General features: G+C 39.8%; 1 protein-coding gene across 1 annotated transcript; it reads left to right on the forward strand.

Moving 5' to 3' along the window:
* Nucleotides 1-14,788: 14,788 nt before the first annotated feature.
* Nucleotides 14,789-102,283, forward strand: pcdh1a (protocadherin 1a). Its single transcript, XM_085797547.1, has 5 exons — nucleotides 14,789-15,830; nucleotides 22,907-23,721; nucleotides 25,051-27,237; nucleotides 77,553-77,772; nucleotides 98,249-102,283. Exons 2-5 carry the CDS (start codon nucleotides 22,927-22,929, stop codon nucleotides 98,617-98,619), a joined length of 3,573 nt encoding a protein of 1,190 aa, XP_085653673.1. The 5' UTR covers nucleotides 14,789-15,830; nucleotides 22,907-22,926; the 3' UTR covers nucleotides 98,620-102,283.
* Nucleotides 102,284-144,179: the final 41,896 nt, after the last annotated feature.

The raw sequence follows: 144,179 nt of genomic DNA on the forward strand, positions 1-144,179 counted from the left end.
AATCAAATTACCAATACTGCCATAGTCCCTTGGAACCATAAACACACACTCCCTGCAGAACAACATTGCAGAGGCTCCTTCCTTGCAGGAAGATTGATGAATCTTTCTTTCTTTCTTTCTTTCTTTACCTTTTTTTCTGGTTAACAAACACCAATGATTTTTGATTTCATGTCAATTTTTAAAGTTCAACCCCTTAAAGTATATTTTCTACATCTATGAATCACAGCCCTAATGCCTGCTTTTAACAAACTTACTGTACACCAGTGGTTTGTAAAGTTTCAATACTTTTAGCAAGTTATGGCACAGGGGACAGAGAAAATGAAGGATTTTTTTTTTTACTATATGTCCAAGCTTAAGTCAGCAGAAAAAAGCTCACAGGATTTTGCACTACTGAGCTGCACATTATAACCTAAATAATAGTAAGGCTTATCAAGTACTCCCTTTAAAAAAATAAAGGTATGCCCTATTTGAGCTTATGCAAGGGCAGCGCTGACCAGTCCTGAAAGACAATGTAAAACTGACTGAGAGACTGCTCAAAGAAGGCTTGAGGAAAGATTAATGCTTCAAACTTTGAACCCACTTAGAGCAGTGAAGCAGCAGTTTTCCTCCCTGTGATGCAAATTCACTCTAGGGTACTTTCTATAGATAAGAGTGTATTTTCTGCTTCAATGCCAGTTACACATCAGCTGAACTTCTCTAATTTGTGCATATAACATCTCAAATCAAACAAACAAACTGACAAAATAACTTTGCTTGATCATGGCCTAGTCTGTGGTTTTTGGCACAAAGCAAAACTGAAATGCTTACAGCTCCCTTATTACAGCAAGCTGAGATCTGTAGAATTGCTATTTTAGACTGTTGACAGTCAAATTATAAATGAACATGAATTCACTAATAAATGCTCCTCCACTTTAAATGACTAGCTTATATATTATTATTTTATTTCTCATCATGTTGTCAAGCACTCCTCAAGGAAAAGAAATACCCAAGTATGTAAAATGAAAGAAACCCTAATGGTAAGTCTAATTAAAATTTGGAGGCCAGATGTTGCCTTCTCTGTTTTCCCCAAAGTATTCTATTGGCAGCCTCCAGCCTCTGTATTTTTCAAAAAGCTATTTGGATGCACAATAAAGCAAGAAAAAGTTCTTTCATTTTCAGCCAGTGGATATTCTTATATAGATGTCATTTGCTGAATGTTTTTCATCCATAATGCCCTATAAGACCACAAGGGTATAGACTTTTAAAGCCCTGTTCTCATGTTATTTTCTTTTTCACTTTATTACCAACATGGTCAGCACCAGTGAAAGCACTTGATTTGTGTCTCTTCTTTTGGATATCTGCCACATTGGCTCCCACTGAGATGAGGAAAACAGTCATTTCTGTCAATGTCACAACTATTACTGACACGTATAGCTCACCAAGGCTGTTGCACTTTTATCTGTAGCAATAGCTGGATCTATTATGAATCACTTTTTTGCAGTCTTAACGATTTGATCATGTTAATCACATGAACACTAAGAGCGTAGAGATCCGTTTTCATTTTGGAAAGCACATGAATGTCAGTCTCCATATCCCTCAGTGATGCTAACAAAACTGTTTCTTCTCTTAATATTAACTCAATTTAACTCCATATTTCATTCATTTATAGTTGTTTTCATTGAAAATTTTAAACCAGCAACTCAAATGTGTAGCCATCGTTTTTTTCTACTACAGGTCTGTCTTACCTCCCTGAAGAAAAAAAAATCTCTAAGCCAAAAAATCCACTTTATGTTCAGGTTGTAGACAGAATAATATAAATGTCTTATAAAATATGAAATCCTATACGGCATCACTACAAACAAAAGCCTCAAAAACTCCCATAGTGTAGGTTTTACTCAGACGGTGTGTGTTGCAAGGTAATTCGATTGTATTCGATTGTTACTGTGATTTTATCCACCTCTTTGTAAATCATCTCTGGTTTTGATTGAGGTGTACTGTACTGTATGCTTTGAATCCACCCTTCACTGTTTGGATCAAATTGTAACTTGTAAGAGTAAAATTACAGATAAGGTGCAACATAGATTTAGTAAATGCACATTTTTGTCCATGGCGACCTTTGTTTCTGCAGGGATTTTTTTATCAAGATGTATTTTTTGTAAAGAGAGATTAAAAAAAAAAATTCACACACATGGCTTCAGAGGACATTGTTTAATAGTCTCACCAGGTCTGACAGATGAAAATCTGCAGGGTATAAACTTGTTGAACTCTTGTCTGTATGTTCAGAATAAAGTGCAGATAATGATTACTTATGTGTGTAGACACCAACTGAAGCAGCACAGGCACTGAATCGGACAAGGAGTGCATCTGAATTTGAATTATCAAGGACAGAAAAATGTGATACTGTAGCATCTGACAGCTGGTGAGGTCACTGGGGTATTTCCCATTGGCCTGCATCATTTTAGCCTCATGTGAACAGTGAACTTGATCAGTAAGAATATTGGAAAACAGGAACATGTTTTTTGACTTATGGTGTTTTTCCAAAATTGGACACCCACCTCTTCAGGGAGGTAAGACAAAATCTGTTATAAATAATGACTATGGCTCAGGACAGTTAATCATTTTCATGAAAAGTCATTATAAATGAATAAAGTAACATAATTTGAGTTAATGTTCCAATACTAAAGAATGAACTATTTATGAAGAGCTCTGAGGACTATGTAGACTGATAAGAGGAGATACCTCATGTGTATCCCCATGTAGCTGCTGTCACACTACTCCTGCCAGCCCTGTCTTTAAACACTGAGTTTGCCTTAGATAGTTGCAATCAAACAGAATGTTTGATATCATTTCATTATCTAAAAAATGAAAAGTTTTCTACCAGAAAACTGTGATTTTTGTTTGCCCTTGTTTAGAGCAAGAGAGAGGAAGAGAGACCCAGAAAACTAATGTTCTGTTCATATAGTTGGGTTTCTAGTCTGAGTATATAATATTTATATTTGAACAGATTTCTTCATATATGTGGGTCATTTGTTGGAGGATAACTTTCATCCCAGATGAACATAGTGATTAAATGATAGAGTGAACCTACAATAATAATCTGGTGGTTTTGCTTGAACAGGGTGAATGGGGAAGGAGTCAAATTAGTTGCCTGAATTACTGTTTCATTCCGGCCATCTTATGCTGCATTCATGGTGCACCAGTTCAGATTTATTGACATTTCCACACATCCACTTACATACACTAACTGTAGATAAAGAAACACAATGTCACCTTTGTTGGTCCTCACTGCTATAGAGTCGACAAACAAACACCACACAGTCATAGGGGAAAGAGTTAAAAATACAGCACAGTAATGACAGCTCTTCGTCCTTTAGTCGATACTATGGCCTTCACTTCATGATTGTGTCATAACAACACCAGCAGGGAACAGTGTTGGGACAATCATCAGCATTTATGTAGGTTTCAGTGTGAAAGTCTAGTGCAATGTCATGAGTCCTATCAGACAGCAAAGATTCCCTTACATTTCAATAATGAGTTAGTCCGTCCAGCTTAGCGGCCTTGTCCCAGAACTTGAGGCCACGTTTCCATGAAAGCAATCATTGACCATCTAACACCCTCTGCCAATTTCCTGAAGATCTTGGCAGCTGTAGCTGATTTCTCTGCATAAAAGATGCTCTTGAAAGTTGAAAATATGTAAAATGACAGAAGGACTCAAGTATCTGGTTAAATGTGAGACACTGTTCTATATATATGTATAGGTGTAACCATGGCAACCCGTCTTTAAGTATAACTCTTAAGATTGCAGATAATAGGATCAGGATAAGAATTACAGACTTTGGGTTAAGGGCTACTGGAAAAACTAAGTGATATTCATCTCAGGCACCATTCTAACTCTGGGTAAAAGAATCAAACCTTTTAGCAGATCTCATGTGCACATAAAGTTTATTGACAATTTGAATATCTTTGGGAACTGTAAAGACCACTTCCAACCTGAGTGGGTTCATTCAGGCATCCCTGGACCCAGACGACTCAGGGCCAGCCTGTGTCCAACCTTGGGATTCCGTACACAAACAAGAGTGTGTGGATAAGCGTGAAGGACAGTATACACAGGCAGACAGCCTGTATCTCTCCCCACTCACTTGACCCTCTGTTCCACATCACCCAAGGCATTCAGAGGATGTCTTTCTCTCTCTCTCTCAATTTCTCCCAATTCCCCTTCCTCACACTTCACCACACTCACCAATCAAGGAGTTAGTTAGAGCTGCCACTCTAAAGCTCAGTCAAATTGATGATGAACTATTTAACACAGGTGTGGTTATTGCCAGGTCACTCAGGTGTCTACCAGAGATTTAAAAGAATAGATAAATAAATCACCCCATGCTGCTTTCTTAAACATACCAGTGATCTTAAACAGCTAGTGGCATGGTCAAACACATTGTAGCAGGATGAACAAAGTGGAATCAAAGCGCACAGCTTCTTTTAATCTAATCTCACTCCAGCTGTGTGCCAGCCACTGACTGTGTCAGACAATGCTTTTAGGAGACTGGAATTGACGTTGTGTACTGTAATATCAGCTCTCTAATTGGGCAGTCACTATTAATTAATGATTTCATTGTCTTTTTATCCAAAACTTGGTTAAATGAAAACAATAAGGGACTAGCCATTATTGAATCAATTTACCCAAACGTGTACTTTATCAAGGACACAAGATAAGAGGACATCGTATCTACTTTAATCCATGATGTCTACTAGTGCAAACGCTTGTCATACTGAAACATTGGCTCTTTTAGAACATGTTGCACTTCAGTTGAGATATTCGTAACCATTAGGGGGGCTAAGTCCAAATTATTTTGGTGACTACTGTCGCTGAATTAATATTGATATTAACTGTGTTGCAATGAGTACATGCTTATTGCTTATTGCAATGCTTATGGCAGAAATTTTGTACATCCTGGATAACCCTGGATTTTGTCTGCATGTAGCAGATTTAACACATAATAAGGGACATATAGAGCTAAAATCCCCTCTCTCAGGTCTACACATTTTTTAGGCTGCTGGACTGTTGTTGTTGCCCTTCTGATTATCACTGTTTTCTTTCAAATGACCATTGCTGCTGACACCAGCAGAATGAAAAAAGAGTGGTAATCAGAGAGTGCTATATCAATGAAAACACCTGCACACACTATTCAACTAGGCTTTTACACCCACACCCGCTCTGCCTTCAGTTCCTCTCAGTGATCCTGTAGACAGTTTCAGTTCTAAAGTTATCAATGTTATTGATGTTGTTGCCCCCATAAAGATCATAGCTGTCTGGTAAGAAAAAAGCCCCATGGAGGATCGCAACACTGGTAAAGCTCAAAAAAAGAAAGTGTTGACGGGAGAACGCAGCTGCTGAAAACCCAAACTCCAGGCTCATTATGATGTCTGTATAGAGAGACTTTGCATTTATAACTTGGAACTTAAAAGGGCAATAGTCTTTTTTTTCTTGATACAAATCATAACAATGCACACATCTTATTCACTGTCATTGACAGACTGACTAACCCCTAAGCATCGCTCCCCCCTGAACTGTTTAACACCAAGTCATGCATTTGCATCCTTTTCTCACAGATAAAATCCAGAGGATAAGACAAACATTTTGTACTTCCATTTGAGGAAAATGGCAATGTCGCCTGTGCCTCCGCATAAGACTACTTTACTCAATTTGGCACATTTTCACCCCCTAGATTATGCAGCCTTGACAGGAATTGTTCAACACCTTAGGCTTGCTACAGCTACCTTGACACTGTGCCTACAAGCTTCTTTAAAGATGTTTTTAGCTGCACATGTACGACAGATAGTCAATAGTACTTCAGTTGGATTTTTTTCCTAGGGCCCCGCAGACTGCAGTTATTAAACCTCTTTTAAAAAAGTCTAATTTGTGCCTCAGTATTAAATAACTATTGCTCCATATCAAGCCTATGATTTTTGGGAAGAATCAATGTTTTTGGTTAGAAAAAGCAGCAAAGGAGCAAAACTAAGTCTCAAATGCTTTTCAGACTGGATTTTAACCATATGGTACAGAGACTGCACCTTTAGCTTCAAATTAAAGTTATCTGAACAGCCATGTGTCAACAATTTCTATTTTAATATTAATAGATCTCAGAGCTCCATTTACCATTATTGACCTTAAGATACTTCTCAAGACTGGAAACTTGTGGCACTGGCACTTTGCTAAAAAAAAAAAAAAAAAAGGTTCTTATGGAAAACAAATATTTGTAAAACACCAAACACACTAGAATGTGTGCCTATTTTACACTTCTGCTATGAGTCAATCATACTGAAGTAAGGATGGTTCAATTAATATTATCTATTACATGGCTTACATGACTCAAATGATCTCCATGAACATAGTAACAGTCCAATCTGTAGCCTCCCCTATTTAACATTCGTACGATCCCTCTTGCTGACACTATGTAATACTTTAGTATGTCTGCTGGTTATTCATTTACCTGAATGTCACCACATGTGGACCCTTACATTCACTCAGTAATTATATTTATAATAAGTGGGTGTGTCAGAGATTTACCAAACTAAGCTCAGAAAGAGAAACAAAAGAAATAACTATTTTTGGTCCCATTGAAAAAAAGGACTAAAAGTCAGCTTTGAATCCTTAAATTCAACAAATGAAATCAGACATATTTGATGCAATTAGAAAATCAGCCACGGGCCACCTTAAAACGTAGCAAGAATCAATGCATTTTTATCTGAACAGCATACACACGGAACAGAACAACTTGTTCATGCATCTATTTTCAACAGGCTACACTATTGCAATGCTGTCTTCATAGTTCTTACTAACTATCAGCTTCAACTCACCTAGAATGCTGCTGCCAGAGTCCTCACTAACACCGAGAAAAGTGGAGCACTTCACACAAGTTCTTAAATCACTGTATTGGTTTTTGCCTCTCGTCTGTAAAACACTCAGTGGTACAGAGCCTAAATACATGCCTGATATATTTGTATGCAACAAAGCCAGATCTCGACATATTTGCTCACTCTTCTTAAAATCAAAACCGAGCAAAGTGAAGCAACCTTTAGTTTCTGTGCTCTCCACCTGTGAAATATTTTCCTGCATACCTGACTTCTGGCCAAACACACACACACTTCCAGTAAATTACATTCTTTAACTATTTATTTATTTGCTTGCTTGTACATCTTTGTTTTAAATGCATCTTGAATATCTACTCAATTATTGAATCTATGCCTGTGTCAAGTGCTTGTTACCTTATTTTCGGCGTATTTCAAATAGAATTTCAGTGTGATCTTAATCTCTTATTTCTCAGTGTGTATCTGTGTCTGAAAGTACTTTGAATTACCTTATTTCTGAGAGGTGCTCTATATATAACCTTGCTTTGCCCCTGCGGTCTGTGGGTGTGATATACTCCGACTATACTGTACTTTGAATGATTAATTAGCTACAGGTTGACTGAACAGGTTCAGTGTTCTCGCCTACATTGCACAAAGAAGTCTTGATATTTTGTCAGCTATGCAAATGATTTTGTTTTAAATTTAAGTAAGTATAAAAGGGATATGGATATTACCTAAACTAAATGATATAGTTTAAGCTTACTACAATATGTTTTAGTTATGTGCACAGCTTCAGAATGATTCATATTAGTAAAGCTGGTGTGTCTATCTTTTTCACTTAACTGCACCAGCATACAGTATCATTCCTCACAGCAACATTTGAATAAACATTACACTTTGTGTTCGTTTGATCTTATCTGAGCTGGGGAAATCGGACAAAACATTATTGGTGAAAAAGCAGATGTTTTGAGCTTTTTGTATGTTGTATGCTCTTGCTCAGAGTAAAATGAAACCTTTCCAGCGATGATGGGTCAGGAAGGATTAAGCATCTTAGTGGGAACAGTGAAGCGACAGGTGGTGGAGTGGTTTCCCTGAACCAGTCCTGACCTCCCTGGTATCCTAAGCAGAATTCTACTGAGGGGCTTTGCTGCCTGACCCATGAGCCGTGTAAACCGTTGCCATTGCCATTGCCATTGCCATTGCCATTGCCATTGCCACACACTCACACCTAACCTCCCAGTGCTCCCACTCCAGTCCTCCATCCTTTGCTTCATTTGTTAAATAGTTTTAATGTATTTACTCTTTTAGAAATATTAACATTGTCAAGGTCAATGAATAGTAACATTAAAGCAGAAGTAAGCGATCCGGTCGTTTTGGCTAACTTCTTGTCAGCCGATGGAGTTAGCAGTCCCCGCCCTCGTCCCTACGTCACCACATTCACGCGCATCCCTTGGCTGCACACACAGAGAGGACCGCCCCTTTATGCCAATTCTCTCTCCTCATTGGATAAAGGTTGTAGGATACAAGGAAAGTTTTCTCCTCGGCTTACAGCAGAGCAGAGTGACTGACAGACCCGTGTTTCAGACCAAACACTCTATAAGTGATTGCTGTCGGAAGATATAACTATTTAAGACTTATATTAACACAAATATTCCGCTTACTTCTGCTTTAACATAAATATGGTGTATTTGAGCAAAAGAAAAACAAACATTTTTTTTTTTTCCTAAGGTGGTGCTGTAACAAATGCCTTTTTTCCTAGTAGGGGCGAGTCTTTGCCAAAATTAGGGTGGGGGAAAGAAATTAGGCAACATACATACAATGACAGACATGCTCAATGTCAGATGCACCGCAGCAATCAATACATAACTTGACAGATTTTTGGTTGCAGGTACTGGAGCCCTGTTGTCGTAGTTCATTAGTGCTGCCAAAGAATATTAGTTGTGCTTTCATGAACCACAGTGTTATTAGCAAAGCTATTGAAAACTCAGAAAGAAACTAATAATAGCAAGCAACAGATAATTTATTCTCACTTCAATATCTACAGTTAACTTAGGCAATTAGCGCATACAGCGATCATAAAACCATTGAACCAATGAATGGGTCAACTTCTGTCATATGGCAATGAGGTCTATGGCTGCTGTTCCTAAGGAAACACTTCATCTGTTACTGCATGCAACAGGATAAGGACAGTGACACACACACACATACTGTGTTGTTGTTATGCAGCCAAATGTAAAAACATATTTCTTTTATATTTCATGTGCAGTATAAATATATAAATATTGTGTTCATTAAGTTGCCTTTAATAATTTGAAAATGATAAACAAAAATTGATTTCCTGTTTTAGCCCTTGCCAAAATTTCTTCAGAGGGCTGAATCTGATTTTGAACATTATTAAAGTCATGGAAATGAGGTCCCATTTTACCAAAATCTAATAATGAAAATAACAATGCAGCTAATATGGAGGCATTTTCATCTGTCCTCTGAAGTCTCTCTCTGTGAAGCCCACATATTCCCTAGATTGTTTAGGTTTTCTATGGAAAAACAACACATACAGTATATGGAACTTTTACCCATCAAATTTCCAGTGTTATATTGGATCTGTTGCCAAAGCATGCCAAGCATTTTATATTAAAAACATACTCATTCATAATAATAAATCAAAGATGAAAGGTGTTTTGCAACTGAAAATGTGAGGAGGGTAAAAATTTGAACCACAGGTTCAGTAAGTATAATGGAACTTTGCTCAGTCACTTGAAACATATGAGCTGTTTGGAAAAACCAAATGACAAGGGAACTTACGGGCATCATAGAAAATAGCAAGCACCCTTATGATTAACTCTGTGGCTCAGCTTCTACTAAACACAATTAATTTCTGTCTCACTTCATGTGAGACACAGAATAATTAGTGCAAAATGCTACACTAAACCAAGAAAATAGCTTGAGTCCTAATCTGCTATTGTACTGTTATGAGTGCTACCTAGCTGTCTATTTTTCTCAGTTTGGTGTATGGGCAAATAGATTCTCAGATCTCTTTACCCCATGATACACACTTTAATCTTTGTTTTTCATCCAGTCTTCCTTTTTAAGGCTTTGCAGATGTTCCCAGTGAGAAATTAGCCAAGTGGATGATACTGTACCCATATTAAAGCTCATAGCTAAGAGCTTAGAGAACTCTGTTATTTGCCTGCAATTATATCAACTAGAGCATAAAAATCTTGAAAACTTCCCACTGCCATTAGAGTGAGTTTGTAATCAGCTGAATGGTTTGGCACAATATGCAGTAAATAAAAAAAATACTGGTTTGGAAAATGAGACAAAATAATTTGATCCACAATTCAATTAGTGGAGCCCCTGATTCAGGCTGCAAACCTAGATGAATGCTACCATTTCCTAAACCATTCAAATCTATAGTATTTATTTAAGACTTTGTACATAATTTAATCTTTTTAAAAAGCACAACCAAAATGCTAAGTAGCTTAATTTGCTCTCTCTCTCTCTCTCTCTCTCTCTCTCTCTCTCTCTCTCTCTCTCTCTCTCTCTCTCTCTCTCTCTCTCATTCTCCTCTGCATGGTTTCTTTAGATGGGGTAGGGTTAGGAGTTGAGCTGTGCAGCAAATTACTGCAGGAGTGTTCAAAGCCCTATGTTTCTCTATCAGAACCGTTATTGTTGCTGCTGTTGCGTGCCTCACTGTCAGGATCATGTGAATATAATCCCAACCCAGTGGCAAACATAAACAATGGGCAAAGAAAGTGAATGCAAACTACTGTAGCTCCTGGCATGGTTTAAAAACACACTGCAAACCCCCACAACTACCCCATCCCACCCCACCCTCATCCCCCGTAGAAGAAAAAACTAACATCCAGCTATTGCTACAGAGAACCTGAAATAAATGCAGTGAATAAGATAAGGACAGTATAATGTTTACATGACAGTAACAGGATTACTCATCGCACACACTGTGTTACATTATTTATGTTAGAATAACATTCATAGGCTGCTTGTTTTAAGTCCTGATTTGTGAACATGGCAGACCAGCTTCCAACGCACCTTGTTTTCCCAAAATTCAGATATTGCGTTTTCTCCAGGAGGGAGGAGTGATGTGGATCCTCCCACCTCCTTAATACTCTCTGCTTGATAGAGAGTGCATTCTGTTAATTAAGCAAACCACATGGGGCCAAACATAAGTCCAAATGCTCTCTCTTGTTTTGATTTAAGTTCACGGTATATTCTCCCAGTGAATAAGAGCTAGAAGCGGAGGGCGTTCATGAAATGTGTATAAGCATACCTGTATGTGTGATGCTGTAAGAGGAGCTGAGGGGCAGACCTAACACTGATGGAATTAATGTGCCAGTCTAAGTATATACCATACTGTGACCTATAACCATTTCCCACCCTTGTCTTCCTACTTGCTTTCTCATCTTACTGATATTACTTTTCTCTTTCATGCATCTGTCCCTCTCCTCCTGCTGATCTCCTCACCTGTTTCACATATGATATTGTTTGGAAAAGATGAACAAGTGTGTGTGAAGTGTAGTTATAGCTGAACTGACAGCTGCTGGGGGAAATATTAGCAGCGAAATTGTCCAACCTTTGTAACTGCCAATCAGAAACACACATACACCCACGAACACACATCACACACGGGGCTAAATCATGACGGGAATGATGGTGAGCTGCATGTGGTGCTGACAGCTCTATAAACACACCTCTTAAATCTCTTTAAATGCCAGCGTGCCATTAGGAAATCAGTTGTGTATTAACACATTTCAGTCATTAGACTGCGCCAGCCTTCAGACAACAATGGCTTCCCCTCTCTTTCATTATTCATTTCTTTTTGATGTACATAACATCTGAATAACCTGGTGGGATTTTTAGGACAGATTGCTGATATTATATGCAAAATTAAATTCATTGAGCTGATAATAAATTACATGAAATGCAGGCACATGGCTGCAAAACCTGGTATTAGTTCAGGTATTTGAGTCCATGGGGCTTGTATTATATTGGCATTGAGATTTAATTAAGGAGTTTTACAAAGATAAACCAGTTTTACTCCAATTACACTCTACTCACCAAGCAAAGTTTAAAGTTTTATTATAAATGGATGATACCAAAATAAAATCTATCTTATTTTGATATCATGAAACTATTTGTTCAGTTGATGAAAAAATTGGACCATATACACAATTATATTACTAGGAAGTTACATAAATCGAGCACCAGATTATGAAACTAAAGCAGAAATTAGTCATGTAGGAAATGTTTCTGAAATTGGGCAGGGAACAAAATAGAGTTGCCTTTATGATTGAACTGTTACAGCTGATAGAATCGCAAGAGGTACTAATTAAATCTCGGAATTAAAACTGAGGAAGATGAATGGGTGTGCACCTCCCCTTACTGAATCAATGCCAGCTGAAATCCTCACTTAAGTAGTGATGAAAACATTTTATAAATCAGATTTACATCAGTGTATTGAACTTTTTTTATTCCCTAAACTGATGACTCAGTACTACTGGGCTCTGACTTGGTGCTGAACAGTTCAAGTATCATGAAGTTGCCTTTTCGCATCACTGCTCCTTCAATCCCTCGGTTGACCCGTCTGTAACTGCTCCTGCTCCACAAGTGGATGTGCTACAAATCTGAATGCAACATATTCTTTAAGTCCATGTCTGCTGAAGGAGAGAAAAGGAAATGTGAGGATGTTTCTCCTTGGGATGAAATATCTCAGGCTCTATTTTTATTGGGTTGACATTTAAAGAGTAAATGCACACCAAATCACATATGGCAGACAACTGCTGCTGCACTGATGCCTGTGGGCTTCAATGCTGTTGCAAGTGTGGCCACACCCCATGATGTCACAGTAGGTGTTTTCAATCACCTGTCAAAAGTAAAAGTATCTGCTGTGGCATCAATGCCTGCAATGTGACGAGAGACACAGCATCCTCAAACATTTATACCCATAGAGCAGTGCAGAAGCAGACTTTCCTCATTCAGACCCACTCTCATTCATTCTCTGCTGCAGTTTTTGTTGAATATGTTTTTTTCTTTTACCTCATGTGTCTCTCATGGATGACATTTGCATAACATACATGATTGCATGTATGTATCTTTTCATCTGTCTGTTGTAGTGTCTGTGTTGTCTTTTTTCTATATATACTTCCTGTGAAAGAGTGTGTATGTGCATACTGGGGGAAGTTCTTCCAGGTGTGGGATGTGATAAGAGAATAGATGTAAATGTATACAGATCACATTCACACGCTGTATTACCGTGTGCTGCAATAGTAAACAAACCATGAGCTGTCTGACTGCAGAGTATTCAAGCACACTCAGCTTCAAAGTTTTCAGCATCACTTGACATAAATGGAAATTTGTAATGAAAATAAATTCAGGAGAAAAACTCCTGCAATACTTAATTGATGATTACTGAATGTGTTTTTAGGACTGAATCGAGGATGAAAAAAAAAAACAGAGGCTTAGTGTTTGGTTATAATATTCATAGACTGGCCACAGATTGTTTCCTGGCCAGGTTTGACATGATGGGCAGTATCTTTTGGGGAATTTGGGAGAGTTTGAGGTGCCTTTGTTCTGCTGCACTGATTACCCTTGCCTTGTCCTTGTTTTACCTCTCTCATATTCAAATTTGGCCATCAGGAGAAGGTGAGTGTGAATCAAACAGATCTGCACTCTTTCAACTGACAAATAAAACTCTGAATTAAGGAGTATGTCAGCCCACACTCAGTCGTACCTGAAATGAACAACACTGTCTGTGTCTCTGTCTATGACTATGAAGGCTACAGGCAGACATTTTGACATCAGACGTAGCCAGTTAAGCGTTAATATTTCTGAAACACTGAAATACTTTTTTTTCATCATTTGGTTGGTTATAAAAATGACAAAAAATATTCACTTAAAACAGCCAAAGATCATCTAACTTCATTTCTGTTAATTGGCCGGTTTATGAATTCAAATTGTTTGCAATTACCTACCGCTCCTATTCTAAATGAGCCGCTGAAACATTTAAAATGAAAAGTAATTATTTGACTCAGATGGCTGGTCACTCACCACTGGGACCCTAACCCACTCAGTTAGTTTCTTATTGTATGATTTTCTCTTTTATCGGTGCCCATATAACTCTTGTGTTGTGGAATATTTTTCTCCTCTCTTTCTACCTCCTCTCAGTCACCTTATGGGCCACCTGTGAAAATACTTAAATGTTATTAGTATGGCTGGTGAAGAGCAGCATAGCATAGCGGTGCGTGGGCGGGAGCTCTAATATGATTGGCTCAGGGACACTGTGAGCCTGAGTGGCAGCCCTTAATGGGAGCCCTGGAGAGGTAACCCAACAGCTGTGTGTTTGCAGCTAATGAGAGATGGGGGAGGAGTAAAAGGATCACAGACTGGAAACACTCTGATAAACTCTTGCTTCAGAAAGGCTGGGGAAGATAGAAAATCAAGTTTTCTCCAGAGGACATTGCTTAAGGCTTTCCTTTGTGACAAAACCCGCATTTGACTCATTGTCCCTGGTCCATTGCTTATGCTTAAGCAGTTATGATCACTGACATCAGTGTTTGGGAAGAAAGGGAGATAGTTGCTGCGGTGTGGGATGAATTTCGCTCCCTGCTGAGCCATGCTGATTTATAGCCCTGAGCAAAAGCATTGTTTTTTTGTTTTTTTTTTAATTACACTGATGCAATTTTAATAGAAGTTGTCAGACACAATTAGTTTATTCCACTGTACACTAACAGCTTATCCCTTTTTCTGTGTAACTGATAGGCACTGTCTTCCCTGGCAAGAAACTAACACTATAATGTGCATTACCCCAGCATCAAGCAATGTTAACATTCAATTCCCCTAATTTCCCCAGCTAATGTAGAGGACTGTGTGACTTCCCTTCTTTATTATAACCGCCTGAGGGTGGCGCCAAATGAATAAATAGTGGCCAACCAGCTTCCATTTTAGGCCACTCATTTTGCTACATGGAATGCATATCAACAAGTAAATTGTCAGCGCAGCCTACCTGTTACATCAAATTTATTCAAGTGGTACAAACAGTGCATTTTATAGCTCTTAAAGGAAGCACAGATGGTTTGCAGGAGACGAAGGAGGGCAGGGAGGGCACAGTGATCGCAAAACGCACGCTTATTTAGAAAAAAAAAAAAAAAAAAAGGTGAATTCCCCTGTTTGGGGGGTGACCCAGTTTGATTTGATCTCCTTAAACTGTAGGAATCACACAATTTCCTGGTAGGCAGCCCGGGCATAATGTGATGTTGAGTGTGAAGTTGCTGTGTGCTGCGGTGGATGGGAGCCCCACCTCCTCCCACGCTCTGATGAGTAGAGAGAGAAAGAGCGAGCGAGAGAGGGGAGCAACTAAACCTACCCACAGTATCTCGCCACTTGCTCTCTGGAAATGCTTCAGATTGGGCTTCTCGTCTAGGAGCCCTTAGCTATTCACGTTGCTCGCGTTGCAAAAGAAAGAAAGAAAGAAAGATGACATTTGTGTTGCTGTCGTTCAAGCGTCCAGTTCATCCTCGGAGTGCGCTCTAGGCTACTCACATCAGGGGGAAGAGCTGGGGAAACTTGGGACCAAAGGGATGCGCCAACGAGTGCATATCTTGGCAGGGATCAGTTATTGAGGATTGAAAATGGGACACAGTGGGCTGTTCTTCTGGAATAAGACTCTTCGTTTTCCAGCTCTGTCATAAAACCGCAAAAAGACAAACCGCTCATAACTTATAATATCAACCTCACGGACAGAAAACCTCGGCTGAATCCCGCTTCTTCCAGGACCACTGGACGACGGACGCTTAGATCCTGAATTTTGATGCGGAAAGTTGTGAATGCTGTGAATGTATTTTTGCGTCTGCTTGAAGTTATTTTGATGTCAGCGCAGTGACGGAGGTTTGAGGGTTAGACACCTGCCTCTGGGAGCACCGGTGACATATCAGCTGCGGACGGAATTGGCAACGCCACAAGCGCTCATAGAGAAGTCTCCGGCACAGGTAGCTACTGACATTACTGCAGAATTTAAACCGAGAAAGTTGCTTTTAATGAACGCTGTGCTTGGAAGATGTGTGCTGAGACGCGAGGGAAGTTTTATGTGTTATTATTTTTAAATTCCCGACTTGTCTGAAGTGACATCAAAGGCCGCCGTCTAAATAGAATGTTAATACAACAAGTTGTCCGCTGTGCACTTTATAATGGTGAAGCCTATACGGCAGCTGCTGCACGGTGTTAGGCTACAGGTTGATGAAGGATGCGGTGATAGAAAGGCAACAGTCTAGATATGTCACCCACAGTAATGATGCGCTGCATGACTGATAAGACGATCCGCTGGAATTAAAACACATGCGAACAGACTTGAGGTCTAGCCTCCGTGAGTAATGGCATTAAGTCATTAAGTCTGCATATCATGGCACTTCAGCTACAATATGAGTGTGTGCACTTCTGTCTGATCTGAACTGGCGATCGTCTAATTGCATTTTATTTTACCATTATGATTCTGTGAAGCAGAAAATGTGATCCATTTGTATCATCCCTCTCCTGCCATTTCTTTTACACCGCATGCAAACATCATACTAATTGCCACAATCGGGGGAATCTTTATTTGGAGCTGTTTACTCACGAGAAACGATTTCTGCGCAAATAATTTTGACGTATAGCCTCATGTTAATTATTAATCGGCAATTTTCCTACGGAGAGCTTCACGCATGGGCCTATAATTGGAGAAAGAAAAGAAATCTTTGATCAGCGCATCCACACGGGTAATCTCCTCTGCTCTCCAGTAACAGTCTGGGGTGTTGTTTCTCGCCACTCCACCGACCAGCAGACACATTTGAATAGTCTGCTCTACATAGTGATGTCGGAAGTTCCCACACATACTGTAGGCTACAAGGCCGTCAAAACAGAGCAGATCAAAACAGGCCTATAACCCAGCTGTACCCCATATCTGACAAACTGTCTTTAAGACGTAAACCTGATGAAAGTGATGACCCAAGTCAGTCGATTTTCTGCAGCGGTTGCGTGATAGGAGTTTGACACATTTCCTCTGGTCTCCGCAGAATACTGCACAATAACATGCAATGTGTCATGTAGCTTAATGGAGTTGCTGGAGAAAGGCTAAATGTGTGCCATTTGGTAAATATCAAATCACAGAAAGGGCTCAAATGAGATTGCTGACTGGAAAGCTCAAACAGCTACTTGACAGAGTGAACCTTTACAAAATCATACACAAAGCAGTGCAATCCCCCTGCAAGGAAACTCTGCTTTTAGTTACACAAACAGAGACCAACAAAGAATACAAAGTGCATGACCTGTCATTATGGTCATATCTCCCTTTACACACTGTGGAAATGTCTGAATGCAGCCTCTTTGATCTTGGTGTATTTAATGGGATTTTTGTGGAAGGAGTCACCCTCCATCAACATTACAAGCAGTGTACATGAATAGCTAAATTAAATACCCATACCCGTAACAAGTGTTTCCAACTTAAGACCCATGCTTCCTCACTACCAATGCCCAGGGTTTAAAGCCAGTCGAAGACTGTGGGGTAACATTTTGCAGTAAATTCTAATGGTTTATCAGCTGTAAGGAGACCCATAGCTGTGATACTACCCATCATAAATCATGCTGGTGGGAGGGTAATGGATTTTACCTGTTATACTAGCTAAAGGCGCAGAGTCAGCCAATACATCAAATCACATCAGTTGAGAAAATCATTAAATCATTTGTTATCTCTCCACGACGTAGCAAAACAGAGAAGAGTACACCCCACACTGGAGACTCATGAGCTTCATTTTTACAGGTGACAGGTGAAAATCCTGGTTCTGTAGAGCAAGAGCTGGACTGATAGAGCAGCTGAATCATAATCTTCTCTGCTATTACAACAAAACACATGTACTATAAAGAAAATGTGATTTTATTACTTTATTTGAATATTCTCTTTTTTTTCTAGACCCACCCTTACTTCTTTGACATATCAGTCATTTTACGATTATTCCTGTTTATTCAGTGCTTGAGTCATCTCTGCTGGACCTGTGAAGCGACCAACCTAAAGAGCAAATGTCACCCAGTCAGTCACAGAGTTTACTCAGTCAGTAGATAGTCTGTCTCTATGGTAACCAGGGCAGGGGCACATGCTGAGCAACACAATCATATTATTCATACATCAAATACCCGTTATTTTAAACATTGTGACAGCGTTCGCATGTGTGCTGCCGCACACACCTTCATCAAGCCAAAAGCAGTTACACCTTATATTATAAAGAAAGAAACATTTCTTAATCTCCCTCAATTGCTTTTAAGAGAAAGCTTTGTTTCTGTTCCTTTAAGAATAGGAAATAGATGATGATATTTTCACTTTGGTGATACATAACCGATGAAAAACGTTCATCTTTAGGCTGCCAGTGTGCCTATTTTTCTTTTATAATCCCTCAGCTTGCAAATAAAAAAATCAATTAATATGGAAGCTCTGTACCCAACATTTACAAAAATCACAAAGTTATCTTAAAATGCACCCAGTAACCTTATACCTTTCAGTCGTTCAAAACTCCACAAGCCGTAAAAACAGTTGGACAGCTACCCGTGGTATAAAAGAAATGCACTCCAAAACACCTGGGGAGCAGTTTTAGGAGACTGAATGAACAGGGTCTTACCACAGAAGCCAGTGTGTCACAGATATTTCTGTGTTGTGTGGCTGGGTTCAACACCTCTGGTATCATAAAAGCAGAGAATCATATCTCTGTTGTGAACGAGGTCAATTGTGCACAGTATGATGCAAGATAGCACGTTGATTGTAGACATGCAGAAGTTAAAATGTTCTCTTGAACAGTGGGGTCAGCTGGCTGGTGCAAAGTGTGAGGGCTCCAGGCGAGACTCAATCAGACCTTGCAGTTTGACTGATGTTTAGCTGCCAGTGAAGTTTTCTCCAGTCGCTAGGTGGAATATGGGAGTTGAGTCACTCAAAATGGTCTTGGAGTAAATGGGCTGGTTCACGATTTAAGACCAGAGGGAATTGAAAGTGAGCTCTATCTATCTATCTATCTATCTATCTATCTATCTATCTATCTATCTATCTATCTATCTATCTATCTATCTATCTATCTCATTTTTACATGACAATAGTAGAGCGTGGAGCAATTGTATATTCACATATCAATCTCAACACTTAACACTTGAAAGCAACACTTGAAAGTTCAACACGAGGTGACAACACACTCGTAGATGACCCTGGAGCAGGAGTGCGAACCACTCTCTCTTTGAGCTACTCTTATCTATAGGGGTCATAGGCAGGTGAAAGGGTATGCCTGGGTGAGCTTCTCCTGCAGCTTGCGAAGTCTGTGGACTGACGGACATGCTGAGCTCAAGTCATGAAACACAGACCCTCTGGTCCAGTCTTGTTCTTAGACCTGCAGTGGACTTGCCACATGGCAAGCCTCCTCTGTGATGTACTCAGAGTCTTTGACTCCACTTGTGAACAGTTTTGCCTTGACTGCATTCCTAGTTGCGAAGTTAAACATTTTCACAGAAGGTGAAACAAACAGTCGACCCATCAGACAGTTTGAGACTATCTTTGAAGGTCCACGTCCATACTGCGGTACAGGCTGCCTTCAGTTTTTCTCTGTGTTGGAACCATCTGGACCATTGCATGATCACAGCATGAGCCTATGTGCTGAATGCTGCTTCACTGGTAGAGTTTAAGTTCTCTTCTCAGTCAGACAGTAGATGCTTTGATTCTATTTGGAAAGACATTTCTTCTGAATATTTTCGCCACAGATCATCTCCATAAATGTCCGGCTTATTGTGCTTGTTGGTACGTCTATTTGAGCAGAATGTTTTATGCTGCATACAGTGCACGTGGGACTAAAAGTCTGAGCTCTTTTGGCTGTGTAAGGCAGCTCTGTGTGAAGGAAGTACAGTGTGTACTACACTACTACAACTTGTGGTACAGAAGGGGTCACCGAAAAATGTACCAGGGCTAAACTGTCCCCAGGCGTAGCTACAGTAGCTTGCATTAGTTATATATTAGCCCTGCTTATAATGGCCAGTCAGTGCAGATATGAAAAATGTTTTAAATGTTTTTGCAGTGAGTCTCTTTATTGTGCATCACATCACTTGGGTGTTATCAGGGTGAATTTTAATTGCCACAATGATTTCACTCTCTCAGCCTAACACTTAGTGAGATTTGTGTTACAGCGCTTGATCCAGTTGTACTGTGTGCCCTATTCGTTGTTTTTCTGATTGTAGAATTACAGGAGCCAAACCTTAATCCTGCAAAGGACAAAATAAACCATTTGATTTTAAAACTGGCTGACCAGGACTCTTAATGTGACACAGTTTAACACAGTGGAAAACTTACCTCTTGTTCTTGCCTTTGATTTTATGCTGAGTTATGTATCGCAATCTCCCTGAATTTGCATGTAGTCTTGTGGGTCTACCACACCATCTGGGATAGCAGATGATAACCAAGTTTTTCAGAGGAAAAGCGCTGAGATGCAGGAAATGTCACTCCTAGTTGTGTTCAGCAGTTCTAATTTATCCATTTTGCTGCTCAGGTAGTGAACTTTACTGAGACGTGTAGCAGTCCAAGAAGTCTCACATCCTCCAGGAGAGAAAAATCTCAGCACAAGTTCCCCTTCGTGACCACCTCAGAGTGCTTTGAGATGAGTGAAAAAAATGTACGCTGTCAAGCTTTTGATAAAATATTTGTGAGATAGCTGAGAAATGTGAGATAAAAATCCAAAGGCCTGGTGTCAATAATATTCAACTGATAAGAGATTCTCAGTGAGTGATGGCAAAACCCATATTTCACGAACAACATGAATTTTAATGTAAACGTAAACAAAGAAAAAAGAACACCAATTCGCTGTGGCTGCCAGGCACAGAGCCATCTGGAAGACAGGCATTAGGCCAACTGGAAGACATTAAGTCATGAGTGTCATCAACCATAACAATCATGTCACTATCAAAGCATTCCTATTCATTCTAGAAGTGGATGCAATGGCAGGGGGACATTTATCGCTAAAATAAGGCCAAATATTGCAAACTTAAACAGTGAATTTTGAATGAGAAATGTATCCTTGTATGTATCCTTTGATCACGCTTTTTACTCCTGCATGCTTTTTTCCCCCCTTCCTTCACACATGAACACCCTCACCGTTCATGCTACATTGACTAGTGGCTTCCCTGCAAATGTAGAGAGGGACACATCAATAACTGAGCAATTAGTACATCAATAACCTACACTTCCAATTTTAATGTATTCAAAAGGAATTGGATTTCTCATTGAATTTCTGTATATTTGTCCTTTTTCTGCCTAGCTTAATACACATTTGTTTAGCTTCTGTCTGGAACATTTTTTTCATGTGAAGATATTCAGAGTTCTGATTTGAGCTTAAAATAACCCTGTTCATACTCATGTATATTTCTATCTTTCTCACAAACTGTGGAAACACTGATCCCACTCATGTTTTTTCCGATCCCCTAAACTAAGGTTATTGACCGATAACATCAATTTAATCTTCAATTTAAATCTACACCCAATTTATTTAACAGACTGTGTAAATTCTCTATGATTTAGGGAAGGTTAGAAAATTATATTGTCGCTATTTTGTCAAGACGGTGAGTAAGGCACAGTATTTATTATGTACTACTCTAGTCTGGGTAGCAATAACAGTCCACTGAAAACACACATCGGAAAAAGAACACTCCATGATTAGTGAGGAGACAATCACAGATGCCGCACACACAGAAAACTGGTAAAATGTTGCCATCACTAAGTTTTCCAGAGCACTGGACCCTGATACTTAACCCCAGTGTCTGCTTCCATTTCAATTACCAATAGAACACCACACACACACATACACGCACACACGCACAAACACACACACACACACACACACACACACACACACACACACACACACACACACACACACACACACACACACACACACACACACACACACACACACACACACACACAAAATCACCCACATACACCCACACACAGGAAATAATTATAGTCTAAAATCATTGCAGCATGAAAAAAGCCAGAATTCTTTAGCTGGAGGGAATACAGATCAAAGAAGACACTAAAATAATGGGTCGTAATTACAGAGTTGAAAGGTTCAAAATCAAACAATGATTGCAGTGTTTGAGCTAGCCAGTAGCAATAGAGTGAGAGTGGAAATTTCTGCATTGTGCATTGTTGTAAGATGCTTGTGATGATAATGGCCAAGTTGCATAATCTGCATGTGAAGAAATGGCCCCACTGCCTCTATGACCCTTAGAATGCAAGCCCTTGTCTGTAGAGGCTTCTGTGGTAATGAAATAGATCAAACAATTTAGCTGTGTCAATACACAACATCTTTGCAGGTTCATAAAGAATCATTTTTTGAGGTTATTTTTATACCGTAGGTTATTTTTGAGCTACATTGCTTCACCACTCAATGTCTAGTACTGTAATACTGAAATAATGAGTCTCTTAGGCTGTGTTGAATCTCTGCGATTTTGTATTTCATTTTTATTTGATTACACAGCTGAAACAATCCACACTGGCCCTCAAGTTTGTTTTGTGTGTAAGCTCACAAGATATAATTTCCTGTTCCTACATTAATTTCTACATGACATTTGTAAAGTTGAGACATTTATTGAAGCTATTAAAGCTCTGGGACAAAAAAGAAACCATGCTGGGATATGGCTATGGTTGCATTTAAAGAAATGCAGGGGGAAAGTAATTCCTTTGTTGTTGCTGTTGTCTCATTATTACTTGTGCTTGGAGGCCTGTTTTAGGTGTTGGTTCAACTTATTGAAAAAATAGCAGAACAAAGAATACCATATGGTACAATATAATACAATAATAACACTACAATGACAACAATGTTTTTTTTCTCCTACTGACTAAATTCATCACTCTGGTCTTTATGATTGCTGTTGTGGGTACTGTGGTATTCGTTTCACATTAAAGTCACTGCATATGGAATTTGTTACAGCTCCCAACTGTTTTATAGTTAAAACTTCATATGTGTTTTCCAAAAGAAGCCAATAACTTAACACAGACTCTCTCTGACATTTACAGGCAGATCTTCTGATGACCTAATGGAACTGATTTTACGTGTGATGCTGTTTTGGGTCCTGGTGCTGCACTGTGGCTCTGCTGAAGGCAGTATCCTGTACCGGGTCCAGGAGGAGCAACCCCCCAACACCCTCATTGGTAGCCTGGCAGCAGACCAGGGACTGCCAGACTCGGGTCACCTCTACAAGCTAGAGGTGGGTGCCCCTTACCTCCGTGTCGATGGAAAGACGGGAGACATTTTCACGACAGAGATTCCCATAGACAGAGAGACCCTGAGGGACTGTCGGTCTCTGGCCAAGGGTAAGCCCTGCTACCTTGAGTTTGAAGTGTCAGTAACAGATCTGATACAAAATCAGAGCCCACGTCTCATCGAAGGACGCATTGAGGTACAGGACATCAATGACAACACCCCACAATTTCCCTCTTCTGTGCTCACCATCTCTGTCCCTGAGAACACAATCATGGGGGCGCTATTCTCCATTCCTTTAGCCACAGATAGGGACTCAGACAGGAACGGGGTTGCTGACTATGCGCTGACTGCAGGTCCAGAAGCAGCAACCCTCTTTGGTTTACAAGTGGCTGATGACAGAGGAGGAAAACTCCCACAGCTGATTGTCCTGGGCAACCTAGACCGCGAGTTAAAGGATTCCTATGACCTCACCATCAAGGCAGTGGATGGAGGAAACCCGCAGCGCTACAGCAGTGCTTTGCTCCGAGTCGTGGTCACTGATGCCAATGACAACTCTCCCAAGTTTGAAAGGTCCACCTATGAAGCAGAAGTTTCAGAGAATAGTCCAGTGGGGCACTCTGTATTGCAGGTAAGACTGCAATTCCATTCTTCTTTTAAAATATTAATTATTACAATACATATGTATTCCATAGACACAGTTGCAGTTGATTTGTTAAACCAAATCAATCTCAAATATTTTTACTTTGTTGATGTGCTTTAAATATATATTTGAATTTAATTTTGAATTTGAAAAATATAAAAATCTAACCTCAAATGCCTCTAATTCTTGGGAAGCCAAGACCACAGTTTGTATATTGAATCACATATCTGCTTACTTCTAAGTTTTAATCACCCCTGTTGCTCTAATGTGCGTTTTTAAGTAATACTATAAGTATTAGAGCATTAGCACATTAGGCTTGTACAGGTAATTAAGCTGCTTATTGCTTTTGTTGTGCTATTACACTTGCAGAAATAGAGTTAGAGATACACAATGCTCAAGTGTAGGAGTAAGATGCTCTGTGTAGGATTTTTTCTGCATTCTGCTGTGAAATTGCACTGACTGCCGTGAAAGGAATAGCAGCTCTAATAATTTACCATATGTTTTCATATGAATATTTTCTGTAGCCTATTTTATGGAATAAAAGAAAGGGGAAAAAGAAAATAAAACAGTGACATAACTATCAAAAGCAAAAAGAGAAAGGGCAATAATGAAATATGCCTACATAAAGCTATTCAGATGCTATGCTTTATAGTGATTGTACATATACTGATTTAATTCATTCATTCATTCAGCGACTAATGGTTAGTAGAGAAAATATTCTAGTAGCTTCTTTTAATTATTTATTTCTAATTATTTAATTCTAATACTACAGTAAAACCCATAATGGGTTATTTTTTTAACCCAATTTTTGGGTTAAGTAAGACTAAAATGTTGGGTTAAAATGTATTATACCCACAGCGGGATTCGATCCTTTATTCTTCTGGTTACTGATCAACACACTCTACACTCCAAGCCACTGCCACGCCAATGTAATTACATTTATCATCAAATAAAGCTGTTACTAGGCAGCCAAATCCACACAAAAACCAATGTCCAAGATTTCAGGCAAATTTAAAAAAAAATATATATTTTAACCGAAAACAAGCAACCCAGAAATTGGGATGAAGAAATAACCCAAGAGTTTTTAATGTGTAGCCCAGAAATTGGAAAATTGGAAATCGGAAAATTGGAAAAATTGGAAAAATAACCCAGAAATGGTATATTACTGAAATATGTTACTCTCTGAGAAATAACCCATAATTTTAACTCAACATGAGTAACCCAGAAATTGGGTTAAAGAAATAACCCAGGATTTTTTACTGTGTAAATATTTGCAAATAATTCATGCTTTTAACCATATAATTCCTTTAATTTTAGGTCAGAGCAAATGACTCAGACATGGGCCCTAATGGAGAGATTGAGTACACCCTTCATCAAGCAGTGGAGCCAGTGCCCAAACTCTTACGAATTGATCGGTCTACTGGTATTATCTATGTCAAAGGATCCTTGGATCGGGAGGAAATCAGCAGCCTGTCCTTCTATGTGATGGCAAAGGATAAAGGTCCGCAACCTAAAAGCTCCAAGACGTTTGTAACCATTGAAGTCACTGACCAGAATGACAACGCTCCAGCTGTTGAGATTCGTGGGATCGGTCTTGTGACACACAGTGAAGGAGTGGCTAACATTTCAGAGGACATGCCAGTGGGAACAGCTGTAGCTTTGGTGCAAGTGTCTGACAAGGATGAGGGAGAAAATGCTGTGGTGACTTGTGTGGTTGCAGGAGATGTTCCATTCCAACTCCGTCCTGCCAGCGACTCATCCAGTGACAACAAGAGGAAATATTTCCTACAGACCACCACTCCTCTTGACTATGAAAGGGTTAAGGAGTACCGCGTAGAGATTGTGGCTGTGGATTCTGGAAATCCAGCACTCTCTAGTACAAATTCATTGAAGGTGCAGGTAACAGATGTAAATGACAATTCTCCAATATTCTCCCCAACCTTGTTTGAGGTAGATTTTGCTGAAGAAAACCAACCAGGTGAAAAGGTTTTGGATGTTACAGCTTCGGATGCAGACAGTGGCACTAACGCAGAACTCCTTTATAACATCGTGGCAGACTCATCAATCAAAGGTCTGTTTGAGATTAACCCAAATACAGGTGAAGTAAAAGCCCGAAGCCCACTTGATCGTGAGCATAAAGAACGATATGAGTTCCGGGTCACAGCAGCAGATAAAGGGTCACCTGTTCATAAAGGAACAGCTACTGTTGTGATAAAAGTCCTTGACCGCAATGACAATGATCCCAAGTTCATGCTCAGTGGCTACAGCTTTTCAGTTTTAGAAAACATGCCTCCCCTAAGTCCAGTTGGTATGGTGACAGTCCTCGATGTGGACAAAGGTGAAAATGCCCATGTTCACCTCTCTGTAGAGCCTGATGGAGGGAAGTTTGTTGTTCAGAATGGAACAGGCACCATTCTGTCAAGCATCTCATTTGACAGGGAGAAAGAAAGCAGCTACACTTTCCGTCTAAAGGCAGTGGATGGAGGAGAGCCACCAAGGTCTTCATATGTGGGTGTCACTATCAATGTACTGGATGAAAATGACAATGATCCTGTGGTCACCAAGCCCTCCAATTCCTCGTTTAGGCTCCTGTCACCATTAGCATCTCCAGATAGCCATGTGGAGGTAGTGGAAGCTGAAGATTTGGACAGTGGCCCTAATGCAGAGCTGGTCTTCAGTATTGCTGGTGGAAATCCTTACCAGTTATTTCGCATCTCCCCCTCCAGTGGGGAGATCACTCTAGCTAAGGAGATGACCCGAAAACATGGTGGGCTACATCGCCTTGTGGTGCGAGTGAGTGACAGGGGGAAGCCTGCACGTCATGCCACTGCCCTGGTCCACATTTATGTCAATGAAACCATTTCAAATGTCAGCTTAGTGGAAGCCCTAGTTGGCCACAGTCTTTATACACCACTGGACAGAGACATTGCTGGTGACCCAGACAATGGTTTTGCTGCACAGCGTAGTAACATTTTGTTTGGAAGCCTTGCCGGTGTGGCAGGTGTTGTCATGTTGATCTTAGTGGTGGTATTTATTCGACACCGCATCCAGAGAGAAACCAAGAGTGGCTATCAGGCTGGCAAAAAGGAAACAAAGGACTTATACGCACCCAAACAGGCACCAAAGAATGCCAAAGGCAAACGCGGAAAGAAAGGCAAGCCCCAGAAATCCCCCAAACCTCTTGGGGAAGAAGAGGAAGTCAGCCTTCAAAAGAGTCTCAAGTTCAACCTCGATGGAGTCAATGATAGCCCCAGGATCCACCTGCCTTTAACATATTCACCTGGAAGCCCTGATATAGGCAGGCACTACCGCTCCAACTCCCCTTTACCCTCCATCCAGCTGCAGGCTCAATCTCCCTCAGCCTCACAGAAGCATCAAGCCGTCCAGGACCTGCCCGCTGCCAACACCTTTGTAGGAACGGGAGGAGATGACAACTCTACCGGCTCAGACCAGTACTCAGATTACAGTTACAAGACCAACCAACCGAAGTACAACAACAAACAGGTAAAGTCACGCCTCACAAATTGTCATATGTCCTTTATGGTCTGTTAGAGGAGTGGATGGCTTGTGTGTCACATTGGGTGAGGGACAGATCAGTTTTGGAGCTCACTCTGAACTCATACTCTTACAAGTCTCTTATATACTCTTATAAGTGTTCAACACTTATAACACATATTATACAGTGAAGAATTCTGGTGTAGGCTAAGTTGTCAGCTACAATAATGTCATCATCTACTTAAAAGAGTACCATGATACCAAATTTGAATAATTTGTATGACTTTTGTTATCGTTGTGCTGTCAGTCCAGATTGTAAAAATGCAAAATCATACTTAAACATTTATTGCAGATATGTTAGTGTCACTTCTCTCCTATTCACAATTTCATTCTCCGCTGAACGTGTGGGATGACAGATTAAGAGGAGACAAAATGTCTACTGCCATTTGAAAGCCTCCAACAAGTTTAAACAGAATTCAAATTGTGTTCCCCGCAATTCTAGTTGTCACTAAAATGCCTCTGTAATGACATGTACAGCATTAATATACTTTTGGAACGTAATTATGATAACTAGAGTTTATTTGGACTCCAGTAATAGAGAGAGTATAATGTTTGTTATTTCTCTTAATATTAACTGCAGTACTATGCCGTCTCACTATTTGTTTTGCTCCCATGTAACTTCTCTGGAGGGTGAAATTGGATACACAACAAAAGATGCTGCAAAAAATTATTAACTTAGAGTATGCGTTCATGTTTTGCACGACTAAAAAACTTAGATGGCTCTTCATATTTTGTTTTCTCACCTGTTTGGCAGCGGACCTGTTTGTTGAACAGGGAAAGTCCATTTCTCAGCGACTTATTTCTGCTCTTCTGCCTGACCTCTAGTGTTCTGATCTCTGCAGGTCACTTGCTCTTATCTCCTTGCTCCTTATGCTCTTATCTCCTCTTATCTGTACAACATTTGGCAAGGTTTGAATCGCCATGGAAACAGAAATATTAATAGACTCAGTGGGGATTACGAACAGAAAAATTGTAAAGTCTAGGGACAGGAAGCTAGTGTGTCTCTAGGTTTCTGTGTCATCTGCAAGTGTGTGAATGTGCGTCTTGGACTAAATAAGTGTAGATGTGTATTTGTGTCTGTGTGCAGAGGGATAAGGGAGACTACCATAATCCTTGAATAGTGTAACATTCTGTATAGTACTGAGACATTTCCAGATGTCATGATTCCATCAGTTTATTAAGACAGATATACACAAGCTATTGTAATGCATTTCTTCTCTCTTTTACAAATACAGTAATTACTGTGTTAATCTCTCATTCAGCATGAAAAAAATACCTGATGTCAGTAGGAGGTAAAAACACAATTACACAACTTCCAAGTATCTCTAAAACCAAACGGGCATTCCCTCTTAAATAAGCACAGTACAGCCAGTGATATAAAAAAAATAGTTACTATATTGTTGAATGACAACAAATTGTATCCATTGACATTGATGTCAAAAATATATTTGTCCCTAAAGAAAAGTGGACGTGAGCATTTAAACAAGTTTGACATTCTCCAAGGCTTTGCAGATAATGTTTGCCACATAAGAATTAGCAAAAATAGAAGTGGAAAATACGCCGCTGAGTTCTGAACATGTGTAGGTGACACATTTTCTGTGGTGATATCTTCAGAGCCAGTCTCACAGTTGGCTGGTCGGTAGTTTCAGCAGATGCTAGCTGACAGCTTAGGTGATCACAAGCCTTTGTGGGTGGAGTCAGTTTAGAGAACAGTCACCACTGTCTCCTTGATGGACAACATAAGGGACCAAAATGACTGCAAGCCACAGGGTGTGTCTGGGTATTTGTGTATAGTGCCAATCTGTGTGTGTGTGTGTGTGTAGATTTGCTGCTTATTATAAGAGTGTTAATTGTAACTCAGGCACAGATGTAGGCTCTCAGCTCTTGACAGTGTTTGTGGTTTCTCAATATGATAACTTAGATTCATATGAGACGTGACTCCAGTGATTGACAAGCTTTGTAAAAACACAGACAGATGTTGAAGCTCATGTGACATACCTCAGCAGATGTTGTCTCATGTATGGCATCCCCTCTCACATCAGGAAGAACAGATTGACCAAAATATATAATTAAAGTAACTGCCAAGTGATGTGACAGATGTAGAGTGGTGCCCTTGCTTTAATTAACTGTGCTACACTCAACAATGGCTTTTCAATAGGACTGTGGTCAGTTGTGGTGTTGCATGGCATGCAGATACTGGAGAGGTATCACAAGACCCTGCTGTTAAAAACAGTACTATACCTAATTTGATGAGTTTTTGTGTGCGTTAAGAATGACAGTGTTTTAACAAGTATTTCCAGTGAGATGCTTCAGTGTGTGACAGTGGGTCAGTGTGTGTGTGTGTGTGTGCAGTGTTCTGCTTTCACTCCCTGCAGGCATTGTGGGCGTGCCAACCTTTTTTTTTTCTCCATCATACGAGCGCTGCAGCTTTCATGGTGACAAAACAAGAGGCATGGCTGCAAATACAAGTGTTCTTGCTGACCATTCACTGCTTGTCAACAATGCAGACACACAAGGCAAAATACGGCATTGTTTTGCTTATATAGCTAACAGCCAATCCAAGTCCATGGACACTGCAAAGCCTGTCCATAAAATATGTTTTAAACCTACGCAGAATAAAGGAGGCCAACTTGGCAAATCATCTCCTCAACAGACATGCCAACCTGTTCAAAGAATTCAAAGAGTGACAGGTTAACAAATGTGATGGATAACATAATTACATAATGCCCTTGCCCTAAAATATCAAAGGAGGGTGATTTATTCTGTGACAAGTTAACATTTTTTACTGTGGAAAGAGTTAATTAAGGGCAATAATGACAGTTAAATTTGGCAAACATCTCTTTTTACATCACTCCTGGTAATGGTATTCATTGCAAGTAAATGTTTGTCAATGATTACAGTATTTCAGTGCAGATATTATTTTTACCTATCAAAGAAATCACATAGACTCATCATATTACCATATACAATGGACAAGCTCCAACATCACTATGATTTTGATCAATTTCTTTACAATAATCCATTTATTTAATTGTAAAGTACATGAAGCACATTTTTTATATGGCACAGATAAATGGCATTAACCAGAAGTCTGGCACTGCCTGGTGATGAAGCACAAACCCGGTGCGAGTCAACACAAAAGCCTCAGTACATACTCCTACGCTCAAACAAGTTCATTTTCTAGTTTTATCTTCAGTCAAATTAGATTTTAGAGTAATTTAATAAGGACAGGGTTGTGGTGCTATTTCAGTGTCAGTATTAATATATTTAGACCAGAAGTGTATCAAAGTCATAATGTTGATATCCTGACACCATTAGTCAGGAAACAAGGTATGTACTGAGTTTCTTGATATTACACCTTCTGTGTAAATGGATTGAGCACACAAGAGCATTTTATTGAAAAAATACAATTATGAAGATTCATTGTGTTAACAGAATTGAAGCAAGTTCACAGATTGAACACCAATCTATTACTGGGAGAAACCTCACATTTACTTAATGTCTGTGCTCTTTAACGTTCGGAGCACCAGTTTGAGCTGATAGTGAGGACATGCTGAAAACGTGATTATATTTTAGGCAGTCACACCTCTTTAAAGGGCTTCCAGGGGATTAGGTGCAGAATATGGCTGGACATGCTGTCTTGAGGACTCTGGTTAATATTGGAGACTGGTGGATGCATCACAACAATTTAGGTCAATGGGGTCTCCATAGAGGACCAGTTTGTCAAATGTTTTCAAATATATGTACAAAAGTGGTACATTTGGTAGGTGTTGGTAGATTAGTGATGTATAAATGTAAATATATAACACAGACAAGTATTATATACTGTATATGGAATTATTTATGTGTCTTACTGCTCTAACATTTATTTAGACCTACTGTGTACCCTTGTTTGCTGCACCCACTTACAGTAACTCTAGATTTATTTTGCGGACATCAATTGATTTGTTCAGTTTCTTACCTTCATTTTATAGAAATGTATATACTGTACCTAAAAATGCTAGCCTTAAAAAACAGCCTGAGGCTGAATAAGATAATCTTTAGGCACTTTATACTCAAGAATGGCTTGGAGCTGCCAAAACCCAAACAGATGTTTAAGATGTCCTAATTAGATCACAGTATTAACTAAGCATGTGCCAGCTATATGTGTGAAGACATATTTGGTTTGTTTGTTTTTTTTTTACACTAGGAGATGGTACTGTTATCAATCCAGAAACATTTTCATCTCCCAAGACTCAGTAGAGAATTTTGCAGCCCTCTAATTGCTTTAGATTAACCCACTTTGGCATAGAATTCCTGAAATGCAGTTTCTGGGATATAGTTATTACAGCAGACATACTGCTTCTAAATACAGTCAAAGGCAGTTGGGCAAAAATATCCATTACCTCACAGCAAATGCAAAATAAATCCTTTCTCTATAATGTTTTTTCCAAAAAAACAAAAAAAACAAAAAAGGAAACAAACCAGTAAATGCCAGAAATAGACTTAGACATCTGAAACCCTTAACCACAGTTGTAACCAACGGTTGTCATGTAATGTATGTCTCTTGACTCAATGAAATTCAGAACCATGGACAGTGCTTTTTGCTGCCAACTGTTCCACAGCCGCTGTGCAGATGGAGTACCGACGCAACACGAGTAGAGAGAAAGATGATATGCCCGTGTGTGCCTGGTTAACATGGACTGCTGTTCTCCCTGGTCCTTAGTTAACAGCCTTTAGAATTTTAACACACACTAATTTGAATGTGTGAAATGCTAAATTAAAAAAGAGCCATGTTTTAGTGGAAGGTAGTGAAAGCCCACCAATGGCTTGAAAATTGAAATGAAATTAACATTTTTTCCCCCACTATTACAGATAAGACTACCTTTTCTCTGGCCAGAAAAAACTTGAGAAAGTTTAAATTTACCATCAAACAAACACAAAATGTCTTTATAATAACTTAAAACAAACCATATGAGCTTTTTGCATGATATGGTCCTCTAGCTTCCTTGTGCTGGATAGAATCCTTACTTCTTTTTTTCTTCTTTTTTTCATCGACTCACACCTGTTTGGGTAATATTGTAATTAAAGTGGGGACATTGGGAATTTTCCTCAGGGTCTTGGCACGTTACACTATTCTCAGGTGTATGTCACAAATTTGTCATTGAGCCTGGGTACCCATTTACATACAGGAAAATGTGCATATTTCAAAGGAATAATTATCAACGTGACAATATTCTGTATTGTTAAACTGCATGATGTACAGCATGTCACGTGCAAAGGAGAGTCTCTGACTAAACTTTGCAGATGTTGTTCCTGAATATGAATTTGTTTTTAAGTTAACTATAATGTATATTTTTTTATAAACCAAAAATAGGCTCACTCTTTTACTCATTCAGTTGTGTGTTATTGAGTCCTAGGATTACATGTTTGAACGTATGACTCATTTGTTCAATTAATTTAATATTTGTAAGATTAAATCATATTTAGACTCTTGGTCATAATTGAAGATGAATATCTCACCCAGTTGACGCTGTCCAGTCATGTCCAAAATAACATGATAAACTTTACATTGGAGGTCTGTGCCTCATTACAACAACCATCTTTGTAGGTTTCAGTTCCCTATTGTCACCTTTGAATGTGTGATATTGCGTGATGGTTACTGCAGAAACCAGTGACTCACATTAGTCATAAGAGCTGATAATTAGCCCTGTTGGGTCCAGGAGCTGGCGCCTTTTTTCACACCTCGTTTTATGAGAAACTACATTTGAACAAAACACAGTGCAAGTGGTATGGAACACTAAGAATCCCTTTTACACAGCATTCATGATTTAAACACTGCAAATTCATTCTTATGTACATACACCCCAGTAAAATGCTTCATTTTTAGAAAATGGTTGTCCCCCTGTGGGCAACTCATTTATCTCATTTCCTGTCCACAGTTACCTAAAACCCATCCAGTGGCTTCCCAGAACAGGAAAGTGGGTAGAGTGAGTCAGTGTGAGTCTTAATTAACCTGCTTCTTTGTTGAGCAGGGCCCACACTTTGTGAACTTTAGGCATCCCTTTGAGCTGGGATTAGCCCAATTTAGCCCAATTCTGCTGTTTGAACCCAGCAGAGGTGTATTACAGACGAGGCCAGAGGCAAAATTTCTACTTGTTCTACAAGACTGTGACACAATATTCTCTTGGACGTGTACTCAGGACCAGTGAAACCTAAAAATCATAGAAAATGTGTCATCTGCATCCCAGTGAATAGTTGAGAAAGCAGATTTATTCTCCCTATCTTTTCCTATCTCAGTTTCCAATCTGCCTTCCAGTGTTTTTCAAACAGGCACGACACACACAGACACCCACGCACACATAGCTTTTTGTGCACCACATATTTACCCTGGCCTTTACCCAGAAAAAGAAGGCTGGAAGGAAAGTGAGGTGAAAAGCATTGTAGATGCTGGAATAATTCACTTTGCCTGTACTGCATGTTTTGCTTACAGTTTTATGGCATGGAAGAATGATTCAATACATTTTGTTGCGTTGTACACCACATTCTACTGAAATGGCTGCATTGTGTATTGTATATACACACACATATACTCTACACACACAGTGGTTTTTGCCCATGAGATGCAAAACCATACGCTCGCCCCCTACTGGCTGCCAGCAGTACAGGTCATAAACCGTGCCCCTTCCATGTTAGCAGATGGGACATGGGCCAAGTATGGTTTGAATTAATTATTTGATGCTATAAAACAGGAGGGTAACATGATTGACAGCTGTGATTGACCTTGATGCTGCAGATCACGACTGCATACAGCCTGGCTGTAAATGATGTCATCAGTGCAAGATGTCTGGGTTATTTTAGCTCGCTCTTTGTACAGTAGCTGGAAGTTGAGATGCACTGTCCATCGCAATATGCAGTCATTGCTTTTATCGTCATTATATACTTTTTTCGCAAAGCAACAGTGCGTAGCAAATATTTTGAAGTTGTAATAACATCGTAATGTGCACAGGCTCATGACCGTCAATGTGTGAATGTTCTTTGGTCTAAGACTCTAGTAACGAGCTAGTATTATCTGCACAGTAAGGTTAGTATTGCTGACTTGCAGGCTAGTAAGCTCCCAATTACTGCATTATCTGAGGCAGTAAACACAACAAGGATGTAGGCAAAGAGCTAGAATAAGGGAGAGGGAAGGAGGGGTAGAGAGTGGTCTTCTTTCGAGTCTTATGCTGCCTTTGTGATATTATAATGAAAAAGCATTTGCTGTTTTTCTTTTTTTCTTCTTTTAGTAAGTTATAACAGTCTACTTGAGTTTTAAGCATCAACCTGAAAATACGTTGGAAGAAAATGATCATTTTCGGTTTCCGATAGTGTGACATTTCTGACACGCAAACAAACACCAAAAGGCTTTTTAAGAACAGAAGCTCGTAATGATTGTATGGTACTTTGATCCAGCAATGATGGAGCCAAAGCATGGCAGGATCAAACAAAGTCATAAAGATGACAAGAGCAGATTCTGAAGAGTTTCATATTTTAATTGGAAATCTTGCGCTATCAGGGAGAGCACATACCACATGGGTACAAAATAATGCACACACTGGTCTTGTTTGTCATAACCCTTTGTACTTCATCTCCCTTTTTCCCCGCTTCCAACGTATATACTGGGTCTGCTATGACTGTAGCCTGGCCAGATCACACTGCCATGGTAGTAATTGAAGGTTGCAGACAACAATTGGAAGTTATTTTAGGGTTACAGCTCGCAACAGAGAGACTGGTTCAGTCAAACACAGTAGAACTGACAGACAGGCAGGATATGAACAACTGGTAGTCAGCCAAGGTAATGGGCAAATCATGGAGATTTGAGGCAAGTACTGAATGTGTAAAAAGGGCTTGAATGCTGAAGCAGAAGGGTAACGTAACCTGGGAGTGAGGAACCACCCAAGATATCTGCTACTAATTGTAGATGAGCAGTAGCTTGGTAGATGGGGGATAGTACCAGGTCAGTGTTTCCATTATACTGTATACATTTTTGCAAGCGGCCTACTGCTGAAAAATTATTGCCACTACAGCAATATCATGAAGTTGCAATTACACAACTCTGCAAAGGGCTTTTGAAACAGGAGATATAGGGCAACACCTGACCAAGGCAAGGGGAGAAAGAAGATCAAAAGAAACAGAAGAAATAGAGAGGTAGATTATGTAAAATAGATTTTTTTTTACCTATTGATATTCACTCTGACCACCAGTGTTATACATGTGCAGCTCCCAGGTACAACAAAATCCTTCACTGTTGGACTGACTAACGGGCATACTGGCATAAATTCCAGTGGGCCACTACATTGGTGGGCCAATGAACCATCACAAAATCAAAATCACTTTTTACCGGCCCAGTCAGTCTCTAATGGCTCTCCTGGCGTGCCTGTCATTCAGGGTGCACCTGACCCCCGACCATGCTGCTGGGAAGAAAACTCCTAAGGGAAACACTGCAAAATGTGTCTGTTTTATGTAGAGGAAAGAGAGAGAGCTTTTATGGAGGGCCTTTAAATGTGGTGTGCTTCTAATTTCATTTGGTTGAGGATGGCTTAACAGGAAGACCAAACTGGCAACTGCCCTTCCCTTCCTCTGGACAATAATTAAATTAAAGAACAATGAAGTAATCCCATCCTCAAATAATGGAGGTTATTCTACCTTTAGAAATAATATCAGAAAGCTTTACACATGATACAAATAAAACAAATCTTAAGTGCTACTACTTTCCCCTGACAAGTTACTCCTTCTTTGTGTTGGTCATTATGACAACTAACTGCTACTAAATTTGGACATAATTGACAGACCACAAACATTCCTAATCAAACACAAAGTGAATTTTTAATAAAACAAATGGCCACACGAAGGTAGTTGTTGGCACCCATGTTATTTGCAAGGCTTTCAGAATGATGGATCTGTCCTTTATTCAGATATCTGAAGTCATGCTGGATATTGAGGAGGAAGAAGAAATCTGTTGACAAGCAAATACGCTTTGATTGGATGTCAATCTGTCAACATCATCTAATTCACTAGAGTGTTCGCTACCAGAAGAATAAATAGAAAGACATCAAAACACTGAAAGTGAGAAAAGTAATGGAATAATGTCAAGTCTAATTTTCCTCATTGTGTGCCTGAACATATCACCTGAGCTGACATCTGACAAGTTTTTTCTTTCTTTTTTTAATCACAAAATTAATATCAAGTTGGTTACAAAACCTGAACAAGTTGTTTCTAGATATTAGTGACCTGAGGGTGTTGGATGTATCCATATCCCTGAAAAATCATAGATCATATACAGTATAATGATATATAATCATAGATAATCAATCAACAAATTTTTTTGCTCATTAACCCAATAGCTAACACACACTTGGCAACATCTGCAACTAATCCACAACATGTATGGACAATGACATTTATGTTTTTTTCCCTTTAAATTGTTTGACTGTAAAATCAAAGGGGTTGCCTCCGATCTGAATGTTTTAATTGCTGCCATAGTTACAGAAGCCAAATGTGTGCAGTGACATTGTAGAGAGGCGGGTATTATAGACATTTAGCTCATTAAAATAACTAGCTAACATCACAAGACCAGGACAAATGTGAGAGCAAATTTCATCCAAACCCCAAATCTATTGACCACCACTTTTGGAAAATAAACTGTCCACTAAAATGTGCGGAGAAGGGGTGTCGAGTGGCGCAGTAGGTTGAGCAGGTGCTCCATATGTAGAGGCTACAGTCCTCACTGCAGTCGGCCTCACTTCGAATCCCCCGTCGGGCGACCCTTTAGTGCCTGTCATTACCCGTCTATCTGCCTCCCCATTTCCTGTTTCTCTCAACTATACTATCCAATAGAGGCATAAAAAGCCCAAAAATATATCCTAAAAAAAAGTACAGAGAAAATAGTAAAGTTGTAAATTTATTTTGTTCTCCACACAACACATGTACAAGACAACCATAAGATGAGACAAATGTCTAAACCAATGTTAAAAATTCTGTCTAATCAATCAATCAATCAATCAATCAATCAATCAATCAATCAATCAATCAATCAATCAATCAATCAATCAATCAATCAATCAATCAATCAATCAATCAATCAATCGACTACCATAATTTCACTGTAGAAGTCAGTGGGCTAGGGCTAAAAATCCTTACACCCCACCCCTTCTTATCTTCTTTGGTGTGTCTGCTCATTGCTATTAAAAACTGCACTAGGCAGGTGGAGATAAAGAGGCCAAAAATATTCACATAACATCCCTAGACATCCTTTGAAGTGTCTTGCCAGGGTAGAGAGGATGTGTGTTACCTTGAGTTACAGTAGACGGAGACGGATGTCAGCTGTACGATCTGGCAGTGCACAATATAAAAGATGGCACAGCTCAATAATCAAGGCTTATACGGAAACGCTGGATGCTCAGATGGGCTGCTGTACTCAGCACATTTACAATGTCCTGGCACCCTCCATGAAGCCCTCTGATGCTGTCTTGTTTCATGTTCACTGGACTGGAGATTGGAGCACCCAAATCTCAGGATACATCCTAATTATCCAGCGGCCAATCGACTGTTAAAACTTGGAGAGATTCGGTTTCTTTAAGTTCTTGTGACTTAACAAGACAAATCCTATTTGATGTGATGCTGATAAGTATGAAGATTTCTGGCTTTGCAGCAGCAGACCAGTGGAAGTGCCTGACTTACAATATTGGTGGGTTCCAGGTAGTGAAGGACTGTGGATAAAATATTAAAAATTGACTTAACCTAAGGTCAGAATCCATAGATTGCAATGTGAAGATGGGCATGGCTTGTTTTTTTTTAGCTTCTCAAGTGCACATCTGGCAAGAGAGGCTGCTTGACATGAAGCTTTAAGTAAAAATTGTAATTGGGCATTCTGTATACTGACCAAGAAATATCCAACATCTCACCCAGTCTGTTTAATTCTTATGAAAGGAAAAAGAGGTGTTTATATTTTATTTTGTGGGATTGGATCCCAAGACAGAAAATAACACTAATAACACAGTACTACTATACCAGCACTAGTACTTGTAGTATTGGCAAGCAGTGCTTTACTCTCTACAAAAAAGAGTAAGTCTCTGATGTATTGCCAAGTCTTTTTTGTTCTATAAAGGAAGTATATCATCATAACTGTAATAAAACAAATTGTAAAATTTGTATTTCCAATAGAAATAAAATATTGTGGATGAAAAATAATTTGTTGGCACATTTGTGAGCAGATACTATTTAGATGTCTTCCACCACTCTAGGTAATAGAGAAGCTATAGATTTAAAATGCTCCAATAAAAAAGTCTTTAACTAGAGGGATGATCAACATGGTGAGGGCAACAGAGACAGCAGGGAGGCAAATGACTTCAATTAGCAGGCTTGCCCTAATGAGAGAACCATCCTTTGAACTAGGACATAGGCATTGATTTCATTTGCACCCCACTCTTAGGCTGAATGATCAGTGTTGGCCCTCTGAGATTGCTGGGCCTATATAGTCTGGTGTGACAGGACTGAAAAGTGTTGATAACAGACTTAGACAATGTGCAGGAAAGAGTAGTACATTTTTCAGTTTGTAAAGTATAATTATTAACATTCTTGTATTTCTATCAGGGAGTGCCTTTTTTTGCTGGTAAAAAGCTAAGATGTGTTACTTTCAACACATTGTTCTCCCTAAGTAATGATTGACTTTTTTGATCTAGACATTTCAAAGTTTGGAGAAGGTACCAATGAGGTGTGATACCACCAGGTACTTAGTGATTATTACTGTCAATCTTACTTCCTTTACACCTCATTCTTTTAAACAGCGTTTATTGGGGGTGGTATACCAGGTCTGGTGTGACATGGTAATGTGAGTAACATTTTAGCAGCTGGCTATAGAGTCTGTCTCCATCTTGAATTTTGCTTCATGCATTTTGTCATTTCTGATGGAATAATTATGCCCTTAACATATTTTAATAATGTGGCAATGTATTGATCTAATGGCAAAAGGACCTGTGACAAAAGTCTTCCTGATGAATGGCAAGAACTTCCAGGGCAGCTTGCATTGACTGCCAGCCCTGAGCCCTCTTGATGTCATCAAAATGCCCAGCATTGCTGACTTGCTCTTTGATGTAGTGGGAAAATAATTAAAGTGTTGCTAGTGATCTATATACGTATTAAAAAGTGATGGTCTCTCCCTATCGATCAAGTCTGATGAAATGTCTGATGAAAAGCCAGTGGTTCACAGTGATCTGCTCTCACTTTTCCTCAGGCTCATATGTATGCTTTTGGCACATGGTCAGATTCCGTCTTTTATGTAAAAAATAAAATAAAATGAGTAACTCCTTAAGGTAAAGCTGTGTGGAGGCTCAGCTCCCTGATGGCATTGCCTTTAGCTGAGATATTATATCACCACACATCCCAGCCTTCTTACCTTCTGCCAGGCAGATTAGTGCTTTTATCAATAAGCAGCTTAGCACCAAAGTGTCCCTCAATAATATGCCATGGTATTTTTTTTTTCTCCCGCTGCTTTAACTCCTGGGCTCTTTCCGTGTCTTCTGCTCTTACACATTCTCATAACCTCACATTTCCCTCTCTTCAACCCCTAAAATTCTCCACTTTCTTTAGCTATATTAACCTCTGACTTAGAGAAACAGTGATACATTATGCATTCTTCTCTTCCGGTCACATTAGGAACCTAGACAGGACCCAGGAGTGCCAGAGAGCAGCATCCCCATCAGACATACTACCCCATTAGAAGCCTGCAGTGCACCATAAAACCCATAAAAGTCCATTAGGGAAGTGCTCTGGCCCACAGACACCTTTAAGACCAGTCAGCCACAAAGGTGCGCAGTTACAGATGGGGTGAAACTTATTTGATTCGTCACTGAATTGCCATGTTTTCCTTTGGATATTCATTCTGAGCAACGATTCAGTCGTTGTTGCTCAGTAAGCAGTGGTTTAGATGTTGAGCGTTGTTGCTATGTGGTTGCAACATAGCTTCAGAAATGTAGGGTAGTCAGATGTCAGTGAGTCTTAATCATCCCTGAATTCAGTGATGTTTTGTGAAAACTGTGCAGTTATAGCTATCTCTTTTTTTTCAGCAGACCAATACATAATACGCATTATCACAATGAATATAATTTAGCGTAAACATTATTGAACCGAAACAGACCCCAGCTGAGATTTTGTAACACGCTCTTCAGCCAGTGACAGCTCTTTCAACCTCCTTCGATCGGGACAATTGCATACAGCTGTGAGGTTTCAGCGTACTGCCTCTCATGTGATTAGAGCAGTGCTTATTACGTTTGATGAGCCTGACCCAAATCTTCCAGTGGCAGACACATTTTTCATAGTGAGTCTGAAATTCTAAATCCTAGATCAAGTCAAAGGTGAATCCCTCACTTGGCCATAAAGTGCTATTTCCGTTGCAATTTTGTGGGAAAATCTACCATTTGGTCTTCAGGGAGATTTTCATGACATTTAATAAACATTTTGAAAACATCTCTAAATGTGTATACGAAGTTTTAAAGCAGCATGATGTGTCGCAGCGACATACATTTGGAGCTGCATAATGAATAGTGTTTAATTAGCTTTGAGGAAACATTTCTCTTTGTGACAAGCTGATGTGGGGCTATGATTAATTTCATTCCTTCCATGCCTGTCTTTTTTTTTTATTTAGCAGCAGCAAGTGAGGAACTCATGAATTCTCTTTTTTCAACACTCACTCCCTCACCCACAAATGTACTTTTTTTTTTAGTCCTATTGCTGTAATTGAATAATTTTAAAAGAACGGATGATGAATGAACACATGAAAATGAAATACATCATTTGAATTGTATTTGTGTACTTAACACACATTATACAAGACTGGGTAACTACGTCTTGTGAGTGGTGAATGTAATGTGCCTCCATTGCTTTAATTTTCCATTGCATGACTGCTGCTCTGAAACTAGTCATGAATTAGTCCTGTAGGATTACGCTCCGTGTGCTGTGGGGGACCAAGATATTTTATATTTTGCAAAGTTTGTCCCTGAAGGGTTACATGGCACAAAGATCCATTCATAATCCAATAATAGACAGGAAATTTAGTCTTAGTATTCAACTGAATGGATTGAATCTCTAAATTCATTCTGGTATTTATATCAACATACAATAATTACTTTCAAATCAGTGTTAGATTTCGAATCACTGCCTTACAGTGTCTTCCTCTGCTACTCAGACTCGTTTCAGAGTACAGTACATCCCTGTTAATCCAGAGTCATGTGAAATATGAACAATTAGCGTGATAATTCCATTGTAGATTCCTGAGTGTTTTGAGACATTTTACTGATCTTGACCTTTGGACTTTGATTAACAAAATCCAATCAGTTCATCACAAACGTAGACAAGTCACTGTTGGTGCCAAATTTTCAGAAGTTCAGAAGGTGTTACTGAGGGATCTGATATATCAGAGATAGAAGAATGGGATGAGCCGGTGGACAACCTGAAAACAATATGCCTGCAGCTCTGGCTGTCACTAGTGCAGAGACATAAAAACCAAGATGGACTTTTGAAGAAGGGAAGCCACTTGCAACACATTGCCTTAAGGGTTCCACAGTGCAATTTTCTCTTTCACATTACAAGTGGTTATGTGCCCCTGATTCCTTTGGAGTTTTTGTGTTCTTTTATCACAGTTCTCTTCACATTCATAATGTCATTTTCAGACAGATGTTTTGAACTATTATGGATCTGCAACATTGCATATCTGGCACTTTTTTCTGTGTATCTTGTAATTGACATTATGTTGTCAACTTTAAGCAAAAAAAAAAAAAAAAAAGTTAATCAATTAGTGAGAAAACTCAATAATGATGTGGTGATGGCACATGTGGGTTTAGCAGTGACAATCGAGTAAGAAGTTAGAATAAGGATTCGTTCTGTTAAAAGGCTGGTGACAGGTTTGACTTTAAACCAGCATCTAAACCAGAAAGATGAATATTTAAATGCTTTTAATAAATTCTTGAAATGCATTGTAAGACTGAAAGCCAAATGAACGGGCTTAGACAATTGTAATGTGACCGTCATTTTCTGATTAGAGACCTCTCTGCTCATATGCTTCTTAACTAAAGGATAAAAGACAGAAAACGATAAAAGAAAACTGTCAAAAAGAAACAATCTCATTAATTTTCATGTGCTTGACAATCAGTATAGTTACATTAAAATATCTCAAAAATGGTTTTACTTTATTAGTTGAACTGCCAAGATTTTCATTAAGATTTGTGACATTGTAAGACTTTTCAGATTATGACAAATTTTCATCTAACTGCAGAATGTTGTGACACATCCAACTCTTATGAAAGCTATTAAGAAATTATAGTCAGTTCATTTTACATTTAGATATAACAGCAATCTCCTTGAGTAAATTATTAACTTTCATAAGAACTGCCAGAGCAGCCCCTGTTCACACGATAACTTCTCACCTGCAAAAACTTTTAAGGAATATGTAGATGTTATAGTATATTAAAGGCTTTTCAGCTGTTTTCCTGAGAATTAGTGGCTCATCACAGTGACAGAGGAAAGTTCAATGTAATGGTGACTGGTTTGCTTGCCAGCTTACAACTTACAACATATAAATAAGATTTGTAGTCTAAGAAATACGTCTTTTACTTTTGACAGGGCGAACTGTTCGCCCCCTGCTACAGTCTCTGTGCTAAGCTAGGCTTAGCATGTCACAAAGACACCTCTTACTCAGTAAAACAGTAGCCTGTTAGAGAAATTTCAGCACAACCTGTCTTGCACCTAACTTGATGGCACTCTCAGAGCTTGGTCCTGTGCACTGCAATTACAGATATGAGGACATTCATGTATGTCCCCTCTGGGTGCGTCTTGTTTCCATTGCCTGGGGGCAATGGGTTTGGCTCCCCTTTAGCTGCAGGACTCTTTGTCATCCATACAACACGTCATCCATTTGGGTGGGGGTGATTGTATTCTTACTGGCCTATAGGACTTTTCTGCCAAGCCTCCTGGTTCTGCTCTTGATGTTGGCAGTACAGTCCCTTACACAGAACTGTTTGCCCTTTTGGGATTTTCTTGGCACTACAACTCCACACTCAGACCTGCTCCCCATTTTTGAAGTCACTTGAGCTCCTCCAGTCTTCTATACCTACACACACCCATCTCATCCACTAAACCAAAAGACTATTGAACCTACCCTGCCTGCTTTTACTGTATAGTCCAATAACTTCCTCCACCATTTTATTTGAGTTCATGATTTGAGCATACATTTTTATATATTTAAGTTTCCTCCCATTCCAATAATGGCACAAAAGAAACTCTTTAGTGCTAATAATAGCGGAGTGTGATTTATACAGCAGAAATGACCATGGAGCTCCTCTACAGCAAATATGTTGTCGCAAACATGAACTTTGAGAAATTGTATCAAATATATTATTACAGTAATCTTAACAGTCATTCCATCTGTCTAGGAATGTTAAAATAAACATGAAAATGTGGTTTGGTATGAAATAAAAGACTGAACCATCAATCATATTAATGTAACTATGCGAATGATAAAAAAAAAAAGGGAATCGATGTAACAAATAAAGGAAATGGGAAAATAATATGAGGCAGAAAAAAAAGAAATGAACAATCCAGCTGTCATAAGGCAGAGACGCCCAGCAGGGAAAGGGTTCTGGTGAAAGAAGAAAAATACTCTAAAATCAGAAATACTGTCTTTATGGAAACAGTCATAACTGTTGTTATCATTCAGAAACCGTATTGCTTGTTAGGTAACTGCACAAGCAGCAGAAACATCTCGTAGTTAGGTGCAGTAATTGCAGACTTACCTACACACCACAGACAATTTAGGTTAATTACACCTGGTGATGGATGCGTAGACACATTACCCACCGGGGACTGAACATGCAATATGACTGCCAACTACAGCATGCTTCCTGAGCCAAAGAAAGTGTTTTTTAACCTCCAACTGATAGATTTTTAGTGAAGAAGCCCCGCCACAGTACTCATTACAGAGCCCAGGTTGGGGTAGACACTCAGCCAATAAAAGTTTGTGCAATTCTGCCTGTGATGCATCCAGGAGTGCAATATCAGCACGCTGCCTCTGCTTCTTTGCAGGAGGCACATATATAGAGAAGAGAGAGAGGCCATAGTCAAAGTGAACTATAAGCAGCTGGTTTGTGCTTGTATAATAATTAGTTTAAATCACATTCATCGTCTTACTTAAATGTGTATTGTAAAAACCTACAACTGCACAGATATGCCTCATTACTTATTAATTTATCTCCTGAAAGAAATGTTAATATTGTTCAGACATGCCTCTGGAAAGATGATTCTACTCCAGGCTATAGGCTACTAGTGTTACTGGCACATACATTCGATTAAGCTCAGTGAGCATGTCCACGCAAGCAGACAAAATTGTGTGTGTACAGAGTGCACTGTAGCATGGGTTGCATCCTCATCTCCAGCGATAGGAGAGAGGGCAGGTGCTGGCAGAGGTTGGAGGATAGATGGTGATGGGAGGTTGGCTTAGGAGCGGGGAGGAGCGGCGCTGGGTTGTGGGCCAGATCTCGTCCTCGCAGTTATGAAGGAGAAGCAAACTGATCTGACAGTGACAAATGAACCGTCTCCTCTTCCCCAACTGCCAGTTTTATGCCTCTCAAACTCCTTTCTCACCCTCTGTCTCTTCCCTATCCCCCCATCATTTTCTTCTTGAGCGCCCTCAACCCCATCGTCTCCATTCTCACCTACCAAGCTCTTTTTTTCAGCGTCAGTTTTCATTGTCCTACTTTTTTTTTTTTTTTTACTTTTCTTTTGTTCTCCCTGTGATGCTCTTTCACTTCTCTGCCTCCTACTGTTACCTTCTCATATTCTCTTTTTTGCTCTTTATGAGTATTGGTGAGTTTTGCATCTGCAGAGGTCCTGCTGCATTTTATTATGCAGTAATTTCAGTGGATTATTTTGTCCATTTCAAAGATAGAATGATTCCAGTGCACAATAATTACTTCTCCACTTCTGTTTCATGTCAACGATGTGACTAACATGGCATTTAAAAGCTATAAATTTCCTTGCATGTATCAAAATTTTATTGAGTTTGACTGGAATTGTCATAGCTGGGTGCCATTAAGCAGGAGACACTGAAGTAGCACAGAGGATGAAGGCATAGCTCAGCAGTGATTATTGTTGAGGTTTAATGACTGTCTTGCTCCTGTAATAGACCTTCTGGGGTGCTGAAATGAGATGCCAAGCAGAGAAGACAATTAATTGCTTGGCTTCCTTTTGTCCCCGCCCCTATCCCCCTGTGCATTGGACTGAAACCTGATAAGATAAAGGCTTAGGGCCACCCTAATACCTTAAGAAACTCGTCTGACTATCTTGCATTTGTTGTGGGTGCATTGTTTGAGTTAAGGTACCTTGTGTTGGTATCTGACACACAGGAGGAAACTTCTAATGTTTTGCAGGTTTACCTTTTATTGATAGCAAGCAGAGAAATGCAGAAATGAACAAAAATGACCCTGGAAAGTGAATGAATACTTTCACATGGAAATGCCATTTACGCAATTCAAATCTTAAGAAATGTTTTTTTATTTAGCCACATTGCTACTTAGAATGACTTGGAGAAAGCTGGACAGTGAATGGAAATGGCAGCATGTTGTGTGTTTGCACAGCACCTTAACAATACAAATACAATATGACTGGTTTGTTTGTGTGTTTTTGCTGCTTTTCCCTTCATTGGCCAGCATAAACTCAATTTGATATATATTGACGAAGGAAGCAGTGCACACAATGATGGCAGGATAAATGCATTGTGCATGTTCCGTTCTCTGTCTGAGCAGTCTTTAGAAATGTACTTCACTGACAGGTTATTAATATGTGGATAATCAAATGGCAAACATAACACCCCCTTTGGGCCAATCTGTCTACATCTAAAAATACTCAACTGCTGTTACTGGTGTGCATCATTTCCCCAAGTTCAGTAAAACTTCAGTCAGTGATATGTGAGATATTGTGTGTGATGCTTGGAGGAATGAATGGATATTGCAGTGCCCCCCTTGAGCTAATCAGTGTAATTTCAAAAATGCCACAAGCCGGCAGTGACTTGCATAATTCCCTAAAGTTTTGTCAAAAGCTGATCAGTATCAAAAAATCAGGTCTCCTACACCATGATAAGAGGCACACTATTAATTAAAAATTACTCTCAAAGGCAAGCTTACAGTACACCCATATCAGAGTTGCTCGGATGGCCATGACCAAAGTCGGTGTAATTCCAATCCTGTCGCTGACCGCAGATGCTCAGATTCTAGTTAAATGTCCGTCTCTGTTTTTCACATCGTTGTCATAGTTCCATGCAAAAACAAGAGTAATTTCATACCAAGGAGTTGCTACATATGTCACGAGCATATACACTGTTAAATGGTGGAGTAAACATATTCTGTGGAAAAAAAAGCCACAGTACACACTCTAGTTTATGAGCATTAAAAATGCATTGGTCTTCTAAATCATTATAATGCAAATTCTGAGTCTGTTAAGCAGCAGCACACTGCACACATTAGATGAGTGCAAATCCATCAGGCAGAGCTAAAAAATACTGTGTGCCGAATGTAATTGGAATAACAAATAGCAGGCTATATTATTCAACATATGGTCAATACCATACAGATTGGAGTCAGAATAAAAAAAAGCAAAATGTGCATGTTTGCCACACCATTTCCTTTGAGCAGGCACAATATGCAGTGCCATTAAGAGAACAGCTCGCCACGGGTAATGGAAAGTGTGATGAATAATACAAACTCAAATAAATACTGTCAATCAGTTAGAGGTAAAGATTAATAGCAAACGGCAGCCCTTAATGCCTTCATACAATTTCAATATTTTGTTTACATATTTATTTAATATTTGCATATTTTACTCAAGAAAATCCTGCAAACAACATTGATTTAAAATCTAATATCGGTCTCTTCCTGCTTTCTGGTAAGTGTCAGTACAAACAAAGCACTTAAAGTGAAGACTAAAGCATTGCAGTGTGGAATTTCAGCTCTCAATATAATGACTCTCAGAGGCTGCAGCAGCTCATATTGGGAAGGATTGTTTCTGGTTTGCAGTCATATGAAATGTCATCTGGAATTTGACAAGATATGAAGAAGAAATCCCCTTTGAGAGCTCCACTGAACCGCACATTTTCGTATATTGTTCTCTTGTTATAATCAAGCCCTTATGGGTGACCCATGTCATTGTGCGATAAAACTAATTATTTGCCACAAGAATTATTGTGGGCTCTGCTGTCTCGAGGTCAGAATAACTGGCAGCCTTCTTATACTATTAAACTGATTATACTGTGTCACTGGCCAAGAATATGCACACTGTTGTAACAGAGTTGATATCACTTAGCTAAGCAGATGCCATGCTTGTTTTTATATTAGCTCTACATTTAAGATAACAACAAATACTTTAATATGTGGGATTTTTAGTTTTCTGCTTTTTTTATGTACACTGCCAACAAATTCATGATTTTATCATCAAATTATTGAAAAAAAAGCAACTGAATAAACTCACTTTGAAATGTTATCTAATGTAAGGAAAAAGTAAAACAGCATAATTAAATACACTTTACAGCTTTCTGGTTGTATTACCTAAACTTACCTTTGCTGCAGTATTATGGAGTCAGGTTGTCCAGCTCTTTTCAAAAGAGAAAAGATCAGTAGCTTTTACTTGTCCATTTCTATTTCAAGTCTATTTTCCCCTTTCTTACCACCGGTTAGCTATAGTTCAACCTAATTAAAGTTCTCAACCAACCAGAAAGGTGAAACACCCCTTTTTTCCTTTGAAGTCTTGCACACAGTTGCACTTTACATTTCAGTAGAGAAAAATTTCCATGATCACAGTGCACTGATCGGATAATAACATTATGTACTGTTTCAGATGCACCTGTAGCATTCTCTTAGTTCATAGACGGAAGATCAATAGACGTTGGTGTTCAAAACCTCGTTTTTCTCTCTTCTTTTTTTGTTTGTTTCATATAAATATAAAATTTATGAGATCACAAAAACTATCCTGGCTCTGCTTAAGAAAAGCCTGTGCAGCAGGGTATTGGCCGTGAAACATCCCTGCCAAGGCTGGAGATTTGGGTTCCAGCTGTTGAGAGGTTCGGTGGCACAGCTGGAGTGGTTTTACATTGAAGGCTCTCTTTTGCTCAGCACATTGATATTTCCATGGCTGCACAGTTTGAGCTCCAGGGCATCCTACAGTAGGACAATTGTCCAGCTTCCACTTCAGTTCAAACAATATGCATCCACTGCAGCTGCATTCACTGTTGCGTACTGAAAGATGCGCTTGTGAATAGTTCCAGTATAATCAGAGAAATATGCATCTCATATTGTCAAATTGAGATTCCCCTAACATTTCAAGCCCATGTGTTTATTGTGACTGTGTGTCCACGCACGCGCGTGCATGTCAAGTGTTTAACACGATAAGCACACCGTTACTGTTTTTAACTTCACAACCCAAGCAAAACGTATTCAGGATCACAAGGCATCCTAGATTCCAGAAATTCAAGTTAAATGGAGATTCACTCGGAAAGAGAAATTTCACCACAAAACAGGTTGCTACAGCAGCAGTTTTCTGCTTCTTTCTTACCATGATGCAAAAAAGTCGCTCTCAGCCGACTTCATTCATGAAGTGAAGTGAACTGAAGGGCTCACCACCACATTTTCATAAATGTTTAAAATCTAATAAAGAGACTTAGTGTGAAAAGCATCTACTGCAAATTAGGATGAATTTGTTAATTTGTAATTGTAGCAGCGCATCTGGCGTGTTATATCCAGTAGTGCCAAGTGTTCCTTTTTTTTCTATAAATGTGGCCAACTTGGATATTGTTGTAATAGGAAGATAGAAGCATAACTGATGCCCTAGTTATACCTTGACAAACATATCATACTCATTTTCAGTGGCATTACATAGGCATTGTACTGTATGAAGAACAAGTTACCAATTAATTACTAATAAATCAATCAAAAGGAAAAGCCTTGAATTGCATTTCCCCTGTTTTTAAGTGTTATATTAGCATAAAGGAGCTGAAAATAGGGTTGTTTGGAATTTGTCAATGCAAATGTGCAATGTGCAAAAAAAAACCTGTAAACAATTTGAGACAAGAAGCTACATCTTTTCAGAATAAAAAGTAATATGCACATCTTTACAATTACCTATTTTGATGTCTTGTTTTTTTGTAAGTCACGTCAAAGGAGACATGGTGTAGTCAAGAATGCAGTATGTGCAGTGGGAGTGGTGACACGATTTTGGTATTTTCGTGGTTTGGAGCATGGAGCGCTCCTGGGTGCAACATAGAAGTCGGGTTGGATTAGGGCGAATCGATTTTCATACATAATAGGTATGAGAGTAAGGGTTGTTTAGGGGCTGTGTCCACAACTGTGGCCAATCATACCGACTCCTTTATGCCCTTTAAAAAGCAGTGACAGTTTGGAAAAAGAGAGAAGAGTCAGACACATCATTGTCTTTTCTTCTCATACAAAATGTGCAGAGTTCAAAGTGCACACATAATTCTGTCAGAACACGCTGCCAAGGACAGATGATGATGATGTGTCTTTTCAAGATAGATTCACATTTCTGTATTGAATGCTTGTGTTCACATGGTGTTCATGCGTAATGATTCACTTGTATGTGGGCTCTGATGCTAGAGCAGGTCATTACCTTGAATGGCAGCTCCAGCACCATTGCAGCAATGTCTGTGTGTATGTGTATGTGTGTGTGTGTGTGTGCGTGTGTGCGTGTGCGTGCGTGCAGTGTTCCATGGTAATAATTTTCAACAGCCCAGTACCCCTCAAACCTTTCAGTAGAGAGGTCAAACTAGCTTTGGCATGTCTGCAAAAAATGATATTTTCCTCTTTTTTTATGCTATTGTGTCCAATTATGCCGTATTCAAAATTAACCAACACAGTTAAATGAACAACAGTGATTTGTGTTACTCACGGCTGCAGGTCAACTTCCCCACGTGTGATGTAATATCCACTGAAACTTCACACCAGAAATGGGAGAGAGAAAAGCCTCTGTGCACTTGAGAAAAAAATGTCACTTAACCATTGTGCCTACACAATGATGCAGCCCTGTACTTGGACTGAACAATGCGGCATCACATGCACAATTTAGGAAACACAAACGGATATCTGAGACAGAAACTGGTTCCTCATGCCACAATTTACAACTGTGTGACCGTTCACACTGGCTGCACTAACACGGAACAAAGGTATCTCCAGGTGTTCAGTTACACTGCAAGGCTATTTCAGCATATTTATGATTACAGAAAGTTATTGAAAGGTCCAAGGCACCAGAGTAAGAAAACACAAGCTATTTCCCATCTCCCCATGTTGCTTGATGAAACCAGAACTCCTTGCTAAGGATATAAAATAATCTGCTTTCGAGCTAGTGGTTAAACAAAAATCAGAAAAACAAATCGAATCCATCATTACTTGATTTACACAGGCGATACCCGTTGCAAAAAAAACAACAACAAAAAAACACCCACCCGCCGTAGTATATTGCTTTTCTGACAGAAGCGTCTTATATGCTCTCTCAGTTGTGTTCTTCCTTTGACTATTTCCACCTTGTTAACTGAGTAACAAACAGGCTGCAGAGATGGATAAGCCCAAGTACAACATATCACAAACCTGAACATTTCAGAGCCTTTTTGAGAAACCCACAACCCAAGAATATGTTAGAAAGAGTCAATGCATTTAATAGTATTTCTGTATATATTTGATAAGCATATGTCTAACGTGAATATGCTGCAAGTGTGTGATAAGCCTTACATTTGACTATAGCCCTCTAAAACGCCTGCGCCTTTGATCTTGTGGTCTCTGTGTATTTAACATTATTTTTTGATCCTAACTCTGTAAATTTTTTAAGGCTTATAGATTGTTTGCAGCAGAGAGCTGGAGTGTCTCTCGTTTTATGACTTTTTGTTGCTGAGCAGAGACTCGGCTGCATTCGGACGGTACGGTCATGTCTGCTTTCTCTGTGCCATAACACTGTCTGACCAAAGATTATAAATGTGCAGTTATAAACATTGAAGCAGGGAAATATAAGTGACTCCTGCTAAGTCTTCTCATTTGAGTCATGGCACAATATTACAAACTGTTTGTTGTATTCCCTTAAGAGAAAAGCTCTGCATTAATATTGTAACATTAAGTGTTTTTCATTTTCCATGTATTTATATGTGGTTAAGCCAAAATGTCAACTTGATTTACAGGTGTGCAAGATGTCTGGTTGTGATAGTGTTGTCTGGATTATTTCATTTGGTTTATGGTTTTGATAAGAATCTATCTGATAGAGGCACAGAGAGATAGCTGGAGCTCAGCGTGTTTTTAATAGTCTCGGGGTAGTGTATGTATTTGATGATAGCCTTTTGCAATTTGCCTGATTCTGTGAATTTGTGCATGTATCTCTCCAGCTGGAAGCTTGTTTGTGTCTTTCAGCCTGTCTGCCTCACTGTCGGAAACGGTCATTGAATCAGAAACAATTACCCTTATGACTTGAATATAATTCAATTAATATCCATCATTTCACAAGTAATAATGCATAACAGTTTCATTTTCCTCATTCCTATGGAAGACGCACATTTCTTTTTTTGTTTTGTTTTTTCTAACAGAAGAATACCATTGCCGTTGGCTCCTATTTTTCTGCTTTCTTGGAGACTCGGCTCCACAAAAGTCTTTAATCTTCTCCTCTCATTTAGGATGATTTATGAGTTTGTAGTGAGACCTTACTTTGTTTATCAAATTGTCCAGTGGACAGCAGGATGACAAAATAAGCACACTAGATCTTTGTGTGTATACATCTTTTTCCGCTCTTCTCCTGCTTTAGTGTGTTTTTCTCCTGCCAGTCATAATAGTAATGATTGAATAGGTTCTGAAAGAAAACCTGCCTCACAGCTTTACCTAAAATTTGACATGTATTTAATAAATGCCACAACCCCACTGCAGACATCTTGACGCCTCTAATCTACATCTTGATGACATTTGCTATTATGTCAAGAATCCCATACCAACAGAATATTTTCAAAGAGCTGGGCTTTGATGAAATGCAAAATGTGCATTGGTACAGTCTGCCTGAAATCTGTCTCCTCTTTTCAAATGGTCCTTTGGTGTGTTATTTTCTCCAGGATAAGATGAGAGGTTTGATTATGTCAGTGTGATGCCCCCCAGTTTTTACAGTTTTGATAATAAGTGTTTCCTTATTGCAAAGAATCCTGCAAAGTCTTAATTGTTCCCCTGCCTTGAGCATTTCAGGGCTGATTCCAGTCCTTCGTTGGGCTTCTTCTCTGATAATTAAGGGTTCCTGTAATGTTATCAGCTGTCGGGTCAAAGCTTATACCCAGAGCTTCAGGAGATAGAAGGATCTCACAGAAACTAATGGATCAAGAAGGAATTAACCTGAAACGTGATCTTTCTTTTCTGTTGGCTGTAGAACAGTATGTGGCAGCAACACATTAAACGTGTTTGACATTTGGAAACACGCATGTACCGAATCCACTTAAAAACACTGTAGGACTGTTTAAATAATAAATATGTAAACATGGATGTAATTAGAAATACTATAATATATTCATATATCTGATACAATATGTAGAGGGCACTGGTGTTGAAGGAAAAAACATGTTAGCTGCCTGCTTGTTATCTTATGACATATTCACCATCGAGCTCAGCAAGCACCTACTGAGGCTTCCTTTGTACGTTAGCTGACCCTTTCATTCAAGTCGTAAAAAAGCACACCAAACCATGTATAAACATCGGCTGAAGGCACTGACACAGTGTGTTTTTGTGTCATTAAGGCTAATGAGTAAATGACACAGCTCATTTGTTTTCTGTCTGCCCCGACTCTGACTCAGTTTGGGAGTGTGGAGGTAGTATCTCCGCCCTGGATTTGGTTTCACTGCTTCCCAATTGCTGCTGGATACTGAGAGACTTCTGTATCTGTCTGCAATCAAACCGTCTTTTCTTCAAGTACCACATCTCCTTAAAAGCTTGTTTGTTAAACATGATTTGATTAAATCTACGTGTGCAATTAGGCTAGATGAAATAAGAAATTTTCTTATCATGCTTTTATTCATGAGTAATTAATAGGGGCATACAGGCTACATCAATAGCTTCCAATGTGACAACAAGCATGTAATTGTAATTTAAAGCTGTAGAAACAACTTTTTGGAAAGAAGGCTGACTGTCAGTTCAGCCAAAAAGAACATGATTGAATTATGTTTATTCAATATTTTAGTATTGGCCTTGTCAGTAATAAGCCACTTGATTAAAAGGTCAAATGAATAACAAAGGGCAAAAAAATGTTTTGCTATTATCTAATTCAATCAAGAATTAAGAGCAGTGACAGTATTAGTTATCACTTATAATTTAGGACAAATACTCAAGCGATTTAAACCCACAAGCATCATCTATATACCCAGTTTTACTGCATGGCATAATCCATTTACCATGGCACCGCAGTGACTCAGCTACCTCTGAAACTTCTTCATAAAGTTATTTAATCATCTTGATGTTCAGACAGATCATTTATAACTTTGCCCTATACCTTCACCCTTTTTTATGAATACTTTCAGTTTGTCTGTCATTTCCACAGCACATAAAATAGATTCCCTTCTCAGCTCTTGTCCAATCAATGGGGACATTCCCCCGTAAACCAGTATTTTTTACACCTCTTTTATCATCTGATTTAAGGAGAAGATGGAGGTTGCATCTGAAATATGAAAGGAAGGAATGCATTTTTAACACAAGGATGTCACAAAATGGAAGTTCACTTAAGTGCACTCACTGCGTGTCAGCTCAAGAGCCGCCCACCACACTGCATTGTATGTGTCAAAGTGGACACAACATGAAACCCATACCCCTACAGTTTATATACAGAACACAGAGAAGAGAAGTGGAGGAGCACTGAGGTTTGTGTTTAGTATTTTATGTATGTCTCTACAGGAAGAAAAAAGGCACAACAATGAGTGGGCTGGGGTGAAGGTGAAGAAAAAGTCTGGTAGGAGATGGGAGGTAGCTGCTCACCCGGGGATTGGGTCAGGTGCAGAGAGCAGAGACAAAGGGCAGGCAGAAGTATGTGGGCTTGGCGTGTGGGAGGATGTGTGAATGCTACTGTATCGTTTGAAATGGAGGGGGGTTGCTAGGATACGGGGGAAGAGATCAGATGCTCTTGGAGAGCGCACACAAAAATGTCCACTGAATTTGGCATCAAGAAAATTAGACCCAATGATTATTACTTGTTTAAGAAAACTACCAGGCGTTAGCGATTTTGTGATCACAAGACCCACTCCTAGATGAAAAGGTTAACCACCTCAAAACATGCAGTGCATTACAAAGGCTTGAAGATTTGGCCAGCCTCGCACTTTTTACACAGATTTTTTTTTTTTTTTTTTTTCCTGTGTGTTGAACTTCCAGGCCACAACACTTGCAGATAGAAGCAAGAGTCATCAAATGTGCCTGTGATATCCAGGGCCCCCGACTGGATGTAAATGAAACAAATATGTAGTCTTCACCCTCTCTGAAGAAGCAAGTCTGACACAGCAGAACACTCTGCAACGTGTCAAAAGGAGAAATCACTACACACAACCTTATCAGCTCCGTGTATGCATAATTTAAAGGGGAGATGTTCAGTAATTGGCAAGGTTTAAATATCTTGAGCTATGGTAATTGAATAGTCTCCCCACTAATGGAAATGTGTCAGACGTGCTCTTACACCCAGCAGACCGCAGACAGTGAGTGACAGAGCACCAGGGCAGGAGAGTGAGACATGGAAAGAAGAAGAAAGGAAATTCTGTCTTATTATTTGCTTGGCTGTAGAGAAGAAGATGTCATGATGAGAACGAGTGGCTGGGTCATGTTGTGCTGCTGCCATCGAGCCTCTTGGAAATATTCTATCTCTTTCTTCTAATATTTATCTTATGATAAACCTACTGTTACCTCCAGGGCTCTCTGAGTCCTGTTGGTTTTGTTCCCATCATAACCCTCCTGGCTATTTAGTTAGGTCTGACTGCAGACTGAGGAAAGCCGTTCTACTCTTTCCAGTGAGAGTTGTCTTTCAAAAATAAAATATTTTTTTTAAATTATTTCTTAAAGGATACTTGCCTAGTCTGACATTCATCTCAGTAGTTACATATCAGCCCATATTACAAAGTCACAACCTTTGAGTTGACCCAAGTTAGACTGATGATTACATTTATGACTAAAAATACATGTTCAGGGCTTGAGACTTGCAAACTGGCAAAAATAAATGACAATATATGCGGTATTCAAGTGGCAGTGCTCTGCTGTATATTAACAACCCGTCAGAATAATGACAAAAGGCATAAAACTTTAAAGAACAGTGACAGTTCTTTCTTATAGTCTCCTGGTCTATCAGCCATGTTGCCAGTCTATTTATTTACTGAAGGCAGGCAGTCCAGGCACAGCCTCTTTTTTCCTGTGTTTTCACAGTGAAAATTAAACCTGTCCCATCAAATCTTTCTGTGTGATGAAGAAATAATCACAAGGTCAAGTGGTCAAGTCACAGTGCTGTTGTTGCTGAAAAATGTATTTATGTCATGTGAGCGACTAGCACCCGGGCAAAATGGTGTGAAAATAGCGTCGGGCAATAGGCCTTTTTATATTCCATTTTCACCCTGATAACATAAGAAAAGAGGCACATGCTAATGTGTTGTTTTGGAGGTTGTTAGCTGCAGCTTCCTCTAAGCCAGAAGCTTATCTTGTAATATTAACAGTGCCAAAGAGGTGCATCAGAAAGCTTGAATACTCCTTTCCACAACAGAGTTTCATTGTGAAATAATTTGTTAATTTTTATTTTACAAGGAAATTTCTGACATTGTTTGAAATTATATTGTGAAGCAGAGGCGGAAAAACCTTGATTTGCAGATATTTGAGATAGACTCCTGATATGTCATGCTCCTGAGTCAAAATAACAAGATTTGACAAAGACTGCTGAACTATGGCAGAACTATGAGAGAACAGATTATACTACAAAATAGGATTAGAATGTAAACGACGTGTACCGATCTGCATCTGTTTTTTCACAGATACAAGCTGCACTGTGGCACAAAATGGCTTTTTGTGGGTGCGGATAGAGCTCTTCTGCAGTTTCTTCTGTACAACCCCTAGTAATTGCTAAGTTCAATACATCTTGTTCTTTATAAATCAAATTACCACATTGATCAGCCAGGAAGCTATCTAATAACAACGCAGAGGGGGTCCAGTAGAAAACAGTCCCTTCAGTCTTTCACGGTCTGCAGCAACTTGCTTCTTTTTTGCAATGGTTAATGCAAATGCATTTTTGACCATTTAAAAATCTTTTGTATTGGCTGATCTCATTGGCTTGGACCAGAATAGCACACTCTGCAGAAGATACCTGTTTGCAAAACTGTAGCAAAATGCAGGACAAAGTAGCTATACCAACCACAATGTTGTACTCCTGTGTATGGTAGGCATTGTATTTATATTGGCCTTGTATTTTCCATTGTTCCATTGTTAAAAATCCCTTTATTTGCTTCAGAGTTACACAAACAAAACACTCACCATTTTTGTTTGTGAATCTCAGGAGCTGCCTTAGCATGAACCAGTGATAAAGAGACTCTAGTTAGAGGTCTTTGTTGAACAATTTGTCTTTGGTGAGGTGAAATGCAAAATGTCAGCAATCGCTCCTGTCAGACAGCAGGAGTTGCTTCAGAATCAATGTCAGGAGGATGGTTCAAACTATTTCTGTTGTGATTGACTGGCATGTCAGCAGTTAAGCAACCATCAACAGCTGCAGAAATAACCCCACATGGGGTTATCGCTGTTTGTTTTATGGTTTGATTTTTGTGGGTCAGGATGCAGAAGGAACATTACTTTGAAAGGAATATTAAACAATCTGCCAAAAACTGAATATCTGGGGACACATACTGTAGAAACCAGGACATATTCATCTATTTCAAAGATTCCTCTGGACACCTACTGTGTCACTAAAACTGGAGACACAAGCTACATTTCAAGTTAACTGTCTCGCAGTTCCAACTGTGACAGGATGTGGCATGATTTTCATCATTTAAGCCAATCAAATGAGTGGGAATTCCCTATTTGATCACAAGGACAAGAAGAAAATGCCCGGATCCTGCCATAGCCAGGACATAATTGAGCTTAGCTACAGTAGCACTGCCAGATACTGTTTCATGAACCCCTTGAATCTTCGATTTTATCACCTTGCAGGATAATAGGCCCACTGTTCTTTCTGCCTGGGTTCACTATGCAAGTAATATAATCCTGCATGTACTTAAAAACAAGCTAGAATTTGACTGGTGGTATCTAAAGCATTACCAACAACAACAACATAATATATACTACAGTATATCAGAGGGTTGCTCTATCGTAATATTCAGACCATTTATCAGGCAGTGGACAAATAATTTTGCTTCACACTATTAAACTAAGAAATGGGAAAGTCATTGTAGATAGAGAGCAAGGGAGAGATGGATTTGATGGGGGTTGGGAATAACAGTCTGACACGAAAGAAATTAATCCTCAATATCCACTGCTCCCAATGCACCTCCACAATTGCAGGCTCCGTCTGTCTAGTCCATTCATGAATCACCGGGCCTAGGAGAGACGCTGGAGAAAACCACCAGCTCTCATAAATAAAGCAGGAACCTACTACTGTAGTGCCAATGAGTCATTCAGGTCTGTTCTCATTCAGTTTTGGAAAGGGGAAAAGCATGACAAACTATTTCGAAAACCTGCCATTATTGTATTTACTCTAAAAGTTAACCTCCCTGCCACTGCCTCCACCGGTGTTAGCCACCATCACAATGTGAATACACACTTAAGCTTCAGACAAGAGAAACGTTATGAACATTAGATAAAGACCTCACATTTAATTTTGTTTTATTGATTCAGGATGGTCATCTGGACCTTGGCTTTAACGATCGATCTAAGATAGATAATGCGCAGCTGCAGTGGTTATAAGGTACAGAGGGTTTTTTATTTGAACACACATACCAGATTTCTGCCCAACTTTTCAGAGACGTTTCACATCATAATGTCACTAAAATGCCAACAGGAAAATAGAGCTATTTTTTTTCTCACATGCCTCTAATGTCTGGTGGAAGAAAACAGCTGAATTCCTAGAGTGGTTGTTCATTATCTCCATCAAATAACACGGTTATCAACCCAGGCCTATCTGATGATCCAGTCTTTGAATTTCAGTGGCAGCAAATCAGCTCAGTTTTCCACTGTAAACTGCAGCTTTCCTGTCAGACTAACTGAAGATTTATATAATAATCAGAAGTACTGTATGACGTTGTACTCCATTGTGGCAGTTTTTGAAATCTACGGCAGCATAATTAAAAAACCCATGATTAACACTTAACATCAAGAATTGATGCAGATTACACACTTGGGTTGATCTACACCAGACAAATACACACTTAATTTTCAGGTTTCTAAGATAAGATATCTCAACCTGTACTGTTAATTAACAAAGTGGGGAAAAAATGGTACACATGATTTCAAAACAAAGTTACAGTACAGACATTAACACCCACCTGGTGTTAATGAACTCACCACAATCTATCGGACATGAGGTGTTAATGGACAGTCATTTTATAAATCAGTTGGTTGTTCAAGTTGCAGCAAAAGTCTGTTCTAGTACTGTACCTTCTACAATAATCCAAATTGTTAAGATTCATATATACGGTACCCAGCAGTCAGCAGGTCTTGTGCTACAGTATAAAGATTTTGGATGGCAAGTCAGTAAGGCCTCATTATTCATACGTTCTCAAGACATTAAGCACGACAACTTTCATTGACTCTGCCATGCTAAACTCACTGTATCTATAAATGTTTTTATTAACTGCTCCCTGCGCTCGGTGACATGGTGAAACCTCTCAGGGTTTCTGGCTCAGTTACTCTGGGAATTTTCTCTATTCAGGGGATCAATATGTGGAACTTCACTACTGAGCTCAGAAAGGCTCATACCAGGGACCATTTTAAAGGTAATACAGAACTGTTAGTCAAGTATAATGATGCAGCTCTCCTTAGAATGAAATGTGTATCTCTGGTACTTTGATGTACTGTCTGTTTATAGCACATTTAAGACACTTAGATATACAGTATATGTTTCATTGCACTGTAGATTTTCTTTTCTTTATAAAATCCAACAGGGGTCAAGATGAGCGTTGCAAACTGTAGCCAGTAAGTTCTACAGTTTGTGACATGTCCGGGGAATTTTCTATGCTGTGTATCTGAAAAAAGAAAATAAATAAACATGAGATGTCAGCTCATGTACTGTACAGTATGTTGTTTTCCTTACCAGCTTAATTACCTGACAAGCTAATGTCAGTCTCTATGATAAGAACTGTAACTGACTTTTTATTGGTATACAAAGAAAGTATGTCCTGTATTCAGGTCAATTAGTTTTATTTTGAACATGATCGCTTGCATAATTTCCGGCTATTTGTCAAAATCAGATCAATTAATGTGCATGATGAACGGGTAGACAGACACTTAGGAACCAATCCACTGTCTTTCTTTTCATTAGATGGCTTGGACAATAAAGTATGTCCAATTAATAGTACTTCAAGGCTGATAAAACACAAACCCGCCCTTTAAAATCACTTCCCTATCCATTAATTCAGTTCATTACAGACTGGAGAGTATTTTCTCTGCTAGAAAAAAAGAGCTAAAAATTAATAAACAGTTATACAGAAAAATCTCTGTAGGGATAAATATCAATACCCATAAACCACTATATTTTGCTGGATATTATTGAATAACAGGGATTTTCTCTCTCTGTAAAGACACAGCTTATCTACACGGTCGTTCTCTTTTTTTTGTATTTTTAACTAAGAAACCCATCATGATACATTGATTGAATAAAGATCTCAGGTTTCATATTACCTTAGGAATGTCTTAGAGACATACTGTGGATTATTGGTTTCTGCAACAACAATATGCCCATGGCTAGAGGTGCAGGATCCATGCTCCTGCTGCCATTGGATTCCTGTAATCTTGTGAACTTAATTCCTTTCAGGTAGTGCTGAAAATGTCTAGCAGATGGTGATCAGTATTGACATTTAAGGTTGTTGTTGAATGTTATGAGGGAACAAATATGGCATGCTGGCTTTTAGGAAGCCAATCGATCCGTGTGACACACAACATATTTCACAGTAGACCCTGTATTATGGCTTTCCAGTCCAAGAGTTAAAATCAAGAACACGTTTTAATACACCAAACAAAAGGTCAAATAACTGAGCAAAATTCTGGACAATTCAGAAGTCATAGTTGACTAGCCCCCTGGTCGTTCCCTAGGTTTCACAAACCGGAGCTGTTATTTAAAGTTATCGAAGTGTAGCCCTCTATCTGTTAGTGACAAAGGTTGGTTCGTGGCTCTGCAGTGTGGAAGCCATGAGGCTTTCAATGCGCTGATGGACAGGGTCAAATACCATGATCTGTATTTATCAGTGGGATGCTGCTCTTGTGCTGTAAATGTGATTTTAAAGCTTCTTTATCCTCTTTTTGAGGATTTGCAGTATAGCAGATCACATGTGAGTCCCCCTGCACTTAAGCTACACTATCAGCAGCTCAGTAGGCTACCCAGAACACACACACATCCTTTTTTCATTTGTGTTTTTCTCTTTTTTTTGTATTTACTCAGGATCTATAATCACTGGACAACACTGAAACCGTGAAACAATCTGCTAAGTGCCCTAATGTTACTACTTTATGACAGTACTGCATATGTCTTTGCTGCCTAAGAAGCTCATTCATAAATCACTTGTTCACTTTAAAACAAGATCAGATACCCAGAGAGATACCACAGCAGTTAGCAGATAACAGCATGGTATAGTTTGTATTGGAATAAGGCAAATATTGGGATTTAAACAGCATATCTTTTCCAGATATTTTAGAGCTGCTGTAGTGTTTGCGATAATACACAGTGAAATGAAAACAGATGGAGACTGACGGGAACAGCAGGTTCATTCATTTGACGTTGAAAGCGTCTCAAAAAATTGACAGTTTGTCAATAGCCTTAGGGGAGAAAAACTAAAACTAAAACTTATTTTGTCCTTAAGTTTCATTACAGGAAGGACAGAGTTTCCTGTTTACTAATTTATTGAATGACTACAGCTCTGATCTCTAAAATCAAGTCCAAATCAATATCCCGCTGAAAGCACCATAAAATCAAATGGAGATTACTTGTAGGGTTGTATTGTAAGGTAACAGGTCTCTCGTGGTAATTACAAAGCACTTTATGCTAAAGATATACTAATGAATGTTCATTTTAGTAGCCCATGATCCAATAAGCCACCTGCTCTCTTCATTCACTCAGGATTCACTGGTGGTACAAAAGTGACTCCTGGATATTCATAGTTATAAATACCTGCTGATGTCAGAGGAAAAAGGACATTTTATAAAATAGAGAGTTTTTGTTGATCAGGGCTTGCGGTTATTATTGTTGCATCTCCCAAGCCTGTAAAGCTCCAGCAGTGTCATCTTATTGTAGAGATGGCTTTCCAACATGACATTATACAAGCTTACAAAAAGCAAAGGTAATACGTAAGTGAATCTATTTTGGCAGCATGTTCTGTAACCACCCAAACAGACTTCATAGGGAATAAAGAAAGTGGGGAAGCTAGAGGGGGAGGCAGCCAGTGAGGAATCATGGGCTGTCAGAACCGTGTCTGTCTAAGCTTCAGGAATCCAGGAAGCTAATGCTGTTTGATGTATTAACCATGATGGAGGGGGCAGTCTCTGTGTGCTCATGAGCAGTCCTGTAAGGATTTGGGTACATTGTGTCTGTGTGTGCGTGGGGGTGTATGCGCTTGTGTCTGTGCATGGCTGTGTGTGTGTGTGTGTTTTCGTGCATGAGTTTGTCTGTTTACTGTGGGATGCATGTGTGGGTGTGTGTGCGTGTGTGTTCTCATTGACAAGTAGAAAAGGAAGGAGAATTGATGTTGTTTGATGTATTAATCATGCATATGTGGGACTGAGAGGAGCTGTGATGGGTTGCTTGGGCACTGATTCTATCTTCAATCAGAGGCTCATTTGGGTCCCTTTGTGTAAATGCTTAACATTGTTTAGTAGAAAGTAAGCAGACTGCTTATAAGACTGTTTGTTTGTGTGTGTGTGTGGCATTTGAGACTGAGAGGAGACGAACTGGGGCGGGGGCGAGGGACTAATACAATTTTTCATCTTGTTCATACATAACGCATATTAGAAGCATTGTTTTGCGTGATCCCATTTTTTGATAAGCTTTTTAGCTGCCTGGAGTCCAAACACAATCAGGAAATGTGTTTTCAAACAGCAGCTCTGCGTACGAATTAATCAATAATTCAGAGGAAAGAGGTATGACACTGATCTATATGCTATCATGATTTATCAGCCTCTCGTCCACCCTCCTGATATTTCATAGATTCCAGCCGGTGGCCGGTGAATAACTGCATCCACGCAGACAGGCCATTTTAAAACTACACTGTTAATTAGTTGTGCTTATTTTGTGCTCTTTCAACCGTCCATATTCAGGTGTGAGTCAGTGTTCTGCAAGTTATTAAGGTGCAGAAAATTATTTGCCTTTTTCCAATTCACATCGCCCACCCTAGCTATTGAAATCTTGTCCAAGAGGCACTCCTACTGTCTAAAATTTAATCCATGTTGCCTTTGGATTACAAATGTATTTCGTTTGACACTTTAATTCACTGCAGAGCTCGAGTTGCCAGGCAACTCTGTTAAGGTGCACACAAAGGATCATTATAGATTTCTTCGGTGCAACTTTTAACTTCTTTAAAAAGATATTGTACGACTCGCTATACAGATAAGGCTCCTGTTTGTTGTATTTTCATATGCTTCTAGTATCTCTGTACCTCATGCACTCCATTCAATATAAAGAACTCACTTTTTTTTATTCAAATAAATAGGCCGTCTTGCAAAATCTTTCCTGCCAGTAAATTCGCCAACTCTGGGCTCAAGCTTTTCTGCAGCACTATGAAAGAATCAAGTTGAGTGCCTCTTCTTATGCATCTATCAGACATATGTTACTAACAGGAGATGACAGCATGGCCCACAGTATTTAAATGGTTCATGGTGCTTGTACTCTGATGGCTACGATATGACATGATGAGCCATAAATATGTCAGATATGACTCAAATGAGCTCTGAAAGGAGATGGCAATAGAGTATTCATACTAGATTTTCTGCTTTGGGGCTCTGTCTAAAGCCCATTGTGGAGCACTCCACCAAAATTTCATCAGTGGACTAATCAAATCTGTCATCAATATCATACCATATCTGTATCAACTGTGTCTAGTGTATTCCCCTACAGTATTACCAAAGCTGCAGAGAGACCGTGACAAACACAACTGCTCATACTCTTTGAGATTTCAAAATGAGAATTCCCTATGTTATTATACTCAAGGCAATCTGATTAGATATCTTAATAGATCTCTTTTTAGTGGCACATACGATATTCATAATGTGTTCCTGCAAATAAGTGTACCTTGAAAGTTTGTGAACAGCCATACATTCCCCATTGCCTGGAAATGGCAGATCAGTTCTGGTTTTATCAGCAGGGTATCTGTTTTTTTTTTCTGGAAGCGAGTTGTAAGTCATCTTTTGTTTGAGGCCTGCAGGAAGATCACTGCTCAGTTGCAGACTGCTGTTACAGGAGGGAGAGAGCAGTATACTAGGATGCACAAGGAGATGCAAGTGAAGGTAGGGCCTGGAATTAGAAATGCAGCGAGATTACATGTGTATGTCTGGCAAATGGATGATGAGACTGAGGGCAAGACTTGGTACTCGCGTGTATGTTTGCACTCTGATTGAGATACAGTAGGTGGATTACAGGGCTCTTCTCACAAAAAAACATGCCAACTCCTAAAGGCCTCAACACACAGAGCAGCTCACTCAAACAGAGTAATCTCCTCATCTGATGATTTTTGATATGTTGTTTTTCAGCCTCGTTTCACTGCGCACTCTTCTCAATCCCCACGTCTGCAGAAAGATCAATGTTGAGAACACATCCTGCTTCAGCAGCGACTGGGCGCTTGTAGCCAGAGATGAAAAAGGTCACTATGAATCTAATTAAGCATGATTTTTCAGTTCCTTGATAAGATGGAGGAGCATGAGATCTCCTCTTCCAGTTGCATTGAAAGGATTACTTTGGGTACAAGAATGAGATGCAGACACACTTCCGAAATCGTCCAGCTCTTGGAATGTATTGCCAATCGGGACATCTAGCATGCATGGGTAACAAATCAAGACAAGCAAGACCATGAGTTATGCTATTAATAGCAACGCATGCATGTGCATACACACGAACACTAAAATGCAGACTCGCACACTTTTATGCACATAGAGGATGGGCAGGGAGGGGAAAAAAAAGTTTAAGCAGGGTTGAAGGCTTTTTCATCCCTCTTCCCAATCCAATTATGTTCCAGTTCAAACAAATGGAAGTATATGCATGCTTCTCAGCTAGATGCTGCAGCAATAAAGATATTAACTCGGAAGATGGGAAGTTTGAGAGGCAATAAGGTACACAGCAGGGAGCAGATATTGAGGATTAATTTCTCTCATGTCTGATTCTTTACTTCCCCCATCATCCCATCTTCTTCCCTGTCTATCTTTCCTTTCTAGTGTTATTAACTCCTGATATGTCTTTCAAAGGGACAGTTTGGAAGGTGCTTATTATACAGTATATCATAGGAAATGGAGGGGGGAGATATAAGAAGGAAACTAACTAACAATCTGCAATCAGTACACACCTAAGGAAGTATCAGACCATCTAAGTGGGTACTTGATGTAAACCTTGTCCATTGAGCTCACTGTTCTTTGCTGACATGAGTGCACTGGCAAAGTGTATACTGGCCCACAGACAGCTATTACAGTGTGGTGACTGTGCAACTTCAGCTCTGGGCTTAAAAACAGTAAATATTGATTAGTTTCACAGAACCTGAAGCAGCTGCTTGCAAGCCAAAACAACTAGAAAATGCATTGTAAACTGCAAATATCAGCTATAATCCATGTCAGACATGGCTCTGAATTGATACCAAAAAAGTTCTTCCTTGGGGTAAAAAACGATATTTATTTCAGTTGGATGCATTGCAGCACTCTAGACGAGTGTGTTTCTGTGACCTCTCTCTTCTTACAGTCAGCATAGTGGGGGATCGGTCCATTGACTTAACTCCTTTTCATGTATTTCCTTTAAATTTGAAATTCTGCTAGCCTTTAATTCAGTTTTGTTTAGCACCACAGCTCTTGGAGATTGAATTGGAAACTTGCCCATGGGACATTATTTAGATAAAAATATATAGCTGCAGTTGACTATGAGAGGGCTTTGAATCCATATGCCAGACATACACAGATATCACATTTTGCTAAGCTGCCAAAGCATCTGTTCAGCAACATTATGGTGCATGACCAGATGTGATCCGACAAAGTTTGGGGCCAATTCCAGACATTTATGTAAAATTTGATTTCTCCAGCTTTTGGCATAGAAAATTACAGACTCTTCAGGCTCAGATTCTGGCTCAAGTTAACAGCATTAGATCATTTGGTTGTGAGCAGAAATATATATATATATTTTTACCTGCAGCACAATAACAGAGGCCTGATTAAGATATATTACTTATCACAGTTGTCGTAAGGGCCACCCTCCATCAAAGCCAATAAAATTATCTCCTGTTGGTGAAAGCAGTGTACTTTCCTCCAGTGCAGCACAGACTGTCTCTCACCAGAGGAACCACACCAAAAAAAAGGGGGAGTGATGTTCTTGTTTCAGAGGTGCGCAGTCACACAGTGCAAATATGTGCCACCTAAAATATCCTGCTGAGGTCAGACATGTCAGCTTTAAAGTTGAAGCCAAATTTCTGGGAGTATTAGAATCACTGTCACCAGTTTTTCATGCGTGGCGAAGTGAAACCACAGCTACAGCAGGAGACAATGACTCTCAATAACACATAATATCAAGATAAGTGTCTGTAGTGGTTCTGTTGTTCAGGCAGTTTACAGATTGTTTTATATTGTAAGTGCTCATGAAGGCCATATCCTATGCACTATACTGTACATGAAGTGCATATAAAAGTGAAACAAGCAAGTATACCATGCAGAAAGGCTTGCCTTTAATCTCCTATACAGTACAGAACCGTAGTCAATCCCTCACTAACGTAAACAGAGATTAGCCTTTCTACAGTAAATACTACAGGGTTATAATCATCTATCTACTTCCCTCACTTTCCCGGCACCCTCTGGGCCTGTATCCAAGGTACAGTATCACTCTAATTCACAACACTTCTCTTTAAATTGTAACTCTTGTTGTGGTTGTTGGAACTCATTTGGGCTGCAAATGTGCTTTGGCCTCCAAGGCTGTGTCAAATGTTGGGTCAGAAGATCAGTTAAAGCAAACTTGAGTTACATATTTTTTTACACACTCAAAACAGAATCAGAAATGGATTAAATTTTAAATTTGAAGTGGCCACCCAGCGCTAAAAGACTAAATGTGAAATAAAACACATGGAAAATAATTGAAAAATGATTAAAACACAAAACAAAAATGCCAATTAGATATTTAAAGCTGTCTAAAGACTGGTGCTGATTAATATGAATGGAAAGCATTAAATAGCGATGTTGTATTTAAAACCCAACTCTCCTCGCCTACAGTTTTCAGTTATTTATGTCAGTATTTTCACAACATCACTTTTCTGGTAAAAAAAAAATCTTTGTTCTCTTAATGTCACCATCTTTTCTAGCAAACAGCATTTCTCCTGTCAACTTACTTCTTATTTTCTCTGTTAGGGGGACTGGTTCCTTTCTAGAGTTTGTAAGACCACTTTGCTTGCAACCCACCCTACTCTAAAAATTGTGTTCAAGATTTCTTTTTGCCCTCTTAGCTAATTCATATTAGCATATTTAGTCCCCACAGTTTTAAGACAATGTGAGTGTCGGTAGGAAGACATCACTATCTAAACCCTAAACCAATCAAAATTTTAATCCTGTGCCCTTCCCAATTAAATTTCACCACTGATCCTTTCTCTGGCTTCTCCAAAGCTCATCCCTCCTCTCCAAATCTCTCTTGACACCAAAGAATATTACATTTGTGTTTCCTCGTTCCATCATCTTATTTCATTATCTCAGAAAAATAGCAATTAACCAGGGGGTGTAACGGTACGTGTATTTGTCCGGGGCCGTCACGGTACAGACGTTACCGTTCAGTGCACGCAGTTGTACGGATGCACACGGTAGATAATGTGCAAAGATAGACGAACATTACATGGAGCAAAATGTCACACCCACAAATCTTCAGCTGTAACCTGCTTGCAAGTTAACAACATACCATGCTAATCTTAGCTCAAGCCGATTGGCACCTGATTTCGTCTCACTACTGTGAGTAGTACAAACACAGGAACTAGAATACCTGCTTGTTTCCTTTAAATCAGTTGTGTGGGAAAATACTGGGCTCCCCGTGAACTGCATGAGCAGTGACGAGCGAGTGACGGTTCAGACAAGGGCGGTGTTGTTTGGCATTTTAAGGTGTGTGGAAACACATTGAAAATGCTAACACGTATTCACCGATATGTGCCAAATAGGGTAGCAAAAAAGAAGAAGAAAGAAAATCACTGCATAATACACATCATGCTGTAGCAGCTACTATATGAGGAACATATGACACTAGGTGGAACAAACTGTAACTTGCTACTGCTACTGTTAAAAATATATGAAAAGGAACTTATGCCTTATGCATTTGGTGTTTTGTGTTGCTTTTTCCCCATTGAACCAAACTCGTGCCACGCTGTCTACCCTTACACCCTTACAATCAGTCAAAACATGTTGTCTATTATCTATTATTGGCAGAGGTTTATAAAGGTGTATTGTCTTGAAATGTCCGACCAAGTTGCAGAGTTTACTTTCAACTTACCAACTGGCTTTAACTTCACACCCACTTCACACCCACACAAATCAATGTTTGTTTTTTTTAACAGATGAATCAATTGTAATTAAACTGAGGAACACACAAAATGACGATTTGATTATTAGATAATGAGCAGCCACTGTCTTGGAATAACAGACGTCTTTTGTGGTCGCTACACTTTCAGCGGTAGCAGCTGCGGCAGTCAATGATTTGATTTTTTGGGGGGTTTTGTGGGTTTGTCTATTTTTCTGTCCATGTGTGCCCTCGCTAACTGATTCCATTAAAATACCACAGAACATCTGCACATGTGGCCCTGTGAGGCACAGAGACAACAGTAGCTATACTTTTTTATAAGAGTTCAACAATTTGTGCTGCATAGACACAACTCTCCACTGCCTGTGTCAGAACAAATGTAGCCATGACATACCCCAGTGTTACCAAACAAGTCCAGGCAGGGGGAACTCTTTTGTATCTCTCTCTCTCGAGTGAGAGAGTGAGGCTTTTTCTGACTTTGTTTTATTGTTGACGTTAAGTAGGCTATTGGAAGTACTGTATATTATGCTCTCATCCGGCACTAAGTGAGGCTAATTTAGTTCAAACCCATTCAGTGAAGGTGGGAGGTTTGTGTGTGGTAGCTGTGGCAGTGGGACGGGATCTTTGCTGGATGATGCCCCGCAGCTGACAGCAGGGAACCGACCAGAATCAGTTCCATATACTCACTTCTTGTAATGGAAAAAAAAACGACATCCATAGCTCATTGTGGGACAGAGGGGCTGACGGAGAGCTTTTTGTCGAGGGGTGATGCATTCACACCAGCACTCCCACATCCTGTCATATGGAATGGCGTGAACAGTCAGATTTGTCATTAGATGTGGCAGCTATATTCACACATGGTGGGTCCTGCTGCAGCAATACTTGGTTTTACTGTGACAACATTATGGTATTTCAAGGCCAGTGCTCCCATTGAAATGATATTCTCTGTGCAGAAAAACTCCACAATAATACAGCAGCACAGACAGTGAAGAATGTGAATCCAGTCTTGCCTATCAAGACCATTAAGGTCTATGTGATTGTTTTTTAATGCATTCACTCCAGCCTTTTTTTTTCTCTCCATTTACAGTACGTGAACAAAGGGACTCCTAGTCTTTATCCACCCCTCACCCCCACCCCTCCCCTGTCTGATCACTTCATCCTCCACCCAAACCCATGCTGACTCCTCTGCACTCTTTCCCCCTCCCCGCCTCTCGCTTATGTTCTTCCCTCCCCCTCTCCAGCGTGTCCCCTAGTTTTCTGGTAGCTGTGTCTCTTTGATAATCCAAGACTCTTTGAAGACTCCAATTCCACGCTGCTTGCCTTGGAGCTATTGCACCTACAAAAACAACTGCGTGTGTATGTGTGTGTGTGTGTGCGTGTGTAGCGACAGAAAAAGAGAGAGAAGAGAGAGAGCAGTAGATGGGATGAGAATGGAGGACATAATGGTGGAATGGAAAATAAAAACAGTTCCATGTGCATTTCCTTCTCAGCTGCTTTAGTCTTTATGGTTTTATGCGTGCTGCATACACTGAGAGGTGCACTTCTTCATTGTCATATTTGTTGGTGCAGCTCATTTTTTCTGTGCCTTCAGAGGCAGCAGCTCATTGATTCCTACATACACGCCCAAAATGCCAGAGCCAGGATGTACTCACAAACACTGTAACTAGATGGAAATTCTTGGTCCCACACTGGGGGAACTCTCGCCGACTGTCAAAGATGCACATTTTGTAACTAATGCTACACTTTATCTAACAAAAAGATGCACATACGATCAATTCACTTTACGCTCACACCGGTGTGTCAGGTTGAGCAGTACTTCACTGAACCTGGCAGCTTGTCCTGTGGGATCTCAACAAAAAATGATTCTCTGTGCCTCTGTCAGATGCTGCAGCCAAGTAATTAGAGAGAATTAGTTGGCTATACTTAAAATGCCACTGTGATCAAAATTAATCATTACTAAAATGTTTTTCTTCTATCCACTCCCCCTCCACTTTGTATCACTGTCTCCTCCTCTTACCTTTGAGCATCTGGCTGCTCTCTGTGACTCTGTCTCTACCTGTGACTCTGTCTCTACCTCTCCATTGTTTCTGTCTCAATCTTTAGTCCCTCTTCTTCCATCTTAGTCTTCAGCCCTCCCTTTTTTGTCTCCGTCATTCTGCTGCTCTTTGGCAGAGGAGCTTGCCATCGGGATTTAGGAGAAATTGAATTGAATTATGAAGGAATTTCTCTGCAGTACGATTGGCATCATTTCCTCCACACAATAGAACATCATTCTCATATCTCTCAGTGTGGGGGAATGAAAATAGGCCGTGCACCATTCTTTCTCTCATCCTTTTAAATTGAATTTTTCATATCACAGGGGCACTGAGACATCAGCCGTTTCCTTTAACATGGGCAGAAAACCCATTTCATAATATCTGAGAGACACATAACTGTGATTCAATAGGAAAAGTCTGGCTTCCAGCTCCAGTACACATACGATATACCTGAGCTCAGGATTGATAAACAGGGCCACATAGGTTTCCTGCTGCTTCAAAAGTTGAGGGCATTCCAGAGAGTAGACTGGAGCTGTTTGGCTTCCCAACTTCTCAGATTTACCCCATTGTAAACAAAATGAAATGCAGCTCCTGTTTATTTCCACTTGTCTGCGTCAAACACACAGACTGCATCCTTTACCTTCTAAAGCCTCCCATTTTACCCGTTTACCTTTATTAGAAGAAAAGAGAGCAATCTCACTGAACCCTCATTTTCCACTTGTAAATTGCACCCGTCGCTTTACAACACAGCCTACCATAGTTCAGCCGGTTGTTATCTCTGTTCATGTGTCTTTAAAGTTATGACAGTCAGGCTCTTGTTGTGCTTTGCTCCTCCAACAGAGATTTTGAATATTCAGCATGTTTCTCTGGCCACAGTGACTCACCATAAACAATACCGCTGTGTAATAAAAAATTTAAAGGAAAACATCTGGCAACAAACTAACTGTGACAAATTGCTTGTTTCGCACTAGACATGGGAGATGACAATAAATTTTACTTCGTTACAATGTTTTTAAATGTGTTTTATTGCTGATCTTTTCAAATTTAGGAAGAATAACATTTTTTTTCACATATCAATGAAAGTATTCAGTTTCCCACTATTTTTTATTTCACTGCCTTTTGCTAAAAAATGTTTTTTCTGCCATCAGTTTTCACTCAATAGAGAATTGTGTCAAAAGTCAAAAGAGTTTTCTTTTCTAACTTATTTAAGAAAAGCAGAAATCACACTATTCAGACCCTTTGAACTTGAAATGTAGTGCAAGTGTCTCCTGTTTTCCTGGATCATCTTTGTTTCTGCACCTGGTACTGGGTTTACCTTTGGTAAATGTGAGTGGTCATAATTTGGAAAGGCACACTTGTCTATAAAAGGTCTGACAATGCACATCAGAGCAAAAACGAAGCCTTGAGGAGGAAGGAACTGCCTGCAGAGCTCAGAGAGAGGGCTGTGTTGAAAACACAGATCTAAAGAAAACTACAAAAAACCCAGCTCCATAAAACTGTAAACACAACAAAATAAGTAGCATATCATCTATTTTTACGACTCTACACCAATCTAGCACATGTCGTTCTTTGTCAATGGAAGAAAGTGGATAACTGGTTTGATTAAAATGGATTATAAAATAAAAAGGGAATAGGAAATATAAAAAAGGATTATTTAAATTCATAAAAAAGGATGCAGTTTGACTTTGATCCAGACATATTTTAGCAAGCAGTCAGACTAGAATAATGGAGATGCAATCAGAGTGGCATAAATGGGGTGCCATCCATTTTAGCTTAAAATTGGGAGAGAGATATTAAAGGATGCATTAAGATTCATATCAAATGGAACTACTTTGAAGAAGAAGAACCAAGAGTACTGTTCTGCTGTAATCGTAATAACTGTTATTATGAGTGATATTATTATTGTTATAAAAAGAATTCAATCATCTATTTTATTATGTCAACAATCTGTCAACATCCACTGTATTTACTGTACACCGTAATAAGTCATATAGCTGGTAAATGCATTACACCAAGGAATTATTCTTATAAGTTAGCTCAAGCACAGACAATGCTGACTAGATTCATGTCCGAATGTTCACCCAAAGCTTAGTCAAAATAGAAATACAAACTTGTGGAGGCATGAGGCAGAGATCCAAGCACTGAATCTATCTCACCTACAACTCTGCTGGATGTCTGCTGAAAAAGAGGGAGAGAAGATGGAAAAGCTTTACCATCTGCATAAGTACCAGCAGCCCCTGTGCACTGGCAATCAGCGAGGCTTGGCTGGATGACAGGGCACCTGACGGCAGAGTGGTGTCAGGTAGCTCCAGGGCATTCACAATGGACCTAGGACTCTGCGCTATGGGAGGAGCACAACAGCAGTGGGGTCTGCTGTCCCATCAGAAATCAGTGGTGCAAATCAGCAGTGGCAATAGAGATGCTCCACAGTCACCAAAATGCTGTCCTTGTTGCTTAGGCACAGCAGTTCACCCTAGGATTCCCTTTTTATTCCTTCATTCAAGCTACAGGCAAATGCATTATGTTTTATTCCGAATCCAATCTTAAGGGCAGACTGTCCACACTGTTATTTGGAGGTGATTAGATATAAGTGTTAACGATAACCCATCTGTGTCAGTTGCTGTGGAAACGACACATACAGATTTTTTTTCAATGCAGACACAAAATGGCAAGCCGCGGGCTGGGTGAATAATGGAGATGTATCCTCTTCCTCTTCACACCATAGCAATATCTAGTCTCAGCGCAGAAGTCCTCCATCACACCAGACAACATTAGTGACAGGCGCTTGATACATGTTTCTCTGTGGCAGTCGCGGCCAGCTAACAGGGCTAACAGCTCTCTGGACATGACGTCACCGTGATGTGTCAGATGTGCCAATGATGAAAATGAAAGTTTGAAAGCGAGGTTTTTAAATCAGATATCAAACCACCCATGTATGTTGTGTAAATCTGATTTGACGAATGAAATATTCATTATCATGCCTCAATGTGCCATAAATCTGATATGGGCCGTCAGTCTCCACATAACCTAATATGCATCCTTAAGCTCAGACCAGGAGTCTTCTGTTTTTACTGAAGCCCCACACTCATAATTTCATTCACATAGATCGTCACTTATAATTATCTGCTTATCAATTTCACCATAAGCGTTTGTTGTTTGAAGCTATGTCATGTCAAATTATCGTCTCTCAGTATCTAATGTTATATCTTAACTGAAGTGTGATCTCTATAATCCATCCTGCTAGATGCATCCGGTGTATATATAGGCTGTACTTTGTGCTGGCTGCGTTTAACGATGACAGGGAGAGAGAAAGTAGCTCATATGAAGTCAAATCTCGTCTCTTATAAATGTTTTTCTATTACGTCAATAGTTCGGCAAATTAACAAAGGCTGCTCCCTTACATAACAACCTCAAATACAAGCACTTCAAAAGACTTTTAATGTGCCTCCTTTGTCACATAAAACGCAGAAAAGTTGGAGGGTAATATGTAAGCTATTACAAGTCACAGTATCCATATAAAGAAGGAAATATAAATCATGATCAATAGCTTTGGTAACTAATTTCCAAAAGTTCCCGAAGCTTTAAATCTTTATAAAAAGATTTAATGGTGGTGAGATAGAGACATTTTAATTTTGTCTTTGAAGAAATTAATCTCCTATCTTTCTATTGTCAACCTATGAATCAGCAGACAGGAGACAAAGGCACAGGTTGCCATTCAGCGTGGGTGTACAGTGCACTATTTTCTGAAGTCTATTATGCTCAAGGTATCAGCTCCAAAAGAATGGAGTAGTTGGGGTATATAAGTGGATGTCATTATTGTGTTTTTTTATCAACTGTATACAGTCAAGGCCAGTTGCTTTGCCACTCCATACAGGGGTCTCAGTTGACCCATTTTGTAAAAGAGAGTAGTAGCTAGTTTTTATTTTGGGCTTGACCATGAGGTACCTCGTCATGACCTGCGTAATGAATCTGAGAAATAACTGCATTATTATGTAACCGGTTCTCTCTCTTTATGGTTATTTGGCACAATCAATGGAAATATTCAGCTTTAACCATATGGAGCTTATTATTCTGAGGCGGTGAGTTATTTTTCATATTTCTGGGAGTCCAAGAAAAAAAGAAAAGAAAAAAAAAAAGACAGGACTCCAAAGGGCTGCGGGAGCTCTAGGTAGGCAGAGGATGATTGCTGTTTACGACTACACTAAAATGTGTCTTGGTCCCCTTGTAAAGACAGAATCGTGCCGTATCTTTCCATCTGCTTTGGGGTTGTAATATCATGCGTATAAACAAGGCCATTTTAACCCAAACTAAATGGTCTTATGAATTCAGATGTCATCATAATTGTCCCCTCTTTCATTCTCAGCCCCATCACTTCTTACTCCTACCACAATGCCCAAACAATCCTGCTCTCCCGCCTCCAGTCTCCTAGAATCTAATCCTTCTGCTTGTCCCCTCCAGCCAAAGCGTCGTCCGTGTCTGCCTGACCAACTCCCCACTCCTGCTCAGCCTCCCCTTCCATCCTTCCGTCTTGCCGCATCCCTGCAGCCCCCAAGGCCTGGCAAAGGATTTGTGCTCTGACTAAAAGGAGAATCTATTTCCCATCTCTGCAGCCCTAGCTAGTTATCATACCCAGGAAACATGCTGACTCTCTGGAGTGATGCCTTGAGGAGAAGTTTAAGCAAGAATCCATATTTAAACAACTAAATGCCCCCTCACATTTAAATAGTCATGGAGTCTCAGAGGCCTCCAATCATATTTAAGAATGCACCATTGAAATATCCAGCTGCATGAGTCAACAGCAAGTTCAATGGAATAAAACAAAAGCAATAATAGAATTGTCTTGTGTGGTAGAGGAGTTTTGTATTGGAGACTTCCAGTTATCACACATTTCAAAACTTCAATTAGATCAATCAGTGCAATTTCAGTTCCTAGTAAATGAAGGATAAATGGTGTGTTCTCACTTAGCGTTTTCACTACACCACACCACACAAGTGATAAACACATTTCTGCAGTAAAAAATGTAGTGTGAGTGTACATGCACCTGTCAAAGAGCATCTTTGATAGAGAAAAAACATCAAAACAAACATCATATTTTTATATCCTGAAACCTCACGATGTCCTTGTGTTCTCATCTCGCTGATAAACATACAAATCGCTATCAAAAAGACAGACATAAAACGGAATAGTTTCACTATTTCTCAAGAATCTTTTACTTGAACTTGAAAATTCAGCTAACGTTCTATTAAATGTTACAGGTATTTGGGTACTTTGTACTGTAAATGATTTGATGATGCACTGATGAGTAAAAAAAAAAAAAAACACGACAGAATCCAGACCTCAAGTTATCGTAATTTAGATGAAAGACCAAGAAATAACCCTTTGCATTTGTGAGAAAAAATATGACAGCAATGACGAGGAGATAGACAGGTTTCTGGAAACATTTTGAAGCCTGCTAATGGTATTAACTGACTGGCTGATGGCTCTTACCTAAGCTCTAAAAGCATTTCTCAATATCTGGTGTGTCTGTACTAAAAAGGCTGATGGTTTGAATGATTACTAGCATGGATTTGTTTGCCAGAAAAGTGGGTGAATGGTAGAAAGCACAGCCCTGTGGTATCGATCTGAGCTGACTCGTGCAGCAGATGCTGGCTTGTTCTGCTGTATCAGTGCTTTCCTGACTTTTACAAGAGGTGCTCATGTGTGGGGGTTGGGGGAAGAGTGCAATTGCATGTGCGCTGTAAGGAGTCATCTTTCTGTTGTGGATCGGTGGTAAGTAGCCATTAGTAAACTGATCTTTGGGAGAGGAAATTTAATGGTCTCCTAACTGTATTTACAAGCCATTCAATTTGATAAAGGGTGTGATCTTGAATGATTTAGTATAATGCTGCTGTGCTCCTCTTCAAGCTATCAGATTCAGGATTTCATCTGTATTTCATTATTCATTCATTTACTCCTTCATTCTTTCATCAAATCTCATCAGCGTATAACGGCAAAAACAAATCTAATGATTTATTCTAATGCTGGCAAAATAGTGACTGTCACAAACTATTTTTCCAGTGCTGTGTTTTTTTGTTTGTTTTTTTAGGTGGGGTTTTATCCCTTTTCGTTAGCCTTATTTAGATCTCCTTGGGACTCGTTTTTAGTTAAATTGCAGAAATATTGTCTAGCTTTCTGCTCGGTTAAACATCAAAAGCTGAGGAAAAGGGAAATATTAAAATATGGAGATAGGAAGTAGCTCACTGGGGCTACTGATTAGTGTACCAATCATTGTCATCAGAATTCATTTGGCAGTGGCAGATTTAGAAAATGAAACTTTTGTCTAACTAATAATGATAATAACAGCAATAATAGTGCTTTTTACAGTCTCAGTCTCTGTGACACCCTCTCATGTCCATGCAAATGCATACACGTTCTCTCCATACATGTGAATCTCTTTGCTGTACCTTACAGAGCCTGCCTCTATCCAAGTAAATGTTCTGAGTGTAATTATTGAAATTGCAGACAATAGTTACTCATGGCACTCGTCCACTTTTATTTTTCAATCCGTACTGTACGTCGCTTCCATCTGGAGCTTCTGATAAGATGGAAAATAACGAACATAAATACACATCTTCACTTCCTGTACTCTGTAACTGCACCTGCTTAAGTCACATGGAGTATCCATATGGCAAGTTTCCATCTGTAAAAATATATGTTGTGTTTTTTGTAGACATAATACAAATATGACTTCTTGAACATTCTCTGCATCATCTTGTTTATTATACATTGCATACAAATAGATTTGAATCACTTTTACACATGTAGGACAATATCATAGAGAATATTTAAGCACATAACCTATATTGAGATATTTATATTTAAATTATTTAAAGAGATATTTCTCATAGTGTACGTGTTTCTTTTGTTATAGTCGTTTTTGTTGGTTTTTTGTCTCAATTTATTCAATTTCAGCTGCTGCTAATTTGCACACTTATTATTGGAGTCCATAACCTCATCCTGTTCATATATTTCTACCTTATATAATCTGCAGAATAATAATAGTGCAAAAGACTATTTAATATTTAAGAGTGTTTAATATTTAATACTATTTTCTGACTTTTGAAGAGTGAACATTAGGAGGCCAGCAAAATTCAGACAGTCCTAAATTGCGGACTGTTGAGCTGTGGCTGTTACAACCATAGTCACACCATCCCACTGAAAAAAAAGGAAAAAGGAAGAGTTGTTGGAAAAATACTTTCCTTGCTTTGAAGAAATTCATTTGTTGTTTCTCTGTTTTTTTAGCATCCCCATCGGCGAGTGACCTTCTCCACCGCTAACCCTGTGCAGGACCTGCAGGATGCCTCTCAACACAGCTACTACGACAGCGGTTTGGAGGAATCAGAGACTCCCAGCAGCAAGTCGTCGTCTGGTCCTCGCATCGGACCCCTGACCCTGCCTGAGGACCACTACGAGAGAACCACTCCAGATGGCAGCATCGGAGAGACCGAACACCCTGAAAACGGTACAATGACAATCCTCTCTTTTCTGTCGTGCTCTCCATGAATATGTATTTAAATGTAAATGGCTTTAATAGGCTGTCGCGGTGTGTGCGGCGTTGTTGCCAATGGAGACATTTCTGGGGGATGTGTTTGTGCTCTGTGGCCATTTTACAGTGGAAATGTTGTGGCACCCGTGACGCTGACTGTTTGTCGATGACTGTGTGAAATGTTATTGGTTTTTAAGCAGATTTGTGCTTGTGTAGGTGTTTGCGTGGGCATGTGTGTGTGCGTATGTGTGCGCCCGCGCGTGTGTGTGTGTGTGTGGCATCAGGGCCGGAGTGAGCTGTGCTTCCATCCTCCTCATCAGCAGGTCCTCTGTCAGACATCCTTAATGACTCTCTCTCACAAGTGTGCTAATTAAAAAGCCCAACTAATGGGGCATTTGCCCTCTAAATAAATCTGAACCATGACATCTGCGCAGACAACACTATGTTTACTCTAAGCATTTCCTTGCCTCCAGTTGGACCCGAGTTGCACTGCGGCTTAGGTGTGCATAAGCCGTGATTTCGAGGCACGGTAATCAATCCACAGAGTGACCACTGTTGGTCTCAGCGCAGGTCCATATTAGAAAACAGTCCCAGCCAACACAGTACCTGCCATACAACTGCCAAGCGTTTCGCTGCCTTAAACTGCCAAACATAATTCATTACATGTCTTGCAACACGCTATGATAAGTGATTCACATGGTGCATTTTCAGTATTATACTGTGTGTATTTTCTGCACGGCACACCTCACTGAATTAGACAATTTTACAGGATGATATTTTGCTGCTCACCTTGAACATCTTGCTTTTCTTTTTATGTTTTCAGATCATTAGTTTGTAGTGTTAAAGTGCGGTTTTATCTCCGCTTTTTGTGCATGGGCTGTGAGTTTAAGAGCTGAGTAATAAGGCTTTTGCCGCCCTGTACAAAATGGGGCATGTATCGGCAAGGTATTGTGAGAACAGTTACTTTGTCACCGTCTGTGCGAACAAACACACAGATGTATCTTTTGTCAATGGGACTGTACATTCCAAGCGCAGAGACATTCTTTTTTCAAAGTGAAGAGGAAAAAAAGGAGCCTGTTTCAGTCTCAAGTGTTCCCAGTAGCAAAACCTCACAGTATCAAAGGCTAAAATGTGTCATCGTCACGCCAAAACAGCAGATGACAAAGTTCTATTATTAGTATAGTGTCTTGCATTGTGATGCATCGCCTTTTTACTAGACAATTGTGTTGGATCTCATTAGCGTGCTTATTCATCTCTGTTGCAAATGTTTATTGTTTATATGTTTATGTCAATTAGCGACACCATATTTCAAGAGCTAGAGGGGAGTGGTGGTTGTGTAGGAGAGGATAAGTTCTACCAGCGTAGCTGTTCCCTCCGGCCTTACAGAGGTCAGAAATTATTTAGCACTGCATTTAATAAATAGTTTTAGTCGCCCATATACATGTTTGCTTTTTATAGCCCAGGAGTCAACAGTTGAATATTTCACTTTGCTCACGACACTGTATGTGAAATATGCATTTTCTTTTTTTTTCTTCTATTGTTGTACCTGTTTATTGTGTTCTTCACATCTGCAGAACACAGGTTTTTGTCAGACAGGGTGCTCTTTGTAGTCAGCAGCAGGAGAGCAAGACGGGGAGAGGAGATGGAGCAGTTAAAGAATGAAAAGATGGCACAAGATGGGGGAGATGTTAGATTGTGACAGGGAGTGGGGACTAAGAGTCTCTGACAAGTAAGCAAAGCCCATAGGATGAGCCCAGAGGACAGGGAGATGCAAAGATGAACCGCTAACTGAGGATAGACCTAATTAAAATGTGATTCCCACTTCAGGGAGGTAACTGAGAGCCCACATAAAATGAAGGATTAGACAGGAAAATCAAACCAGACAGAGGAATTCCTCCACAGCTCCACCTGAATAATGACGTGAAGTCTTTTTTTTTTAAAAATAAAACATTTGAGTGACAGAGTGACAGGTTGTACTGGTACGGAGCTTTATTCATTGCGGTGGAGATGAGTGACAGGCAAAAAATGGGGAGGTGAGCATGATGTGTCATTCCATTTAAGTTGTATAAAACGCAGTATATGAACCCCAGACTGTCAGCCTTTGCATCACTGGGCCCCGGAAATATCGACATGGATGTGTTTTGTTATACAAGTTGAACTTTGGCAGCGCTGAATCTACATTTTGAGAGAGTGTCAGTGGCCTACAGCGGAGAGTGATGTATGGTTCACGAGCCATTTTAGTTTCGCTGTTTGTTGAAATAATGGTATCAACTGTATTAGACTGGAATTAGGTCAGCTGCTGGAGTCTGGGCTCGATGGCCGTCCCAGTGTGGATACGTCTCTATCTGTGCTATTTCTTTATTCAAGGCATGCTAATATTAAGTATACTGATGCCAGGGGTTGTTATGAAGGTAATATACTTATCTATTAATTAATTCTTTGTAGCTGTGATTTTTGTTGTTCTCTTTTGAAGAGTGTTACAGACGGAAGAATAATGACGTCGGTTCATTAGACTTGGTGGCAGAGAGGAGAGAGAGTCTGTGTGGTCTTGAATAGTCTCTCTGGTTCCCTGAAGTAGACATCAACATATTCCCCTGTGGTGCTTGGCTTTGGAATTAAGAGTAGTTTCAAACTACAGTGATAACATTTCTAATATCTGACATGTATGCCGCCTGCCTTCTTTTTTTTCATATGCCCAAGCAGCTGTTTCCTCCTCCCACTTTTTTCTAATTCTTATCTTCAGGCTGTATTAGAGTGCACTCCATTTTCCCATGAGTATTTTTCACTCTTATGTTCATATGTGTTGCGTGCACATTGCTGCACTGTTGGTTAATCTTATCGGAAATGTTTATCCATCAGATGCACATGTGCGTGTCTGCGTATGCACCTGCTTGCATGCATGCATTCGTCGGTATCAGAGTGTGTTGCATCACACCCAAAATCGCTAAATCATTTTGATTACGGTGCTATTTTACTTTAATAGACTCTCATCATAATCACTGAGCTCTGTAATTCTCTTTAAATTGATTGCTGTAGACAGCATGAAAACTGCTTATCTTGTATGTCTGGTTGCTGTCAAGATGCATGATTTGTCCTCCACAGTGAAATCAGATGAAGGCTGGTTTGCCCCATCTGTCCATCTCTCTGTATCTCAGACACTGCTGATCAGATTTTGAGTTTGGTTGCATCAAAGACATTTACGGTGTGTGTTACTGGTTTATTGGTGTAGTTCTGATTTCAGAAGTGTAACGGGGCGGGGCGGGCTCACAAACTAAAAGAAAGGAAAACAAACAAGAAAGTTATATGTGAATATTATTTCCTGTATTGATATACTTCAGTATAAATCATGTGATTAACACATGGTGGATCTGGTTATCAGGCTTTCCAAAACAAGTGCAGTCTAATAAAACAAATATAAATTCATGTAAAATGAGGTATCCTTGTAACGCTAACTTTTCAGAAGTTTTTATCAGTAGACACCCGATACTTACGAAAGATAAATATTATATTTGCTTCTTTACTAAAAAGCACACTTATCTATGCTGCGTTGTCTGTGACTGTTATAGAAAAGTATAGGTTCAGGAGAACACTGACTATATAGGATAACAGATGTTAGGCCATCAAAAAAAGAAAAGAAAAGGAAAAACCACACAGAGGAGTTTGCAGTGTTTTTACAGTTCTGCAGTACTGTCTGCAAGTTTTCCTCTCGGGCTGCAGGTATAATTCTACCAATCAGGGATAAGGGATGTTGCCTGAGAGGTTTTAGGTGTAATGAACCATTATGTGTATAAGAAATCAGTTAGACAAGATGATCAGTCAAATTTAATTATCTCTAATCCTTTAGTTGACTTGGTTTGATTTTGTTAAAGTATTTTAATTAATTCCATCAATTATATTCGATAACAAAGACAGCTGATGAAAACTGTTCTTCTTTTTTTTTTTACCTGCCCGGAGCTGGTAAGTGTAGTTTGAGCCCCAGCACACACACAAATTGTTTAACCTCCTGCTGCCCCGTAGCACGCGGCATGAGTCATCTGGGATCTATGATGGGCCTCTTTTCTCTTCTTGGGACACAAGTTTGACCGGCAATCCCGTCATGTCCAGTCCAACCCAGACAATAATCACTCTTCTGGGGATCAGTGGTTAGGTATCTTGGCTGTGATACGAAGGCCAGCACCAATAGGACACAGGTGGATTGAAGACAGGTACCAGCATGTGAACACACACATACAACTACGTACACCAAATACATACACACACACATACACAAACACACACACACACACAAACAAACAAACACATACACACACACTCAGCTGACCACAGATGGAGGAATTTTGATGTGGCCAGTTGCCCAGTGTGAGGTCTCCCTGTGTCTTCCTCTGTATGGACTCTCTGCCATATGGGCTATTGAGAAGGGTGAGATAAAATGGTATAAATGCTGTTTGCATGATAATGAACTTCTTTAGTAATGCTGTCTGATTTTCTGGCCTTAGATCTCTCAGATGATGCATGTACCGCCGTATATTTGTTCTTTTTGAACTCCTGTCAGGGATTTTCCTCTGCTTTCAGTGCTTGCCATATCAGACAGGGTACAACCATTTTAGCCATTACTGCTTTTGACATCATGAGTTCCCTGTGTATATCTGGGCTGTGCATACAAAACACGAGAAACGTTTTAAACAAAGGAAGATATGGAGAGAGCCACTGTGCACACTGAGCGTCAGAACGTCAGCCTAATGGGGCTTGTTTGTCCTCTGAATGCCAGATTGGTCCCCTGCCCAGGCATCAATATAGTCTACTGATGCAAGGGTGTGGATTTCCTAAAGCAGATGTCAGTGTACTTTGTCAGAGCCCCTACTTTTAAGCGGAGTATACCATGCCAGCCTGTAGCAGCAGCGAGGCCTATGCCAGCCACTGCAGGAACTGCTGCCACCCGAGAAGGGACAGGTCATGGGACTGGCAGTTTTGTGGAGGCTTCTGTGGAGTAAGGTCCTTACAAGTGGTCCCCTGAGGCAAGTTGTCATGAGTAATACGCCTATAATCCCGAGCTCATTCTTGCACATGCATTATGCTCTGCTCACATCGGCTGCTGCTGTTTGTCCCCCCACTCCCACCACCCCCACCCTCTTTGCCCCCACAAATTGTTTGTAATTTTATTTCAGAGCAAATAGGTCACTGGAAGAGCCTAACTGGAGCAGAATTAAACTCTCTAACCTGGATCAGGCTCTGACACGGTGGACAATGGTTTCCTATAGCAATGACTTTATGGGACAATGCAGCTGAATCCAAAATGGAGCCGGCGATGTGTCAACTCGTCACAATTTTGAATGTGTCTTGATTTCCCTTCGCCCAATTTGAATCTGAAAATGTGCTTTCGCTTCTGTGATCACTAACAATACGACCTACACACTCATTCCAAACTCTGGCTGCACACATTACAGTGTTTGTCAAATGACTTCAGATAGGCAAGACCTTTGAACAGGGCTATGTGAGAGAAAAGACATGGTGTCAGAGCTCAGACCATTAACTGCAGCAAAATATGAATTTGGGTTATTGTCTTTTAGGGTGAGCTGGCTTCTTGCTGTGTGGCAGATATTGCAGCTACATGTGAAATCTGAATGGAATCAGAATAGAAGTCCCATTATCTCAATAAATCTACTCCTTGCATTCAATTTCATACTACCTTCCTGACACTTAAAAGTGATTTCTCAGTAGTTTCATCATTATGTCCAGCTGACTGGAGGACTGCACTGATGAAAGCATGTTTTTGTCAGAACCTGAAATTGATTTGGACTTGACTTTTTACAGTCTAAATACATTTTTATGTTGTGTTATTGAATATAAAAAAAATTCATAGTGGAAAAAACACAGAGAAACTGAAAAAAATATATTTAAATAATAAAACACACATTTAAAAGTCTAAATAATAAAAAAGAGTGAGGCAAAAATCATAAGACATTTAGTAGAAGATTTCTTGAACAGTTTTCAGGGGCATTTTCTAAGTCCACTTCATTTTAATTGAGGTCTACACAAACTACTCAGGTCTATCTGCATGTGTATGACATGGATGAAAACCCAGATGAGTGTTCTGAATTATGCACTGAAAGAAAAGTACACACATATAAGCACACATTAGGTTCCATAAATAGTGCTTTTAACGCCATTGCTGCCACAATGTCCGGTTTTAGCACTAAGCTTGTAAAATGAATGAGTGAGCCAGTATGCCTAAGCCAGTATCCCTAAGCTTTAGATGTGCTCATGTATTACGCTAACAAAAGTGGATGGCTCTCTGTACTTAGGCAAAAATTGGATAGTACACTGCCTACTCTTGCCATGCCATCAAGTCTGGGCAACAGCATGCTGAAGCAGCAGGTTTGGAGGTGGTAATGTGTGAAACACAGGCATGAGAGTAGAAGTTTATAAAGACACATGGAGAAAAAAATTCTTAATTACCCTGGTGTCACTCATAGCTATAAAAGACACTCCTTTTAGCAGTGTCCATTGGCACTTCCATGGGATCTTGACTTGAAACTTTAAGGATAATTATGGAGGCAGAAATAGAAAGTAGTGGTACTGCTCTGCTGCTCTCAGTGGGTCTTACCCAGTCTCACCCCAGATGTGATTCGTAGAGCAGGTACAGCGATGTGCATCGGGGAGGGGGTGGCTGGCTAGGGGCCAGATCCACTTCAACCTCAGTCGGTCGGGCAGCTCAAGCCGGCATCAGAGAAAGGCCCCGGGGGTCATCTCTCCATCATAGTGTGATGGGGACCGAGAGCCGCTGAACCTCCCTCTAACTAGTGTTCTGCCCTTCAATGATGGATGGCACTTGAGGGACTGGAATTGTACTGTATGGGTCTGACATGCATTTCCTTATTTCCAGTGAGTCACAGAGGAATGAAGCCGTTCTAGCTTTAAGGCTTTCTCACAGTCAGTTGAGGATATCTTTGGATTCACTGCAGTTAAAGGACCTTACAAATTGAGAGAGCACTACATCCTGTGAAACTGAAAATGTCCTCCCCACAAGTTTAGAGAAGCAATACTTTTTTCGTGTGTGTATGCTTGTTTGTTTACAAATGGAAATGTCATCCTGGTGACTGGATCAATTCTTAATTTGCAGTTTTGTGTTGTGTTGACATGGTACATCATGCAGTCATTATACCCCAAGCTATGTAAAAAATGATTTTGTATCGCTCATGGCCAAGCATGTTTGAGTGTTATTCATTTAAGGTGACACGACTAAAAATTCTACCCCAGTTACATAAAATCATCTACATATTTTTACAGTGGTTTTGATCAATACCACATCTAAGTGATTACTTCACCAGTTCTGGAAATTTATGCATTTCAAAACTGACTTTAAAACTCAGTTTTTGATGTGAGGCATCCCTAAAGTTCCCCTTGTTCTCAAGCCAAAAGTAGAATAATTCTGAGAGAATATTGCATGACCATGTAGCTTGTTTCCACCATGAATTTCTGCTCTAATTAGAGAGCATACTTGACTTCATTGTGAAATTGTGACCAATTTTTGTTAGTTCCAAATTACAGTGCTGCGACATACCCTATCATCATTCAATTCCTTGGTCACCATTAGAGGTCAGGCTTACTTAAAGCTATTGTATGGATTTTTTTTTCACTTTACCTTTCTATCTCAGATGGTCATGTTGCAAGGCCCCACCACTTGTCACTCATCTTGATGAAGTGTCTACTTTGAGGCCGTATCTAGCCTGGAGATGAGGTACCCATCAAACATGCAGCAGCCACAGGCGCTGAAAAAACAGATGGCGAGAGCAGCCACTGTCATAAAAGAAAAAAAGTGACAGCAATGTTTACTCTTGTTGTGCATTTGCTGTATTTTTTACCACCTCTTAGTGTTTTTCTGCTTTGTTTTTGGCTCTTGATTGCCCCAATGTTGCTCACCATTAGCCACATTTACATGACACAAAGCACAGAGAATTTGTTTTAAAAAAAAAAGAAAAAAAAAAAAAACAATCTCTGTGAAAAGAGTCCTCATTTATGCCGAACAGTGAAATAGAACCACTACAACATTCAGGGTCACAGACAGACCCAGACTACTGCACTGTGTCCATGACCTCATTTACCCATCCTTTCATTAAATTTTCATTTTATTATCCCATAATGCAGTGTATGTCCTGTCCATTGATGTTATTTTAAAGTGATAAAACATTTATATTGCTCTTTTATGCCCCTTTAATACACAAGACAGCACTAAAGTGCAGGTGTAGCCCTCATTCAATTAACTAAAACACGTGGCATCCCAGATATGCCAAAGTGCCCCTGACCCACACCATAGCCCCCACCCCCGATTTATTACCATATCTTAGCAAATATTAGGTCAAGGGTGTTTTTGTGTTCAATGGTTATTTCAGTTGGAGGGTTTCAACAGCCTCAGAGTACATGAATGTTGACCCTCCGTTACCATGCCAAAGCTTATAAAAGTCAATTAGACACAAGCAGCAGAAAGCAATGAATTAGTAAGGAACAACAGGGGAAGCTGGAGTCACGCTGGCCTCAGAAGCTAAGATGATGACCCCCTGCTGCCTTCTGTGTTTTGCGTTTCCCCTTAAGTCGATATTTAAAGACTGAAATTTGCAGTTTCCCTTCCCTTAATAATTATATATTATGTTCTTGATTCCATGTGATATTTCCCCCCCTTCCTTTAATCAAAGCCTTGTCAGAAAAGCTATCATCTGGCAGAGGGTATAGAAGGCTAGAGCAGCACTGGGAGATTGCTCGGTTCTTTTCCTGTTGCCTCTCTCTGCTACACAAAAGGCAATTTTCATAATTCATCATGTTGTAAATTTGAATTGTCCTGCTCCAAATGCATAGCTCTATTGTTCAGAGCATTGTGGGCTTTCCATCTGACTGCGTTAGTATGCTGACTTTCCCAGTGAATTGTCAGTCATGCAGCAACGCTCTATCTACATACAACATTTAAATAAAGCTTTGCCTCTCCAGGGTCATTATTTAGCTGCTGTATGGGCCGCTTACATGATTCTAAAGATCAGATTTTGTGAGATTATCTCGGTGTTTCTCTATACTTGGCAGTGATGCACCCCCTGTGACTATATTATTTAAATCTCTGTGTATTAACTTTTACCACAAGTATCATATCTCTTTATATGACTTGGCCTGATGTATGCATTTTGTCTGGAATGCATCCAGACCACATACTGTAACACTTTGATATCAATCTGAGCCTGACAGCTAAGCTTTTGGTTTGAGGATATGATGTATGATCAAATGATAAAAGATGTCTTGAAACAGCTATAGCCACAGGCAAGGCTATGTGTCCTACAAAACATTGAGGCACATTGAGAATATGTCAGGGCAGAGCAGATGTGTTTAACATTCAGATGTGTATGCAGGTGTAGGCTAATTAGCAGCTAATGTTGTCCCTCACAAGTTAACCGTGTCTTACATTGCAGACCGTGGAGATCAAAGGCAGAATTAGCAAAGAGATAAGATCTTGATCGAAAGGGGAAGAACAACAAATAGATCATGGAAGACATCCGTTCTCCATGTCAATAAGATCAATGAGTGAAAGATAGTGAGCATGAAAGTGCTACACTGGAATTAACTCCACGGGGGAAATCCGAAGAGATAAATAATTCCTTCTTTGATAGTTAAAGCTGTAGATCACATGTAAAGGAGACTTTCATTTTGTTGTCAGTGAAATAAAATTAGTGATGAGTTATACCCAGATTAGTTGGCTGGTATTATCCAGTATATTCTGTACTTAATTTCATTCACCCCCCCACTGGTGTAAAGGCATACAAAAAAATCATTTTAGATTTAAATCAAGAAAGTTAATTCAGTGCAGAACTAAACGGAATCAGCATAGTGTCCAACAAATGCAGTTTAAAGCAGTAACATATGTCGACCTGAAGAGAAAAGCCCATTACTGTAATTGTTTCTAGGATAATTCAGTTTGAGAAAATTAACAGCTTAAATACAACCGACATTCACGAAAGGGCTGACTGTTTTCCTCCTGTGCTCTTAAAAATAAAATATGTTCTACCTACTGGTATGAGGCCATAGAGTTAGAAAGGGCCATACCCCTCAGATGTTAAAGCCTAAAGCAGGAAGAAAGCATCAAAGGCAGGGGCCAAGAAAGAGACATTCAGACAAGCAGGAGAAAGAAGGTTTGGGTGTGTATTTTTGGTGTTAATTTTCTCAGCTCCATCCATCTTCACTTCCAATCTCAAAGCTGTCACCAGTTTTTAAGCGAAAAACAAAGTATGTGTTTTATTGGCTAAACAGTCAGAAACAGTCTTCTACTGCTTGTTGACGTACAACTCTACTTGCAACGAGACTTAGCAAAACATGGTCAGTCAGGTTGTTAGGCTACATATGTATTTGTAACATTTTCTTAACAAGTTTGGTATGAATACCCTGTCGTCATCGTCTTTTATCTGTGTGGAGTCTTTAATGGAGTTACATTTAATGGCTAAAAGTAAATAAATAAAATAATAATCAGACTATTGAGCGTCCAGTCACAGCCCCACACTACAGGGGTTTAGTCGACTTTTCTAATTAAATCACACCCAAAACTGAAGGGGAAAAGGAAATCAGTTTTGTTGACCAAGGATATTTGAGGAATTTGTGTCCAGTTTTCAGTGGCTCTCAATGTATCTCCAGACTGCACACAGCGCCAGTAACAATGTCCAGCTGAGCGAAGATAAATCAATTACAGTCGGGAACAAAACAACAATAATGGGCACAATATGCAGGCATAGAATTATGTATGTTTAGTATATATTATTTTACATATTCTATATACAAGTCAACCAGTGGGAAACAGTGTCACGAGGTTGGAAAGTGCAAGGAGGCCTGAAATGAATACTGAGTGGATGGTTGCTTATGCATACAGTAGGTGGTCATTAACATAATGCATATGTTTACATATCTATGTACAGAATATACATGTATTTATGCCTAACAAGAGGTGTTATTATTGCACAGTGATCATTTGCCAGTATTACATGACTGGTGTAAATGTTCAACAGAGTGATGGTTTGTAGAAAGAAAGTGTTGTGTCTGGTTGATTTGGCATGTTGTGTCCTGTAACAGAGACAGGACTTAGAGCATGGTTGTGTCCAGGATGTGATGAAACATTTCTACAGAAGTGCACAGGTCCAGAAAGGAGGGCAGGTTGTGATCTTCTCTAAAGTTATCATTGCACGTTAATGCTTTTGCTTGTCTTGTCTTGTCTTGTGACCTGAATGTGTGGAGAACTGAGTTGATGTTTTGCGTTGTGAAACAGGATCAGCTCCTGAGGCAGTTTGAACTGGTACAGGAAGTAGCTACATCTTCGTTTTCATCACAGAGTAGATTGTTTCTGATCTTGGCAGATTAATGATCCTGGAAATCTAAAGGTTTCCGCAGATGACATATATATTTAAGTGCTATAGTGATGTGGTGGCAGGGGTCAGGGGAGGGGTCACCCAGAAGCCCACAGTCATCTCTACAGTCTGTCTGTACATGTTCAGGTTCAAGTTGTTGCGACCACACCGGAGGATCAGCTGTTCCACATCTTGTCCGTATGCGGATTCATCACTATCTCGGATGAGGCCGATGACTGTTGTGTCATCTGCCTTTTTCAGTGGTTTAACAGATGGGTCTCCCGAGGTGCACTTGTTTGTGTGTCGAGTGAGAACAGCAGTGGGGAGCAAACATATCCCTGGGGGGTGCCAGTGTTGACTATCTGGGTGCAGCCTCACCTGCTGCTTCTGGTCTGTCAGGAAGCTTGTGGAGGCAGGCGCAGTGAGCTGGCTGAGTTTACAGGGGAAGAAGAGCAGCAAGCTGAAGTCCACAGACAGGAGGAATCTTGTATTTGTCCCTTGAGAATTGAGGTGTTGCAGGATGTAGTGCAGTCCAATGTTGACTGCAACATCCACTGACCTATTTGTTGGTAAACTGCAGGGAGTCCGGCAAGGGGGCATGTGCTATCCTTTAGGTGGATCTGCACCAGTCTCTCAAAGGACTTCATGACCACAGACATCGGGGCAGCAGACCTGTAGTCTCTGAGTCCTGTGATGGAGGATTTCTTGGAGACTTGGACGATTGTGGAGCCTTTGAAACAGGAGGGAACTTAAAAGCTCCAGAGATCTGTTGAAGATATGAGTGAAGATGGGGGTCAGCTGGGCAGTGGAGACTTTCAGACAGGAGGGTAACACACAGTCTGGGCCGGATGCCTTCCAGAGATGGAGCAGAGATCAACAGACTCCTTTAATATGGAATAGCAGAGGTATTTTAATCCGTAGTGGGACTCTTAGTGTGTTTTCTGTATTTTTGCCTGTTTGGTGATGTGGTTTGCTCTGTTGAAGTCACCTAAAATAATCAGGAGGAAGTCTGGCTGTCTGTGTTCCACACTGATTATCTGCTCAGTCAGATATTGTAACACCTCACTAACACAGGCCTGAGGTGGGGAAAAGATGATCAGAATGAAAGGGGAGAGCCCAGACTAGGAAGAACAAGGTTCACAGTTCACGGATGAGAGTTTCTATGTTTAGACTGCACATTTTGCTCGATGCTGTGGCATATATACACCAACCTTCATTAATGTAAAAGCAGATTCCACCTCCCCTTGTTTTTCCCCATCGCACAGTTATGCACTCCGCTATGTGGAGATGAGAACCAGGCAGCTGTAATGAGCTGTCCGGGATGGATTCACAGAGCCAGCTTTCAGAGAAGCATAAGGCAGCCGAGCGTGAAAAGTCCGAGTTTGTCCTGTTGATGAGCAGTAGTTCATTCTTTTTGTTGGCGAGAGAGCAAAGATTCAGCAGGTAAATGGACAGGAGCAGCGTTTTAAGTCCCTGCTGTCTTAACTTCACCGGCGTACTTTCCCTGCCTGTGTCTCCTCTACGCTCCGTAGAGAGTTGATGCTCCACTGACCAAAATCCCCACAAAACTTTCTGTGTACTATGAACATAGGTGAAACATTGTGTAACGCGGCCTGTCAGATGTTCAGCGCTTCATAATTAGGAAATGTGTGGTTTCTTATTTCAGGAGTAAGAGAAAGAGGGGAGGAGGAGAAGGAGCAGAGTGGGCCTAAATGTAATTATGCAGCCAAGTTATCACTTGACTACCAGTGATATAAGATTACAAAAACAGTAAAAACATGTTGTATATGCAGTAATTGTCCTGATTATTCAATTGTTTAATTACATGTTGTCATATCACAAATTACGATTGTATCTCAATGGCCCATGACAAAAGATTGATATTGTACGCATACTATATGTACACAATATACAAACTACATAAACCAACCACTAAAAGTACTAATACTATGTTTTTCCAAGCCAGCATCTCGTGTGAAGTATTACACTCTGCATCAACAGAGTTTTGGCCCACAGTAAAGATTTAAATGAACAGCATTAATAAAATACCTGCATTGGCCCAAGGAACAAATGCAAATTTCTAAATTTAGGCGCTGATGTCTAACTAATGCGTTTCAACCTCAACATGCACATTCCACTCTGAGTCCCTGAAGCCCTCTCTGCATGAATATGAGATTGAACACAGCATATAGAGTAATGCTGTTTATTATCCAAGCTGACTGCTCCAATGAAAGATTTAGGTAAAATGATGTGGGCATCTTTTCTTGTCAAGGTAAAGTTATCTTCAACAGTCGGTCTATGGTCAAGACATAATATACCGCAGGCTGGATGGATAGGTGATTTTCTCCATCTGTATTTATTCATTAAATAAATATTGATTTTTATTAACATATCAAATGTATTTTGTGTTTCACTGCAGTGCCATTTATTAACTGTAGACACAAAGTGGAGCCAGCACTATAATCACAAATGTTTGTGACTGACTGAGTCACTGAGTGACATTGAGTTGATTGATCATAGTTCCACCATTGGTCAGCTTAATGCCACTTTACTTGTTTGAGTTAGAATTTCCCCAGTGGCCATCTCTCTTTCACAATGAATTGTTGCAGACAGTTTGTACTTGGGTATTTGCGTTCACAGCATGCAGTGTTGTCAACTTTTTATATTTGTCTCTAGATTTAGAGAACTTTTTTGTTTTTTAAGTTGCTAAATCTACCTAACCTTTTCTGGAAAACTCTTGTTATTGGGGGGAGTCACCAGTGACGATCTCTCTACAGTATCTCCCTATATGTCTAGTGGCAAAGAGGTGGAGCAGCAGTTTGTTACCCAGAGGGAGGCTGCACATCATGTGAGAGACAAAACAAGGCAGATATTCTGGTGCTTTTAACTCTCTCCCTGAGAAACCATTTCATAAGTAAATACAGCTGAAAACACAGCACAGTCTGTGTCTTTAATTTATTAGTTTGGTGATGTTGTCAGACGACATTGCGGTTATAAAGTCAGGATCTGAGCAGCGGCACAGCAGCAGTTTGGAAATGTCTTGGAAGTTAACATGTGTCTTAATGGACTGCATTAGAGTCACTATTTCAAACTTGTTCAGTTTTCTGACAACAGAACCAAAAACATATAAATGAGAAGAGTTTTATTGAGAATTCAGCTGTATTAAAATACTGTGTATGTGAGAATAGAGAATAGAATAGGGGAGAAGTAAAGGGCTGTAACCAGCAGATATAAGGCAGAATGCAGATAGGACGTGACAGTGTCCGTTGTTTACAGATATTCCGAAACCATTTTTAACTACAGCCTCTATTTTGCACATTGATCATATACGTACAATCCAGCTATATGGTGGGTGTTGACCAAGTGTTCTTTTTTTAAAATCCAATCAATCAAGGAACAGTCTTGAAACTGGACGTGGATAATAATCAAAAGCCTGAATCCTTTATGTTCAAGAGAAATAATTTATTTTTATATATTTATTTATTCCTTTGGTTTTGCATTGGCAGCTGCAAGCTGATCAATACCCTGTTGTTAAAGTTCACAATGCAATTTCCAGTCAGTAATTGGCCAGCGAGCCTGACATATTGTTGTGGGCAGAGGCATGAAGCTGTTCTCCACACAAGCATTCCACAAACACCTCCGTGTGCCAACAAACGATTATATTACTTACAAAAGCAACTATATTATGTTTTAGTCCTGTTTCCTCACATTTCCTCACCAAGGTTTTGAATCTATTTTATCCGACAATGCCTTGTGCGTGTCACAGTTTGACAAAGCCTTAGTATTGGTTGACATATCACACCGCATATCAACTTCTCAATTGGAGGAGCTGGTGCATAGCGTGATCTGTCAGCAGGTGCTAAGGCTTTGTCAAATGCAGTGATACAAAAGGCAGTCTTCAAATAAAGGAACTCTGAGACAAAATGGTGGATGGTGAGAGAACTGACAGGAGGTGTAGCATCACCCACTGAACCATCTACAGCGGCTTTCCCTGACAGGCCTCTGGCCGACATGTCCACTCATCAGCCTTTGTCAGCAAGAGGCTCGCCTGCTCAAGAAGCCGAACATTCAGACCTTACTGAATCTGTGAAGGAGACTCTGACTCATGTTCCTTAAACTTTGGTACCAAATTCTTACCCTGGCATCATCTTCTGTAGACAGTTTAGCTCAACGTTTAACCATTTACTCTACACCCGGAGACCAAAAAGACACTTATTCATCTCTATAGAAAGTGAATGCATTATTACCATATTTGTTTTCAAACTAAAGACACAAAAACATTAATTAACATGCATTTATCATAGACTTTAAAAAGAAAACTTGTCTGACAAGATTATCTGCGAAGGCAAGTGATGCTGTGCACATAGCATGCTTTAAAATTAATTGCCATACCAATTACCTGCAGAATAACACCGCAGGGTTGCACCTAGATGGTTAACTGCAGCTATTTCTCACATCTTACTTTCTGTAAAGGCAAGGTGACAACGCCTTCAAGCCTACACATTGTAATTTTGCTCCTGAGATGTGAGAGTGTGCATCTAAGGTTTGTATTCCATTGCACTGAGCAAGGAAAATGTGCATGTCAACACTATGTTTGTGTGCTTGTAGCAAGTTTTCCTCCCTTAAAAATGCTCCTCTGGAGGAAAAAAAGGATTGTTTTGGTAGCTTCTGCTTACTGTGAGAAAGTGTTCTGAGCACTTGAATAACAAGACTTGACATGTCATAGCTAAAGAAATACAAAACCCTCTTTTTTTTTCGTCTTGTTTTTCTTCACGGAGGATGACAACCACAGACTACATTCACACAGTTATTATACTGATAGCCAGCACTAGACACTAATGTCTGCTCAGATGTGGGATATTTCTTCTTTTTCCTTTTGTTTCCTTGAACTTGTTAGTCATTTACCACGTAAACTGTTTGCAGGGGCCGAGAATATACCATTAATATCACTCACACACTCCCAAACGATAGTGGCTGTTTTTCCCCGTTATCCCTCCATGAGGTGTGGGTCTCTCATATTTGTTCGCCATCGATCATAGCAGTGTGGCACACACGCTGGAAAGCAGCCGGTGGGGAGAGGCTGCAATCAAACAGAGAGGAGCAGTGTGAAATCTCAGGAAGAGGCAGCTTCCCCCATGCCCGTGGGCAGGGGATCAGACGATGAGGAAGCCTGCCTCAGACACTCAACACCTCCCACTGGCACACTGATGCAAGCTGCATGCAAACCCACCCCTCACATGTATCTGTCAGCCGGGGGGTTAAGCTCTGTGTGTACCCCCACTCTGTAACTGCACTGTGCATGTTATGCTACTGCATTGGAGGTGCTTTTAGAAGCTTTGCTAGGCTTCAGTGTGACTCGCTGATGTGCTACTTTAGGAGAAAGAAGGTGGAAATTACAGTCTTGTGTTTTTTTTTTTGTCACGATATTGCTTTAAGCAAGCATTAGGGACTGACCCAATATAAAAAAAAGGAGAAAGGTGTAGGTGCAATCTATCCCCAAGACTAGAAGAGAAGAATGCTGGTGTGCACAGAGGAAGAAATGTCATTGAGTCACTGCTCTTCAAAACCAAATCACAAGCTCTCTAAATCCAGTCAGCCTGTTCCAGCCACTGGCATAATAGTGCTGTGGTTTGCCCATCTGTTCTCCATTGTCCACCTTGGCTCGCCATCCATGACATACAAGACTATAAACTCTAAAGGGTTTGTTCCAGACTGTGAGCAGATTTATTTCAGGTATAGGTAGAAAACAGGTTTGAGTGGGTGAGAAAATACCAATTTTCCCACCGTGCCTTTGGCTGCTCCTTCACCTCATGGTTGACTCATTTGCTTTATCATGTCCTGCAAATATTCAAACAATGATCGTTGTAGCTTTGAGTGGGAGTGTGCTTTTGATGTGCGAGCAGACAGTACAGTATTCTGCCACACTGTAAGTGGGTACTACAGCTACAGATGGCTAATGGCCACAGCAAAAGCCAGACACAAAAGTATAATTATCAGTATTGATTTTTTTGTGGAGATGGATTTGAGTGTGACAGAAAGGTCAGCGCAAGCAAATGTTCAAACTTGCGCTTTCACAAATGATACACCCTATCATAACATGCTGCCGTAACAACAATAAACAATTTATTATTATTTCATGTTGAAAGACTGTTGCGAGCTGACCTGTGTGAGGGGGAATTATATGCACTATAGAACACAAACAACAGCATGTAAAAACAATTACTCCAACATGACAGGTTGTAGTGGAATGCAGACCTCTTATTTGTTAAATTGTCTGGTAAGAACACACAATGTGTCAAACCTACCTTATAAATAAAACCATATAAAATTTAGATTAAACACTACCAGACAAGGTAATGGCCTACTAAAATAGCTGGCATTAGAGAGTTTTTTTTCTTCTTTTTCTCCTTGATGACGTACGATATGTGCTTTGGCACCATTGGAAGAAAATGGCAGACTTTGGCAAGCTAGACGGTGTATTTAGCTGTCATTGCTGATTTTCTGGCCCTTGATGATGATGAGCACGGTTCAGTATGTGCCTTAATTCCTGTCACCGGTGCATGGTATCATTTTACATGTTTTCTTTTATCTGGCATTCCATTAAGCAAGTCCAAATTATATTTTCTCAAAACACAGTCGACCTAAAGTCAATTGCCAACCCCACCGTCAGTGAAGATGTGGCAATCAGTGTTAATCTTTGTGCCTTTTATCTTTTTTTTTTTTAGGGGACTGAATTGGAATAAATAGGCAAACTGTGGCTAACTGTGAGTTCACCATTCATGTGTGCATGCCAACCCCTATGGCATGCACACGTATAAAAGCAATTTATCATTCACAAAGAAAGAAATAGTGTTGTAAAAAAAAAAAGACCTGTGTAAATGTACCTTTTTTTCCCTCCATAGACTGATTTGTGGTTGTGGATCTAATTTTACACGAGGCCGCTTGGTGTGGCATAAACCTCCTGGAAGCTGTGGAGAGGTTTTAATCAAGTGTGAAATCCTTTTGGAGTAGATGCCTACACGACTGTGCTTGTGCTTAGAAGCGTACTCCTCAACCCTCTCCCCAAGTCTCTTCCCATGAACATCTTTTGTAGCAAGAGTCCATTTCACTGCAGTGATGCATACAGACAACGCTCTTAGCGGAGCTGAGAAAATGAAACTCCCATCATCATGCATCAGGCAGTGCACACACACACATACACGCACACACACATACTCATGCCTGGGTTGCTTGTCTTTTCTCAAAGCTCCAAATTCAGTTTCTTCTTTCCTAATCAAGCATTAAAATGTAGTTCATTCATTTGAAAAGAATCTTAGTTCACTGGCACTGGCCTCGTAAACAGAGTTTGCCACTTAAGCATAATGATATAATTAAGCACAAGGGGGGCAGAACATTGTTCAATGGTGAAGTAAATGTATTAAAAAGCCTAAACATCCAGCTATTTAGGATTCCAGGAACAATGAGATTAGCTACCACAATAGATCAAGCCATGCATTCTTCCTCTCCAATTATTATTATTTTAATAAACATTGGGACAATTGTGTGTGGATTATCCATGAGTAATGAATATTTTAGACATTAATAAGGTAAATGAATTCGGAGCAAATAACTTTCATTATTTTTCATTATAGGTAGTTTCATTTCATTTTAAGTTATGCCTAACAGACAAGCTTGTCTCACTTTGCCATGTGAATGACTGAGGCCTTGGTGGGCCAGATGCAGTTTTTCCAGCCTCAGAGGTCTGACATTTTGTGGGATAATTATGTTGCCAGTGGTCATGAGTACAATACTGATGGTATGTCTCATAGGCTTACTGTCAAGCTGGCATTTTCTCTATTAGCTGTGAACTCTCACCACCACCTCTAATACGTCATCTCTTGTGGTTGCATCATTCACATGCAGCAACATCTTTCTGCTTGTTGTGTGTGCAGCGCCGAGCCTCCACCGCTTACCCCGTGAATACATTTTCTCTCTCTTCTTCTTTTTTTTTTTTTCTTCACACACTGTCCAACCGCCACAAAACGAGACAGCGCATCTGTGATGGACGTGTTCCTTCACGGTGTGGACAACGTTGTGGCACTACAGTAATGCATTAATCACAGTAATCAAAACTTTACATGCAGGGGACATCACACACTCACGGATCTTAGTTGTCTGTTCCTCTCTTCACAGACATTGATTTGGCTGTCCTAGACCTAGACTGAGGGGGATAACAAAGATAAATTGAGTGGTATTTCCATTTAATCTTGGCTGTATGTTTAGCTTGTCAACAGGTGGACTGCTTAACAAGTCTATTGTTTGCCAGCTGCACAATTCCGGTAAACAAATACATGGGTTTCTGGGTGCAGCCTTACTTTCACAAGCCCTATCATCTGTTTGAGAGATAGTTGAGGCAAACTTATTTTGGAGCTTTCACAGATTGTACATTAAAACGAGGTCACTGGGTCATGGACCCATTTATTTAATTAGGAACAGTTGAATAAAAAATGGATGATAATCAGGCGCGGGGAACTCATTTCAGCTCTGTCAATCAATAACTCATTCAGCAGTGGTTTTGCCCAAAGGGACCGAGCCCGTCCCTTTGTACCCGAATTCTGCTTGCCTACAGCATGCGTGTCTGTAGTATTCTGTCCGTCCCTGTAGTCCTTATTCCATGGTGACGTGTATCTGGAGCACCATTCAGAGCTCGCAAATAGAAATCAATATGTTGTTTTTGATCATGTTAACAATACGGTGATATACTGTATTACAGAATACCAGACAACCTGCTGTTGTATACTTCTTAATGACATAGACACAGCATGCTATCTCCTGAATGTATCACATCAGCTTGTGGACTACACACACAGAAGCGCTCATTACACAGTGCATAGCAACAGCTACATAGCAACTGCTGCTGACTGCTTAGCAACAGCTGCAAAGACCTCAAGGAGGGGGGTGGATTCATGGGGTGTTTCAGATGACACCATTTCTATTCACAAATGCCTTTTTATGACTTTTTCTTCTTCTTTTATGAATGTTGCACCGATCTTTATTTCACTATGCAGCTCTCTCTGATGGTGTGGTTTTCTCTCTCCTGCCCACAGATATCCGCTCCCTCCCTGATGTGGCAATGACCGGAAACTGTACAACAGAGTGCAGCGAATTGGGCCACTCAGACGCCTGCTGGATGCCCGGGCATCCCTCCCCCGTACGCAAGACCAGGAACCCCCCGAAACTCTCCACCTTCGTGCCTTACCAGGAGAGAGGGAGCCTGGGACGCCTGGCAAACGGTAACGTCAGGCTGGGTGGCGAGGAGCACCGGTCGCGCCTTCCGCCCTCCCGCAGTGCCTATTCCAGCAGCGGTCATGACGCCAGTCAGGACTGCCCCTTGGAGGAGATGCCCCTGAGCGTAGCCTCTGAGTTCCCACCCACCTCCCCATCTGCCCACACTCCAAAAAGAGAAATTTACCTGTGAGAATTATCATCATCTGATTGGTGCACAAATGAGGAAAGTTACACCCACTTGGGAAAGAGAAACAGGCCGTCCACACACTAAAGCCAATACCCGTTAACAGTAGGCTGTGACTCATTCAATCACTGGCATGAACACTTGTTTTTGTCATTTCCTCCTTAAATTATTAATTTATTAGCATATTTATTGAGAATTCCACAAAGTTAATTGAAGCACTCACTGATTTATTTATACGAAATCTTGAAGGATAAAATTCAAACAGATCAAAAGGAAGTGCAGATTGGTAATTGCTACTTTAGTAGTAAGTAATTATTGTTGTAGTTAGCCAAGTCCCATTCTGTGAAGTGATCTCTTGAATTTGAAAGTTGTGATCAGTGCTCTTGTGCCATTTTTAGATATAATTTACTAGACAGCCAGTCAGGCCCTATGAAAAGGTGATTTTAGACTTTTGACTAACAATCAAATGAAACAGTCTTATCTTAATGTACAGTGCTGTAAATACATTTGAATGGTGTGTTCTACATATATTTTTGTCTGGCATAAGCTGAAAAAAAAATTGCCTCAGAATTTTAGCATATTTAAGCTTTTCTTTGCTGCTGCTGTTCAAACTTGATTGAAACCATCTCTAGAAGTGGAGCTTGATATTGTGGAAGGCATTTGTCAGCTCCACGCAATCACACACACCTTCGACCCCTAATCATGGTAGAATGGCCTTTACCTCTGCTCCCTGTAGAGCGCTGCCACTGGTGGAGAAAGCTGTGTGGCAACATTTAAACTGACATTATGTTCCACTGACTCTCAGCACTGTGACCTATCGTTCATCATGAAAACGGTTGACTTGGCCACAGTAACCCCGGAGTCACAATGACCAAACGCAGAGTACTCACCAGACACATTATGATTGGCTTTTCTTATAAAACCTTGTGACTCACTGTGTTGATGAAATCATACCAGTGTACCAGTTTAAAACACTTCTCTCTATTATGACAATCAGACAGGCTCTGCGTGTAACACGATGCTTTCCTCTGAAGCTCTCGGCCCTTTTCCCTCCTGATCTATAGGAACTTCAGCAGATCTGATGAATGCACAAATTATTTACATGAAAAGGCACTTCGGTGTTGAGAGCCACTGGAGAGGTGGAGTACTTTTGGAGGTTGATATCACGCTGATGTAAACTATACGAGTGCTCTACATTCAGGGTACTTTCTTTGTTTTTCAAAATGTCAGCTCTCACTAGATATGTACTTCTTCAGAGGTGAATTCAATGCTCAAAGCACTTATAGAAACTACCTAACAAAAAGATGCGTTTCAAGAAATCTCAAGAGTTGTTGTCAATAAGATGATGTGTTTTACATAAAAACTTCACAACATTGATAAATATAATATCTGCAAATGCAGGAAAAAGTCTAAACATCGGTTTAGAGTAGGAGTTGGGCATGATTTACTGCAACTCCATTTGATGATGATTTCCTTTGTATTGAGGACAACATGCTTAATAAGTTATTAGGCATTTTTCCTCCTCTGGCTATTGAACAGAGAATAAAAAATAGGGCATGCCTGTGGGCTTCCTTTATCTTTACAAAGATTTTCCAAGCAAATCTGAAGGATATGTGTGAAGGACACTATATATTAGTCGGTAATTGGATGTTAATGATGACTACACTAGCCTGCCTTACAACATCATAGAGCTGGCCAGTGTTGTTGACTTATACATTGATTTGATTCGATTTGTAGATACCTTTCACCTCTGCAGAGTATTTCCATAGTGAGATTGTGTCTCTGAGTAAGGGTGCAAGAGCCGAAAATGGACATTTCCTAATTAGGGTGAGTAATGAGTCCTGAGCTAGGGCATGTGTGAGCACACCCCCAGGACAAGGCACCCACCAGATAATGCAAATCCACCCGCAGAGCCACAATCAGTTAAAGGGGGTATTTTTATCAGCACTTACCTCATCATGCTGCCATTGAAAACTGCATTTAGAATAATTAAACTGAAAACATATGGAAATTACTGGACATGGCCATGATTAAATAAGGTGGGCGATTATCCTGCCTTGAGGGGGAGAAAGCACATTATGCCGTTTTCAAAGCCATTTAGTGACTGAAATAAAATTCAAACAACAGCCATGATACACTGTGATTAAACCCCCACGGCTCCCCCGAGCACCCCTCTCAGAGCTGTGGATAGCCGCTTCATGAACTGAAAGCAGCGGGTAAGATCACTGACCTGGAATTAATGACAAGTGAGAAAGATAGCACTGAGTGATAAAACCAATGTCACATAGCCTCAATCATAACTTTATCTATTTAAATGCTTTGACTTAATTCTGATTCACAACTGCTTCACATCCAGATTTATCTCTGGGGTTAACCTGATTCCAGCCTGAGTACTCTTTATCGCGTCAGTGAATCTGGAACGTATCTTCAGATATGTCTCTTTGATCACCACTGCATTAATTAATGGGGGTAACTCTTAGCAGATAAGTCGTGATGGTTGGTTGTTGCACCAAATGGTACTGTATGACAGGAGTTTGATTGAAGTCCCTCTGCAAAAACAAAATCAAGGCTGAGCTTGCCCCCTCCTCCCCTCTCTTTTCGTGATGAGTCGGACTCTCACTCCAGCCAATAATGACCTCCTGCTACTCAGCCCTGGAACAATATATCACCAGGTTTGACCTTTCTTTTGAACTCATGCTGAATGAACTTCTCTCTCAAACACAGAAGGGTTCTTCTTGATCTAAGTAAGAGGACATCATGAAGCACCTAAATACACTCAAAAGTATGTTAAATAATGTTTAATTTGTACTTAACATTGATTTAATGTTGGATTCACTAGTATCTTTTGCCTCTCTGTAGTGTGTATTGTATGGTGATCATTTATGTGGACAGATGGACAAATTACTGTACTGAAATTGGCAAGGGATTCTTTTCTTACTGATCAAAGACTCTTAGCAAACTGGTTGTGTGAAAAAATAAAGAAATCCGTTGGTGGTGTAGTGTACATAGATCTCCACAACCATGTCTGCTGTCAGGCAGGCTATGATTTTAGCATGAATTCCAAAGATAATTGGTAGAAACTGTTTACTCTTTTTTCTTTTATTTTACTTTATGAAATGTCAGTGCTGGTTCATATTCAAAAAGCCCTCTCCCTAACGAACTGAAATTAACTGAACATTTCATCTTTTTCACAGTTCATCTAGAACAAAGACAATTGCCTTGAAAATATGTCTTTGCAAGAGAGAATCTAGTTGTTATCCTAATTGTTGGTATATTTATATAGGATAAAATGCTTGTGATGCCATGTTTTTGTACAGTTTTATGTACATACAAGTGAAGCTTTCTAAAAGTTCTGAGAAAAGCCGATGGCATATAAAAATTGTAACATGTTTTCTTGAGATGTGCACATCTTGCCTTGGTTGGATTGACCTTTGCTGAGTCAGTGTGAATGTGGCCGTTCTATGCCTGCACTGTAGTCATTCACCGGCTCCCACCTCCTGAGGACTTAATCAGTTTTTATGTTTATCGTGAACAGTGGATTGTCTTATCTTACCAGTTTGTTAAACTCCTGTGTTCTGCTTTGTTCTGTTTTCGCATGTTGACAAATTCTCTTGTAATACTGTAAGTCCTCATGAACTTTGTAATAAAATCACTGCAGGGAAAAAATGAATGCTGTCAGTGTTTTCTTTGTTTTCTATTATTATTCATCGCTTTTGAGTGTTAAACAAGGTTTTGGTTGTTACATTTTTATAAGAGGCTTTGCAGCCTTGGAGCTACATTGTGTAAAATGTGTTTCACTCTAGGACCAAGGCTCATTAAGAAGAACTAGTATTCTTGTCATGTGGGGAACAGAGCTTCATTTCTAAGTCAGGAGGCTCCAGAATGTTGAGAGGGAAGAGTTCCAGGGCTTCAAGTGCGAGAGTCCCAGGACCTGTGCTCACCACTTCAACTAGAAAACAATGAGCCAGAAGTACATGGTCCCCACCATGCACTTAAGCTGATACGGAACATTTCTTTAAAGCGCTGATGAGCTGCCCGTTGCTGCACATTTAGTGCACGCTGCCGCCGACAGGGAGTCTGTCTTGTGATGTTAATTCTGAGATGTCTAAGTGCCTTTTCTTAAAGACAGAGAGGAAAGATTTTTTTAATGGACAATGAGCCATCATTGAAAGCATTCAGTGAAAGGGGAACTCTTTCTATGACTGAATGTTCACATTGTGCATCTCTTCTCTGTTTGATCATTAGCACATAAACTGTGATGTTAACTGACTTAATCATCGTTGCACAGATACCATATTATTTAATCATCTGTGAACTACAGTTACATGAGGATGATGAGTTTCCAGCCTGTTTCACAAACATTATCCAAGTAACTCATTATTAATATGCCTCTGCTGTATATTCTCTCTCACATGATGAGAGACCACACACCACTACACCTATTACTCCTCAGGGGACATTTGAAGACAGGTCTAATTTAAATTCATTTGGAGTATAAATATGTCCTCTATAATCATTATAATGCCAGCCAACGCATATTTGTAATACTACAAGATAAGATAAGGTATCAGTCAAGGTCTGGTCACTTCCAAAATCCAAGTAAAGAAATCTCAAGACAGTGTTTTAATTGAACGATCAGCAAAGCGTCTGCAGCCTTGCTAGCAGCTCCGAGGAACAGACCTGATCTCTTAGACTTAAAAAGACCCAAAAATAGATTTTTAATATTAATCAATCGCTGAGAAAATAGTAAGTGGCCTGAATATGGTGTCAGAATAAAAGTCTTAAGCAAAGTACAGTGTAGCCCAGAGCAATTTAATCAGTCATAAAGAATGTGTAAATGTGCAAATACACTTGAAATAAATACACTCACATTTTAAAATAAGCTCTAAATAAATATCCTTGTTCTTTTTTTAAAAAAAAGATAAATTTGATAAATTCATATGTCTCAAAATTGTTTCAAAAGATTAGAGCTTGTTGACAAGCAGGGTAGCCAATCAAATGACTACTGGTAGCCTACGTCATGCTGGTCAACAGGAACAGGTGAGCTGACGCACCTGCAAAAAAAAAAAAAAAGCTGACGCACCTGCGCACCAGCAGAAGCAGAGAGACCAGACCACCATGCGTTTCCATGGGAGGGATGGAGGTCTGACCCGCCTTCTTCGTGGCCTCTAGGCTGGCTCTATTCATTCCTCGGTGAGTTGCATTTTACCAACTCTTGGATGTTGTAGTAAGCTGTGTCGTACATTTTCGCCATCGAACGCCATTATCTATGCTAGAAAAAACGCTCACAAGCAATGTCTGTTGGCCAAATGCTAATTTTCGTGTAGACCTAATGGGCCTATGCTAATAATGTTGCGCTAGCTGCTGGAGCGCTAATTGCTCAAATTTAAAATGTGTTAATGACTTTGAAATCTTGTATGATAGTGGGTTTAAGAAACACTAGAGAAACAAGACATCTTCTGACTTGTATGGTGTGTTGTTTGAAGCATTATTTTGCTATTTGTGTTGACTTCTGTAGCTCTCTGCTGGCTCAATTGGACAAACTGATCCTAATCCAGGTGTGTTTGACCGTTGATGTAAGGTCAGACACACCTGGATTAATCAGTTTGTCCAATAATGTAAGACAGGAAATAAAGGAGCTGGCTAAAGTTCAGGAAGTAGTGGAGCTGTGCATAAAGCCTATTTAGTCCAGTAATCCAGTGCTAATGCTAGTATTTCTGCAGTTCATTAGAGTTGAATACTTTGAACAGGGTTTCCCTCAGAAAACTTGTTTAGCCAGGTGGCAGGGTGTCCCACCGACCGGCCCACTGCGACCAAGCATGTTTTATGTGACAGGACCTGACAGATTTAGGCCTAGTAGAATTTAGAAGGTGTGATTCCCTAATGCCTTGCCAGGAACTACAATATCTAATCAATGATTTTATGGGACCTCTTATTGGCCTCTTGTGAATCTAAAAAAAAAAGTAGTGAATCTAAAAAAAAGTAGTAGCTAGTATAACACAACATTTTTGATAGTATTTTTAAAACTTTGTCAACACCACAAAATATGTTTTAATCATTTTCTTCTTGACATTTGGAGAAGTAATCACAGCCGGTAGCTTGGCAAGATCCAACAAGGCTACATAATGGTGGTTTCAGAAGCCAATAAAGGCATTTCAAACCAATAATTACTGCCTCATGCTTAATCACTGAAACATGAAAACACATTGCATGCTAACTATTTGGATATTTCAAAATAAATTAATTCGAACATATTTACATTTAAAACAATGTGACATTTACTTTTGCTTCTGTGTGCTGCCATATCAATGCTGGTGCGATGACCCAATGCGCATTTAGGACACCTTGCCTGTATGGAACTTGGCGTTTTCACACAGGCAATGTTGTTTTGGTCGCCCCAGTTGAACTTTGGGCCCAAGTGCGTATGGGTCAGTGTGAACATTACAGTTGAACTTCGGTGTGGTTCGTTTGTGAGTATGCGACCAGAGTTTAATTTTTAAAATAGGGAGTCATGGTAAACATGATCTATGTGTCTTTTTCCATTCAGTTGTCATGGAAACATGACACTGCCAGTTGTGCGGCTTTGGACCAGAGTGAAAGCAAACATGTGAGGTACCATCTCGGCTCGCAGAAGTAGAAGTTGGCTGCTCTGACACTGCAGGGGAGGAAGTGCTAATAGCTATGCTAGCTGGCTGTGCCTCATCGAGCTGTGGCTCGGCTAACGGTAACAAGGTCGACTCGGTGCATTCCTCTCGTTTAATTGGTGAACCAGCGGGTTCAATTTCTCCAGTGTTTGTCAGACTTTGAAAAAAGAAAGTCTCCAAAGTTTTTTAGCCTTTTTGAAGTTGGCGTCTCATGACAGTTGGCAGGGGTTTTGGGGGTTGCTTCAGCTGATAGAAACGACACCTAACCTCAGACCCTTTGTGTTGACCAAAAGTTGTCTGCAGAAGTAAAAAAAAAAAAACTATTTAAAAAAAAATACACAATGCTTAACCTGGTGGGAGGTCAAGTAAGGCTTGGCGGCTCACCAGGCACGTAGTACTCTGTGGGAAATCCTGTTAGGCTATTAATGAGAATTTGACAAAGTAAGAAAGGTGTTCCAATTAGTGGTGCAATGGATTGATGCTGATCCGTGATCTGATTGCTCTTGACCGATTGGCACGCAAGTGGTCCGCAGATTGGTTGATGGGGGGGGGGGAGTCGTGCGTGTGGGAACACATACACTGTAGGTGCACCCCCTGCAGCCGAGTTAAAAAAACTGCTCGTATCGGCAGCTGTACGTTGCGCACTAAAACAACAACACAATTGTTCAGTCACTGATTTTGGATGAAAGTTCAATTTTGAAACAGTATTTTGAACTGGAACATTGAGTTTAATTAATGATCTTAAAAGTGTGATTAAGAATGTTCATAAATTAGCAAGAGAGTAATTTTATTTTGACATTCTTTCTAGGTCAGTTGGAGAGTCGTTGAAGGGAGATTTTGTCACCAACCAAGGATGATTCAGTGGTTTGAGAAGATTTCAGAGAATCCAGATATGGAAACGTTTTCAGTAATGGATGGTGAGTCTAACCCAGAGAAATATTAAGCCACCTGCCTGTAAACTTCAAATGTCACATTCATCATCTTAAATAGTGTATCAAAGATGCAAAGCTTGGGCAACACTAATGAAATACATTATTGTTTTTGTATTGATGATGCCTATTTAGGCTATAAGTATTTGTTATATGGCAGTGGCACTGGTTGTCATTCCTGTTTGGTTCAATGGGCTCTATGCACAGCTCCACTACATCCTGAACTTAATGCTGCTCCTTCGTTTCCTGTTTTACATTATTGGACAAACTGATTAATCCAGGTGTGTCTGAGTAGTCACAATGGTCAGACACACCTGGATTAATCAGTTTGTCCAATAATGTAAGACAGGAAACAAAGGAGCAGCATTAAGTTCAGGAAGTAGTGGAGCTGTGCAAAGCCCATCACCAATGTGTAGGCCTACCACTGCATGATAATTGTTATCCTGTTAACATACTAATATTATATTTTCTAATTAGCACATAAAATGAGTTATAAAACTGAGGCTGATGGGTTAAAGTCATAAACTTTAATATAATGTCAGTAAATAACTTACAATTGTTTATTACTAAATATCTTCAATTGTAATTTCCTGATGGTGCTTGATCAGAAGCCACATTGTTAATATCTTAACGAAGCTGAATGATAATTCATTCAGTAACCCCTTGTCAGGACATTTTATTCTGAAAGCATCAAAGTCAACCTGCTGGTGGAGCAGGAGGAGATGTCATGGGTCACCAAGGTGAACACAACATAAATATCGTGGTCAACTAAAAGCTGTTGAGTTATTTAAGTGTGGACCGACTGACTGACGTTGCCACCCCTACCACCTCCACATCCATAACACCAAGGCCCAAAGCAGATAATTCAGCAGTGCAGGAGAGGAGGCACTTTGACATTTGTAAGTGCCTTTCACCACAGTGGACCAGCCTACTGTACTTATATTATATTTACTTCAAAGATCAAACATGTGCTATGGGCACTTAGAGATTGCTGAGCAACTGCACTGGCCAACAGAACTGGAGGTATTAACTCTTCTGGAAATAGATAAAAAGCAACAATCTCCCCTGAATAAGCCTGTTAATCTACACTTATTAGGCGCATCATCCTCTGTCATAGCTGGCAGTGTGCATTATGGCTTAGGCTTCACTCAATGTATGGCATTGTTGTATGAAGATTTCTGTGTAGTAAATAATCATTATGCTTGCTTTTCTTACATTATCTCAGGGAGCACTGTCAGACTCTGGGCATAAAACGGCTTCACAAAAATATCTCATCACATTTAATTGGATCTCGCAGGTGTTAAGTATGTCTTATTTTCTTTACAAAAGACAAAGTACAGTATCACACTCTGTTTGACAATAGATTCAATAATGTACAGTTCAGAGGCAGACAACTGCTCATATCACTTGTTTGCTATCATCACATCTGACCTCTGTTGACTGTATATGAGGTTAGCGACCCCCTGTATTCAATGTTTGCCCATCAGGATGTAATCGTGGTTCATAACTGTTCACTGTGAGATGCAGGATATTTACCAACACAGCCTACATACACCCACTGCCAGGGCCTGAAAGACGTGAATACTCATCTACACATACAGTGCAGACCATTACATACCCCAGGTCTCAGGAGAATCCAATGCATGTGCTTGGTTATGTGTTTTTTTTTTTCTGGCCTCTTGCTCCTGCCAGTTCTCAGAACAGGATGAGGCAAAGGAACAAGTGTTGATAAGAACATTGCACAGAGGAGAATAGCTAAATGGAGAACGGCTCACTACTCATCAGTCACTTGAAATAAAGAAAAAAACAGGCCTTTAGAGAGACCCTGATTCTGTGGATGTATAAATTGAAGGAGTCGACCACAACCTCCTCCATACAGGCCTGTGAAATGCAAACACCCATCCCCTTTAGCAGCCCCTATGACAGCACAGCATACAAAGAGCTTCTGTGCTCTGTGGTGCACCTGTTGCTCATAACATGCTATGGTGGCCACTGGGCCTTATTGCAATGTACTTTTTCTCCCTGTGAGATGGAGGATGAGAAAAGCTTCCGAGTGGACCAGCCAGGACCAGAGATAACTCTTCATGCTTTTTTATGGATGGTTGTTTCTCAGCACAGCGCAGCTTCAGTCCTGTCTGATGAGTTTTTGACTTGGATGGTCCAATAGATCGAAGGTCTCTGACCTTCTTAACTCATGTTAAGGCAAGCAATAGCTGTGTCTTAATAGCTAACAGCTTGAGAGGGATTCAGTTGATAGCTTCTAGACACTCCTTATTGTGAGTGTCTTGAGGACCATTGCACAGGGAGGCAGCAACAATATATCTGTGGAAGACAATTTCCACCCCACACAAAATATTTCAACATGGAGGATTTGCACTGGAGGACTTTTTACTCCTTACAGAGTCACTAAAAATGCCAGGACTTTTGCTTTGCATTAGACTACACAGGTGTACCATAAACAAATTCCTTTTGTGTGTGTGTGCGTGTGTGTGTGTAACTCACACAAATGCACTTCTAATTTGAAAAGGCAATTCACTTTATAACACCAAACAGCAGGGTGGAAGAGTTCTCCAAGGTCGAGTAGATGCCACTCTATCTCTCCAATGCTCCCTGCAAGGGGAACTTGCATGAGTAACTTAACTGACTTCATCCACTGTGATGCCACACTTATCCTGTTGCTAATTTTAGCCTACTCTACTTCCTAGCGAGTGAGAGGAAGCCAATATGATCAATAACATGTAACCTTAAAGGTGGACATGGGGCAACTAGCTTGCTATGCACTGAACCTCAGCTACTGCAACGATTGAAGCAGACATACAAGTAGATAGACAATAGACTGGGGATGATGTTCTCTATCTTGTACTGTACAAACCCAGAGCTGTAGCTAAGTGTTGAACCACTTGCTCAAAAGCCGAACTGTTGCAATCACAATATCTTTGCCTTTTTTAGCTTTTGACCGAAGGAAGGGTTTTTTTTTCATAGATATTTTGTGATCTTAGTCACACAGCTCAAATTGTTACTAAGGTATTACAGTATTTCTGGTCTCCACTGAATTTTAACTCGGGGTAAGGGGCTCCATTTTGTAATATATTAGTCTATTAGATTTGCTCGGCATTTCAATTCACTGTTGTAGTGAAAGATGACATAACTGGCACCTTCAAGACCTATTTGCTGCTGGAAATTTCTCCTGTGGCAGGCACTGGCCTTCTCAGAATTGCCGTGTACTGCTGGCTTTCTATCTATCAATTATTAATGTGTCTATGTTCTGCTGGATACCCTCTTACTTGAGGGATGTGCTGTCTCAGTATTATGGTTATTATCTGCTTTTTGACTCATGGAAATGTTTTGCTATTCAGGGGAGTCACCTAGAATTGGGAGAGAGAGAGAGACCCAAGACCATGTGGTAATTGACAGTGCAATAAAGATGAAGCTGGGAAAATGATAAATTGAAGATGTTAAATTGAGTCAATAACTCCATACATATCTCATGAGCAGTTACAGAATCATATCCTTTTTTACACTGTTGCAGGCTGGCATCAACTGCCATATCATGTAAGCTTGTTTTAAAGTTAAAAAAGCGTGAATATCAAAACTGAGACATTTCAATAAATCCAAAAAAGAAACTAAGCATAGAGGTCTGAATCAAAATAAATCAGAGTCCATATACCCATGAGTTTGATCTCAGGCAGAATTTAAAGAAACATCTCTAATGTGTGATGTACCAGAATAAACCTCACACCATAGGAGCAAGTAGCTTATATAAACTAAGCTAGATAATTACCAATTCCTCTTCCAGTATGTCACATCTATAATGAAAATAAAGCAAATTGCAGCTGGCTGTGACACATGACAGCACATGAAACTATAATATCTCATAATAATAGACCATCTGCCTTCGCACTTAGCTCCTTTCCAAATAAAGAGAAGCATTTATTGTTTGTTCCAACAGCATTTAGAAGCCAAAGTTTATGTGCAGTGGCAAAGCAGCAAACAAGGGCAAAACCTTGTCTCCCACAGCCTCTGTTCATAACTACACTGTATAACACTCTGCAGGTGACTGAAGAACATACACTTCTCATTAAAAGTTAGGGATATTAGGCTTTCTGATGAAATTACAGAATGCACCTAAACAGAGCTGTATGTTAACTTTTTGAGCACATATAGCACTGGTGCTACAGGGTGGCGTTACCACCTCTAAAAACAATAAGTAGTGGATTTAGTGAACAAAAACACACTGGAAAAGGAAATATATGCTATGCACACAAAAGACTGACACTTAGTGCTTTGTTGCTGATGGACATTAGAAATAAGCCAATGTCCAACTTTTAAATAATACAATCCTATAGCAATGGAAATCCATGTTAACAGCTGTGTTCATTCCCTTTCTACCACAACTCTGCAGGCTTCTGTAGTCGTCATATTGTCAGAGCTAAAATGTGTCAGAGACCAACAAGGCTTCAGGAGGAACATGGGAGATTTGAATAAAATCTGTACAAACCATTAGTATGAGGGCAGCAATATGCACAGTGAAATGTATAGTCCACTCTGATATACTTATAGGAGCAGAAAGAGAAATTGTTAATAAAAAAAACTATAATTATTATTGGTAAGTTACGTCTATTAAAGCATTTTTTAATTATAAACTACTGTTGTAGGATGCAATTTACCTATAGGCTACACTTCATCACAGGCTTTTAGTGAATGGAGAACTTTGTCCTCCTGAGGCTGCCATCCATCCGACAGGTCACCATCCGCCACATCAAAGACAGTATATACAGTAGAGCATCTTTGGCCACATGAAACACTCACGGTTGCGGAAACACCAGTAGTTTACAACTAGTTTGATAGTCACTGTCACTGACACTGTCAGATTGTCCCACTCTCATCTATGAAAGAAAAGAAAAAAACTCACTCGCACAAACAGCGTGTTTTATCCGATCATGGACAGAATGCTATGGGGATGATGCTGCATTCAATACAACTGGGAATCACGGGTCAAACCCGTCCTGTACTGGTTTAAAACGGGACGCACTATTTAATCCTCAAATACGCTATGGGGCGAACCCTGACTGTCATAGGACACTACCACGGCAGGCTACAACTACCAGGGGGAGAGCGTGCCCATGTGCCTTTACTTCAATCACGGACTCCATTTAGAGTAAAAAACACACACAAGTGACTCGCAAAGCTGTCGCACGTGCTACTTATAATTAATTCATGGCACGGACATTTTTTTCATAGCACATGCGACATATATGTTGCACTGTATAGCCCTGCATAGTATAACATTAATCATTAATTAACACAGTTGACTGCAACTACCAGAAAGGATAGCCGTAGTACCATTGTTCTACACAGAAGGACTTTTTTTTTCCAAACAAGCTTTTTGGCTAAACAGTAGGCAACGTTATGTAAGCGTTATTTAGGCTAATGTTACAGGGTTGACTCGAAAATCTGCCCATAGCACCCATGCTACAGGGCAAATTAATTCTTAGCACAGACATGATTTCACATAGCATATGCAACGTATATGTTGCAACATAGAGCCCTGCTAAATCCACTGTAAGCTTTACAGGTTTACTTAATTTGACCTTCTCTAAACTTTTGAATGCACATGTCCAACTGTTCAATGTTCCAGTACTTATCACATGACATGCTGTTCTCTAACAAGGTGATTTCCTGCAAAAATAACAAGTGTCTGATCCATGAATCGACCACCAAATGTTCTGATTCAATGACAATTTGTATTTAAAAAGGCCTGTTCAACATGCTGTTCACATTTTGACATGACAAGACCAAGACGACACCTAACAATCGATCAGCAGCACCTGGCCATTGCGAGGCTTCAAACGGGATGTCCTCAGAGGGAAGTTGCCCCTGAGTGTCACAGAGTGTCATCAGCAGGTTGCAACAGAGACACAGACTGGAAGAGTCACAGAAGGCATAGAAGTGGATGTCCTTTGGCCACATGACAAGTTATTGACATAATAAGTTTTTGATTTTATCACTTGGACTTACCAAACAAAAACAAAAAAACAGCCTTGTGGGGAATCTGGAGGCTTTAATAAATGTGATGCTTCATTCATTAAAAACAAAACAAAAAAAACATTAACTCTGAATGTAATCCAGCCAGAAAGTTCTCAAAGAGAACTTATTTGCTATTGCAGATTAGTTGTATTAACTACATTTCTAGCATATTTGGTCGAAGAATAAGTCTGTAGTCATTGCCTAACCTTAAATGTTACAGTTACCCAACCTTAACAGTGATAATCTCATCCAAGTAGTTTAAAATGTCCAAACACTAATATTACTTTTCGAACATTTGTTGACCTTTTTTATGATGAAAAGAACTACGATAAAATTAATAAACTCTTTCATCAGTGAATTAAAATGAAATTGAAAAAAGGACAAACTAATTTCAGATTTAATGAAAAGTCTTGCATGCATCAAAAATATCACATTCTGGTCTGATCAGTGATGAGAATCCCCCACTGCCTATAAATAACTCAAACAAAACTTTTGTTGACTAATACAACATTACATACATACATACATACACTATTGCACGTTCAAATTACAGTAATGAGACCTAACATAATTAAAAAGGTGTAAATTTATTATAATATTTTGTATAGACAGAATATAAATATACTGATCTCAGTTTCACACTTAATTTAGGAGCACACTGACATACCAGCAGTTACGGCTTATGTCTGAGATATTGTTAGTCAAGCTCTTGCTAATTGCCTTTTCCCAATACTTACCAGATCCCGGCATGTCTTAACTCTTGACAGTTCTGGATGCATGCATCTATGTACGCATAATCTTGGATAAATATAAGATCATAATGTTTTTATGGTGATGAATCCTTCTCTGAATCACTGGGAATTTCAAGACTCTCCCTTTTGGCAAGTTTCTTTTGCCTCACTGCATCCATTACTGACAGTTAGGCTAATGCAACACATCGGTTATGCTCTACCCGTCGTTCTCTTTCCCTGCTGGGCATAATGTATCCTACTTGAAACACAACACACACATGGATGCAGACCATTGGCAAAAAAGAAAAAAAAAACAACTTCTTCATTAATGATATTTGAAAATACCCATACCTGAACACAACCTGAGGCTGAAATGCACCAAAACCCCCCTAGAACTGATATCCAATACTTTTCTGGGGCCACGGGGCTTGAGTCATTTTGCAGTACTGTACTACAGGGGTAATGATGATCCACTGTGAGCATTGGTGGTTGAAATGGTGCAAATGGACACTTCAGCCATCCAAAAAACTGCACTGATATATATCTCTAAGAGAGCAGTGTAAAAAAATGACTAGCTCATTTCTTTGTTCAAACCTGAAGACAGAAAGCTTTTATAGCTCTCTCCCTGGTGAACTGCTGCACTATGTACTTCAATAGTGGCCTAAACACTAATCCTGAGGTTTGGAGGAAAATTGTTCCTCTGGTGGATTGTAGAGACCTTACTTTACAGTTTTGCATGCATTTTTCAGCTCTGCAACATTGTCACAAATATATCTATGACTGTATAGATATTCATTTTAGAGCTGCAAGAGGCACTGCAGGGAAACACTACTCTCTTGTAGCCTTTTTCCTCAAGATGAAAACACTACTCGGCTACCGCTGCTGTTGCCTTGGAAACCTGGTCACTCTCACTCTTTTACCCACACTCTTCACCACTCGCTTCATTAAGTGCGTTGCTGCTGGCAATTAGAATAAAACCAGCGGCAGGGCTGGCTGTCTTGAAATGCAGTCTCCAATTAAATACTTTCAAATAGCAATGCTTCTTCAAGCTACATCTGCTCACTATATAATAAACCATGCACCTGGGAGCTATGGCTCTAAAAGCTTGCACTATGGTTGCTATATTGATGAGTGACTTCAAAAATGTCTTTTAGTACCTTGAATACGAATGTAACACGGATCAGATGCTACCTTGTTACTAGTGATTCTTTTTCAAGCCTCTACGCTCAAATAAGCAAAACAATGTTCCAGACATTGTCACGGTTAGTTCACAGGAGGGGAAAAAGGGAAAAAAAATGCCTGAGTGATCAATTTAAATCTGCATCCCTGTGTGAGCACCACTATTTCAAGTGCTTGAGAGGGAGACACACACAGAGCATCCTTTGTGCTCATCCGTTCAAGGCCGTTTCTATATAGATGATTGATAACAGAAATATAGGTGGAACAAATGACAGTCACAAGTCCTTAAGTCTGATCACACTCAGCACTTTCTGTTACTGCCCAGCGTTTTCACTTTGATTAACTGAGGATGTTATTGCTGAATAAAACTGATGAAGTAAATTTAAGTGAGTCATCATCACACTACATTTACTTTAAATGAACGACTGCTCTTGAGAGGTGCACTTTAGCATGTTTCATGTATAGCGTCATCACTAATTGAATCTCGCCCCCTCAGTTCATCTGAGATGGACTAAAACCAGAGAGAAAACTCACACATACTGTATTCGTATCAGCCACCGCTTCAAGCAGCCAGTGCTACCTCTCCCCTACTCAGCTGAGCCCGTGAAGCTTTGCATCACTCATTTAACACTCTATTACCTCCCACCTGAGCACACTCGCAGTCATTACTGAATTACCTACAAGCTATCCATTTGCATTGACAGACCTTTTGTAATCGAGCGACAAGCCCTCAAACAGACTCAATATCTATCTTAAAGACAGTTCATTCAACCCATCTTTGGGTTGTTTCTGTCATGTGGGGATTTTGAGCAACTGTAGCTAAAGATAAACTAACTCTATCAATCACAAAACAGGAGGCAGATATATATATAAATGTAAACCTTTTGGCAGTCCGCAGCATTGTCACTGGCTGTCACTCAATGAAAAACACTGCAACATAAATTTGCCGCCTAATATCATCACTGTACTAAATCTTTGTCTAAATAGAGCCACTTGCTGAGAGTGTTTGAGAATTAATTCAAACAATGAGGCATGCTGCCACCAAGATCGAGGACTTGATGGTGCCACAACGCTCAGACTGAATTTTAGTTTGCTAGAATGATTTGTTTTAAAGGGCAAGTCAAAATGACTGTGAGGTTAAAGCAGCGTGGGTTTACTTTAATCAAGGACATCGATATAAAAAAAAAGGCACATCTTCCCAGTACACAGTGGCAACATTTCATCATGTCAAAAATAACTAGTCAGATAAGAGGTCAGAAGGCTTCTTGTGTAATTACTTAGCTGTGAAACCGAACATCTTATTTTTTTTCTCTCTCAGGTGTGCTGCCTCTTAGAGAACCCCGGAGGGAATTCATCTTTGACTTCATGCTAGTTGAAAGCGCTGTGTGATATAGAAGAGGAGACTGCTCATCTCGGTGAGTTTCTGCCTATGCAAACGGGCCCAACATGATCACTTTGCATGATACCAAAGCTGCCTGATGATATAGAACCACCATCTTCTTACGTAGCTCGTTTGTGCATATGGAGCTGTGCCATTAGTTGTTGCTGCAACATCAAAAAGCTTAAAAGAAATTACTGAAGTGAAATTATTTGGGCAGGAACATCTGTTACGATATTGGCTGCACTGACAAGCTGGAACTTCAGCGGAGTAAGTGGCTCCATTGTTCGGTACAAATCTCCAGCTTCCACATGAAGACAACATGACTACAGTAGCTTAATAAAACAGCTGTTCATTCCTCTGACATGAGCCAAACGTTGTCCACAGATACCGGTGAGCCCCTGCACCTCTCCCTCGCGCACCTGCTGGCTTTCAGGGTCGAGGCAGACGAGTTAATGCGGCTCAGGTGTTGTAATTGAAGATTGCCACCAGCTGGTTGTGGTGTAGCTTGGCAGGGCAAAGCAGAGCTGAGTTGGCTGTCGGGCTGAACAGGTGAGCGGTGCTTCAGCGCTGCTGGCCTCTGTTCACAACAAGCCCCTTGTTCATGGAGAGGCACTTGTGTCTCCAGGCACCACATTCACATAATGGCTCTAACAGTAAAATAAAAAGAAAAGAACACGCGCTTCATTGAATATTAATTTGAATCTGAAGATACTCTAAAATTAAAACCAACTAACCTTATTAGCATCATCTTGTTGAACAGCCGAAGTAGACAGAGAATGGTGCCATAAAATCAAACATTATTTCATTGTCCAAATACTTTCTCGGCTGACTGTAGCACCAAATATTCATTTAGTTTAATGTAAACCACCCACATTCTCAGGCTTGTGGGCCAGGAAAGAAGTGTATTGGATTAAATTTGCCACAAATTCTGTTCCAAACTCAACACGAGCTCTGTGTTAGCCAGGGAGAGCTCGCTTCCTACCTCTTGCTGTCCTTAAAGGATACATTTAATGCTCTCCATTTACATCACTGAACCTGATAAACATGACATTTAAGCAGTAATCTAATAAGCAGCCACTACAGGTCCAAATGGATTAGCACAGTTTGCATTTCTCTAAGATGTATTCAGCATATATATAGATGTCTTCAGATGTCTGAACTGCATTAACAGTCCCCCTGCTCTCATTTCCATTAGAATGCATTGCATTTACAATATCTCCTGCTCCTTGCAGTAGCTAAGAAAGGGTTCCAACCTCAGAGGTCAAGATGGCATCTTCCCTTTGTACACTTAGATACACTGTTAGAGCTCCTGTCAAATCCATCACAAACATGCGTACAGTATATGGTTATAAGATCTAATGCTACTGAGTAAAAACTGCCCTGCAACTTAAATAAGAAATCATGACTGAACACATCTGTATTAGGTAGGCACACAACAGCATATACTGCACATGCTTGCAAACACAAATATCCATTGTTTTCCTATCTTTTTATTTGGCTTTTTTGGCTGCTGTGACCAGTGGGACAAAGACTGTGTGAGCAAAGACAGAGCAAATAGCATCTTGCCCAGTGCAATGCTGCAGGAGAGCAGTTTAGATTCTGTGGTTATGGGACAGTTTGTGTAAGTAGTGACACTCCTTACAGCTCTCAAGAAACTTGAAATTAATCTTTGCATTTACACACTGTGGCACCTGGGTGGGGGTTGGTGCAAGCCAGCACCTTATGCCTTTCAAACAACTACAGTGGCACTAAGCCACAAGGTGCTGCACCACTCTGTGGAAAGACAAGTCATGCAATTACAGGGAGAGACATCTCAGAGACTGATGCTACCCAGTTCAATTCAGGTAGCGATTGGAATGGAAAGTAAACTCAAATGATCGGAGAATGGATTGGAAGAGGTACAGTGTATGTGGCACTTAATACCCTGAGTAATACGAGCTGCTGTAAAGAAAAAGAGCCAGAGAAGGCTCCTTACAAAAGTGCAGGGTGAATGAAGACAGGGGCAGGCAGGAGCCAAATATGCATGTTTGTCCTGAAGTAGAAGAGCGATGAACAAGGTACAAACAAGAATAGTCTAAAAATAGGTCACCAAACAAATGTTATTCATATAATATGCTAAAAAGTCAAAAGCAAGATTCTCACCGTTGAAAAGAAGATACAAAAAGAACACATAGGTCGCAGTATCAGTGTGTTCATTCATTAAGATTCAAGATTTACTGGCGAGTTAAATAGCATGACACATCCAGAACCATCTGTAAGAACAGAGGAAATCCCACAGCAAATGAAATGTTAAACAAGAGCTATGTGTAGAACAGTGTAATGCCTGAGGACATTACAGTCTGTTGTTGGAGGATAGTCTTGGCTTATTATATTTTGTAATTAAATATTAAGTCTAATTAGCGGATTCTTTCTTGGTGTGAATTTTCTAGCATCAGAGTCACTCTCGCTAACTTCAAATGCAATGCAGACCTAGCGTAGGAACCTTACATTTAAAATGCAGAGGTGTAATTCTCAGTTGTAAGATATTCTGCTCCCCATATTCATCATGTCTGGTGCATTGACTACACTGAAAGGGTTTTTAGTATTTGACAGAGAAAGCTGTTTAAACAGTTGAAGCGTTTCATTATGTTTAGCTTAAAAAGTCTGAGAAATCTTGTTAGAGAGGTTTTTAAGGAATATTAGCTTTCCCTCCATTAGTCCTTGTAACAGTTCTTTAAGTGCAGAGTTCACAGCCCAATCATCTGACACTTAAAACTAATCACCTGCCTCATACAATTCGTCAACCTTTTACAGAGGCCTTCAGGTGATGGAATAATTGGTTGTGGTTCAGTTTCTTGTAGGAGGGAGATGTTGTAGTTCCGTTTTTTTTTTTTGTTTTATGTGTCTTCTATTCTCCGAGGGTGTTTAGGTTTAAGTGACGGTAGAATCTAAACGGAGGCGGCATTTTGCAGGCAGCGAGTTAACTTTACTGAACAGTCAGAGCCAACTGTCACCTTAGCACATGCAAATAATTGATTGGCTCATTATCCTAACGACATATTTTCTCAGTGTCGGGCTTTATGTTGCTTGGTTTGCAGCAACCTATTATTTTACCGGGGGCTTTATTGCCAAATCAGTTTGTTAGTGCTTACCAATCTCATAACTAACGTACTGCAGTGTTTAAACACTGCTGCATTTCTTTATAATCCAATGAGTTTGAAAGTGTCTGTTAGAACATGAGTGCAATATTGAACATTACACAATGATTATTTTGGGTTGTATAAATTGTCCAGGAGGCTTTGGATTTCACTGTTTCTGAACATTTCACCAATCCAACATTTATTGACTGGCACTATCTGTGCTGAGATGCTCTTTCAGGCGGGATCAATATTAGATACAAGCAAAGTGTATATTATCAGTTTATTCAGAACCTTTCAGATGCCATTTGCATACTTACTGCAGTTCAGTTTTTCCCTAAAGAAAAGTATTGATGTTATTTCTGTACTGTGTAAAATGAAAAATCATCTTTTGCATTGTTGTTGCACAGTTGTGCAGCTCCATATACAGACCCTTCATTGGTCCATCACTCTCTCCACACACACCACACACACACTGTACTGTAATTACCAGCTGATTGTAATCCTCACGAGCAGCTGACCCTCTTCCCTGAAGTGACAGAATGTAACCTTTTGGAGGAACTGACCCATCTCCTCTGGGACAGTCAGTGTAGACAGCAAATTCATGGTGACCAAGTCTTTTAAGAGGCAGCTGAAAGGGCATGGGCTTGTTGAGGGAGGTGGAGAGTTGGGGGTTTGGTGGTGGTCGAGGGGGGTGGGTACGCACACAGCTCACGGATGTCAAACCCTTGGAGCTTTGCCTGTTCACCGCTTGATAATTGGTCATCCATCTACTCTCCTGTGATCACCAGTTTAGTTCCAGCTCTCTGGGTCGGTCATTTATTTCTGGTCTCATTGCTGCCTGTTTGTTTCCAGTTGTGTAGTCAGCTGTTTACTTCTGGTCTTATGATCAGAAATTTATTTCTGGTGCTGCAGTCAGAGGTTTTTACGACTGGTTTCAAGGACATTGCAGTAGATTTGCTGTGCTGCAGCCATTCTCTGCCTTTTTTTATTAATTGGCTTTATAGTCATTTAATGCTATACAGAAACATCAAGTTTTGGTCATAAATACTTAACACAGTGTGAAAAGAGTGTTTTTGCTATATTTACTAGTGTGTAAATGAACAACTGTGTGTCTCTTCATGCCAGAAAATGGGGATGTGTGTGGTGGTCCCTTGAAAGAGTAGGGCCCTTCATGTAGATGAGCAGCTGTGACTCTGAAATGTAAATAGAAAAGTGGAGTATATGGAGAAGTTTTGCTGCAGTGAGTGAGCTGTGGTTGTAAAATGAGATTGAGTCCGACACCCTCGTGCAATTATTGAATGGAGCCATGGGAGCGGAGTGGGATCATGGCGGGATGAGTCAGCTCTGTAAGTGCAGAGAGAAGTAAATAGTTGCTTACATATTGATTGGAGATGGGGTTGATGTCTCTGGTGGAGGAGATATGAAATGTATATGGCAGCAGTACCTTAAGGGCCTTTGAGAAACTCTGTCAAGAACACAAGCTACTGCTTAATCAGTGATGGCGGGATCTCTACATTTCCAAATTTGAATACATATGGGGTAAATGTTGCTCCTGAAAAAATATTGATCAGTTAATACCTACATATGACTCTCTTTTAGTGAGCAATTTGATTAAATAACCTGCGTTTAAAATCACTCTTAGAAATATTTCAATATTTCACTTGCATATAATTATGGACTGAACTTACTCCAAAATGGTGTCAAGAGAGATAAGGACGTCATTCACTTTAAACTCACTAACCGGTTCTGTTAAATGCCTTCAACTCTATTTAGATTCAATTTGAGAGTGAATCAAAAGATAAGAAGGATCACTGGCTTATTATCGAAGTTTGTTGGTAAGGGTTTTACGTCAGTATTTCAGAAGAGTGTAGGTGAAAAATGTCCATACTCACGCAGATAACTATGTGCTACATAACCCAGCCTGTCAATATTTTACCTTCACATGAGACAGTCCAGGTCAGACACCACTCATGCCCAACTGGATGGTACTTAAATGTGGCTATAGTCGATATTTCTATCATAACAATAGATCAAATGACGGTGTAATGTCAAAAGGGTAGCTCGAGGTGATGAACACCCATGCAGGGAAACATCACCAGGCTGCAGTCACCCTCAGCTCTGTGAAGCTTTTTAACATCTTTTATTGTTTAATTTCACTCTCACCTCTCCCATGGTGTTGTTTTTGTTTTTGTTTCAGTGAGAAAGCTCTCAACACCCGCTGTACACACTGTGCACAACACCAAACGACAGAAAGACAAGGCTAGAAGCAAGTCGGGCATTAAACAGCTAAAGAGCCTGATAGTTCCCTCAGGAGATGGAGGCATTAAAAAAACAGCTGAAAAGCGGGGTGAATGGCAGATTTTTAATCATGAGGTGGTTAGACGAATAAATGATAATGATGTTACTTCATTTACTGATATACTATATGAACAGTGAAATCACCAAATCAACCTAAAAATATACATGTCAGTTTTGATTTCACAGATCTGTTTCTGGTGTCAAAGTGACATAATTTACTGTAGAATTAACCAATGGCTGAAGAAACAATAATCATAATTATGGAAACATATTTTTAAGACTTGATTTTTATAGTGTATTTTCCACAGTTTACATGTGGCTTTCGACTGTAAAGACAGTGCAAAAACAGATTGATGATTGAGGACTGAGTACTATATCAACTATTGGGAGAATTTGCACAGAAGCAGGGGAGGAGTTTGTGTTGGTGCTCAGATGTCTGTGTTGTACCTCTCCCAGCTGAAGCTAATGAAACGGCGCAGAATGGAAGCTATTGTGCTGAGACATCTGACAGCAGTGGACGGCGTAATATTCACAGCTAAATTGCCTGATTTGTCCTGACATTTCCCTTTTGTGTGCTCCCCCTCATATTATGTTACCGCTAATGTCACAGGGGGGAGCCATGAACATTACCAAAAGGGTGCAAGCTGGAAAATACCTGTTTGTGCCCAGTGAGACTGCCACTTTACAAGGTCGTTGAGCCTGATCTGCTGAGGTACAAAATAGTGCCCCCCTGTATCCTGCAAATTAAATTCACAGGAAATTCATTTGCTAATGAAACAGACAAAAGAACTAATCACATCTAAATATGTCGCCCACAGTGTTTCAAAACACACCGTCCATCTCTCAGTTTCTCTGCCGCTTTTCAGCTATAATGAAGTCTCTCGTTCAGTTGAGTGATCTCACTTTCAAACCATTTTTTTTCCTCAAACGTACCTAATTAGACTTCACAACCTCTCACTGTCGATCTTGTCTAATTAAAGGTCTCTCATTCTTCCCCTCACCTCGTGTGTCTAGTACTCATCAAATAAAGGTCTCACTCTCTCCCTTTTCTTTCTGCTCCCAACCAAATAAACTCACTTCCTCTTCTTTTCCTCTGCATGCATCTCTATAGTGAATTAGAAAATTGCTAAGTGAATATCACTGTCTCCCTTCATAGGCTTTCAGTACTCGATCTGCTTCTGTAACATACATCTCACCTCACCTTCCCAGCTAATAGTGCTCCCTTGCTTGTTTACTTCCTTCCTGCGACTCTGAAGCTCTTTTTGGAATTTTGCCTATTCCTTCAGATGCAACATCTCGTCTGTTTCCTGCTTTACGGCTCTAGTTGCCTCTCAGGAGGCCTCTTTTTTGTTGCCCTACACATATGGGACACAAATCTGTTCAGTGAGGGAAGCTCAAACATAACACCTTATCTTCTTCATAGTCTTTTTTTCTCCATTGTATAGCCCACACAACAGCAGATAAAATAAATGTATTTTTCTTTCACAATTGCATAACCAGACATCGAAACTGTAACTCTGTCTTCAGCGGAAGTGGCACTGGAGTTATTTTCATACAGTGTCTCATAAATGAAATGGGGCCCTATAAAATCTGTTTTATTTTTTCCTAAATTCAGTTTTATTTTTTCCTTTTTAATTTTTGAGAACTCTTTTTTCCGCTGCACCGCAACGCTGATTGCTGCGCTAAGCTGGGATAACTGACGGCATGACCCAATGTGAGTGATACGGCATTCGGCAATATTGCCGTATACTGTAGGTGCTTATCCCCATAAGTTCCTCTTCCATCCGAAAACAGCATTTCAGTCAAATTATGTCAAATTTTGCGATATTCCACATTAAAAACCAATTCCCTTTAATAGGCCAATTCTGCAATGATTCTGTGATCGCGGACATCATAGGGCCCTATTGAAGAAGCAGAACCACAATCATTGTAATTTTTCATTTATTAAAAAAACATTTTACACTACATGCCAAAAGCTAATAATTGTACTTTCATGCACCACTGTTTACATTCAAGAGGAAATGTTGTCGGTTCCACAACAAACTTTATTCCTCTATGCACTAGAACTAGCACTGCTCAGAGCATTATTTCTATGTATCTAATGTCTTGTAAACATAATGAAGGCTAAAGCTATTGTCTATAAACCACATTTAGAGGAAGAGAAAACCTCTCTTCTGCTAAATAGTCTCTTTGAGGTCAGAAAATATAACATCCAGGAGTTGCTGCCACTGTGGCTGCTGCATCGCTGCTGAAAAACTGCAGTTAAAGATTTCGTAATGCTCATTGTAAATCTTCTGAAAACATATGCATGATTCAGAGAGGTTAATATTGTGTTATTTTAAAGTAACAAATACCATTTTTGCTTTTAAGTGATACTGTAAATGCATGAACACCTCTGAGCAAGCCTCAAATAAAAAACTGTCACCAATGTTTTTACTTATGGTTTTTTGTTTACGGCGTGGCAGCAGTCCCCTGAGGTTTTGTACCTCATGTTGTGCAGGTGTGGAGGGCATGGTAGGGGGTAGGGGAGTTAGGATGTAATGTTTGGTCTGCAAGGCCGGCTCACATCCTTTAGCCGTGCTGTTTATCTCCTGCTGTGCAACAAGCATCTTTGGAAAGTGATGTTGTCTATCTTGCCGCCAAGTAAAACATTTTACTTTACTTTTCGTCCAATAGGATTTATTAAACATTTAAGATGGCTTTATTTTGTGCTGCCTAATGAGCCTGACTTAGGTTCCTACTTTCTTTGTATGCATGCTGCTTGTTTCACAAAGGATAGCTCTTCGTCATGGAACTTAAAAAAAAACAAACAGTTGGAGTCTTGGTGGTATGTCTGAAGACAAATTCACAAGGAAGTGATTTTGAAATACGGCTCTCAAAGTTGAACAGTTGGGGACACTGCTTGCCAAATACTGAATGGCAGCAGTGAATCATTTTTGTGGAAATCAGGACTCAGTTGATTACAAATATCTTTGGAAATGCAGACCAGAATTTTGAAGTTGTGTGCGCTTGGCAACAGTGCAGCCACTGATGATAACTCATTACAGAGTATTTATGGAAATCTCAAAACAGTGATGAAATGTGAGTTTAGTTAAAGAGATTTCGGCACAATACCTGGCGTTGTTTACTGAGATTACAGCTAGTTGTTTGGAATCACTTGTCTCCTTATCCAGACTGAACGTTTTTGAGATGAGCAAAATGCCTTTAAATGCAAACACATGCTGTGCTCGGAAAGTCAGACAAAGATGTTTTCCCACTCAAACTTGTTGTAAAGATGATACACTATTTTTGCATCAGGCAGTTGAGGTTCAATAATTGTCAGGCTTGATCTATGTATGTGCACTGGGAATTATTACTATTATCACAAAATGATTAATTTAATAATAAGTGACTTCTGCTGAGGTTGCATTTCATTTGTATATATGTTTCTCACACGACTCTTTTGGCAGTGACTCCACTTTTATTTGGATGTATTTCAGCTGATATGTATTGTATCAAATATGCCAGAACTCATTAGAGCTCTTTAGAAAGAACCTTGGTGTTTCACACACCAACATTCCGGTATGTACAATACATGATGGCAATTTGCTTTTGCCTGTTATTTCTTCTTCTCTCTCTTTTTTATTGAATAATTGCAGAGAAACTTTTGATTATAAGGAGTAGAGTTTTTAGGGATCACTTAAAAATCAAACATTTAACTTGTGTTTTGTCTTTTACTGCTGCTTTCCAACTGAGACAATGCATTTTCTATTTCGGTGTAGCTTATCTTTCCCATTTCTTCTCATTATTTATAGAAACAATTTTAAGGGTAGAAAGAATTGAATGCTGGTACTTTTTCTACAGAGATCATTCACGTGTATGATCTTATCTCACACTAGTGCTTGCACTGATTGTATGGCTGCCGAAGTGTTAACCAGACGTACACCACATGATTAACTGTCACAGGAAAGTTTTTTTCTTTAAATCAAATGCAAATTTTGTCACTGTATTAGGTGATTATTCATGTAATGTAGCATTCCTATAAAGTGTTACCAAAACATCACTCTTTATATGACAGGAGACACTTATGAAGAGCAACAACGCTGAATGACAATGTCAAAACGGTGACAATGAATATAACAAATCTTAAATCATTTCATCAGCCGAATGACTGTCGCATTACATTATGTGTGAGGCAGAGTCAGAGAATGAGCAAGGAGCACATTGTGATCTCCATTTCTTCTTTGATCCCCTAATGAGTGACCGGCAAAGTTCACAACTGATTAATAAAGTATTGAATCGAAAACTGAATTTTAAAAATGTCACTTTGGTTGCTGCCAATATAACACATTTCACTTTCATAATGAGATGTTCTTTCACACTTGACCAAACTTGTATTTTCCCCACTTGCTCTTACGAGATAGAGGCCATTTTTTTGCCCTCGCAGGCCATCACAGTACCAGTCAAGAAGATTTGACAAGCATGGCAGGTTTCTCCTTCTCAGCTTAGAAATGAAGGACAAGAAAGCTGCAACTTCTGAAGCCAATTACTTAAGTTTTGCCTGTTTTCCTTCATTCTCCTCTCACGAGGAAGAATTGAATGAAAGCTTCCTACGGTCCTCTTATCATATGGTATGGCATGTTTTTATGTGCCAAGTCATCTTCACATCACTTATTCTCTCTATTTTGTGCTGCATTCTAATCTCTTTAAAAAGAATGGAATTTTTTAAGGTGCTTTTTGCAGGATAGCAAGTTTCTGCGTCGTTGAAGTATGCCTATGGGGAAAATTTACTCAGAGATTCTTTGCGGTGTTTAAATAAGACTTTAGATGCTAGTGACAAATCAAATGCATGTCTGTGGGAGTGTGAGAGGACAGCAATACAGCCAATCATGCAAAGCTGTGCTGCCTCTCTGCCAAAATGAGATTCACATCGGGAATGAATAGCTGCTCTCTGAAAAAAGCAGCCCTGAATAGTACAAAAATATCCAGTAAAATGTTAAAGAACACATCGTCATGCCAAATAACTGGTCAATGTAAAACTCAGAATGGAAACAAGAAAGAAGTGTTTCATTTGTCTGGGAAAATGACTCCTACTCTTTCAGCACCCACTGCTTCACTTAACACGGTTAAATAAAGGAATAAGTGTTGGACACAGTATAAATTTGGAGGTGTATTGAGTAACTTGCAGCATAGATAATACATTTTACTAATATATTTCAGGAAAGCTGATGTAATACACTGCACTGCAGAACAACATGATTGTGGTGTTGTGTGAGTTGTGCGAAGAGTTTAATTTATCTTTTTAAAATCTTTACTTGTAGTTTGAGGTAGAAACATGCTGTTTGTAGCTTCAAAAATGAAATCTTCCGCCGTAAGATCTGTGACTCTGTCAGAGGGCTAAAGTTAAAATGGCCCGTTTCCCATTCTTGTGTGTTGCCATGTTGTTGATTAGCCAGAGGGGATGCAGTGAAAGAATGAAGGAGGCAGAGCAGGTTGCATATCATCTGTCTGTGTCTTCCAGCATTGTAACAAACAGTCTCTCATGGTTCTGTGAGAGTAGTTAAGAAAATTATAGTTGTGCCTCAAACAAATGACTTATGTCAAAATGCTCCCAAGATAAAAGTGCGTTCAGAAATAGTATTCTGATCGACAGAAAGTACATGATGTTCATAAGAACAGAAACAAAGAGCATTTTCTTGGTCGATCGCCCTGGAAAACAAACAGGGATATTAGGGTTTAATGATGGCTATTTTAAAATGTACATTTTCTGATAAGCATTCTTAAAATATTGCACCCGACATTCTAACGTCTATAAACTCAGTACATTCAGTTTATGTGAAACCTAGTATCTTGTTTCACAATCTGTCAAAAATACGGCTGTATATTGTCACAAAGCACAGGCAAACTGCATGTTTCATATAATGCACAGTATACAGTACATATAGTGTAGTACAGATAGATATACAGTAGAAAAGATCTAGATATATTTACGAAGGAGGAGGTACAGTAACATGTCTCAGTGCGCCTGACCTCACTGAACAAAAGCTGAAAAGAAAACGGCACAGATGCTCCAACAGAAGAAAAATCAATAGCACACACAACAAAAAATAAGCAGAACATAATCACAACCTAAACTACATGTCAAGTGTACTGCAACATTTGCAACATTTATTAGATTCATTAAATTTCTTATTTGTGTGTGTCTGCGCCAGGGTCAGTCAGAGCTGGAGGAGTAGTATCTCAGTAACACCTTGGTTAGAACCTCTTCAAATTTGGCACCATCATTCAGTAAGACCAGGGAGAGATGCGTTTATGACAGTTCGGAGGTTGAGCGTCAAAGGTCAAGGGTGTGGCGACCTCACAAAATTCAATTTTGACCTTGTGGATGTTATATCTCCTGGAGAACAAGGCATCATGCATCAAAATGTTTTATATTTTAATATGATTCTAGTTAAACAGGGATGTAGCATGAAACTTGCCTGGGTGGAGGAGGCAGACAATGGGGGGTAATTCTGATTTCTCTTTTATCTTCCATTTTCTGCACTAAACAAGTGTTTCCAAGCCATAAACTGTCATTTCAAGTAACATATGTGCTCTTTATGTCTTCAGACAAGCCAACTGACATGCATCAGACGAACAATAATGGTCTATAAAACACAGCCTTTGTTCATGTTTTTGTCCAGAACAATCACATTCGATTAATTCTTGATGGCCAACTACACATAAGATGTCACTTAGACCAACAGTATCCAGCAATGATAATGTCTATCATTATATTTCTATATACAGCATTTTATAGTTAAGAGTCATTCTTGCTCTCTCCTTCAGTTTCTGTTTTAGGGCTCATTGCATAACCAAAACACATGAGCAGAACATTGGCCAGAAAGCTATTCGTGGCTACTAACAAATGAATGTGCAAAGAGACATGCAAATGACAGAAAACCCATAGGGTGTGAAGCACAATACTTAAGCAGAGACATAAACTAGCCACACATTTGTAGGCTTGATGCAGTGTGTTGGTGGAAAAACAACACTGTTGATGTGTCTTCAGGTTTTGAAACCATATGCAAAACTGAGCCATTATACAACAGGGCACAGGTGCAGCGCTTCATGAGATGCATGAGATAGATTTAACTCCTTTATATATATATATATAGAGAGAAAGAGACTCGCTCACACAGTGTTTACACACCATTAATATTCACCACTGTAGGGCAGAAACATTCATAACATGCTTCTGCTAAGCAAATGTGTTGCTGGAAAAAAAACATTTTGCTAATATGAAAATTTGCAAACTGCCTTAGTCAGTAGGTCGTTATGTAGACAAAATGACAATAGGACACTTATCCACTTATTCTATATTAACCAGAGTATATCAAGAGGTACAGTAAAAATGGCAAAAGAGAAAGTCCAAATGAACAGTTTCATTATGTGTAAATGTTAACAGTGGAAATGTCATAGCACCCAAAGGTGTTATTTCATTTAATTCATACCATAATTCTGACCGTGACTCGTCTAGAGGCTGTAATAACTTTCCCACACTCAATAAGGAGGAACAACAAGTCTATGGAGAGCACTAGAGGCCGTGACACATGTCATGTGTTCAGGTTTGAATACCTGTCATCGATTCTGAATTTGCCCATTTTAGCCAACAGTTCCCTTCATCAGTCGCAGATGAAGTACTCTGACGACTCACTTACTGCATATGAGAAAGACCAGCTGCGCACAGATCTACAAGTGCAATAAATCGACAAACTAACACAATGATGCCAGATCTCTCATAAACCCATCAGTAAAACTTTGCTCGAATTGATTGATGGGTGGCACTAATAAGATTTTTGATCAGACTGTCACACAACTTGTCACCTTTTGTTTCTCCCCACTGCCCTGTTAAAGTAATGATGATGTAGCAAAGTCCTGATAAACCATATTAAAGATGATCACTTGATATAAAGTGCTCACTTTTGAAAAGAACATTTTAACTCTGGTTTGGCTCAGAAGGATATATGCCTCTTAAGATCAAGATGAAACCACTCACTTAATGCATGAAGTAAACATAATTTTTTTTCCACCAGTAACCTTTTCGAATGAATGAAAAGGTGACTTTCTAAATATGCATGCAGGTTCTCTGCTGTAGGCTGTTTTGTGCTCTTAAATTGAAATACAATTGTAACTTATGACCCAAGGGATCTTAAGAATATTTATATTCTGTTCCTCTTTCTTTACATTTGAACTCAAAGATAATAGTGTGTGACGCTGAAAGCACTGAAGTCAACTTGTCAAGTCATCTGACATTTTTTCACAGATTTCTTTTATTTTTCTTTGACTTTGTTTGCCTGCTGTTTGTTTAAAAAGCAACATTGTGTTTCTTTGACACTGTTATTTAGAGTCTTTAGAATATTGCCAGCTGCCTAGACCACACAATGCCACCAAATTGGTACATACAGTATAGTATTGATTATGTACATACTGTGCGCTAAATGTGAAAAGAAAAAAAATCTTTAATTAAGAAATTAAAAAGAAACCCATTCTGCATCACCATAGAAAATACTGTGCTGTAGTATGTCTCATGTCTCTTTGTGATGTTTTCAAACAGCCCAGTTATCTTGTTATATGCTGACAATAAGGAGCTACTGTGACACAGTTGCTAACCTTTTGTTCAACATTTTGTTTGTAGACCCAAATCATGGTTTTGACCTTTTCCTCATTTCACACATTTTGACAGTTGGAGCCTCACGCTGTCAATATTTAGTTTAATTTGCATGGTTTTATGTCTGTCTTTGTAAATTAGCCCACACAAAGCCTATCTCCCAGCAACGTATTATCATCTGTATTAATTCAATAAAACTGTCTGCTTTTTGTTGTTTGATTTGCCAACTATTTTTGTGTTTGATACTACTCATTGTGCATCCACTGCCCTAGTCTTGATTGCATAGACCTGACTGTGATCAATCATTTGAAAACAAAAGCTGTGAAAATGTGAGAGCCGTTACTGAAATAATACATTGTAGTCAGACAGCAGACACCTTTTGAAAGGAAAAAAAACACACACCTCTTCTTGTCTGTCAGGCAAACCTGTGAGATGATTGTTGAACCTCATCACGGAGAACATTTGTTTACACAAATAAATGCTTCCAAACACACTCAGCGCACAGGCAGCCTCAAGGCGGAGTTGTGGTATTGTGTCTGAGATGAAAGGGGCAAACTCTTTTGCCGCAAGAGATTCAAACTTGGCCCTCGGTGGGCTGTTCCACTGTAATTAATTCAGCTCTATGTGTCAGTATTTTGGAAAATTCTCCGCATCAACTGCAAATGGATTTGTAAAACTTTCAAAACTTTATTTATGTGCATCAAGGTTCGTAAACCTCCTTCCTAAATTTGTACTTCCCCAGCTCTCCCGGTGAATGCAGTTTTGTTTGAATTGCCTTTCGCGGCACATGCATATTCATGAGCGCCTGGTTTGTGTCCTTCCAGTTTCACATTCAGGCGTGTGGAGCACTGCTACATTTCAGAGAAAAGACAAGTCGCCTCGGTTTTCATCCTCAAGCTTCACAACAACATTTCTCTTGCCGGCCATGAAACTGCTTATTTCCTCACACATCTCACAGAATCTGGGCGCTGCTTCTCACAGCAAATAAGACTTCTCCATGCTCTCCTTTATACGCGTCGCATGCACCTTTCCATTTGTAAATCCTCGGCACTAACTCAATTTTTTCTTACTTTGTTTCCATGAGATATACAGCTCTACTTAATGGTCTCCTACCATTGCACATCAGGACTTTGAAAGAGTGTTGAATGAACATGTTGCAGAGGCCCAGCTTCAATCCGCACTCTTGCTACCTGTGGTTAGTGTGTGAATCAAACAAACAAACAAACACAGTTGCGCGTGTTCAACAGTGGGAAGCCAATAAGGGAAAGTGTCTTTGTTGTTTTTGAGAGCCACACCTTGTCATTGGTCAATGGGTGCGATCTTAAGGGGGGTCATATTAGCTGTAATGCATGTCACAACTGTTCGCTAGAAAGTGCAAAGTGTGACACTGCGTATATCGATGTACGCAAGGTTGTGTACACCCTCTTGAGGCCGGCAGTAGAGGAGAGCAGAGACGAGCACTGCTGGGAAGTGGCTATACTGTACCAAACTGTGAAGCAAAAACAAGGGAAAGAGGGTGGGTGGGGGGTTGAAGAGGGGGGAATTAATAAAGTGTGTTGGACGGGATGACAGCTCTGTCTGCTTTGTTTGCTCCGTGCAGTTATGTACTGTGTGTGGCAAGTGGGACAAGTATTGGAGGTAGATGGGTGAGAATGAACTGACAACACAGATTTATGCCAAATCAAAATTTGAGATGGGCTGAATTCCACCTGTGCCACCGCTACGATAACAGTCAGTCAAGGTTGACAGTGACGATGACTACTAACTGGGGAAAAAAAAGAAGAAGCTCTATTTCATGAATGTGAATTTAAAAATCTAATTGTGTCTTCAGATTTTTTAAGTTTGAAATCCTATGATTCGAAATACTCTTTAAAATAGACTCCCCTTAAAAAGATGAGGCTGTCACTATGTTAGTGCTGTGGTCTAATGTAAGTGAGATGCTGGGGTAATCTAATGCAAATGCGTATGTCTTGTTGGCAGGCGAGTAGCCCTCTCTAATAGTCCTGCAGTGTTGATTTTGGCACAGCAGCACTACAAACATGTTGCTGCGGAAGAGGCTACTTCCACTGTAATGTATTTACTGTCTAATTTGTGTCTCAGTGAGAGACCATATATCCTGTTTAGGGAGTGACACCTCCTCCTCCTCCACTTTATGGAGCGGTGCAGGCATTTGATGGGGACTTGAACATGCTGCGCTGATGGATGAGCTTGTCAAGGCAGCCCCATGATGCTCTGCTCCCCACAGAATGCACAGGGCTGGAGAAACTCAATCATATAGAAAGGCGTCACTTGAAACATGGTTAATAACTCATTCATAACACCTGAAAATAATCTTCTTTAACAGTATATGCTTCACTTGCAAGGATCAGTTTACAGTTTATGGTAGGTTGAGGTGTCGGCTGAGCTTATATACGCTACAGTTTAAAAACACAACATTTTACACAAAAAAGGGGTAATTTATTGTGTTGTGACAGCTCTCTTTTTTTTCTGCTGAAAGACGTGCCTTAGGTTTAGGCTGTACATATGTCAACAAGCAATGTTGTTTTTTTTCTTTTTTTCTCTCAAATTCACGCTGTTTGTTGCTCACACTGTTCCTTGCCTTCACTCCTCTGCCTCAGCTGCCAGCATACAATGTTCAACACTGTGCCTCTAATGTCAGGAATTCAGCTCAAGACCGAGAGTTTGATTCCCCGAGGCAGAAGTTCAGACTTGCTGACAGGTGTTTCAAAGTACTCAATTTGTGCATGTTCTCAAACAATTCTCGAAACATTGTGCTTTAATACGTCCCTTTGAGTGACTTTCGGCACTATTTTTGTGCCCCTATTTTTGCCTTCCACATTTAAATGCAGAAAGGCTGGAAAAAAAAAAAAAAAATTCCAATCAACAGCTTTCCCAAGTGATGCCCAAAACTATTCTATAGGGCTGAATGAATAACAAGCAGCGTTTCAAATTATGATAATTACAGCTTCAACCTTTTGCCAGTGTTCATGTATAACTTCTATTGAATATTTCCTAGTACATGTAACTGTAGGGGGTGTAAGGCATCATGCTACACTACTAACTGTGCACTGATGTAAATGTTACCTGCATGAGCAATCAACCTGAGGCTAGCTGGCAACAGAGGCAGCACACACGCTGGCCTGCATGTCCTCCCAGTTGACTGCAGTAGCTGAAGCAATCAGCTGTTTAACTTACACATACTTGGACAGACATACAGTGTTGCTAGATAAAGAATGCAGATGGATGACATGTCACCCGTGGAAATGAGGCAGATAAGTTCATGATCTGTGGAGGCTGCACAATAAGTGGCCCTGTGTATTACTTCCTATTGTTTCCTGTGCCGGTAGACACTATGTATAAGTCTTAAAATCTAAGTACTTTGCACATGGAATAAGAATTTGTAAATAATGTTTGTAGCCATTTCTGTGCATGGTAATCTCCATTATTTTCATTGGACTGTGGTGCACAATATCTAATTATAACAAAAGGCTTGTTTTCCCTACACAACGTAGCTGGTTAATATTGTTTCAGCTGCTGTGACTACATTTTTAACATCCTGTAAACACATGCAGTTCTTATGACTAACAGGGTGTTTCTCATCTTCATTTCTTCAACATATAATACAGCTTCCTTACCAGTCTCAATAGACTTCAGGAGAAAGATGCATAATTCTGTCGATTCAAGGCTAAACAACAGTGTGTCTGTGTGTTCGTGCACAAAAGCAGGATATGCAGATGATGCAGTCTCTGCATCATCTCAGGTTATACATATCAGTCACTGTAAAATTATGCACACATGCAAAGGCCTATTGCATATTCACACAATTTGCCATAAATAGAAGTGAGCGCACACTGTCAGAGTAGAGTTCCAGCCTTGGACCTTGGGATGACACTGGATACGTCCTGTAACGCTGCCATATTACAGCTTTTGTGTTGTTATTCACAGCCATTACACACTGTAATTTGACCCATGACAGCCTATTGATCAGAGACACACAATCTAAATTTTCAAATGCATTACTCTCACATTAACTGCACATCAATTGTGCAGCCTAAGTGATACGTAAACCGATACACGTGTCAGAATGCCAACAAGAAGGAAACATAAAGCACGCTTGTACAGAGAGATGTCAGTGCATGTATATTTTATTACTCAACAGGTTATAGTGCTAAAACATTAAGCCTGCTAATAAAATGTCAGCAGGTGTCTGCGTGGAAAGTGACGCATATATACAGGCAGCCCCTGATGTCTCCTGAAGCTCTGACAGCTGACAGGTAAATTGTGAAATATTACGCGGTTCTGTCAAACAGCTTATATCCACCTCCTCTCTCCACCGCCGGTGAACTCGAGTGCTTTCCTCAGTAAACACAAAAGGTCTTTAAGACAGGCAGCAGAGGGAGGGACAGCATACACCATATTTGCTTTTCATATTAAGGACCATTATGGGTTGGTGAGGAATTGCACACAACACACTGACTGCCAATGTTGTGTAAGGGAGACTCAACCCTGCACAAAATGCCAGTGGCCAACTGTATTTTACCACATGACCAGGAAACGATTCTGAATAAAATCGCAATTTCTATTGATTTTAGAGTCTTGTATCATATGATGTGAATGGAACCACATTCTTCTGCTAGACCACAGTGTTGTAACCTAAGAGCACTTTGTTTCCTCCCTGCGATGCCTCTACCGATGCATCACTCAGTGCTATTTTAAAGGTTAGGATTACTTTCAGGACGAGTCGAGTGTGGTTTATGGCAGTCATACATTTCTGAAAAAAACATTTAGATCACGGAGCGAATACATATCTCCCATCCATCAAATCCACAGTGGCACTGATTTCTCCCCTTTTGTATGAGTCGGCCCAAAAGTACATACACAGTATTTCTGTGGCTGTGTGACCCTGAGTATATGTCTGGGAGATTTTATGACACTCACAAAAATATTTGCCAGTTTTGCTGACTGCATGTCTTACAGTGTCAGTGGTGCATAACGGATTTCCCCATTCAAAACTGCTAATATATTCTGTCTCTACACACACTCCTCCAGCACACTGTAAGGAAAACAAATTCCGGAAACAAGTGTTTTGTTGCTGAGATGACACAGCAGGTAAAACATGCTGGTGTTGAATCAGATTAGGCAGCATCCCAGAAGAAAAAAAAAACATACTTTCTGATTGATTTATGTCTCCTGACATGGCTCTGAGTGTGTCCTTTTTCACTCTGGTGTTATGCTGTTGCTATTCAGGTGACTAAATAATTCAGTGTTGTCAAACAAACGACAACTCTTTTCGGAGCTGTGCTCTTTGCTGAGACTGTGCAGCATGTTAGTGAGAGGTGTCAGTGCTGTACATTCTTTGTTGCTTTTAGCATTAGATTGATAATTGGTTGTCTCTTGGCTTGATGCTTGTGCCAAACTAATAATGACTGTAGCAGCCACAGTTTGAGCTGATGTGTGAAAAAAAAGAAAAAAGTTTGCTCTTTTTGGAATTGTTTTGTATGGTTATGGGTGGTTTTATCAGTTGTGCAACTGCATAGTAAAGTTTCAGTATTACATAAATGTTGGTACTGAAGAGGAAGGATGTAATTATCAGTGTCACCTAGGGCTGCAGCTATCGAATATTTTAGTAATCGAGTACTCTACTGAAAATTACATCGATTAATCGAGTAATCGGATAAAACGTATTTTTGCTTGGTTAAAGAGCAATTATGAATACACAAGAGAAAATAACATATTTCACTCAATAATGAATGACCAATTGGTTTCCTTTTGTAGAATCAACTGTTTTTATTTCTTAAATTCACAAGCAAGTATTTTCTGGTCTTGAAACATTACTAAAGAGGCGACTGCTGCTAACATAAATAAGAATAAATAAAACACAAATAAAAATAAATTAAATTAAATGACTTTCAAGATATCAAAAATAAATAAAATTAAATTACTTTCAAGATATCAAAAATGTTTTCTGTGGAGATGCTGCAACATGGAAGACGTGCTGCTGTGGTATGCAAGGGCCGTGTTACAACTAGAGTGCCTATAGAGAGACATTTTCTGTCTTTTTGTCGCCTTTTTCTCCCTCAGTCAAACACCCACGTCCGCCCCCCCGTTAAGGTTTCTACCTAATCAACGGTCTCACCGCAACAGATGGTTCACGTCATGATAACTTAAAGCAGATATCATCGGCACGGCCGTTTCGGCTAATGCTGTGTTCAAGGCAGGCTTTTGAAACCGTAAGTTACAGCTTCAAGTCACAACTACGACTTGGTAGCGTTCCAGGTAACCCGTAGCTCGTGTTTTTACCGTCCTGTTGTCTGTGAAAGTTCCCTATAACGGCCACTCGTAACTTCCGACCCGTGAACTCGTACCAGATCGAACTGGTATGACTTCACAGGAAGGAAAAGCACAAAGTACGAGTTTCCTTGAACGCACCATGAGTTAGCAGCCCCCGCCCTTGTCAGGCATCAATTGGTCCTCGTGCTACGTCACCACATTCACGCGCATCCCTTGGCTGCACACACAGCCCTTCATGCCGTTCTCTCCCCTCATTGGATAACACTTGTATCCCACAAGGAAAATTTTCTCCTCGGGTTACAGCAGAGCAGAGTGACGGAGAGACTCGTGTTTAGGCTGAAATACTTCATGTAAGTGATTGCTGACGGAAAATAGGACTATTTAGGATTTATATTAACAAAAACATTCCACTGATATCTGCTTTAAGTATTTTGGCCATTCAAACTTCCACAGTCCATAGTCCTTTCCTTTGTTTGATATTTCAAGAGACTTTGGTTAAGTAGCCTAACCATGGATAGCTCCTAGGCAGGATTGTTCTGCTGTGTTGTCGCCACTCGCCACCGTCCCCCCGTCATCGCGGCCATCGCCTCGCCGCCGCCGCCGCCCCCCTCCCCATCTCCGCCGTCATCCGCGGCGAACGGCCGCGCGGGGGGGGGCGGGGCGGGGCGTGCACGGTTACGTTAATAGGTTACGTTACGGCGCACGTTGTGCCACATTGAAAGTCCGTGCGGCCGCTTGAACTACAATTAAATTAACGATTCCTCGAGGCAGAAAAAAAATCCTCGGACCATTTTTTGTAATCGAGGTACTCGAATTACTCGAGGAATCGTTTCAGCCCTAGTGTCACCCAGAACAAAAACATGAATAGATGCTGATTTTAAGATTTAAGTTAAAGTGCTCACAAAGTTGTAAGTGTAAAACTGTAATATCATATACTGGGTTACGCACGTTTAAATTCAAACCATTGATGTTTATTACATTAAGCACTTGTTTTACATTTCAGTTGCATCTCCATTCACTCTGCTTTTATCATTTAATCTATGCTCTTAGCATCTGTATGACTTGATTCATAGCTACTATGCAGGCTTATCCCACTGTTAAATTTTCTTGTCAACCTGATGTTTTTAAAGTGCTGAGTGCAGTTGTAAAATGAAGTGACTTCCCGTCAAAGGAGTCTCTCATCTCTTCAAAATGCGAACTGTGCATGAACTTTACATGAGTGAAGCACTCCAAAGAGTAACAAGTATATTTAGCTGCAGCGTGTGTCCATCGCCATAGAGAAACGTATCTGCTTCAAACGATATTCTGCCATTCACTTCAATGTAGCCCAAAAGTGATTTAAGTTAAATTGTAACTGATAAGAGAGCTAAACAAGAACTATTCATGAACGCATTCCAATCCCCAGTGATTACTTCACGAGATCAAACGTATTTAAAGGCCAACAATGGGTGCTTAGCAGAAAGAATGTTTGAAATGTGTGAGCTAATTAGTTTGAAAGAACTTAATTCAGTCTGGTTTTGACTTGGGTGACTCTTCGAACAGGTCAGCCAAGCAGCACAGCCCTCGAAATGTGAAAGAGCCTGAATGACAGCACACACAAAATCTAGTGGAATAAGCTGAAGACATCTGTTCCACATCCAAACTGTACACAAGTCAATCTGTAGAGTGAGAAAATTGGACAGTTCTATCCATTTTTTGGATCACTGCTTTGTTCTCATACAATAGAAAACTCTCTAGCAGTGGTCGAGCTCATTTTTTTTCTTTCTTTTGTGAATTCCAGCGTTCTGTGGAAAAGATACTGTGACATTTGTATGCTTGGATGGAGATGTCAGGATGACAAAATGTTGTTCATCAGTTTAAAAATCTGACCACATGATTCATGAAAGTACATCACTCAGTCAAACAACAGAGGGTACAAGCTACATTTTAGGGTAGGATAACCTGCAGGCTATGAATTTAACACAAAAACACAGCTGCAATGATACAAGGGTGTTCTTTTAGCTAAAGATAAGCATAACATAAGAGGGATTCTATGCAGCTCTGATAAGGAATATGTGACCTTTACAAAAAGGTTTGGAGATTTAAATCTAAAAGGCTTTTTATATAAATGTTGAGAAAACTTAGAAAACTCAGTGAACTTGGTTTTTGACTATTATTGTGAATAAGTACTAAATATGTAAGAGGTAAATAGCCACTGGCAATAGCAGGTGGGGATGATCAATAAAAGATAACTTTTATCATATAAAGGCTAAACATAATCTCTGAGTTCTTCTTTATCAAAAATACAAAAAGCTTTTCAGGCTGTGCTGTTTTCGCATGTACCAAAGTGTCTACCTGAATTGGAAAGGCCCTCTGAAGAAAATAAAGGGCATTCAATTGACTGTGGACAGTCAATATGTAGTGGTACACAGCACAAAGATTATAAAGACAGTCAAAGAGTTCGATTCAATGAGCCTCATTTCTGCTAGTATGAGTGTTGGGCTTGATCTTTATGCAAAGGGCGAATGGTGATGGAAACCATGATTTGTTTTTGAAAACTGATTAGATGACCATCAAAATGCCAATAATCAGAAGATAACAGAAGCTGTAGTGTATATATTGTTTTAATAACAATGATCAATTGTACTGAAGGCCATTGCCGATCTTGTCTCTCGGAGTATCGGCTCCCACTGTGTGTCTGTGTCTGTGAACAGGAGAACTAGCTAGTTTGAAAGATAAAGCTTTCCTACTGCACTGAAATTGGCAACACATTTCTTTCATGTTGAACTTCACAAAATGTTCAAATATATATATATTTCTTAAATAATACCTGTATTGACATTTCATAGTCAAAAGGAGACAGTGGGATCGAACACACTGGAAGGCTGCACGTAGATGTAGACGAATATATTCAAGTTTGGAAAATGTATTGGGCTGAATAAAAATACATTAAAAAGTCTGCTGCTAACATACACAGATATGTCAACATATACAGTAGTATATGTAGTACAATGAGTACATGTAGGTATGACAAGTTAAAAGAATAGTAAACTAATGGTTAGGGTTGGGTTAGAAAGTTTGATGATGAACATTAGTCTGTGATATTGTTAAAAGGAACAGGTAGGGAGCCCTGTTCATTCAGTCACAATTATGCTAAAAAGTTTGTAATTGATTCATTGTAAGCAATGAATTCCTTGTCATTAAAAATACTCGTCAGTGATCTGCAAAGTGGTTTTAATCTGCCAGTTGCTTTGGTCTCCACCCACATACTTTGCATAAATTACGGTTGAAATGCTGAAAATCTCAGGATTTACCTCACCTGAACCGTCAGAGCATCCCTCTCAAGGTTTCTCCCAGGTGTGCAGTCAGTGTTTTATACAACTAAGATGGTCATCATTTAGTTTTATGAATTCAAGCGTCCACAGAATTAGTTTGTACTGTAATGTGTTGAGAAAATTAAAGTAACATTTTGCAGAATAGGGTGTGTTGTTAAAGTGAGTTTGTGTGTGTGTGTGTGTGTGTGTGTGTGTGTGTGTGTGTGTGTGTGTGTGTGTGTGTGTGTGTGTGTGTGTGTGTGTGTGTGTGTGTGTGTGTGTGTGTGTGTGTGTGTGTGTGTGTGTGTAGTCCATAATTGTTGTGCAATTATGGCTGCTCAGAGTGCTTCTGCCATTTTGTGAATTTTTCTGTGTATTTTACACCATTGTTTCTTTTGTTTTGGAGGATTTTGTGAGAGTTCCCGAGCTGGAGCTACAAATAAATAATGGTTAAAAAATGAAAAATATGTCTCAGGGAAATACTTGATGCTGTTACCTAAAAGAAGATATGGACCCACCCAACTTTAACCAACCTGTTTTGCAGGTGTGTGGTTGTGTTTGTTTATTGATTGCGTACATATTTGATTATTCATTTGAGCACATGCTTCTGGGGAAACGTCACCTTATCACTCTTGTGATTAATTCTCCCTGTCTCTCAGGGGTGTAACATAGGCAAATCCCTAATGAATATTTTCCCATGCATTCAGTTGTAATTGTACAGTATTGTCTCTGTACATAAAGAAATTTGCAAACCAGTCACACTTCACTGTTGACCCTCCTACAATACTGATATGCCCTCCAGTTTCGTTCCATGTCATTAGCGACAGAATATTTCCGTCATCATCGTTCTTCATCCTGCAATTATGTCCTCAATCAAAGCATCATTTGGTGTGCTTCACTTCTCATTGCATACCACATTTATGTAAAGTAAAAAATCATTTCAGTCTATTCCTTACACCAGTGAGCACAGAATAACAGGATCAGGAAACAACCAAGCCCAACTTGTCAGTAATTCAAGTAATTCATTAAAAGATCATGATCTGTTTCATGATTCATGATGGCCATGCAGGAGAGTCGTGTAATTGGAGTATATGAGAAGTGATGGCTCTCTCAACAGGATTTCAGCTCTGTTATCGGAGTAGTTACCGTCCCAGTGTCACTTCTTCTTTCCCTTTCTACTCGCACATCATATACACATCAAAGTCATATTCCAGCAGTGCACTGCAGTAATGAATGCCCTACATTTCTGCTGCTTAAATTTGATGATGTCCCATTGAAGTCCTTTTCTTCTTCAGCAAGTTTTTTCTTCATGTTCTAATTTCATCAGGTTTCTGACAACATAAATTTATTATATCGCCGTAATTCCAGCTTTAAAGTTATATTGCAATTATTATTTTATTTTTTGCGGCTAAAGTTGGGTGGTTCTTCAGACAGGGTTTTGTGAATCAGTTGAGGGTTTCAAGAGAGTAACAATTATTTACCAGTAGAAATAAAAAATTATGTAGGTAGCCCAGATACTGTATGAGCGAAAGTAGACCTCAGTTTTATCTAAAACTAAATGATACAAATTCAGTGAGATTGCATTACATTAGAATGAACATACATTAGCTACTATATTTTGAACCAGACATACATTAACTGTCCTGAGGCAACAATCACTCTCAAGGGCTCCAAGTGTGTATCAATGTGTGGCTAAAATGTATTTCCTCCTTGTTCAGTAACATTTTCCAAATATTATTTGCTGTTGTGGGAAATTGCTGATTTTGTAAGAAGAGAGAGCATTCTATTTTAGTGACCTCTGCCTTTATTTTCCCAAACCAATAGGCTTTCACTCCAAGCCACAGATAAAAAATACTCAATGTTGCTTTTGGTCTGTAAACATACTGTAGACATACAGAAGAATGTCAGCCTTATCATTGAAAGTGTACAGTATTTCTAGTCCAAAACGGCTGCTTTTTGTTACACTTGCATGTGTGACCTTCAGTGTGCAGAATGATGTATGTGAGGAGTTGGACACGGGAAGGCTGTCCTCGCATTCATGCACTAAAGGGGGAAAGTCTCTCTGTGCTCACCATAAATCTGAGTTTTGGCACTTTCACATACACGGTGATTTTGTAACAACACAACTAATTTGGAAACCAATCAGGATGTGATGTCAGGTAGAAAAGTCACACTATTCTGGAGGGAATGTTGAAGGGCTGTTCCCAAATAGTTGACCGAGTTTTAGAAGAAGTCATTAGTTGACCTAAATTTGACCAAATTTTCATTTTTATTTGATTGGTTGAACAGTGTCATTCCATATTTGACATTTTCCTGATATCGTGCAGACCTAGTTAAAGTAACAATTTGTCAAAACATTTTTAGAGTGGCAATTATAATGAAGTTCTAGTTAATAAGAGCTCGGTAATGATATTCTCTGAGGCTGGAAGCTCGAGTACTCGAGTACTACTCGAGTAGTGACCCCGAACATTCGTATACTAAAATATGCCACTTGTTGCAGCCCTAGAGAACAGTAAGCCATACCATCATGAACATGAATGATGTAACCACTTAAGAACTGTGTTGAGTAGGATGCAGACAGAGAAGGTACTGCAGTCACAAGGTTGGTTATGGGTGAAAACATAAAGTCATTGCAAAGAATAAGGAGTTTCAAAAAAGGAAACACAACACTGATACGTAAAAGGTCACAGACAAATACTGAAAGAAAGCGGAATGAATGTTAACCAGTACATGCTCTGAAACATAAATGTGGCCTCAGGATAATTAAGCTGCCAACATGGTCAAAATACTGGGTCATTAATGGCATACTTTGGGTACCTTGGTGTGGGAAAGAGGTCCCTCAGATTTAAACAGAGGGCATGAGTCAAGTCTCTAAATTCAACTGCAAAGAAGTCTGAAGTTAAAAAGTAAAAAAAAAAAAAGTAATGATAACTGTAGAGAAGCACAGATTCTTTGACCGCATTGACCTTTTTAGCTTGAGAGTTAATTGAAAAAGATAAAAAGGAAAAAACAAGCAAGTGTAAATCTCACAGACTACAAAAGTCTGTTTGAAGCCTGAATAGACCTCAGCTGTCTCTGCAACACAGCCACCACCATTGCTTGGCTTACCTGTGCTTGCAAAACATCTTTTTATTTGTCTCCTATTTCCATGAGCAAAGCAAACTTTTGTTCACTTCTCTAGCATGCGTCTGTTAAACAAACCTGTTTGCATCTAGTCTTCTGTTGAAACATGTGCAAGTGTTCTTACAGCTGCTCCTTCAGCAATGAACACATTATAGCCTCGTTTTATGTCCCTGTCATTTCAATTCAGTCACAGTCTGTGTCCCTGGCAGCAGATTTATAATAGGTCTAAGTGTCATTTGGTAAGATCAAGGGTGAAATCAACCGGCCATCAGTGGTTTGCTTTAACACTTAGGCTTCACCCAAACAGTCTGATTGCCACTTAAATGTGGAGGGCCTGTGGGTTCCCTCATGGTTCCGGTGCCAGTACAATAAAAAAGCTTTACTGACTTTTCTATCTAATATAAAGCCACCGTATTTAGAACTGCATGATGAGCTGTGGATGCACATTGATTCATTCCATATTTGCTGGGTGAATTGGCATGTGGGTGCCTCTGCAGATGGCATTAGGGGAGTCTGTGCTTTTCCCATATTGTGCAATACAATGCAAGCAGTTATTACATTTTGCAGAATTTCTTGCCTGATGCATCGTCCAGACACTGTCCTCTTGCCTTCAACCATTACTACATTTTCTATAGTCTATGATGGAGTGTGTCAATGTATTCTTCTTCTTTTTTTTTCAATAAAGGGGAGCTCCCAAGGTGATGAGGTTGGCAAACAGGGTCATCAAGCCAAGGATTCGGTGAGTAACCCCTGTCCCCTAAGGGTGGAATTAATGTGATGAAAAGTTGAGAGTGCGCAGGTTTGGAGTTACTAAATGTCAAATCTCACGCTTATCAACAATCTGTCCTGAAGTCTTACTCCCCAAGAGAATACATACACCAACCATAACTCACAGAAATGATGTTCATATACTTCTAATATGCAGCAGCAAATGTTAAAGACAGAAAAATAATACCACATGAATTATGTTTTCATCATCTACAGAGTGAGGGGATGTTTTTAATGAATCTATATGCTGGGTGCACAATATCCGAACAGAATATATTTGCAAAAATGCTCACTGACAAAAAAGATTGCAGTACAATAGTTGTTTGTAGCAAGTAAACATGGTTTTGTTGTGGAATTTGAAGTACTTAGTTAAGGAAAAACTGTGCTCCCTGGTAATACTGAATGAGTCAAAAGGGACTTGAAACACAATTTGGGATGTTTTTACTTTATTAACATCTATCTTCTGTAACATGGTGTTTTCTAACCTGAACCAAAGTGTTGTGTTATTTTATTCTAAACACATGCTTGATGCAAATTCCTGTCACTGCTACCAAAGTCATGCATTTTGTACACCTACTATCTCTGACCTCCTTCCTACGCTGCGTGTGCTGCACACAGACGTTGCACTTCACACCTGGGTAAAAAAGACAAGAAAAAACACACTACAATACAGTAACGAGTTTTTATTATACAAAGTCGTCTCCTGGAGATATTGTAGGGTGGAATTCAGATTATCAAATTGAAGGAGTCAAAAAGTAAAGGAAGAGCCATATGGACCTTTAAAGTGCTTAATAAATTGAATTAACGTGACTTGAAACAAACATTTAGGATTAAAGACATGTAGTTAAATAAAAAATGTGGCTGAAGTCTGCACACAGACATTTCTGATGAGGAATTATTTTTGAATAGATTAGTTTCTATAGTAACCAACACATGCAGCTTAAACCCTGATTATTTCCATGTTCCTGAGTTGCATTATGCTGTTCGTATTATGACATTGCACACATTAAGGTAACTGGGTTAATGTGTTTTCATGACAGAGTCTACAGCCGGATTATCTCCCCATGCGTTCAGATCAAGAGTGCATGAAAATAGACTTAAAGGATGATTCTGCTAGTTTTTTACGCACATGTTTCCATGTGAAACAGGGGTTT

The sequence above is a fragment of the Trachurus japonicus genome, chromosome 14 (assembly GCF_045865225.1).
Source record: "Trachurus japonicus isolate A0001 chromosome 14, Traja_1.0".
In the NCBI taxonomy this organism is placed as follows: domain Eukaryota; kingdom Metazoa; phylum Chordata; class Actinopteri; order Carangiformes; family Carangidae; genus Trachurus; species Trachurus japonicus.

Excerpts from the sequence above, each read along its gene's own strand:
- pcdh1a (XM_085797547.1), top strand. The coding sequence starts at position 22,927 with ATGGAACTGATTTTACGTGTGATGCTGTTTTGGGTCCTGGTGCTGCAC. Across the intron at positions 23,722-25,050 it reads TGGGGCACTCTGTATTGCAG|GTCAGAGCAAATGACTCAGA; the intron begins GTAAGACTGCAA and ends CTTTAATTTTAG. Across the intron at positions 77,773-98,248 it reads GACCGAACACCCTGAAAACG|ATATCCGCTCCCTCCCTGAT; the intron begins GTACAATGACAA and ends TCCTGCCCACAG.